This window comes from Quercus suber, unplaced genomic scaffold, assembly GCF_002906115.3.
Source record: "Quercus suber isolate HL8 unplaced genomic scaffold, Cork oak 2.0 scaffold_61, whole genome shotgun sequence".
NCBI classification, from domain to species: Eukaryota; Viridiplantae; Streptophyta; class Magnoliopsida; order Fagales; family Fagaceae; genus Quercus; species Quercus suber.
In genome coordinates this window covers 852,921-958,813 of record NW_027069526.1, presented here as the reverse complement: position 1 = coordinate 958,813, position 105,893 = coordinate 852,921, and the positions used below count along the sequence as shown (strand labels likewise).

General features: G+C 34.1%; 5 protein-coding genes, 2 long non-coding RNA genes and 1 pseudogene across 12 annotated transcripts; 6 read left to right on the top strand and 2 right to left on the bottom strand.

Annotated features, from left to right (window-relative positions):
* The first annotated feature begins 12,683 nt into the window (after positions 1–12,683).
* On the top strand, positions 12,684–16,263 carry LOC111998542 (uncharacterized). 2 transcript variants are annotated; one of them, XM_065772613.1, is made up of 4 exons: positions 12,684–12,752; positions 14,907–15,030; positions 15,448–15,578; positions 15,936–16,263. In XM_065772613.1, the coding sequence occupies exons 2-4, from the start codon at positions 14,940–14,942 to the stop codon at positions 15,948–15,950; spliced, it is 237 nt and encodes a 78-aa protein (XP_065628685.1). In that variant the 5' UTR covers positions 12,684–12,752; positions 14,907–14,939; the 3' UTR covers positions 15,951–16,263. The 2 variants fall into 2 exon arrangements, with proteins under 2 accessions (XP_065628685.1, XP_065628684.1); XM_065772612.1 differs by having other exon boundaries at positions 15,845–16,263.
* Positions 16,264–18,292: 2,029 nt separating this feature from the next.
* Positions 18,293–62,756, bottom strand: LOC112036789 (polygalacturonase). Of its 5 annotated transcripts, XM_024069625.2 has the most exons (13): positions 62,649–62,756; positions 62,280–62,361; positions 59,848–59,933; positions 55,422–55,489; positions 55,201–55,326; positions 54,950–55,087; positions 54,468–54,638; positions 51,294–51,320; positions 50,875–51,082; positions 50,673–50,754; positions 50,136–50,244; positions 49,909–50,037; positions 49,276–49,806 (listed from the first exon to the last, which is right to left on the bottom strand). In XM_024069625.2, exons 4-13 carry the CDS (start codon positions 55,431–55,433, stop codon positions 49,576–49,578), a joined length of 1,233 nt encoding a protein of 410 aa, XP_023925393.1. In that variant the 5' UTR covers positions 55,434–55,489; positions 59,848–59,933; positions 62,280–62,361; positions 62,649–62,756; the 3' UTR covers positions 49,276–49,575. The 5 variants fall into 5 exon arrangements, with proteins under 5 accessions (XP_065628683.1, XP_023925393.1, XP_065628682.1 ...); XM_065772610.1 differs by lacking the exon at positions 59,848–59,933; XM_065772611.1 differs by lacking the exons at positions 49,276–49,806; positions 49,909–50,037; positions 50,136–50,244; positions 59,848–59,933; positions 62,649–62,756 and adding exons at positions 18,293–18,663; positions 18,766–18,891; positions 18,991–19,099 and having other exon boundaries at positions 62,280–62,615.
* LOC136067162 (uncharacterized) lies at positions 19,506–20,109 on the top strand. Its single transcript, XR_010628683.1, has 3 exons — positions 19,506–19,547; positions 19,755–19,962; positions 20,082–20,109. It is a non-coding gene; the product is annotated as an uncharacterized LOC136067162 (long non-coding RNA).
* LOC112036735 (probable polygalacturonase At1g80170) lies at positions 20,061–22,345 on the bottom strand. Its single transcript, XM_065772658.1, has 6 exons — positions 22,269–22,345; positions 21,957–22,024; positions 21,737–21,862; positions 21,486–21,623; positions 20,625–20,795; positions 20,061–20,126 (listed from the first exon to the last, which is right to left on the bottom strand). Exons 2-6 carry the CDS (start codon positions 21,966–21,968, stop codon positions 20,061–20,063), a joined length of 513 nt encoding a protein of 170 aa, XP_065628730.1. The 5' UTR covers positions 21,969–22,024; positions 22,269–22,345.
* LOC112036723 (uncharacterized) lies at positions 25,564–31,778 on the top strand (annotated as a pseudogene).
* Positions 62,757–68,605: 5,849 nt separating the features above from the next.
* On the top strand, positions 68,606–69,847 carry LOC136067175 (zinc finger BED domain-containing protein RICESLEEPER 1-like). The gene is made up of 3 exons (XM_065772672.1): positions 68,606–69,207; positions 69,311–69,392; positions 69,495–69,847. The coding sequence occupies exons 1-2, from the start codon at positions 68,676–68,678 to the stop codon at positions 69,379–69,381; spliced, it is 603 nt and encodes a 200-aa protein (XP_065628744.1). The 5' UTR covers positions 68,606–68,675; the 3' UTR covers positions 69,382–69,392; positions 69,495–69,847.
* Positions 69,848–74,615: 4,768 nt separating this feature from the next.
* Positions 74,616–75,169, top strand: LOC136067174 (uncharacterized). The gene is made up of 2 exons (XR_010628694.1): positions 74,616–74,699; positions 74,802–75,169. It is a non-coding gene; the product is annotated as an uncharacterized LOC136067174 (long non-coding RNA).
* A 14,940-nt stretch (positions 75,170–90,109) lies between these two features.
* Positions 90,110–90,656, top strand: LOC111985927 (uncharacterized). The gene has a single exon (XM_024017568.2). The coding sequence runs from the start codon at positions 90,255–90,257 to the stop codon at positions 90,459–90,461; it is 207 nt and encodes a 68-aa protein (XP_023873336.1). The 5' UTR covers positions 90,110–90,254; the 3' UTR covers positions 90,462–90,656.
* Positions 90,657–105,893: the final 15,237 nt, after the last annotated feature.

Sequence of the window (105,893 nt, the reverse complement as noted above, 5' to 3'; positions counted from 1 at the left end):
TTTATTTAAAAAAAAAAAAAAAAAAAAAAAAAAAAAAAAAAAAAAAAAAAAAAAAAACAATACCTTTTTTTTTCTTTTTCTTTTTTTAATTGCCATCCATGGATTCTTATATCCCTATTCCTAATTCTCTGTACTCAAAATGAAAAAATAGTTTCTTTTTTTAAAAAATAAACAGATTTTATTAAAGTAATGTACTAATATATTTTTTGGAAGCGTGTATTTTTAATGATCCTAAAGTTACTCTACTCTACTCAGGGTCTAGGAAGCACAGGTTCACCGATTGTGCCAACGCACCTGAGTTGGATACACATGAACGCGTCATGCAGCTGCACACACGTCCATGGCTAAACTTTTTTTTTTTTTTTTTTTTGTTTCCAATTCGGCTCGATACGATTTGATTCGGTTTGAAATAGGCCTCGAATTGGTTTGATTCAGTTCGAAACAGGCCCCAAATTGGTCCAATTCAGTCTAAAACAGGCCAAAATAGGCCCCGAATCGGTCAATTTTTTTTTTTTTTTAAACCTTGAAATGCACCGGAGGAAGAAGAGAACAAAAGAAAAAGAAAAATAAGAACAAGACTAGAACAAAAGCTTGAAACGCACTTGAAGTTTGAAGCCACTGCCTTTCCACGATACAGAGGCAGTAGAGAAACTAAGAAAAGAAAAAGAAAAATAAGAATAGAAATAAGAACAAAGTTTAGTTACAAAATCGATTGTAGCCTTAATCTACAAACTCACTCAATATCTTTTTATTGGAGGTGAATTTTGACAAATCCACCACTGGATTGCATCTTCTTCTTATATCCCTCATGTTTGCAAAATTTCAAGAAAATTAAAGATCAATAGCTATGTCATCAATAAATTTTTAAATTGCAAGTTTTTGTAATTTAAAATTATATATAAAATATAAGATTATAAATTATATAGTAAATGATATCCGATTGACACAAAAATTGATATGTGCATTAAGAGCGTAAATAACATGTAATTTAACGGTTAAATTTTCAAAATATGCAGTAATATTTATTTTATTAAGTAAGTTTGTAACTTAAAGTTACAACCAATTTTATAGCTAAATTTTTTCCTAGAAATAATTACGGATTGGTTATGTGAGAAAGAGTAGATGTGGTTGAGTGGTTCACGTGGGTAGGTTTGGGAATTGGGAATTGGGAAAAGTGAATTTCAAGAAGTTTCCTAGTTCCTAATTACTCAAAATGTTGATTTTATTTAAAATGCCATTAATGATTTCTTTTTCTTTTTCTTTTTCTTTTTTTAATTTCAAAAAACCATATAATCTCCTTTATTATGATTTTCTTTTTAAACTATATTAAACTCATTAATTTACTTGACTTTATAATAGCCATTAGTAAAAATATTATTCTATTAATTATTAAATAGTAATACTAATATAGTAATATGTATTCACTTTAGTATCTACTATTTCTCTTAAATTGATTATATATTTACCATTATATGAAAAAATTCTTAGCAATATATAGAAAATATAAATAAAAATATTTGTAATAATTAATTAATAAACGTATCCTGCTGCACTTATGTCCTACTTTTTCAAAAATTGCCATGTTACTGCACCACACACACACCCGCACTCAAACCCGAATCCACACCCATGCTTCCTAGCTCAGAGTTTATCCTAACTTTGCCCTTGAAGTATGTTACGGGTTGACATGGTATTTGTTTCATCATGATTTATGAACGATCAGCTAATTAAAGTTAATGATATATACTATTATCTCTAGTAGGTTTGTAATCATATTAAATTGGCACATTTTCATGCACAAGGTGCTTGGAGTTTAGGGAGAAATGACCGAGCTGTGAGATTAGTAGTATATTGTAATTATCTTTAAAAAAAATTATTGCAATCCTATTTAATTAAGGGAAAATGTTGTTTTAGACTTTCTTTTAAAATAAAATAAATACTAATTATACATATCTATACAAATGTTTAGCCGGGAATAAGGGGCCAAAATCATATATTTTCTTTAAAATTTTTTTTAAATTTTTTATTACATTTTCATTTTCCTGTAAAAAGTTTCCTAAAATTGTTTACGAATTAGTAAAACCCTTTTCTTTAAAAATGATAAACTTGCTGGAATCACTATTATACAAATATATCTGGGGCTGTGCAGTCAACCTACCACTTGATGCTAATGCTCTTTTGTGTCAATTCAATTTTTAATATTTAAAATGTGTTAATTTAGTCCCTAACTTTTTAATATTATATTAAAATTGTCTCTACAATTAAATTGGACGAAAAATACTAACGTGACTAACAGTGACATTTAAATATTAATATTGATGTCATGTGGATTACCACATGGCCTTTATTTTTTTTAAAAATATATTAAGTCTTTCGTTATCGTATAAGAGATTTAAATTTCAATTCCCGCCTCTACCAAAAACCAATTAGTGTTTCTTAACTTAATAATAAAAAGCAATCAATATGGAGCAGAAGTAATAAATTTGAAATATTAAAGCATATTTTAATTAAAAAAAAAAAAAACCAATCCATCTAAATTTGAAATATTGAATTTGGATCTCAAATCCCTAAATCATGACACACACAAGATGAAGGGTGAGAGTCTGTTTAATTATTCTCATAAACTATGCTATTGGCAGAATCTAAATTTAATAATACAAACCCCTCATTTAACCAATCACAAGAGGTGAGCATGAACAATCAACAAAAAAAATCTTTTAAAAAAATTTAATTAATTAACCAAATTTTAAAGTGTAAGCTATAAAAAATATTTGACAAAACCATGGGTTTCACAAGAGATCAGGTGGTGAGTAATGAAAACTTATAAGTATTCTAGTTCTAGGTAGTGAAATTTTCAACCAGAAACAACATTGGAAGAAAACATTGATTTCTAGATAATGGAAACAATATGTACAATGTTCACACTTGTTTATCCTTCTTTTTTTAGTACTCTTGTGGTCCTTTAAGGATCAAGATCCTCTAGAGTTCTTAGGGTACTTTATCAGATAGAATTTGTTTAATCTCCACCTTCCTTTTTGTTGGGTCCTGAATAATATTATCACCAATATTATCAATCCCAAATAGCAATCACACAAGAACATAAGTATTTACGTGGAAAACCCTTTCTACTTGAAGGGAAAACTACAGGACAAACTCCAAATCAATTTTACTATTCTCAAATCAATTACAATGCGATTAATTAATACACCTAATAGCAAATGGCACAAAACAAGATTTTGGGTTGTTCATGAAACTTGCTTTTCATTTATATTCTTCTTTCTTTCTACATATATTTTTTGGGACATTTGTAATTGCCCTTTTCAAAGTAATATTTATTTCTAGCATTCCATAATGCCCACGATGTCATCGCCCATCTATCCAACTTCAGCTGTGGAAGCCGATCTACAAGCATTCGGAATAGTGCAAAAAACTCTTTAGCATCATTGGGACATTTTTTAATTTTATCTTGACAGAGCACCTATATGTTTCTTGCTAAAAGACATTACCATAGAAGATGGCCAGTAGACTCTAGTTTCTAACAGCATATCACACACCATGGGTCGACCTTAACCTTCTTCCGATGCAAATTTTCTCTCGTAGGCATAATACTGGAGCAAGCACGCCACACAAACATACCAACCTTGGGTGGAACATTTAGAGCCCAAATCTTTTTCCAGGTGGCTCGATCAGAACTTGCTCTTGAGTGCTTGATTTGTGATCTCTCCTTAAAGTGTAGAGCAACTTGGTATGCAGTCTTCATTGTAAAAATGTTTGCAAAATTTTCCTTCCATACTAAAGTGTCTCCTGAATTAGTCCAAGGCAGTGGAATTGCCAAAATTTCCATTTGAGTCTGATTAGCAAAGAGGTCAAAAACCTTTTCTCTGTCCCACTGCATTGTAATACCATCAATCAGATCGCTCACATGCAGGCTAGGCTGATTCTCCCCCAAGAAAACAGGTTTATGTGGCAGCCACTTGTGGGTCAATACTTCAATATACCGACCATCCCACAGCCTCCACAATGATCCTTTAGTGATGACATCTTTTGTTGTAAACAAACTCCTCCAAACATATGATTGGTTATTACCAAGCTCTGCATCCATAAAAGAACAATTGGGGAAATGCCTTGATTTGTAGACCCTATAGAACAAAGAGTGTATACTGTGAATCAAACTCCATGTTTGTTTAGAGACAATTTTAATCTTATACAACTGTTGCCATTTTGGATTGTCCCACGCAATACCATGTCNGGGGGGGGGGGGGGGGTGGAATGGCACCCCTCAGCCCCTTACTAGTTCCGTCTCTGGTTAAATCCCACTCCTTCCCCAATTGAAAGGTCACTGTCGCGGTGTTATTGCCACCGCGAAGCTTTATACTGAGACCTACCCTTTTAAAATCCCCAACTCGAACTAAGCACTAAACCAATGTTACAAACTGCCTATAATTTTCCAATGGACATTATGCCACTTATAATTGATTAATAGGTTCCATTTCGCCACTAAAGGTCCGTTTGGATACAGCTTATATTACTGAAAACTGAAAATACCGTAACAAAATAATTTTTAAATGTGTAAATAGTACCATAGGACCCATTTTTAATTTTTTTCTGAATAAAGTGGTTGTGGGTCCTGTGAATAGTGTGTGACAGTGCATGAACAGTGCACAATATTTTCTGCATAGTGTAATTCACGTGCATGAACAGTGCAAGTTACTATTCATCTACGCGTTTCAGCTGGCACTTCTCAGTGTTTATTTCATTTTACTGTAGTGTGGGTCACAGTGTTAATAAAACGCAAACGCACGTGAGGAGAAAATGCAAATCATGCTCACTAAGTTAACTTATTACTGATCTTGGTACTACTATTGTAAGAACTAAGAAATAATAGGTTTAATATAGAGAAACAAACAATATTGGTTTTGGTACTACGGTAAGAATTATGCAATTAAAATTTCATACTTAATCGCTATATGGCTATATGGCCATGTGAATTAAAATTTCTTGTACGGTGTTTTTTGTCAAAATGGGAGGTTTGACTATGGTGGCTTTGTGGGGGTGTTCTTTAGTAGATGAGTATGGTTTGCATATTATTGAAAATGGTAGTGTGCTCTTATAGTCAAGTGAAAATACCATTGTGTACTCATAGTGTGATGGTTATTCTATAAATACAAAGCTCTTATGGAGTGAGGGGTAAAAATCGGAGTAAAAGTCGGGGTTCAAGCTTCTAAGTAATGGCAAAACCAAGAATTTGTCTTTAGGTGGCTGAATTTAAAAAAAATGAGAGGATTTTTATTTTTTTTATTTTTTATTATCTATTGTTCTATACTACTACGTCCATGCATGCTTAGTATAATAATTAAAATAGTATTGTAAACATGTGCTACAAAAGGTGTATTTATTTATTGACGGAACAAGAGGTGTATATATTAAAAATAAACAATCATGTGACAAGTATTAGATTAAGACGCCAATCGGTTTTTGGTGTAGGTAGAGATTGAACTCCATACCTCTTATTCAACTATTAGAGATTTTACCAGTTGAGCTAAATATAACTCACAATAGATTTAATATTTTCAGCTTATGTATAATCAACTATCACTAAGATTGAGACAAGATTGACAAAAAGATTGGAGTAATATTTTTTTTTTTTTGAAACCGATTGGAGTAATATTTCAAACTTACGTGTAATCAACTATCACTAAATATCCCATCAAGAAAATAAAAAACTATCACTAGATATATAAAAAAAAAAACGAGTAATAATATTAAAAGTCAAATATTTTTATTCAAAACTGTAATTATTACTCTTTAAGAGAGCATTATCAATGTTTCAAAAAAAAAGAGAGCATTACCAAGTATCGAATTAGGAGTGAAATTCTAAATAATTTTCCTTTTATTATAAACAATCTATTAAGTATAATAATGTCTGAGATTTAAAAATTGCTAAAAATATTAGACAAAATATATTTGTATCAGTTCTAATAATAGTTTATTATATTTATATATTATATAATAGATTAATTAATTTAATGACTAATAACGAAGGTAAGAAAAATCATACCTAGGGTCCCACATGTAGGACTTGTAGCAAACTATAATCTAAATTGAAGTGTAAGTTGGGTAGTTACAGTATATCTTTGCTTTGGAAGACAACTTGAAGTGCAGCTCTGCCAAACCACCGCGACTTAAAGCATATTGTAATCTCAAATCAGTAAAAAAAATTCTTATCTTAATAAATTGGCGGACTGGACGAAGAAGTAAAGAAGGACACAAGTTTTATCCAGTGTCTAGTGTCCATTTCAATTCGACGCGTTAAAATGTGAACACATGAAAAAATAAAAAGCAAAGCAGACTAACTAACAAGAGAGTCTAATTGTTGGAGATTTAGAAATGAAAGAGAGAGACAGAGGATGAAAGAAACACTATGTGACTGTGATTGTGCTCTAATTTTTTGCCCAAAATTCTAAATGCAGATCAACGGAGCTTTGTGGTGCTGTTTGTGACTATGTAATGCTCAAATTTTGTGAGGATGAAGAAGAAACCCTCCACCATTAATTCCAAACTCCAAAGTAAGCTAGAGAAAATTTTTCAATGAGGAAGGAGCAAAAATTACTTTTTTTGGATATTTGATTTCCTTTTATTTTCTTTGTAAAAGTTGTTACAATAACAATGTGTTCATCATGATTTATGAACGATCAGCTAATTAAAGTTAATGATATATACTATTATCTCTAGTAGGTTTGTAATCATATTAAATTGGCACATTTTCATGCACAAGGTGCTTGGAGTTTAGGGAGAAATGACCGAGCTGTGAGATTAGTAGTATATTGTAATTATCTTTAAAAAAAATTATTGCAATCCTATTTAATTAAGGGAAAATGTTGTTTTAGACTTTCTTTTAAAATAAAATAAATACTAATTATACATATCTATACAAATGTTTAGCCGGGAATAAGGGGCCAAAATCATATATTTTCTTTAAAATTTTTTTTAAATTTTTTATTACATTTTCATTTTCCTGTAAAAAGTTTCCTAAAATTGTTTACGAATTAGTAAAACCCTTTTCTTTAAAAATGATAAACTTGCTGGAATCACTATTATACAAATATATCTGGGGCTGTGCAGTCAACCTACCACTTGATGCTAATGCTCTTTTGTGTCAATTCAATTTTTAATATTTAAAATGTGTTAATTTAGTCCCTAACTTTTTAATATTATATTAAAATTGTCTCTACAATTAAATTGGACGAAAAATACTAACGTGACTAACAGTGACATTTAAATATTAATATTGATGTCATGTGGATTACCACATGGCCTTTATTTTTTTTAAAAATATATTAAGTCTTTCGTTATCGTATAAGAGATTTAAATTTCAATTCCCGCCTCTACCAAAAACCAATTAGTGTTTCTTAACTTAATAATAAAAAGCAATCAATATGGAGCAGAAGTAATAAATTTGAAATATTAAAGCATATTTTAATTAAAAAAAAAAAAAACCAATCCATCTAAATTTGAAATATTGAATTTGGATCTCAAATCCCTAAATCATGACACACACAAGATGAAGGGTGAGAGTCTGTTTAATTATTCTCATAAACTATGCTATTGGCAGAATCTAAATTTAATAATACAAACCCCTCATTTAACCAATCACAAGAGGTGAGCATGAACAATCAACAAAAAAAATCTTTTAAAAAAATTTAATTAATTAACCAAATTTTAAAGTGTAAGCTATAAAAAATATTTGACAAAACCATGGGTTTCACAAGAGATCAGGTGGTGAGTAATGAAAACTTATAAGTATTCTAGTTCTAGGTAGTGAAATTTTCAACCAGAAACAACATTGGAAGAAAACATTGATTTCTAGATAATGGAAACAATATGTACAATGTTCACACTTGTTTATCCTTCTTTTTTTAGTACTCTTGTGGTCCTTTAAGGATCAAGATCCTCTAGAGTTCTTAGGGTACTTTATCAGATAGAATTTGTTTAATCTCCACCTTCCTTTTTGTTGGGTCCTGAATAATATTATCACCAATATTATCAATCCCAAATAGCAATCACACAAGAACATAAGTATTTACGTGGAAAACCCTTTCTACTTGAAGGAAAAACTACAGGACAAACTCCAAATCAATTTTACTATTCTCAAATCAATTACAATGCGATTAATTAATACACCTAATAGCAAATGGCACAAAACAAGATTTTGGGTTGTTCATGAAACTTGCTTTTCATTTATATTCTTCTTTCTTTCTACATATATTTTTTGGGACATTTGTAATTGCCCTTTTCAAAGTAATATTTATTGCCCACGATGCCCCATGTTCCCCCCCCCCCCCCCCCCCCAATTTTTTATTATTATTAAAAATAGTAATAGTATACACATTTAATTAATAGTTTAACAATTGCACCCAAAATAATTATTTTTGGCCCCCTTCCTTCCAATAAGTTATAAATTGGCCCATGAAAATGATAAAACCCAATTGGTAAAACAACTATACTACAACATCTATGTTACTGTGTTGACTGTTTCTTACTCTTTCTTCTTAGATCCAAGCTAATTTTTTATGAGTGTTAAGATTGACTATTTGAATTTTCGAGAAAAATATATGACTATTTTTGCTAAAAAGAAAAAAAAAATGTGCAAAGAAAAAAAGAAGAAAGATAGATGAATACAAATTACAAACCAAGTTAATGTACTTGTAGTGAGTGAGAGTGGGGTAAGTGGGTGGCCGTTAATCAGTGTATGAGGTGGGATGGTAGGTGTGTTTGGCTATTAATTTTTAACTTAAAATATTTTTTTTTTTAAAATTTAACTTACTACTTACTAGTTGGTTGTTTATTAGTAAATTAGTTTAATTTTATGTGGGGTATTATATAATTGAATAGTTGCGTTAATAAATTGGCTCAGTCATTAGTATTACAAATTTTATTATATAAATTTTATAAATTCATGTATCATTAATCAAAAGAAAATTAGGATTGAAAGGGAGATTGTTGCAAAGTTTAGTACAAAATCAACTATAGATGATTTTTGTTATTTAAAAGAATGTTGAATTCTATTTTTAAATTATTAATTTAAAATGTATTAATAAGCAGTTATATTATTTCTCCTCTCTTTTGTTGATATTTTCTTAACATTAAATATATGCCAATTTGTATTTTAAATAATTTTTTAATTATTGAGGTTTTGGCCACTTCTAAATTTTGATCCTAGCTAGTTCCGTCGTTCCTGGATTTAACTATGTAAGTGAATCTATAGGGCTGTGTGCATTCAACTTTCAAGTGATAGATTGCGATGCACTGAAGTTAGTAGTTGATTGCTTAATGCTTATAAGAAAAGAAAAAAAAAAAAAAAATTGAGCACCTATGAATAGTACTTCCCACAATCGTTTGCTATAAAAATTAGCACCAAAAAAATTGTGATAATTTTAACGTCACAAACTCCTGACAAAGTGAATAAAGTACTCTACGAGAAGAAAATGATAGATTATGTTAAATAGAGAGATTATGTTAAATAGAAAAGCAATGGGATCTAATAATTTTTGTGGCTACCTCAAATTTATGATTATTTTACGGTGTGTTTCAGGACTTTTTAATTTTTTTGGTTGATATCTTTTTCTCTTTTTTATTTTTTTGGTTGGGTTTGCTTCTTCTTTCTATTTTACAATGTTGATATAATAAAAATTTATCTTTATTTCTTGGAGAATTATTCAGTTTTTTTTAGCACATTTTTTGTAATTTACTTATTTGTGCATTCAATTGGTATATATGTGATATATGTGCTTAATTCTCATATATATATATATATATATACACATTTATGGGCTTAAAAAATACCAAATTAACATGTTGTTTTTTCTACCACGAAATTAAGAACAACTCAAAAGTCAAATCCAAACTTTAAATGGGCTTTAATACTTACCAAAAAAGAAATAGACATTAATAAATTAATAAATATATGTATCTTCTCTTCTTCAAAAATAAATAAATAAAAAAATTCATCCACAAAATTAAGAAAAACTGAAATTTAAAATCGGAATTGACACGTTTCTGCTTTGGGACCCAACCTCTTTCCCTTTGCCAATTGTCACCCATAATTCTATCCCCCATTTCCCAAACCCACTGTACCATTTCATTCCTTCACTTTCAGGCAATGTGAGAAAAACTGGCAGTGTCGTGATAGCCCTTTGACTGACACTGACAATAGAAAGTTTCCCTTACCGAACTACAAAAATTTGCAAAAAGAAAGAAGCCCATCCCATTCCAATTATCAAAGCACCAGTCATAATCTTCTAATTCCAACAAAAAGCTTAAAAAACTAGGAATGGCAACGGGTTGAGTTCGGGTCGGGTTTTTTCATACCCGGATCCGACCCGCGGGTCTATCCCAAAAACCCGAACCCGGCCTGTTTATTAAACAGGTTTTTTTCTTAACCCCAAACCTGGCCCCTCGAGTTCAGCGGGCCCCGCCCGCCCTGTCACAATTTGGGCTTAAACCGCGGCCCAGTCCCAAAATATTTTTTTTTTTTTTTTGCCTGAAGCCTATACCGTGGCCCAATAATTAAAAAAAAAAAATTGTTCGGTCAAATCATTATTTTTGAAAATGTGTTTGCCCAGATTCAAGCCTTGAATCTGGGCAAACATAATTTTTTTTTTTTTTTTTTTTATACTAGCAGGAGTATACTTAGGTAGAGAAAATCAAAAGAAATCAAAGAATGAAATATCCACATACAAAAATTGTTGAAAAATAATAAAGATCTGAGGATCGGCAGAGAAAATCAAAGAATGAATTTGAAAATTTGAAAAATAAAAAGACCCATCATGAAATCATGGATGAACAATGACCAAAGATTTATGATTTTCCCTATCAAAATCACAAAAAGAAACACAAATCCTAACACAAACACAAAAACAAAAATTTCAAATTTATAATTTTCCCATTCAAAATCACAAACACACACAAATTTAGATTTATGATTTTCCCATTCAAAATCACAAACACAAACACACAAACACAAACATAAAATTTCAGATTTATGATTTTCCCTTTCAAAATCACAAAACACAAACACAAATCCTAACACAAACACAAACAACTCACATAATAGAGACGAAATGAACCCAGAAAGAAAAAAAAAAAAAAAAAAAAAAAAAAAAAAAAAAAAAAAAGAAGAAGAAGATAGAGAACGAGGTGGTCCGGTGGAGAAACATGGAGGAAGCGAAGCGGCTGGACGTGCAAGTGATGGCCGGCGGTGACAGATCGGTGGGGGTTGCGTAAGAGGGAGTGACTGAGTGAAGAGTGGGAGACGAGAAAGAGAGCAAGGAGGCAGCTGAGTGAAATGGGTATGGGATTAGGGCTTTTTTTTAAGTTATATATAGGGGGGGTATTTTAGTATTTTCAGTTATATACATAAACGGACCGGGTCGGGTCCGGGTTCGGGCCAGGTTTTTGCAAAAACCCGAACTCACTTCGGGTTTTTTTTTAAACCCATACCCGACCCTATAATTTATTGGGCCGGGTAAAATCCAACCCATTAGGGTCGGACCGGGCCGGATATCCATGGGTCGGATATAAATTGCCATCCCTATAAAAAAACAACCCCAACAATTCCTGAGAGAGAGATTAGAGATATGAGGAGTAGGAGGACAGTTTTGGTAGTGGGAGGCACTGGCTATTTGGGACAACACATATTGCAAGGCTTTTCAGAGATCCAAGGCACCCCATTTGAATATGATCTTGCATTCACCTACCACTCTAACCTTCCTCAACCTTTGCTTGATGTCCTTCCTCATTTGCTTGCTTTCCTTATATGGTCCTGGAAGTCTTAAGATACCAAGAGTGTAGACCTACGTCTTATAAGAATTAATATCTGAAGCCTGACCTATTCATCAAAAAAATATCTGAAGCTTGAGATTAAGCCTTATTAAGCTGCAACACAAACCTGTCATTTTAGAGGTGGCTGCAATTCTTTACTCAACTCAAAAGCCTAAACACCAAACATGGCAAGATTAAAGTACATTCATAGGCCTTTATTGCAATTGAGTGAATTGACCACAACACTTTTTGGCTTAATTCCTCATTTCTCAAGTCTCATCTTGTACTCATCTGACTTAATTGGCCCTACCTTTTGAAACACCACCATTAGATATTGGGGCAGTTACACATTATGATTTTTTTCCATGTCAATGACAGGATGCATATAAGTTATATAACATAACGGTGCAAGTAAATACAGTAAATAAGCTTTCTTGTGTTCTGGTCCAGGCATTTTCTTTCCATTATTATTAGTCATCTAAGCCTAGTTTCTCACACCTGAAAAATTGTTAGTACCTTGACTAGCTGGATTGTGAAATTACACGCACCTAGTGGATCTTGAATCCTTGTCTTCACCCTCCACCTTGTTCTTATGGCAAGAGAAAGTGCTATTTGAGCTCTAAGTCATTGACCTTTTCTATTTTTTATTAAGCTGGACAAAACAAATCTCAGATACAGCTATTCCCTATCTTATCCATTTATCTTTCTATTTGGCCTTAAAATATTTGTGGCTAGATTGTCTATGATGTAAGTTCCCAAACAGTTTATGAAGGGGTAAAGTCCTTCTGCAAGGAAGAAGATGCAACTGTTCCTGTGAACGTTTATGAAAATTTAAACGTGGCAGCAGAGCAATTTGTTTCTGAATTTTGAGAAGCATTATCATTTTTGGGCCACAGACTGGCTCACCTGTTCCAAAATCGCTTCCAATTTAGGTGTAGGTAGAATGTAGACCTTATGTGGTACCTTCACAAGTTTATTGGCTATTATCTTAGATGCATCTGATTAGAGACTGCTAAATGTAGTGGCTTTACAAGTGAATGGAAGAATAAATTGTCTTTCTCACACCAGGTCTGAGTTCTTGTTACTGATGGCTATGTTCTAAGCAAACGCATTCGTTTTAAAGTTCTCTTATTGTTGCTTTCAGTGTATAGTTTGCCCATATTGTTCTGCAACCTGCCAAATCCTTGCTATGAGAATGATCCCTTTCTTTATGAAAGTGTCGTCCATTCCTTGTAGTCATCATTTCCCAGGTTTAAAGTTTAAACTCTTCTGTGTTGAAATTTTGCCTCTTTATTGTCTATAAAATTGGATATACCATTAATAGAATTATTCGAAACTGATCTTGTTTGCCAATTCACTGTCTTAAAATAGAGAAAAAACAAAAATAAAATAAAATTACAATCATAGGTAATCCGATTGAGTTACCTACTTACCTTGATCTCATAGATGCTAGAACAAGTTGTGTTTACTGGCTTTTGACTTATTTATAAACGATTTGTGGGGAATTCTTCCGGCTTTGAACTGAATTGCACGAACATGCAAAGTTTACTCCATTGATGTGTTGCACACCAAAGCTAAATTATAGTGTTGACTATTCTTGGCTAACATTTTTGTGGCCAACATGTAAGGCTGTAAATGAACCAAGCCGATCATGAACAACTCAGGTTCGGCTCGATAAAAAGCTTGTTTATATTTGTTTGTTTATGAATAAACCAAGTTTAAGCCTTAGTTATAGGCTCGTTTAATAAACAAGCCAAGTCCAAGCAAAAAAATTTGTTCATAAACAAGCTCGTGAGTTATTAAGCTTGATACACAGTAATTCAAGCATAGATTCATTTATACATTTATATGTGTTAGCTAAATATATTCATCACACATATCTTAATAATGATATTGCCAACATGAGACCACTACCTATATTACCTTAATTTTTTCCTTTCTTTAAACTGATCAAGAACCACTTTAGACTATAGTTACATTTAAAAATAAATAAATAATTAAGTTGGCCACATATGATCCTTCCCTATCAATCATCTAAAATAAAGTTATGAAATATGTTAGTATTTTCTCATTCATAATAGTTACAAATAGGTATTTTTTATAGTCCTTCACCATCTAACGTGAATGTAAAAATTGTATTTTGAACAATTGCTAAAGTTGTAGACAAGGAATGATGAATGAATGAATTTAATTATGTAAATTATTAATTTGAATAATGGCTAATCATAAGTAGGACTAGATGCATGATAAAATGAGTATACTATTTTTTATATCTTTTTTCTTAATTTTAGAAATTTAAGCATTTAATAATGTAATTTTTTTTAGACCTCAAGCTCAAAAACTTGACCTGAGCTCGAATTTGAGCTTGATATTGAGCTTGATATTAAGTTTGAGTTTGGCTTGACTAATTAATCAAGCCAAGCTAAGCCAAGCTTAAACTTTTTGGCTTTCCCACGAGCTCAAGTTCAAACATTATTTTTAGACTTGTCACAGGTTTAAACCAAGTTCAAGTTTTTTATTTTTCCTGATGAGCCAAACTTGAACATGCACTACTCGATAAAGTTCAGCTCGTTTAAGCCCTACGGCAACATGACAATTGACAACATAACAAAAGGTTGGAGTTACAGATAGTGGAATTGATTTGTTGGAGATGTGACTAATAATAATATAAGCACTAGCTATTTTTCATGTAATTGGCAATTACCATCCGGTGGAAACAGCAACAGCCAGTACTCGGAAAATGTTCTCTTTTTTACCTAAATGGTTTTAGTCTAAGGAAATTGAAGCTATAGTTTTCAGTTTACGTAATGCGTGTGACGAGTCAATACTTTTTCAAAGTCATATATTGTTGTTATTGACTTTTCAAGTGACTGGTTTAAATGTGTGGCCGTGAGACAGGTCTGACTTGGAGAGAGAGATGGGGGAGGGGGGTGGGGGGGGGGTACCTTTTTATAGGATGGGTACATTACAGATATAGAAAGTTTTATTGGGATGATTATATTTTTCCAGCTTCAGAAAGCAGTTGATAAATGGGATATTATGATTACTTTGTACATGACCAAAGGAGTGGCTCTTAATTGATGCAGTGGATTGATGGTGTCCTCTCTAAAGGAGAAAAGATGGATTTCTTCCATGATGAGTTTCGCTGCCCAGTGTATGTCAAGGATGTTGTAGCTATCATACTAGCTTTGACAAGCAGATGGATATCAGGTATAATTTTACAGTGTTGAAGTTTAAATACTGGTAACATAGATGATAAACTGCAGCATGTTATTTTGTTCACCTCATCATTCATTTGGTTCTTACATTCAGGATATCCATCTTCAGGTAAAGGACAGTCTTGATTAAGGTGTGGGCCGTGTGGCAATATCAAAATTGCCTTCTATTTTATAACACCATGCTAATGATACTTTTGAATGCTTTGTTTGTGGAAGAGTATCCCTATGAAAGGAATCTAGAGCCTTTATGTTTTATTTGTGGTTATATTTTATGGATGTTGCCAACCTTCTGCATTTCTATATGCCTTGACATCTCTCTCTCTCTCTCTCTCTCTCTCTCTCTCTATATATATATATATATGCTGAATGTCTTTATTAATGATTTTGACAATCAAAATTGTTGAACCAGAGGGTAAGCAAATGCAATTGCTACTAAATGTTGGTGGACCAGATAGGGTATCTAGGGTACAAATGGCTGAGGCTGTGGCGGATTTCAGAGGATACAACACATCATTAATCAAACCAGTGTCTGCATCTTCAGTATGTATAGCATTTAAGATTTAATCCTTAATTTTTTAAATGCCTGAGAACCAGATTTTTGACCTGCCTTTTCTTCATTTGCTGTCTTGATCTTTGTGCACCATCTCTTTCATTTCATCCCCTAACCATCTATCAACTCACTTGTTGGATGCACATTTCTTATTATATTTACTAGCTTATGATAATTCACTTATTGGATCATGCAATCACATTGATTATTATGTATAATTTTTGTGGTGATTTTTGTTCTATAAATAATTCTTCAGGTTGATCGAGGTGTCAAGTCCCCAGCTGACATATCCATGAATTTATCCAAACTAGTTCAGACTCTAAAATTTTCTCCCACTTCATTCACAGATGGTGTCAAATTGACACTCACTACTGGGGCTAAATCTTGAGGACGTGAAGATGTTGTAATTTCTGTAGTTTCTAGTTTGTACAAGTGCTATTGCCAGGGGTATAGCATGAACGATGATTCTCAATACTAGGCCCCAATTGAGACCACGAGTGTCTTTCCAAGTCCACTGCTCTTTGTGGAGTTCATAGATGCTTCTCATGTCTTAAAACAAAGAGAGAATAAAAGTGTTTTTCTTTTATCACCCTTCCCATAATTTTGTTTTCCTTCAAGGGGAAAAAATGTATGAGTGTTATAGATATGTGTCTATCTGGTATGGTTTCTTTTTCAGCATTTTGCAAATAGGTTGTATGAACAAGTTGAAACCTTAAAAAATAACTTTTGAATTGCTTGAAAAAATTATTTTCACATACTGAAGCTGGTTGTGAGAAATTAGTTTATTTTCTGCTTCCTTGAACTTTGTTGAAACTGCCTGAAATTGATTTCCATTTAAAACCTCTCTAATATTATAGTTTTTATTTTTGCTAACATTGAAATCATATGTTTGAGTGTTAATGTGTTCATTTTTTGGAGCTAGTTGACTGACACTCTTTAACTATATCAATATTTCTCAGATGCATAATATGATCAAACATATATTCAAACCTCAAATTGAGATGAATAGAAAATTATGACAGTAAACCAAAAAAAAAAGCCTCATGTATGCGTGGAGTGTAGAGCGCTTGTGATGAGGCTAGTAATTATAACTATTATAACCATTCTTGAATCTCTTGGGAGATAAGACCAGTGCTAAATATAAATACTAATGCATACCGTGCATCAATATGGCGGTGTAAATAAAAAAAAAGCCAGGGAATAAAGGGCAGTAAGCAGTGAATGATTAGTTCAAGCCCACCAAAGATAATGGGCTAATTCCCTTTTGAGATGCCACTTCTTTAAACTCTAGGCCCAATACAAGAAACGAACCACTTGGGTTAATATTTGTCCTAGCTGCTCAAGCTAACCATTTCACACGCTAAAAAAGTATATTATGAAATGGTTTTGTGAGAGGGTGGTCTCTTATAGTATGCATGATTTGTACATGTTGTAAGATGGTGGTCTCATGAGATACATTCTTCTGACTTAGTATAAGTGTTTGGATGTATAAACAAGTTATACTTTCCTACTAATTTGTACATATACAATATTCTTTATTATTATTATTATTTGGGAAATTGCAATTTGTCCTCCTTGTGATAGCCACTTTACTAGTTCACATTCTATACTCTATAGACCCTAATAAATCTTTCATAGTCTTAGTGATTAAAAATAAATAAAAAGAAGTGTTATACGGATTATGTGGGTTTAGGGATGGTAAAAACTTTCCTCCCTATCTTGCTTTGTCCTACTTAACTTTTTTCTACCTTGAAAAAGTAATGGAACAATAACAGGTTTTGCTCACCTTACCCTATCTTTACTTGAAATTGTCAGATTAAACGGTAGGTTTCCTTTCCAACTGACTCTAACTGTCTCATGGACAATTATACTTACTTTCTCTCTTTCTTTTAATACTCTCGTAACTACTCCTCCTTATTTACTTTCATTTTAATCTCATTAATGCTAAAACTATCTTATTAGAAATGACAAAATCCTTCCAATTTACCTCGCTTTTGACCTACCTTATTCTTACTTCATGTAGATTTTACCTATCTCAAAACGGAGACGAGACATCCCTGATTTGACCCGTTATGCTTGTTGCCATCCTTACCTATAATATATATATATATATATATTAGAAGTATATATATATATATATAGAGAGAGAGAGAGATCATAGTCTTAGTGATTAAAAAAAAAAAAAAAAGTATTATACAAATTGCATGAGTTTAGAGGATGGTAAAAAAATTTTCCTACCTATCTTACTTTGTCCTACTTTACTTTTTTCTACCTTGAAAAAGTAATGAGACAATGATAAGTTTTGCTTGCTCCACTCTACTCTTATTTGAAACGGTCAAATCAAGCAGTAGGTTTACTTTTCAATTGACTCTAATCGACTCATGGACAACCATACTTACTTTTTCTCTTTCTTTTGGCACTCTCATAACTTCTCCTTGTTCACTTTCATTTTAATCTCATTATTGCTAAAACCATCTCATTAGAAATGACAAAATGCCTTCAATTTACCTCGCTCTTGACCAACCTTGCTCTTGCCTCATCCAAATTTGCCCATCCCAAAAAAGGATTCAGACACCCCTGATCTGACCCGATCACGCTCATTGCACACCCCAAATACCACACTACTCTCAATTTCTTCACAAGGTTTTATTAGCAAAATTTTGTAGTGGCTGTTTACTATTTTTCTAACCAGTACTAATGAATCTGGCACAGCACAAAATTATTACAGTGAAAAAATCAGTCACTAACTTACAATTTTGCTTCTTTGCTACTTTTTCTTGACATTTTCGGCACATATATATGAGAAAAATTTCATAGAGTGCCTTGAATGATGTCCCAAATCTGTCAAGATTGTAGACAGGACTTAGGTTGAACCACTCCAGAATTAGTGCCATGGGCATTAGCACACGCAGAGATGACTTGCTGTCCAGATTTATCTGATTCAATCTTTATGTTGCTCAAAGTTATTCCAGTGCAAGCAACAGATTGACTGCAATTGAGGTTAATTGCTTCTTTTGAGCTTGATGTTCCAACTATGTCATCGTAGGTCACTTCGCTTATGTGAACTCCAGTTGACTGTAGTTAGAAAAGTTAAATTTAATTAATTTGCATCACATATATCTTACAAGAAATTAACTACTATTCTTTCTAAATATAACAGGGTTTTGAATGATTTACCTTTGATTCACAATTACCTCTTGTACCATTAATATCGCAGTAATTTTGATCGATATATATTGGGTTTTTCACTGATTCTAAGGTGATGTGCTCGAATGAAATATTTCGCGCGTAACCTAGTCCAATCTTTTTACAAATATTGTAAAAGTATTAGATATAAATAACAAAACATTATAATTATTTCTCTAAAAAAAAGAAGAAGAAGAATTGGTCTAGATTTACTACCTGCCATGTCTTGATCCGAACTCCATTTGTTGTTCCCTTGAAATTAACTTTCTTCACATGAATGTTTTCGACTTTGACAGAATTTGCATACTTGCCTAAGCTTCCAATGCTGTTTTGAAACAAACGTGAATATAAGAAATTAATCACTTGTTACAAACGTACATGCCTAAGGTGATAAATTAATATGGTAACCAACACGGAGTTAGGAAATTGCATTCTAGCTAGCCTTTTTGTTTATAGTAGCCAATTGCATGCAAGAAGTTTCGCTTTCAACAACAAATCTTAGACCCTTTTTTATTCTTAATTTGAATGATTATCTTATCTAATTAAATGTAAAAAAAAATATATATTAGTCCTTGATGTGGAAATGCTTTATTATCACTTTATTTTTTAGATCCTAATTATTAGCATATTTTCTCCGACAGAACGAGGGGTGAATCTGTAGACAAAGTAGTGTATGATAAATATTTTTTTTTCCAAAATCAAAAGAGGATTGGATTGAAGAAATAAAGGATATTTTTCTTCCCCAGACCGGATGCGCTACAGTAATACCAATGGTAAGTATCGATATATTGTTAATTTTATTTTTGTACTATACGCATTGGTATTTATTTATAGATATGATAGAATTCAAATTTATAACATCTACTCTATGTTGATTATTCTTTGTTATATGCATGGTGTTTTTATGATTAATTAAATTAGTGCAATTTCTTAAAAACATTTTTACTATATATAATATCTATTTGTACGGTGTATTGCAGGCATTGAGTATCATATCTTGCAAGCGAAGTACTATTAGTGACATTTACACCATTGACAGTGCCAAATTCCATGTAGTAGTAAATCAGAGTAGTGATATTTTGGTTAAGAATATGCATGTAACAGCTCCAGAAAATAGCCCTAACACTGATGGCATTAACGTTGAACTCTCTAAAAATGTCCTTGTCAACAACTCTGTCATAGCTACAGGTAAGAAATTTTAGTCACTTTTGTTCAATCAAACTAATTAATATGCAATCAATTATAAAAGATTTATAAACTGACATGACAAAGATACATGAATTCACTCAACATTGCATTATCAACAGGTGACGATTGTGTTTCCATTGGGCGANTACTGTAGCGCATCCGGTCTGGGGAAGAAAAAAGAAGGAGAAAGAATTAGATATTGAAAAAAAAAAAAGAAAAAAAAAAAGACGTGGAATAGTGAATTATAAAGATTAATTTTTTTTATAGAGAAAATACAAAGATTAATTATGATTGAACTTTAATTTAAAGATGGTTAATACTAATCATTATATATATATATATATATTAAGATTTGCTGTTTGGGTTTTATCATTTTTAAACTCTCCAAAATACTCTTATTTTAAATAATTTTAAATTTAAAAACATATATTTGTTAAAAGAGTAATTTTCTTTTCTATTTTTGAAAAAATTTCTTAAGTTTTAGACTTCAAACTTTTATCAATTCTTGTGTAAAACAAAGATCCTATAAATTAAGATACTATTTCTATCTCATTTTTAAATATTATTTAACTAAATCTAAGATTAAAAAAAAAAAAAAAAAAACTAATTACAAAGCGCAAACGACGATATATATATAGGATTTGTATCCATATATTCCGTACCATATTAGGGTGATCGGTACAAGACAGGTCCCACCATTCCGAGCCATGGCCATTAAAGGTGCCGTTGCCAGTGATATGGAGTCCGGTCACACCATGAAATATTAGCCACCTTCTTGCGTTACGCCCCCTCCATACACTTGGTGAGGATGGCGCATTAATTGTTCCTTTTACCTGTACAAATTTCAATCATTTACATTATTTTCTTTATTGTTTAATAGAATATATATAAACATTTTTATAGAATATATATATATATATAAATAAATGAGAAAAAATAAGTACAATATTTAGATTATTCAATTGAATTTGAAAATCCAATTGTACTATTAAATTTGATTTTTTTTAATGCTAAAATACAAAATTGACTATCTAACTTTCTTCATATTTCATTTCAGTTCTCTAACTTTTTTTTCGTTCAATTTAGTCTTCTAAATTTCAGATTTATTCAACCAAGGTGTTTCTGTTAACTTTTGTTAAAATTTTTTGAAAAAAAAAAATCTGGAAAATATTTTTTAATCATTAATTGAATTTATTTTAATTTAAAAAATTTGAAGAAAAATTAATGAAATTGAAAAATTAACCACAACATATAACAAAAGTTGATGAAAAATGCTTAATTGAATAAACTTAAAAGTTAGAAAATTGAGATGAACAAAAGTAAAGTTAGAAAACAAAAATGAAATCTAAAAACACTTAGACGGCCAAATTTGCATTTCATCCTTTAAAAAAAAGTTAACATTACATATATTATAGGTCAATACAACTTATTATTTAAATTTAATTAAAGAATATGTATCTAGCAATTGCATCTAAATTTTATCGTAAAGTAATATATTCTGCACTATTCATCTTTCTCGTTACCTGAAATGAAATGTTGCTAGATTTGCATGGACCCTGAAAAGTAAGAGGATAAACCAAAAAATCCTTGCTACGTGGCACCACGACTGTAGGATTTTGAGTTGCTGCGCTACATGCAGCCTTCCATGCTGCCGAAAATGCCTGTACGTAGTACATAATTTTTAGCAATTTATATATACCAGCTAGGCTTTATATTTATTAGAAAGAGAGGGAGAAAAGAAACTAAAATTCACAAGGAAATTAATAAAATGTACATTGGAATCATCTGTTTTCCCATCTGCCTTAGCACCATAATCTAACACGTTGAAAATCGTTTGGGCACTTGAGAAAGGCAGATCAGCAGAAAATAGCCCAAAAATGAGCATCAAAGCAAACACAACCTGCAAAGAGAAAAGTAAATATTAATGTCTATAGTTTTAACCAACCTAGTATTATTATCAAAATCCCAAAGGGTACAAGCTTCTCAGTTCTCACCATGGCTTTCATTATTGATTCTGAGACGTACGTACAGCTCGACTAAAGTTGTAGAATTAGTGGGTCATCTACAAGAAAAAACAAGGAAAATTGAAGATTAGTCATAACTGGATAAATTAATAAAGAAGTAATAAGAGTTAAAATATTGTTGGTAAATAAAAACCACTACGTGGAAATCTATATCTTTATTTTTTATCTAATTCCCTTGTATAATTTGCAACCAAACCTAATAATCATTCGACATTCTCAAAACTCTTAAAACATTACTAAGGTTTGCATTTTATTTGTAAGAAACTCCACCGAGGGGTATACATTTTCTTTTTTAGAAACTCTCAACTAAAAAGAAAGAGAAGCAAAACCCCACACACAGAGAGAGAGAGAGAGAGAGAGAGAGAGAGAGAGAGAGAGAGAGAGAGAGAGAGAGAGAGAGAGAGAGAGAGAGAGAGAGAGAGAGAGAGAGAGAGAGAGAGAGAGAGAGAGAGAGAGAGAGAGAGATATGATTACAGCTATGGTGCTCAAGTTTGGGATTGTATGTGTAGAAAGACAATCTTTATTGAAACTATTTATACGTGATCTAAGATAAGCAAGTGCAATATTTTACAAGAAGAAAAAAGTTGGTCAAGACAGGTATTATTATTGAGAGAGAGAGAGATGATTGCAGCTATGGTGCTCAAGTTTGGGATTGTATGTGTAGGAAGACAATCTTCATTGAAACTATTTATACGTGATCTAAGATAAGCAAGTGCAATTTTTTACGACAAGATAAAAGTTGGTCAAGACAGGTATTATTATTGTAGAATAATAGCAAATTAACAGCGTCTAAGGTCTAGAAACATTTAGGGGAGAAAAAAAAAATCTAGGAATATAACAAATTTAAGGGAGAACAACAGATTATTACTATGAATATAGCAAATTTTATCCTGCAAAAACGGATTTGTCTATCTGTAATTTGTAAAGACAAGTCAAAAAAGGAAAATGATGAAAATAGAACAAATAAAAACTAACTTACTAATCAAAGAAAATAATTCATAGTGGTTGTAAGGGGCGAACTTGCAGCCTTGCCCAAGGTTGAAATTGGGTTGGATTGGAAAAGAGACCCAATACAATTAATTTGTAGAGGTAGATGGTCAAGGTTAGCCTTTTAAGCCCTAGTAGCCACGGTTTAGTAATTTAAAGGAAGAAGGTTAGCAAGGACAATAGTTGTAGCAAAGAAATAGAGATTCTTCATCAAGTTCTTCCTCAAGCTGACCGAGGAGCAATGATTGCTTAAAGATACGGTCCTCGGTTTTACAGTGATTACTTTCTCTCTCTATTTTTCTCTATCTCTGGACTTTTTTTGATCCTTTGGATGGAGGACCTTCCTTCCTATAAATAACTGTTTGGATTGCATCTCAACCCTCCACTTGGCTGGTCTTTGATCTTTCATTGGATACTTGTCTCATTATTGCATTGCTGGTGGCAATAGAGTAGGCTGCAAGCCGTGGAGATATTGTTCAAAGGTCATTCTGCTATTAATGCGGCAGACTGAGCTGGTATAGTGCATTAAATGTGGAGGTGGTAAATGCTTTATCTGAAAGCTTCCTCATGCTCTTGCTTATATGTCACTATTGACTTCCTCGATATTCAACCTTATAATCTTGGTGGTTTATTTCTGGTCTCCTGAGAAGTATCCACTCACTACAAAAAAGGGGGCTATCCCAGTGTTTTCAAAACCGCTGGGATAGCCCCAAAAAGCACTGGGATAGGGTCAAAATTCCTATCCCGAAGTTTTTTTTCCCGGCGCTTCAAACTGCTGGTTTTTAAATGTCGGGATAGGGTCGCCGAACCTGTGCCAGTGCTTTTCAAAAGCACTGGGATAGGTCTCGACGCTTTTAGACCTTGTTCCGGCGTTTCTACTTGTGTCGGGACAGCCTTTATGAAAATGTGAATATAACCTATGCCAGCGCTTTTACTACCTGTGCCAACACTTTTACTACCTGTGCCAGCACTTTCTAAAGCGCTGGTATAGGTCATGAATGAATAAATTTTAAAAGGCCTATGTCAGCGCTTTTACTACTTGTGTCAGCGCTTTCAAAAGCGTTAGTATAGGTCATGAATGAATAAATTTTAAGAGGCCTATGCCAGTGCTTTTACTACCTGTACCAGCGCTTTTGAAAGCGCTGGCATAGGCAGTACCTATTCCAGCGCTCTGGAAAGCGCTGGTATAGGTCTCGAATCAATATAATTTAAAAGGACCTATGCCAGCGCTTTCAAAAGCACTGGCATAGGTCATTTTTTTAAATTTTTTTAGCACCTGTAATGTACCTAAAATACATATTTTTCAATACCTATTTTATAGCAACTGTAATGAACTACAATTCATATTTTCCAATAGCAAATACCATACCACATTAAACCAAGAAACTAAATATATTTAATTACACCATCTCAATAATTACATCCCAAATGTCTAGAAATTTATACAAAAAATAATACATCCCATAAGGCAATGGAGGGACTTGTCCCAGTGCTTTCAAAAGTGCTGGGACAAGTCTTTTCCCATAAGGGAAATTAGTAACCCTATCTCAGCGATTTTGGACTTCCTATACTAGCGTTTTTGAAAAATGCCGCTATAAGCCTCCTATTGCAGCGCTTTATAAAGCACCGGTTTTGAGTCGTCATAATAAGATTTCCTATACCAGCATTTTCAAAAAGCGCTGGTACAGACTTATCTATTACGGCGGTTTGGAAAAACGCCGGGAAAAAAAACGCTGGTACAGGCCGATTTTTTTGTAGTGACTCCTTGGGCAAGTTGTCCTCCTAGGTTTCTCAAACTGGACTTTCTAGGCTGGACTAGGCATGATCTAATGAGTAGTTAGCCCTAGTTGCCCCTCGGATGGATTCCACTTGATGATTCCCTCTCTTCAGACTTTCCCCTCCCACAGTGGGGATGCAAATGTTTAGCTTACATATTCGTTATCTAATTTTCCAAGATAAGTGGATAAGTTGCAAAGTTGATTGAACATGATATCAATATTGAGAACTATTCCACATGATTATTGTTTTGTATAACAATTAAGTTTATGTGTGTGTGTATGTTTGTTTGTTTCTCCAAAAAAAAAAAAAAAAAAAAGGTATAAATTTAATTGTTATACAAAATATAACCTACTTCCATATTGATATTAATTCGTTTAGGGTTTGACTGACATTTTCTATGTTCTCTATTTTGTTAGAATGCCCGTGAATCATAAATTCAAGTAACTTGTTTAGGATTAGATCTTAGAGTTTTTGAAGTGTTTTAAACATTGCTCAGGTTGATACAAGTCAAGATTGAAGAACTTACAAGCTACAGAAACAAGAATTCAAAATTTGTCAAGCTCGAGAAATGCGGGACTTATGATAATGAGCATTTTACAAAACGTTTCATAATTTAGGAATTTCCATTTGGATCATGCAAAACCATTTTCTTAAATAAATGACAAAAATGATTAAAAGAATGTAGCACCAAGCTTTATCAAAATATTTCAATATGAAACTATACTATTTACTGTGAGCTATCAAAACACTCTTTTAAAACCTGAAAATTCAACCCAAGGTCACATAACAAGCCGCCATAAAGGCGTTAGGTATGCCACAAAGTCATCAGTTCGCTACAAAGATAGGGTGCCAAGATACCAATATCACAAAGACTACAGCATCTGGTTGGGTAATCACCAGGTAATCACATGTCACGGCCCAAGGGTAAAAACATGAAGAGCTCACAGTTTACATGAAATCAAAACATGGTTTAATTTCAAGTAGTTTCACAAAAACCTTTGAAATACCCAATATATTCACAAACTTCTCAAATTTTCCAAAATCATTTCTTGTCAATAACATTTTTTATCAATTTCCCAAATATCACAAGTCAAGATAAAACATCTTTAGAATTTGCAAATAATGCAATAAATCCATAAAATCCATTCCCAAGAATTATATCAAAGAGGCATATCTCTTCTATACTAACAAATCATGCGTTTCCCCATATGCAATATTAAACATAATGCGCTTTTCATATATAATCATATATAACAAGGTCACAATACAATACTTTTTAAGAAAACATAGTTCCACAAATAATTTCCAAAATGTTTTTGACCGAAAAACAAAGTTTATTCAACGTGGTTATTTTTCAAAAATCCCATTAAAAAGCTACTTACCTCAGCAATCCAACCCAAATTTACCTCAACTGGGCACCGCATTCAACCAATCAAGTTACTAGTTTCATCACCAAGTACCTTGGAACCCAGAACACAAGTATCAAGCTTATTAATAACAAGGCCTACTACAAATTACACTATCAAAATTGTCTCCATAAATCAGAAAGGATTCCCTCAAAAATCAAACCTAGGGCCCTAAAGCCAAGCTTGACCATCCCAAGACAAGTACCCCTACCCAACTGGGAACTAAACAAGCATACAATAAACTTGTAGGACTATAACACAACCAAAGCCTTTAATTTCCGGGCCGCAAACAATGTGCATTTACCAACATGATACAAAATATGTCATTACCAATCCATGATAAAATTAGCCAAAGTAAAACACTTGTCAAAGAAAGCACATATGAACTTACAAGCTAAACCACACAACAAAAGCTTGGAGTAATTTCCTTAAAGTCTCAGCATTCTAATCACACTTTCAAATAACTTGCAACATGTCAGTCCTTTTTATAAAATTCATTTGGTCCACTTAGTGTTATCCAAAAAGCTTGAAATTAAGTAGGGAGAAGCCTTTATACGTCTAGTATGTACCACCAAAAAATTTAGCTCAAAATGATTTTTCTATGGTTTATTAAAAATCACGTAATGCAGCTTACTCAAATTTGTTAGGGATAGATTTTCAATCCCAAAATAAAATTACTATAATCTTAATACCATATCAAAATTACTACATGTTTTAGCACATAATAACAACTAGGAATGCAACCCATAACCTCATATTACAGCTATCACAACACAAGTCAAGAAATTTGATCCTCTAACTCATATAGGCAATTTACCAAACACTTAGCATGCAACAAGCAGATGCATTTACATATATCAAAGTCATTCAAATGCAAAAGAAACACTTTGAAATCAAGTCATACAACAACAAAACCCATATAGCTACTCTAAGAAACCAAATCTCAAATACTATTAATAAAATAGACAACCAAAACACCTCTTCAAAGCAAAAATCCCCCAAATGGGTTGAAAATTTCAGATTTAAATAAAAACCTTGCTACCCAAATTGTCACCCATAATTCTATCCCCCATTTCCCAAACCCACGTACCATTTCATTCCTTCACTTTCAGGTAATGTGAGAAACACTGGCAGTGTCATGACAGCCCTCTGACTGACACTGACAACAGAAAGTTTTCCTTACCGAACTACAAAAATTTGCAAAAAGAAATAAGCCCATCCCATTCCAATTATCAAAGCACCAGTCATAATCTTCCAATTCCAACAAAAAGCTTAAAAAACAACAACCCCAACAATTCCTGAGAGAGAGATTAGAGATATGGTAGTAGGAAGAGAGTTTTGGTAGTGGGAGGCACTAGCTATTTGGGACAACACATATTGCAAGGCTTTTCAAAGATCCAGGGCACCCCATTTGAATATGATCTTGCATTCACCTACCACTCTAACCTTCCTCAACCTCTGCTTGATGTCCTTCCTCATTTGCTTGCTTTCCATGTTGATTTGAAAATTGGGCAAGGATTTGAACCCATTTCACACTCATTTGGCCAAGTCTGGTCTATTCTGTTTTCACCCCAAAACAACAACTATGTTCACTATTGTTAGTCTAGTTTTGATTTCTGGATTGCAAATTAGAGAAATTTATGAATTTAGTTGGTGGATGTTTTTGTTCTTAACTTCATAATGTGGTCTAGGAGATCTGTGTGTTAAGAAAAAATATGTCTTGAGCTTTTTTAGCTTATTAGTAATAGATTATGGGCATTTTCTGCATGCTGCATTATGTGTTTAAAAGTGCACGTGAAACAAACAACTCAAAGTACCTGTACCTGGGAATCTTTAGTCGTTTTTATCGATTCTATTAATTCATACTTTTTTTTTGGCCCCAGGAATTTATTGGAAATCATGAAAGTAGTATAACTGAATTGCCATCTTCCTTTTTCATTGTCAAGTTCAGAATTAAGAATTATCCAACTTTTAGTTACCACCAATGGAGGTCCATATGTCTTAGTCATTAGTCGTCTAGGCAGAATTCAAAAAATCTGAAATTCTAAAAAGCTTTGTCTACTGACAATTACCATATATTTGATATAAATCTAATGTGTTGTTTTTGATTTTTTTTTAATATATATAAATAAATATATAAGAAGAATAGATTTTTAAATTTTAAAAATAGATGAACTTCTATCTATACTTTCAAGTACTGACAAGTATGTCATACTTGGAATGCCAACCTAATGTGGTCGTGAATTGTGCGGCACTCTCGGTACCTCGATGTCTGTGAAATGGATCCTGCTGCTGCACTCTCTGTTAATGTGCCATCTTCTCTTGTTGATTGGTTATCAAACTTAAACGAGGGTAGTACCCTTTTGATTCACTTGTCAACTGATCAAGGTAAGTACTGCTAAAATTACTGGAGGAAATGAAAGCAGAAAATGTAATTACCATGAATTGTTACGTATTCTTCCTGTTTGTATATATGGTCCTGAAGTCTTAAGATACCTAGAGTGTAGACCTACGTCTCATAAGAATTAATATCTGAAGCTTGACCTATTTATCAAAAAAATACCTGAAGCTTGAGTTTAAGCCTTATTAAGCTGCAACACAAGCCTACCATTTTAGAGGTGGCTACAATTGTTTACTCAACTCAAAAGCCTAAACACCAAACATGGCAAGATTAAAGTACATTCATAGGCCTTTATTGTAATTGAGTGAATTGACCACAACACTTTCTGGCTTAATTCCCCTTTTCTCAAGTCTCATCTTGTACTCATTTGATTTAATTGGCCCTACCTTTTGAAACACCACCATTAGATATTGGGGCAGTTACACATTATGATTTTTTTCCATGTCAATGACAGCATGCATATAAGTTATATAACATACCAGTGCAAGTAAATACAGTAAATAACCTTTCTTGTGTTCTGGTCCAAGCATTTTATTTCCATTATTATTAGTCATCTAAGCTTAGTTTCTCACACCTGAAAAATTGTTAGTACCTTGACTAGCTGGATTGTGAAATTACACTTGCACCTAGTGGATCTTGAATCCTTGTCCTCACCCTCCACCTTGTTCTTATGGCAAGAGAAAGTGTTATTTGAGCTCTAAGTCATTGAGCTTTTCTATTTTTCATTTAGCTTGACAAAACAAATCTCAGATACAGCTGTTCCCTATCTCATCCATTTATCATTCTATTTGGCCTTAAAATATTTGTTGCTAGATTGTCTATGATGTAAATCCCCAAACAATTTATGAAGGGGTGAAGTCCTGCTACAGGGAAGAAGATGAAACTGTTCTTGTGAACATTTATGGAAAATCAAAAGTGGCAGCAGAGCAGTTTGTTTTTGAATTTTGAGAAGCAGTATCATTTTTGGGCCATAGACTAGCTCACCTGTTCCAAAATCGCTTCCACTTTAGGTGTGTACGTAGAATGTAGACCTTATGTTGTACATTCACAAGTTTGTTGGCTATTATATTAGCTGCATCTAATTAGAGACTGCTAAATGTAGCGGCTTTATAAGTGATGGGAAGAATAAATTGTCTTTCTCGCACCAGATCTGAGTGCTTGTTACTGATGGCTATGTTCTAAGCAAATGCATTCATTTTAAAGTTCTCTTATTGTTGCTTTCAGTATATAGTTTGCCCATATTGTTCTGCAACTTGCCAAATCCTTGCTTATGAAAGTGTCATCCATTCCTTATAGTCATCATTTCCCAGGTTTAAAGTTTAAACTCTTCTGCGTTGAAATTTTGCCTCTTTATGGTTTATAAAATTGGATATACCATTAATAGAATGATTTGAAACTGATCTTGTTTGCTAGTTTACTGTCTTAAAATAGAGAAAAACCAAAAATAAAATAAAATTACAATCATAGGTAATCCAATTGAGTTACCTTGATCTTATAGATGCTAGAACATGTTATGTTTACTGGCTTTTGACTGATTTATAAACGATTAGTGGGAAATTCTTCCTACTTTGAACTGAATTGCACAAACATGCAAAGTTTACTCCATTGATGTGTTGCACACCAAAACTAAATTATATTGTTCACTATTCTTGGCTAACATTTTTGTGGCCAACGTGACAACTGACAACATAGCAAAAGGTTGGAGTTACAGATAGTGGAATTGATTTGTTGGAGATAGGAGTAATAATAATATAAGCACTAGCAATTTTTCATGTGATTGGCAATTACCATCCAGGGGAAACATCCACAGCAAGTACTCGGAAAATGTTTTCTTTTTTTACCAAAATAATTTTAAGTGGTCTAAGGAAATTGAAGCTATAGTTTCAATTTACGTAATGTGTGAGACGAGTCAATAATTTTTCAAAGTCATATATTGTTGTTATTGACTTTTCAAGTGACTGGTTTAAATGTGTGGCCATGAGACAGGTCTGGCTTAGAGAAAGAGAGATTTTGGGGGGTGGGGGGGGATACCTTTTTATAGGATGGGTAAATTATAGATATAGAAAGTTTATTGGAATGATTATATTTTTACAGCTTTAGAAAGCAATTGATAAATGGGATATTATGATTACTTTGTACACGACCAAAGGAGTGGCTCTCAATTGATGCAGTGGATTGATGGTGTCCTCTCTAAAGGAGAAAATACGGACTTCTTCCATGACGAGTTTGGCTGCCCAGTGTATGTCAAGGATGTTGTAGCTATCATACGAGCTTTGACAAGCAAATGGATATTAGGTATAATTTTACAGTATCGAAGTTTAAATACTGGTAACATAGATGATAAACTACAATATGTTATTTTTTCACCTCATCATTCATTTGGTTCTTACATTCAAGATATCCATCTTCTGGTAAAGGACAGTCTTGATTAAGGTGTGGACCATGTGGCAATATCAAAATTGCCTTCTGTTCTATAATACCATGCTAATGATACTTTTGAATGCTTTGTTTGTGGAAGAGTATCCCTATGAAAGGAAAGAGTGTCCAAATCTGGAGCCTTTATGTTTTATTTGTGGTTATATTTTATGGATGTTCCCAACCTTCTACCTTTTCGATATGCTTTGACCTTTCTCTCTCTTTGCTGAATTGTATGTCTGTATTAATGATTTTGACAATCAAAATTGTTGAACCAGAGGGTAAGCAAATGCAATTGCTACTAGATGTTAGTGGACCAGATAGGGTATCTCGGGTACAAATGGCTGAGGTTGTGGCAGATTTCAGAGGACACAACATGCCGTTAATCAAAGCAGTGTCTGCATCTTTGGTATGTTTAGCATTTAAGATTTAATCCTTAATTTTTTAAATGCTTGAGAACCAGGTTTTTTACTTGCTTTTTCTTCATTTGCTGTCTTGATCATTGTGCACCATCACTTCATTTCATCCCCTAACCATCTATCAACTCACCTGTTGGATGCACATTTCTTATTATATTTACTAGCTTATGATAATTCACTTCATTGGATCATGCAATCACATTGATTATTATGTATACTTTTTGGTGATTTTTGTTCTTTAAATAATTCTCCAGTTTGATCGAGGCATCAAGTCCCAGCTGACATATCCATGAATATAACCAAACTAGTTCAAACCCTTAATTTTTCTCCCACTTCATTCACAAATGGAGTCAAATTGACACTCACTACTGGGGCTAAATCTTGAGGACGTGAAGATGTTGTAATTTCTATAGTTTCTAGTTTGTAAAAGTGCTATTGCCAAGGGTAGCATGAACGATGATTCTTAGCACTAGGCCCCAATTGACCTCGAGTATCTTTCCAAGTATCATAGATATGCTTCTCATGCCTTGAAACAAGGAGAGAAATAGAAAATAAAAATGTTTTTCTTTTATCATCCTTCCCATAATTTTGTTTTCCTTTAAGGGGAAAAAATGTATGAGTGTTACTTTTAGATATGTCTATTTGGTATAGTCTCTTTTTCAGCCTTTTGCAAATAGGTTGTATGAACAAGTTCAAACCTTAAAAAAATAACTTTCAAATTGCTTGAAAAAATTATTTTCACATATTGAAAGGGTTTTTTTTTTTTAACTACTTGAAATTGATTTCATTTTTAAACCTCTCTAATATTATACTTTTTATTTTTGCTAAACAAACATTTATTATAACTAGTAAGTTACCCTTGCAATACACAGATAATGTTATAATGTTTTATATAAGATGGTTTTGGAGAATGTTGTATATGTATTATAGCATAATTATTATAAAACTCTATTAGTAATGAGATCATCATAAAAATAACAATTGTAAATTACACATACATATCCACTATAATTATTCAATTGAAGTAATGAAAAATAATATAAAAAATAACTTTGGAGGAATATTATAAAATAAAAGTTGATATAGAATGTGTCTTTTTTTTTTCTCTCTCTTTCTCCTTAATTCTAAAATAAAATACACATCCCAAACACCCATAATTAATCACATCATTTACAAAACCCATAAATCACCTTAACATCTAAATCGTAACTGCTGTTGTTACTCAATATAAAATGTAAGCCCTCATTCCTTGGTTGTAACCAACTCATACAGGTTAGAATTAGATGAAACAATAAGGTTAGATCTAGGTAGGTGTTGTTGAAAGATTGAAAGTAAATGACATCATTTTTGGTCTATGTCTATTTGATATGGGATGACATGATGGCTATGAATAGGTATACATAAAGGGGTTGAAGTGTAAGAGGTGAAATTGTGAATTAAAATACAAAGAATTTTGTATGGATGCGTGAATGTTGAAAAGTCTGGAAGTATTGAACCAAATGATACAAAAAATATTTATTTTTTAATTAGGAAAGTCTTGAAACATTGAACCAAATGAAAGTCAATATTTAATTTTTTTTTTCTTATCTCTGATGTGGCACTTGAGAATATTTCAATTTTCTTTGCATAAAATGCACCACTTGGCAGAACTTTATGCTTTTCCACATGAGGTTTCTGCTTTTATATATACTAGTTGCAAACTCGTGCTATGCATGAGAACCAACCTATTTGTGAGGTAGACTAAAATAATTTTATAAAAAATTTAAGAAACTACACCGTTGCATAATTTGCTCTTGTATGACTTCAATTTGTGTTACAACTTGATGAATAAGTTATTGCTTAAACGTGCAATGAATTATAAAAAATTTGTCAGAAAATTTCAGATACTGCAAAAAATAACTCAAAAATCAAGATATTAAAACTTCTTAAAGACCAAAAATTATTAAAGAATCAGATGATTCACTGCTTAGAAATTATTGAAACAAAACAATATATATATATATATATATATATGACTAAACAATAGAAAAATATAAGAGAAAGATGGGTTACATTCGAAATAATAATTTCAATTATTGTATGCTTTTTTATCTTGTAAAAAACGCATAAAGAGAGTTTGTGATTCATGTACGAAAATTACTTTTTAAAAAATACATGAAAAACCATAAAAAAAAAATTAACAAAATAGAGGAGAAGAAAATAACATAAGAAGAGCTCATACCTCTACTTGGCTTAAAATATATATATATATTGGTGTTTGCTTTGCTTTTATAGTATTCATGATTAACCTCGCAAATTTGGAAATAAATTATCAATGTTTGAATTTGAGTGAATAATTTTATTTAAATATCATGCTGACTTGGAAAATTGTGAGAGTTTCAGAGGATTCAGTTTTATATATATGTATATATATATATATAATAGGCCACAAACTGAATAACCCCTTGTGATTTAGCCAATTAATTAATTAACCAAGTTATTAATTAATCAATTTAACATGCAAACGCGTGGTAGCACAAACAAATCACCAAATAACTAAATATACAGTGGAAATTAAATGACACGGTGATTTGTTTACGAATGGGGAAAAACCTTACGGCAAAAACCCCAGCGGGTGATTTTCAGGTCACCACTCCCGAAACTCCATTATTATCACAATAAGCGGTTACAAGTAAAGGAATCACAAGCATGGTTTTCAGACCCGGACCGGACCGTACGGTTCGACCAGGAAAACCTCAAATCGCTCATTTTTTCGGTTCTTTTAGCGTCAGGAACCGTTCTATGTGAAAAAAGCAGAGACCCGTGAGAACTGCGGTCAAACCTCACGGTTTTGAGAACCGTGATCAAACCATTCCCCACGGTTCCCTACTTCCTTTGAATCTGAACTTATAAAAAATAAAAAATAAAAAACAGAAGAGGAGAGATTGTCGTTGAAAAGAGCGATCTGGACGAGCCAGTGAATGATGGCAAGAATGGAAGGCTAGTGGTGAGGAGTACCAAGGGCTTTGAGAATGGATTTGTTGAATTTGAAAGGGTAATTTAGGGATTTGAGCAAGAAGGGGAGATCCTCGTCAAGTTTGGAGGAGGAAGGGAACTGGAGATGAGAGGGGAGATCTTCTGGCTTTGTTCTCCGCTGGTGATGTGTGTGTGACAGGGTGAGAGTTTGAGAGAAAGAAAATGAGAAAGAAGGCTAGAGATGAAGAAAGACAAAAAAAAAAAAAAAAAAAAAAAAAAAAAAAAAAAAAAAAAAAAAGAAGCCAGAGAGGACTGAGGAGTCAGATGAGAGGAGTGGGATGGGGATGGGGAATGGGGAAACGTGTGTGGAGGATAAAAAAAAAAGAGAAAAAAAAACGTATGGTCTGTATGGATGCAAAGAAAGAAAGGAAAAAGAATAAAAAATCACAATAAAATGTTACCATAATATTTTCACAATACTTCACAATAAATTTTAAGTAATAGATAGTTATTAGTTAATATTAATAAGTAAAAAAAATAATTTTAATGATGGGTTCAAATTAAAACTAGTGATAACTTTTTATATAAATTTTTTTGTAAAAGTATTGCTAAAAATATTGTAAACTTCTTCACTGCTTCTGAATAGTTTTTCTTTGCTGCTGCGTGCGTAATGCTTGCTTGCTGTCAACTCCTTACATGTAATGCTTGCTTGTTGTCAAGCACTTCCTTCTTGGGTTTTGTTATTTATTTAACTTTAACAATTTTTAAATGCATGGACACCTTCATCTAGCTTTTGATTTTTTTTTTTTAATTCATAATAAATGGTGAACATTGACTATTCAAATGGGCTTGGGAGTTGGGGAAAAAAAATGATCCGTAGTCAAATGGGCTTGGCCATGAGCAAATGAACTAATTTGTCTCTTAACTATTTTATTGAGTTTCATAAAGTAAAAATTATTGGGTACTAAAGTGTACTTTGTCATGACTTAAAAATAATTTAAAATTTTAATAGCTATTTATGTTTTTTTAGAATTTAATAAATCTTATTTGTATTAAGAAAGTTATGTTACAAAAAATACTATCTATATTTGTTTTGAATTTTTTTAGTTAAATTTTCAATTTTTATTTATTTAATATATTTATTTATAATTTAAATAATTATTAAATTAATTATGACATCATCACGGTTCAACCCCGATTCGACCTCGGTTTGACCTCAAATACCTTGAACATCTCCCTTTTACGGTTCAATGAACGGTCCGGGTCTGAAAACCATGATCACAAGTACCTTACTAACCTACAGTTGAACCCTTACCCCAATACCCAATTGGACTTGTTCTATAGTGACAGTTTCCCACCTTTGATGCACGACTCCCAAGTACGTGACTAACCAATGCACGGATCCCAGTATGCGACTTCAACATCAACTTAGAAGAAGAGGTTGGCTGCAAAGTTTTTCATTTCATCCTACACGATGAAGATCAAGAAGATGCTTGGTCACAAAACCCTTTGGTGCAAATACACAGCAACTTCTTCAGAAGAGATGAACTAGGTCAAGAACTTTGTCTTTTATCACAAATTGCTTGAATAGAGTTTGTTCAATGCTTGTGCAACTTGTATACAATTTGACGGCTCTTAAAATAATCATTTTATATGTCTAGGGTTAGGAGAAAAGAAGGCCTAAAGACACATTCACGGATCCCAAGAAATCAGATCAGAAATTTTGATTTTATAAATCTCAACAGATAGCAAAATGTTGAAGAGTTATCGAGTAGGTGTCGAGCTTTAATGAATTTGCACTTCAGCTTGTTTTTTTTTTTTTTTTTTTTTTGGACAGACTTGATGACTTCAACACTTAATCTTGAAACCTTATTTCTTGAAGTATTAAAAACACCTAGAACTACCCAATTACAAGTAGAGTGCATTTTGTCAAAGGATTAGCCAATTTACATAAACAAATGACATATGTTCTTAACAAGTAAAAACACATATGTCCTAACAATCTCCCCCTTCGGCAATCCGTGACAAAACCACAACAAACAAATGAACATATGAGAAAAGTCATAAATCACTCAACTCATATTCACTTGTCGAAAACAATAAAATCCATCCTATCACAAACCCTTGAAAAACTTTGCAAGAAAAAAGTTTATGGCAAGTAGACTTTGACAACCTGTATTCCTGAAACACTTTAAACAAAACTCATCAAGGCATCTTAGTGTGAAACAGAAATAATAGATTACATACAAGTATAAGAAACATGTGTATAAAGAAAGAAAAGAAATAACACATGTAAAGGTAGGTGAAGAAGACATACATCAGCATATAAAGAAGATAAGTACAATGTATGTAAACAAATGGTCACAAGACCCCATTTACAAGAACAATGTATCTAAAAAGTAGAAAAGAAAAAGATACATCAAATCCTCACTACATCCCTCAAGTATCAATACTCCCCCTAACAAAACTATCCTATACTAACTCTCCCCCTAAGATGACTTCTTTTATATCCAAAACTACTCTCCCTTTTTGTCACGAGTGACAAAGGGTAAGTGTGTCAAGTAGACATCTCATCAATAGAGCTAGCATCTCCATTATCATCCGAAGCGTCATCGTCATCACCATCATCATCAGAATCAGAAGCCGCTAGAGGAGGTGGTGAAGGAGTAGCCTTAGAAGCAAACCCACCCATGGTCGCCTGCCATCGTGCAATACGATCAAGACGAACATTCACCTGATACAACTCAGTAGAAAGCATATCTAAGCGAGCATCCATGTGTTGCAGTTGCGCCATGATGTCTCAAAGAGATACATCGCCCATAGAGGAAGAAGGGCAGATGTAGACGGAACAGTACGAGATGGAGCGGAATGGGAGGAAGGAGTGGAATCCGGCTGTCGTGACCTAAACTGCGCTGCAATACATTTTACGGTAGCAGCGTCTATGTCACAAATGTGAGTGAAGTGGTTGAACATAGGAAAAGGGACAGAAAAATGACATAAGATCTTCATGATAGCAGAAGGAAAGATGAGCTTATCATGGGACGCTGAATCTAAATGAACATCTATGATAGAAAGAATGAAATGAGAAGGAAAATCTATAGTAAGATGCTCAAGAAGAGATAACAAAAATCGAGCGCGAGACTCTGTGATGGAGTTGTAGTGAGAGAGAGAATGGAGTACAAAAGTCATCATCATGTTTAAGAATCTAGGACCTTTAGCAAAAGGTCTACATGATGTATACTGATGTTCACCCCAATCAGCAGGGTGCTCACAAAAAGCAGAAATAAGTTCATCTTTAGACACAGTCCTTAGACACTCATAAGAAGGATAGTTAGGAAACTCTATCCTAGGAACCTGAAGCACATCCGCAACTAGCTGCGTTGTGATAGGGATGTGCGTACCTCGAATGCGAGTGAAAAAGAGAGGTACTGAACGATCAATCCCGTGCATGTTGGAGTAAAACTCCTGAATAAGCACGAGAGGACAAGTGATTGGGACGTCACACAGTGACTCCCATCCCCTACTGTGAATGACAGAGGGAAGGTCAGTGTCGGCGAAGTCTGCCAAAGTGACTTGGCATTCCGAATGAACACCTCGTCTAGAGAAGTTCTCTGAGAATGCCTTGTGGGCATTATCATCACGGAACTGAAGATTAAGAGGAACAGAATCAGAAGAGGAGGAAGCTCCAAAACGAAGAGGGTTCCGAGCAGGAGTGGATTTACGCTTAGGTGCCATAAACACTACTAATATAAACAGAATGAGTCAGAGAGAAAGAAAGAGACAATCAAAAAAGTCTCAAAACAATTCAAATATATCAAATATATTGAATAAAAAGTATGTATGCATAAGGAATGCATGAACATGTGGCATGCAACAAAAATTTCACCATGGGCTCAGCCCAATCCAAACCTACCAGCACACAAACATAGTTCACACATCTAAATGCATGAAAATACCATTCTAATGCACATGTGATGCAATGCATGAGATTTTGAACACATTTAAATGAAAACCCGTCCCAAAATTTCATGAAAAACTCATCAATTTTGAAAATCCCCAAAAATTTTCAAAAAACCCCAAAACCTAAGATTCAAAACATGAAATGCATGAAGAATGAAGGAAAAAGAGATCATACCAAGTGATTTAAAGCAAGGAAGGGCCAAAAATCACGTGGGTTGAAGGTTTTGAGTGAGAAAAAGGATTTTGGGAGATGAACAGCCGCGGACAGATCGAGAGAGATCGAGAAAATGAGAACCGGATCGCGACAGAAGCTTATATAGGAGGATCAGTAATTCTCGACAGATGAGGTATCGAGACATCTGTCGAGGTAGGTCACAAACTGAATGACCCCTTGTGATTTAACCAATTAATTAATTACCAAGTTATTAATTAATCAATTTAACATGCAAATGTGTGGTAGCACAAACAAATCACCAAATAACTAAATATGCAACAGAAATTAAATGACACGGTGATTTGTTTACGAATGGGGAAAAACCTTACAGCAAAAACCCCACCGGGTGATTTTCAGGTCACCACTCCCGAAACTCCACTATTATCACAACAAACGATTACAAATAAAGGAATCTCAAGTACCTTACCAACCTACAGTTGAACCCTTACCCCAATACCCAATTGGACTTGTTCTGTAGTGACAATTCCCACCTTTGATGCACAGCTCCCAAGTACGTGACTAACCAATGCGTGAATCACAATACGTGACTTCAACACCAACTTAGAAGGAGAGGTTGGCTGCAAAGTTCTTCAATTCATCCTACACGATGAAGATCAAGAAGATGCTTGGTCACAAAACCCTTTAGTGCAAATACACAGCAACTTCTTCAGAAGAGATGAACTAGGTCAAGAATTTCGTCTTTTATCACAAATTGCTTGAACAGAGTTTGCTCAATGCTTGTGCAACTTGTGTACAATTTGACGGCTCTTAAAATAATCCTTTTATATGTCTAGGGTTAGGAGAAAAGAATGCCCAAAGACACATTCACAGATCCTAAGAAATCAGATCAAAAAATCTGATTTTATAAATCTCGACAGATAGCAAGGTGTCGAGGAGCTATCGAGCAGGTGTCGAGCTTTAATGAATTTGCACTTCAGCTTATTTTTTTCTTGGACAGACTTGATAACTTCAACATTTAATCTTGAAACCTTATTTCTTGAAGTATTAAAAACACCTAGAACTACCCAATTACAAGTAGAGTGCGTTTTATCAAAGGATTAGCCAATTTACATAAACAAATGACATATGTTCTTAACAAATGAAAACACATATGTCCTAACAATATAGATTACATGCAATGCTCAAAATTTTCCATTTCCACCAAGTTCATATATGCTATCCTTATCTGTATTAGTGTGTACACTAACAACCAGCTAATATACAATGCCCCAACAGTTTAGAAGAAAATACTTAAACTTGTCCATTTTCTATCCTTTTCCTGCAATTTCTTATCTACCAAACAAAAATTAAAACAAAAGGGTCTCAAAGTGCAGAATTACCTTCCAACACTCCCACCGATTCCAAATCACAAATTCAAGAACTAACTCAGTCCTAAACCGTTCCAACTCACCCCGACCTTTGCTAACCCCTTCCTTAGCTTGCCCCACAAACTCACCCACCTTCACATTGGCATCTTCCAAGCAAAACCTAGTTTCCTTCTTCCTTGACTTACCGAGTTTCCACCATAACTGCTCCAAGCCATGCCAGACCGATCGAGTCAAACTCAGCTAAGAAAACCCATCAAACCCATTTGGGTTTGCAGAAACTAGAACACGAAAATTGGGTCTGTGTTGGGAATTTTTGGACCTAGGGTTCTTAGGAAGCTTGAGAAGAATGAGAGTTTGAGAGTTGTGTGTGAGTGGAGCTGAAGAAAATAAAAGTGGGTTTGGTTTATATGGAACTGTAAGCTCCATTGGTGGGTTTTGATTGAGGAATCTCTGGCCATAGGTTGGATGAGACCCACGGCAAATGGGGTGCCATTTTTGGGTTGTAGAAGTTGGGCATGGGTGGTTTATGGCAAACGGTGGTCTAAGGAAAGAGATTGACCTCTGTTCTGAGGAAGAAGATGGCTGTTGATTTATGGGTATGGTGGGTATAGGGGGTATGGTGGGTTTTGATTGAGGAATCTGTGGGTATTTATGCGATGCAATGCTTTGCAGTTGGTTTGCTGAGAGTTTGATCAAGGAGGAGCTCGTAGAAGAGGAGCTAGTAGAGGAAGGCAGGGAAGAGAAGGCAGAGCTTCAGGTTTAGAAAAGTTTTATTACATTTTTTTTTTTAATATTGTGATGATGTGGAAAATTTGTGGGAGATTCAGAGGCTCCGGTTCCCGCGTGATGCGCGGGATCATTTTACATATTAATGATCTTTGCATCCAACATAACCTTAGTTCTCATACTTTCACTACATACATTCAAACCTAAATAATTTTTTTATATTTAAACATATAGTATCTAATATCCCCTAAAATTTTTAAACATTAGTCTCTTCAAATCACTTCATGTATGTACTTCCATTCTCCAAGAGACCACTTGGACTAACATATGATATGAGCAACCACCACTGTTATTACTTTCATTGCAATCAAATGAGTTCGAATGAGGGGAATTCTCTAGAACACTTGAATTTTGCATGCAAATATGCAATATCTTCAAAACCATCCAATATCACATACTAATAATAACAATTTATTATAGTGGAAATCATATAAAAAAATATGGCAAATATATCCAACTGAATTGGTATGCCATCATTGTCTAAACATTTGGGACTAAATCTTCAAAGTCAAGTCAATACATTGAGGAGGATATTAAGCTAATCCAAAATATCACTATAAGAAGCAATTATAGCACTGAATTTGTCAGGAGTTTAATGAAACCTAATACAAAAAATGAACACAATAATTACATAATGGCAAGATGATAGGCCTGTAATTTAGATTATATATAGACCATCAAGAAAATATATTCAATTGCAGGTCTATTTTGTCACAGTTCTGAAATAGGAGAAATGAATATATGTTGATAGTTGATAATTAATATATATGTTTAAAAGGCCTTTGCAAAAAAAAAAAAAAAAAAAAAAATTTAACAAAACAATAGTGGTATTTATTGAGAACTTATAAAACTTGTAAATCAGTAACTGTTAATTGAATCTAAAATACATTCAAGAGTACCATACCAAGATTTGAGTATGTTGTACTGAATCAAAAGAATGCAACGCACCTGAAAGCATGACAAAGAGTTAAAGCATATTAGGTTCACTCATCAAAAAGCATATTAAGTTCTTGAATGACGGAGCTATCTTCATACTCTACCTCTAGGTCTCATATTGACAAATGCTTGGCAAATTCCAAGGCTTTATGTATCCCAATAGCTAGCATTTCTAATCAATCATTACCAGTATCTAACAAATCCAGTGATTCGCAAATAATGCTAACAAAAAAGCCTTTCCATTTTTTTTTTTTTTTTTTTTGGTGGGATTCTATATATCACACAAAGCTGAGATATACAAAAATGGTCCTCCAAAAGGCCAACATCACTTGGCTAATCTAATACTCTTTTCTTTCTTCTTTTAAGCAATTTGATGGTTTTTGAACCTTGATTTCTTGAGTTATTTGGCTTTGACAATCATAAAACTGCAAAGATTGAAGGAAGAGATTGGCTCGCAAATTAACTGTCTAAAGAGAATCAAAAAGAGGACAATTGGAAATAGCAAAAAAGGAAGGAAAAAACACACACACACACACACACACACACACACTTATTAAATTTATAACTGGATTATGGCTTGCATAGTACACTCTGCAGTGGAATGCTCTACGGTTTTGGCTTTCAAGAATCTGCCCTTTACTAATCTCACTAACAATTTACAAAGGTCATTTTATTTTTAAAACATTCACTAAAACTTACATAAAAGCTTGAAACGCACCAATCTAAAACTTATATGACAATTTCAAACACCAAATTTGCTATTCCTAGGAACCACAATGAATCGCACCAAACTAAACTTATATGACAATATTAGTTATAGTCTTTGAGGTATGTTTCATAATTTGTGTGAGGGTATGAAGAAGAATATAAAAAGTTAAAATAAAAGAAATATCTCTTAATGTTTTTTGTAGATTAAACCCAATTTATCACCACTTTTAACCCCATTCCTCCCATTCTTTTTCGGGTATTACAGAAAGTATTAGAAAACTTTAGCCCACAACATTCTCATAAACTAAACATAATTTCACAAATGATGATTTAAAAATGAAATATACAGGAAATCTTTATATTGCCTAATTGTGCTAAGTGCTAACAAATCCAGGATTGTACAATGACTTAAAACAATATATGAAAGCGAACACAATATAATGCACACGCAATGAACATGATAAATCAATTCTAACATTTGTGAAATCACCCAACAAGAAAAACTCAGATTTCTGTAAAATCAAGTCTTGATACTCACAAATTTACAATCAATATTGTGGCATCTAAATAAAACCCATGATAATAAAACTTCAATAAAAACATATTTTAAAAAATCAAAACAACATTGTAGTGTTAGAAGTCCTAATTGCTAACTTGAAGTAAAAGAAGAGGATTGTTTCCATCAATTCTGTTTTCTCTAATTTACATTAGTAAAATAGAGAATTTGAGTACTTGTATTAGTAGACAACTTCCACAGTAAAATAAAATCATTAATTATAAATCCTGAGCTATTAAGGTCATGTTTGGTAGATTGTAATAGGCGTTGTAATGTAATAGTTATTCCAATGGTTTAGTTATTCTTTAGTTTGGTTATATTTTTATTACAAGAAATAATCATTCCTTATAAATAGTTATTCTTCAAAATGAAGAATAAATATTCCTCTTTAAAAGGTTGTATTAGTTATTCCTTAGTAAGTGCAATAATTTCAAATTTTAATATATTTCCAAATAAACAAATTTTCCATATACATCTAACAATGATAAAAATAAAAAAATCATAAAAAATAACACAATCTCTCTTAAATTTTTTTTTTTAAACAATTTTTAAGAATATATAATTGTACGAGTAAGATATTTCCTAAAATAAATGTTAAGTTTCATTTTAATGTTATTGCTCACGACCAAACTAATGAATAGGTTTAGTTATTACATTACAACACATTTTATTACTAGTAATAAAGATTACAATTTCTATCATAATCCTCATTCAGTGTACTAAATGTATCCTTAATATAATTTATAAAGCCATAGTTGGTTTGTTTAGCAAGTACAACTTTCTACCATGAGTAATAAAAATTTTAGCATAGTGCATTCTCATCATTCCTTCTAATAATTAATTATGCTTTTCCGAAAATGAAGGAAAGCCAATGAAAGAAAAGATTCCCCACATTTTCTTTCATTCCAAGAACTTACAGGTGGTTCTTAAGGAGGGAAATTCTTCTAATTCTTGTCCTGAAAGATTTGCTTCAGATGTTTCTAGTGCCTGCCTTTGGATTTGCTTGAAACAAATATGGGTTGGCAAAACTAACTCTACTTTCACCACTTCTATCTCCTGTTTCTTCATGGAAACTAGATATCACTGAAAACAATGGCTTTTGTGAGAAATATATAATTTTAAGAAAACCGCAACACAATCCAAATTAATTAAGAAAACCACAACACATTCCAAATTAATTAAGAGAATACAACACATTGTATAGAAGCCTCGACACAGAGTTCATTACAGAAACCAAAAAAAAAAAAAAAACCAATAATTAAAGATGTATAACATAACCCAAAAATAAAAAATAAAAACTAAAATAAAATTTTAAAAGAAAGCTTATTTGATCCAAAAGATATCTTTAAGATTTCTATTTTGAACACTTTAGGGTGAATCTTTTTTAGTAATTTCTATAATCTATAAAAATATAAGATGGTGTTTTAAATAATATTTAATGCATTTAAGGCTGATTGACAACCATAATCAAACACATTCAAGGGATAGTTGTTAGTATCATACGAGGCATATCGTATCATGTACAAAAAGTTTCGTATCGTAAGTGCTCATGAATCGTCCAATACATAGGTGCGTATCGTATGAATCATATCGTATCGGTGAATCGTACGATACATAGACATGTGGATTTAAAATGGGTTTTTTTGTTAAAATTTGTGGTTTTATTTGATTTAAACAAGTTGTTAGACTTTGTTAACACAAAATTATTGGGAAACTTAATTGAGTCTAATGAAATAGCAAGTCCATGAGTTTTTTTCCTCCCTTCTCTTTCTCCTACAAAATTTAGACTATACTCATAACACTCACTTTTATATGTGCGAATTTATTTTCTATGCTATTAATAATGTATTAAATGAAAATATAATTATTTTTTATTTTGTTATTATTATTTTGAGTCTAAAAGGCTAGAATTTCAAGAAAAAATTATTACAATAAAAAAACCAAAAAAAAAAAAAGTAAATGATGATAATAATAAAGAAAATGTCTATGAAAAAATAATTTTGCAAGATGCTAAACATGATGATAACATTGACTTAGACGGAGTTAATTAGCCAAGATAATGAAAAGATATTATTATTTTGGTTCATATATCATGTATTACTTCTGATTTTAATCAATTTGAATGTGCATGTTATAAACATAAGTTAATTTGATTTATTTAGTTAGCTTTCTTAAATTTTATTACATAAGTAATGATTAAATTGGTCATTAGTTGAATATATTTTGAATTTATAATGAATATACCTTTTATATATGTATATCTATAATTATTTTATAATTTTATTGGGTGTTTGTGTATCTTACGATACATGATTCGATACGATACACGATACAGGAAAATAAAAAATCGATTCATAATACGATTTACGGTTTGACAACTATGATTCAAGGCAATTCATCAAATGACAAAACACCCAACTCTTACTTTTTAATTAGCACACGTTGTTGCTTATAATAGTATAAAGATAAATTTTAATTGAGAGCCAAGCTAGTTAGCGCAATTAAATCATGAACTTATGAAAATTATTCTATAAAAAAAAAAAATGCAAATTAGAAATTTTCAAAACTGTGGTGCTTCCTGGCTTCTCTTCAAACTTGTTTTTGCCAAAAATCTTTAGTTGGGCTTCAGCATTTTCTGTTAAAAATCCAATTCGTTCTTCAAAATTTTCTTCTAATGCAATGTGCTCCCATCAAACCAAAGTATTTCAAAGATTTTAAAAATTAAAAACAGAAATTTACAGGTAATTATATTGGCAATCTGACTATGTGAAGACTCTAATTTTTCTTTCTCTACTTTAAAATCTCAAATCTCTAAGTCATTATTCTAAAAGCCCCAAATTTTTCTTGTTTAATACTAAAACAGTTTTTAACAGCAACTGCAATTCTACCTTTCAACAAAAACTGCCATAGAATGGTTGCAGAAAAGGGGAAAAAAAAAAAAAAAAAAGAGTAAGATGAAAGAAAAGAAAAACCAAATAGAATTCAGAGAATAAGAGGAAAGAAAGAAGAGAACAATAGCATTAACAAAAAAAAGGAATATACAAATCTAAAAAATAAGAATTAGAACTGATTTTTTTTCCTTAGAACTTTGAGTCTCTCTCATTCCGATGTGCCCCTTATGAACTATTTCTCTTTGCAATTATGGTTCTGATGGTCTAAGTCTGGTGAGGGAACAGATGGTAGAGGAAAAACTGATGGCTATGGCCAGCCTTACATATTTATCTCTTGGCGCCCTATACACTCTGTCTCTCATATCTCTATATCTCAAGCCTTTCGAGTTTCAATTGCATTTTAAGTTTTTAACTCAAATAACTAAATCTAAAGCAATCCAACCAAAAAATTCAAACCTAAATCATATTCAATCCCCAAATTTGAAAAAGAAAAGGAAAAAAACAAAAACAAAAACTTTACTAACTATGGTATACGGCAAAAAAACCTAAAATAAATATCAATGCAACATTCAATCCTATACTTATTTAATCCCAACGATTTGGTTAAGATTAGAAACAGAAGTACTCAAACTAAAACCAATATTTTTTTTAGTGACTTCTGTAATCTTTTTATAAAAAAAAAAAAAGGTCCCATTTCTTTACTGTGAAAACCCAAAAAAAAAAAAAATCAAAAATCAAAACCTCATGTAATCCAAATACCTAAATAAATTCAATCCAACCAATCTCATACCCAGATCTAAGAAAGAAAAAAAAAACTTTATCAATGGTAGTTCCGACGATCTGATGGTAACATGTTAATACTCCTGTGCGCCTTATGGATTGTCTCTCTCTATCTCTCTATCTCTCAATCTGATGGTAATGATGTTGATGGCTTTCTGTAGGTGTGCGTTTGAGTGAATGAAGCCACCACCTGATATTTTAAACCATGTCTCTCAGTTTCTCATATTCGCTTTGTTTCTCAAGCACTCTTTGTCACAGTAAACGTACAGATTAAATTTGAGGCCCTCAAACGGTGTAACGATCGCACTTTTGGCCTTTAAAAGTGTATACGTGACTGAATTTTAAATAGTCATTTTTCCTACATGGCAACACCTCCTTAATTGCAGAAAAAGGTTTCTGCTATGATATATAGTATATGATATGATATATATATATATATTGATTATAACTATTATAATCATTCTTGACTCTCTTAGGAGATAGTGGATTCCAGTTAGATCAGCTGATAAAATCTCTGATAGTTGTATAAGAGATCTGGGATTCAATCCCCACCTACATCAAAAATTGATTGATATATTGGTCTGATAATAAAGAGTTATCATCAGGAGTAGATACCATAAGTTGAATCTCTCTCTCTCTCTCTCTCTCCACAAAAAAAAAAAGAAAAAAAAGAAGACTCTCTTGGGAGATAAGGCCAATACTGAATATGGAGTAAATACTAATGCAGGCTATGCATCAATATAAGGGTGTGAACAAATTGGGGCCAGGGAATAAAGAGCAATGAACGATTTGCTCAGGCCCACCAAAGACTATGGGCTAGTTCCCTTTTGAGACGCTACTTTCTTAAACTCTAGGCCCAATACAAAGAATCGACCTCTTGGGTCAATATTTGTCCTAGCTGTACAAGCTAACTATTTTAAACGCTGAAAAAGTATTAAGAAATGGTTTTGTGAGAGGGTGGTCTCCTATAGTATGCATGGGTTTCGCATGCTGTAAAAGGGTGATCTCATGAAATACATTCTCCTCGCTTAATATAGGTGTTTGGATGCTTAAACAAGTTATACTCACCTACAAATTAATTTGTACATATACAATATTGTTTATTATTATTATTTGGGAAATTGCAATTTGTCCTCCTTGTGTAGCAACTTCACTGGTTCTCATTCTATAATCCATAAACCCTAGGGCTGTAAACGAGCTAAGTTTTGTCGAGTAGTGCATGTTCAATCTTGGCTCGTCAGGAAAAATCAAAAGCTTGAGTTTGTAACAAGCCTAAAAACAATGTTTGAAATTGAGTTCATGGGAAAGCCAAAAAATTTGAACTTGGCTTGGCTTGGCTTGATTAATTAGTCAAGCCAAACTCAAGCTTAATATCAAGCTCAAATTCAAGCTCAGATCAAGTTTTTGAGATTGAGATCTAAAAAAATTACATTATTAAATGCTTAAATCTCTAAAATTAAGAAAAAAGAAATAGAAAATAATATACTCATTTTATCATGCATCTAGTCCTACGTATGATTAGCCATTATTCAAATTAATAATTTACATAATTAAATTTATTCATTCATCATTCCTTGTCTACAACTTCAACAATTGTTCAAAATACAACTTTTACATTCACGTTAGATGGTGAAGGACTATAAAAAATACCTATTTGTAACTATTATGAATGAGAAAATACTAACATGTTTCATAACTTTACTTTACATGATTGATAGGGAAGGATCATATGTGGCCAACTTAATTATTTATTTATTTTTAAATGTAACTATAGTCTAAAGTAGTTCTTGATCACTTTAAAGGAAGGAAAAAATGAAGGTAATATAGGTAATAGTCTCATGTTGGCAATATTATTATTAAGATATGTGTAATAAGTATATTTAGCTAACACATATAAACGTATAAATAAATCTATGCTTAAATTGTTGTGTATCAAGCCTAATAGCTCACGAGTTTGTTTGTAAACAAATTTTTTTGCTTGAGCTTAGCTTGTTTATTAAACGAACCTAAAACTAAGGTTTAAACTTGCTTTATTTATAAATAAACAAACATAAATAAGCTTTTTATTAAGCCGAGCCCGAGTTGTTCATGATCGACTTGGTTTATTTACAGCAGCCCAATAAGTCTTCCATAGTCTTAGTGATTAAAAAAAATAAAAAGGAAATATTATACAAATTATGTGGGTTTAGGGGATGGTAAAAACTTTTCCCCCATCTTACTTTGTCCTACTTGACTTTTCTCTACTATGAAAAAGTAACGAGACAATGATAGATTTTGCTCGCCCCACTCTACCCTTATTTAAAACAGTCAAATCAAGTAGTAGATTTACTTTTCAATTGACTCTAATCGACTCATGAACAACTATACTTACTTTTTCTCTTTCTTTTGACACTCTTATAACTTCTCCTTGTTTACTTTCATTTTAATCTCACTAATGCTAAAACCATCTCATTAGAAATGACAAAATGCCTTCAATTTACCTTTTGACCAACCTTGCTCTTGCCTCATGCAAATTTTGCCCATCCCAAAAAGGGATTGAGACACCCCTGATCTGACCCCGTTACACTCGTTGCCATCCTCTCACACACACACATAGAGAGAGAGAGAGAGAGAGAGAGAGAGAGAGAGGCCTAGATGAAACGAGGCCAATCCGATTGGCCCATTTAACTCGTATAGAAGTGCTGGTCCATGAAATGCGTAGTCTCACATGAGTACACGACCAAAACAAAAATAGAAAAGCTAGAGATCTCCACTTGCGGAAGCAGTAGTTAAAGACAAAACACAAAAGGGTCCTCCATTTACACTGCAAGTTGCACACCCATTCTGCAGTAACAAATACCACACTACTCTCAATTTCTTCACTAGGTTTTATTAGCAAAATTTTGTAGTGGCAGCTCACTGTTTTTCTAACCATTGGTACTGAATCTGGCACAACACAAAATTATTACAGTGAAAAAATGATAGTCACTAACTTACAATTTTGCTTCTTTGCTACTTTTGCTTGACATTTTCGGCACATATATATGAGAAAAATTTCATAGAGTGTCTTGAATGATGTCTTAAATCTCTCAAGATTGTAGACAGGACTTAGGTTGAACCACTCCAGAATTGGTGCCATGGGCATTAGTACACTCAGAGATGACTTGCTGTCCAGATTTATCTGATTCAATCTTTATGTTGCTCAAATTTATTCCAGTGCAAGCAACAGATTGACTGCAATTGAGGTAAATTGCTGCATTTGAGCTTGATGTTCCAACTATGTCATCGTAGGTCACTTCGCTTATGTGAACTCCAGTTGACTGTAGTTAGAAAAGTTAAATTTAATTAATTTGCATCACATCTATCTTAAAAGAAATTAACTACTATTCTTTCTAAATAAAACAGGGTTTTGTATGATTTACCTTTGGTTCACAGTTACCACTTGTACCATCAAAATTATTGCAGTAATATTGATCAATATATATTGGGTTGTCTACTGATTCTACGGTGATGTGCTCGAATGAAATCTTTCGAACGTAACCTAGTCCAATCTTTTTACAAATATTGTAAAAATTATTAGATATAAATAACAGAACATTGTAATTATTTCTCTAAAAAAAAAAAAAAAGAATTGGTCTAGATTTACTACCTGCCATGTCTTGATCCGAACTCCATTTGTTGTTCCCTTGAAATTAACTTTCTTCACATGAATGTTTTCGACTTTGACAGAATTTCCATACCTGCCTAAGCTTCCAATGCTGTTTTGAAACAAACGTGAATATAAGAAATTAATCACTTGTTACAAACGTACATGCCTAAGGTGATAAATTAATATGGTAACCAACACGAAGTTAAGAAATTGCATTCTAGCTAGCCTTTTGTTTTATAGTAGCCAAGAAGTTTCACTTTCAACAACAAATCTTGGACCCTTTTTTATTCTTAATTTGAAAGATTATCTTATCTAATTAAATGTAAAAAATATATTAGTCCTTGATGTGGAACTGCTTTTTTATCGCTTTATTTTTCAAATCCTAATTTTTAGCATATTTTCTCCGACAGAGCGTGGGGTGAATGTGTAGACAAAGCAGTATATGACAAATATTTTTTTCCAAAATCAAAAGAGGATTGCATTAAAGAAATAAAGGATTTCTAGCATGGAAAGAAATGTAGTAGATAGATGACCCACCTTACTCCATGACCCGGTCCACATGTAACATATGATACGTTAATATTAGATGACAATTCTCCAATGGAAACACAGTCGTCACCTGTTGATAATGCAACGTTGAGTCAGTTCATATATCCATTGTCATGTCATTTTATAAATCTTTTATAATTAATTGCATATTAATTAGTTTGATTGAACAAAAGTGACTAAAATTTCTTACCTGTAGCTATGACAGAGTTGTTGACAAGGACATTTTGAGAGAGTTCAATGTGAATGCCGTCAGTGTTAGGGCTACTTTCTGGAGCTGTTATATGCATATTCTTAACCAAAATATCACTACTCTGATTTACCACTACATGGTATCTGGCACTGTCAATGGTGTGAATGTCACTAATAGTACTGTTCTTGCAATGTATGATATTCAATGCCTGCAATACACCGTATAGATAGATATTATATATAGTAAAAATGTTTTTAAGAAATTGCACTTATTTAATCAATCATAAAAACACAATGCATATAACAAAGAGTAATCAACATAGAGCAGATGTTATAGATTTGAATTCTATCATATCTATAAATAAAAAAATACCAATGCATATAGTACAAAAATAAAATTAACGATATACTGATACTTACCACTGGTATTACTGTAGCACATCCCGTCTGGGGAAGAAAAAAGAAAAAGAAAGAATTAGATATTGAAAAAAAAAAAAAAAAGACGTGGGATAGTGAATTATAAAGATTTTTTTTTTTTTTTGGGAGAAAATACAAAGATTAATTATGACTGAACTTTAATTTAAAGATGGTTAATACTAATCATTATATATATATATATATATACTATTAATAACAGTATTCTCTGTTTGGGCTTTATCTTTTTCTGTTCTTTTTTGATAGATAATAATAGTTTTATTGATGAAAAAGAACAATGTGCTTACGATTGTAAACTCACTACCCTTGAAGCAAATACAATCAAATCATAAGGAAAGTCTAATAGAGATAAAGAAATCAAACAAGGAACTACAATGTGTAAGACCCCAAATACGAGACTGCTCAAACAAAGTCCTAGCAAGCAAGGTCTTCAACATATCTATAGGTCTCTCAATGTCCTCAAAAGTTCAGGCATTGCGTTCCTTCCATACTAACCACATAAGGCATGCTGGTACCATATTCCAAACCTTTGAAGAGTAAGTTCCCAACCAATTCCTCCAGGTAAAAAGAAGATAAACAGTAGTATCCGGCATCACTCATTGAACCCCAAACATAATAAGGACCTCACTCCACAAAGCAAATGCAAACTTACAATGAAGCAAAAGGTGATCCACAGTATCCTCATCACACCTACATAGACAACACCAATTAACAAGGAGCAAGTTCTTCTTAACAAGGTTATTTATTGTAAGAATCCCACCCCTAGCAGCAATCTATAAAAAGAAAGATATCCTTTTAGGTACCTTTACACACCAAATGCTCTGCCAAGGGAAAGAAACAGAAGGAGCTTTCGATAAAGCAATATAAAAAGATCGCACATCAAAAACACCACTACGATTCAATTGCCAAATCAAGGTATCCTCACCCTCCCCACTAGGAATCCTAGCAGAGACATGCTCATAGAAAGAATAAAATCTCCGCAATTCCCATTCATTAAAATTGCAACGGAAAAAGAAGTTCAAACACCTACCTCCCCCGTCTGGTGCAAAAATAACCATGTCAGAAATCAGAGCTTCCTGAATCACGGCACAGGCAAACAATTCCGGGTATAATTCTTTCAAAGGAATAGGACCACTCCAAGGGTCGTGCCAAAACCGAATACGATTGCCCTCTCCTGCTGCATACACCACATAATCAAAAAAATTGTCTGCACCTTTCCTAATATTCTTCCTTAACCCACAACCATGAGTCCCTCTCACAACTCTAGTGCACCAACCTCCACTACCCTCTCCATATTTGGTGGCTATTACCTGACGCCATAAATGAGTAGCTTCCTTCCCAAACTGCCAAAGCCACTTTCCAAATAGAGCTTGGTTAAAAAGCCCAATCTTCCGAATCCCTAAACCCCCTATCTCCACCGGCCAAACAACTTTATCCCAAGCAACAAGCGGATATCTGAAAACTTCATTAGAACTCCCCCAAAGGAAATTCCTTTAAATCCTCTCTAGTCTGTCTGCTATGTGTTGCAGAATTGTAAATAACGATAGATAATAAGTTGGGAGACTCGATAAAGTACTCTTCAATAAAGTAAGCCTACCTCCTTTTGACAAATACAACCGCTTCCAACCAGAGAGCTTTTTCTCNCATCACACCTACATAGACAACACCAATTAACAAGGAGCAAGTTCTTCTTAACAAGGTTATTTATTGTAAGAATCCCACCCCTAGCAGCAATCTATAAAAAGAAAGATATCCTTTTAGGTACCTTTACACACCAAATGCTCTGCCAAGGGAAAGAAACAGAAGGAGCTTTCGATAAAGCAATATAAAAAGATCGCACATCAAAAACACCACTACGATTCAATTGCCAAATCAAGGTATCCTCACCCTCCCCACTAGGAATCCTAGCAGAGACATGCTCATAGAAAGAATAAAATCTCCGCAATTCCCATTCATTAAAATTGCAACGGAAAAAGAAGTTCAAACACCTACCTCCCCCGTCTGGTGCAAAAATAACCATGTCAGAAATCAGAGCTTCCTGAATCACGGCACAGGCAAACAATTCCGGGTATAATTCTTTCAAAGGAATAGGACCACTCCAAGGGTCGTGCCAAAACCGAATACGATTGCCCTCTCCTGCTGCATACACCACATAATCAAAAAAATTGTCTGCACCTTTCCTAATATTCTTCCTTAACCCACAACCATGAGTCCCTCTCACAACTCTAGTGCACCAACCTCCACTACCCTCTCCATATTTGGTGGCTATTACCTGACGCCATAAATGAGTAGCTTCCTTCCCAAACTGCCAAAGCCACTTTCCAAATAGAGCTTGGTTAAAAAGCCCAATCTTCCGAATCCCTAAACCCCCTATCTCCACCGGCCAAACAACTTTATCCCAAGCAACAAGCGGATATCTGAAAACTTCATTAGAACTCCCCCAAAGGAAATTCCTTTAAATCCTCTCTAGTCTGTCTGCTATGTGTTGCAGAATTGTAAATAACGATAGATAATAAGTTGGGAGACTCGATAAAGTACTCTTCAATAAAGTAAGCCTACCTCCTTTTGACAAATACAACCGCTTCCAACCAGAGAGCTTTTTCTCCACCCTTTCTAAAATAGTATTCCAAATCGAAGCATCCTTAAAATGAGCCCCAAGAGGCATTCCCAAATAAGAACTAGGCAAACGACCAACCTTACAACATAGAATACGAGCCAAAGCATCCACATTCCCAACCTCACTAACTGGCACAATTTCACTCTTGCCAACATTTACTTTTAAGCCTGTAATAGCTTCAAAAAAGATCAACACCAACCTTACAACATGTACTTTTATCATTCTTAAACTCTCTAAAATACTCCTATTTTTTAGTTAAATAATTTTAAACTTAAAAACACAATTTGGTTAAAAGAATAATTTCCCATTTAGAAAAAAAAAAAAAAAAAAAAAAAACATTCTTATGTTTTAGACTTCAAACTTTTATCAATTCTCGCGTAGAAAAAGATCCTACAAATTAGGATACTATTTCTATCTTATTTTTAAACATTATTTAACTAAATACAAGATCACAAAATAAAAAATAAAAATAAAAAAACACCTAATTGCAAAGCACGTGTATATATATATATATATAGGATTTGTATCCATATATTCCGTACCATACGAGGGTGATCACTACAAGACAGGTCCCACCATTCTGAGCCATGGCCATTAAAGGTGCCGTTGCCTGTGATTAAGAGTCCGGTCACATTATGAAATATTAGCCACCTTCTTGCGTTACGCCTCGTCCATACACTTGGTGAGGATGGCGCGTTAATTGTTCCTATTAACTGTACAAATTTCAATCATTTATATTATTTTATTTATTGTTTAATAGAATATATATAAACATTTTTATAGAATATATATATATATATATATAGAAATGAGAAAAATTAAGTACAATATTTTAGATTATTCAATTGAATTTAAACACCCAATTGTATTAAATTTGATTTTTTTTTTTTTTAAGATAACATTATATATATTATTGGTCAACACAACTTAGTATTTAAATTTAATTAAAGAACACGCATCTAGTAATTGTATCTAAATTTTATCGTAAAGTAATATATTCTGCCCTATACATCTTTCTCGTTACCTGAAATGAAATGTTGCTAGATTTGCATGGACCATGAAAAGTAAGAGGATAAACCAAAAAATCCTTGCTACGTGGCACCACGACTGTAGGATTTTGAGTTGCTGCGCTACATGCAGCCTTCCATGCTGCCGAAAATGCCTGTACGTAGTACATAATTTTTAGCAATTTATATATACCAGCTAGGCTTTATATTTATTAGAAAGAGAGGGAGAAAAGAAACTAAAATTCACAAGGAAATTAATAAAATGTACATTGGAATCATCCGTTTTCCCATCTGCCTTAGCACCATAATCTAACACGTTGAAAATCGTTTGGGCACTTGAGAAAGGCAGATCAGCAGAAAATAGCCCAAAAATGAGCATCAAAGCAAACACGCCCTGCAAAGATAAAAGTAAATATTAATGTTTATAGTTTTAACCAAACCTAGTATTATTATCAAAAACCCAAAGAGTACAAGCTTCTCAGTTCTCACCATGGCTTTCATTATTGATTCTGAGACGTACGTACAGCTCGATTAAAGTTGTAGAATTAGTGGGTGATCTACAAGGAAACACAAGGAAAATTGGAGATTAGTCATAACTGGATAAATTAAAAAAGAAGTAATAAGAGATAAAATAATGTCAGTTAATAAAAACCGTAAATTTATCTAGGTATGAGAATGTGGATACCAATATTTTTTTAAAGGGAATCCATATTCTCACAAAGAGTGCATTACATGGAAATCTATATCTTTATTATTTTTTATCTAATTCCCTTTTATGTGATATGCAACCAAACGTGATAATCATTCAACATTCTCAAAACTCTTAAAACATTACCAAGGTTTGCATTGTATTTGTAAGAAACTCCACTGAGGGGTTTATACGTGAAGGGTATCTAACGCTCCGTTTGTTTCAATGTAAAATAATTTCAAATGTAAAAAATTTTTACTATAAAATATTTTTATTTTCAAATGTTTGGAATAACAAAACACATGAAAATACAAACCATCACCTGCCACCCTCAAATGAGCAAAAACCACCACCAACCACCCCTGCAACTAAATGAGCATAAACCATTAAACCATCCCAAAAAACCAAATCTAGAAGAGAGAAAAAAGACAGCCACCACCATCACAACATCCCAGCCACCATCTAAAAATCTGACCATTAAACCATAAATCTGACCATAAACCACCAGCAATCCACAATATATGAGCATTAAACCATTTTTTTCTTTTTAATTTTCCTCCTCCACACATTTTTCTCTCCAAAGGTGCAATCATTGATGGGCCACACAATTAGAGTACATCTCAAAAAGAGAGCATTATACGCTATGTGTCTAACATGCAATTACTTAAGCAGAAGGTCCTCTAATGGTGCTCATGCTCCACTCGTTTTTAGTCCTAAATACAGTCAAAAAGTCTCTTAAAATGTCTCTTATTAAATCTCTCTCTCTCTCTCTCTCTCTCTCTGTGTTCTTTAGATCTAAACAAACACACACACACACAAAAAAAAATCCAGTCTCTTGTAGATCTCTATCACTCTCACAAAGTTTTCGCATCAACCATTCAAAAACCATAGTTACCATATGAAGTTTAACATCAAGTCATAGCATCAGTAGATGAAGTTTAGCATCAATGGCCGAATTTCTCTCTCAAGCGTGATGAAGGAATTGCGTTCTGCGTGAAGTTTAGTGCCGGTACGAATTTGTCTTCCTTGGTAGTTGAGTGTGAGTGATGAGGAGTTAGTGATAGGCGGTGGTGGGATAGAGGGATTATAGGTGGCTGGGTAACCTAGGTTATGGGGATAAATCTGAGAGGGAGAGAGAGCGTGAGAGGGAAAAAGCATGAATGTTATCAAGCAAGAGGGAGAGAACAAATGTACAATATTTTATCAAAATTTCAAGTGTAAAATATTTTACACAAATTTGCCTAGGTTGATTTGGTTGATTGAAAATATTTTACTTTTGACCAAATATTTTACTGCAAAACAAATATTGTAAAATGTGAAAATATTTTCCTGAAAATATTTTACATCGAAACAAACGGAGTGTAAGATAAGCAAGTGCAATTTTTTGCAACAAGAAAGAAATTAGTCAAGATGGGTATTATTGTTAGAATAACAGCAAATTAATAACATCTAAGGTCTAATAAAATTTAAGGGAGAAACAAATTTTTTCTAGGAATATAACAAATTTAAGGGAGAATAACAAAGTATTACTAGGAATATAGCAAATTTTATCATGCAAAAACGGACTTTCCTATCTGTAATTTGAAAAGATAAGACAAAAAAGAAAAATGATGAAAATAGAACAAATAAAAACTAACTTACTAATCAAAGAAAATAATTCATAGTGGTTGTCGAGGGCAAACCTGCAACCTTGCCCAAAGTTGGAATTGGGTTGGATTGGGAAAGAGACCCAATACAACTAATTTGTAGAGATGGATGGTCAAGGTTAACCTTTTAAGCCCTAGTAGCCACGATTTAGTAATTTAAAGGAAGAAGGTTAGCAAGGACAACAGTTTTAGCAAAGAAATAGAGATTCTTAATCAAGTTCTTCCTTGGGCTGACCGAGGAGCAATGATTGCTTAAAGATACGGTACTCGATTTTACAATGATTACTTTCTCTCTCTCTCTCTGAACTTTTTTCGATCCTTTGGATGGAGGACCTTCCTTCCTATATATAACTGTTTGGATTGCATCTTAGCCCTCCACTTGGCTGGTCTTTGATCTTTCATTGGATACTTGTCTCATCATTGCTTTACTGGTGGCGGAAAAATAGGCTACAAGCTATGGAGGTATCGTTCAGGAGTCATTCTGCTATTAATGCGGTAGGCTGAGCTGGTATAGTGCATTAATGTTGAAGTGATAGGTGCTTTATCTAGAAGTTTCCTCCTGCTCTTGCTTGTATGTCACTACAGACTTCCTCGATATTCAACCTTATGATCTCGGTGGTTTATTTATGGTCTCCCAAGAAGTATCCACTCCTCGGTTTCCCCAACTGGACTTTCCAGGCTAGACTAGGCTTGATCTGATGAGTAGTTGGCCCCAGTTGCCCCTCGAGTGGATTCCACTTGATGATTCCCTCTCTTTGGACTTTCCCCTCCCACAGTGGTGATGGAAATGTTTAGCTTACAGATTCGTTATCTAATTTTCTGGGATAAGTGGATAAATTGCAGAGTTGATTGAGCATGATATCAATATTGAGAACTGTTCCACATCATTATTGTTTTGTATAACAATTAAGTTTGTGTGTGTGCGTTTGTTTCTAAAAACAAAAGGTATAAATTTAATTGTTATACAAAATATAATCTACTTCCGTATTGATATTAATTCGTTTAGGGTTTGACTGACATTTTCTATGTTCTCTATTTTGTTAGAGTGCCTATAAATCATAAATTCAAGTAACTTGTTTAGGATAAGATCTTAGAGTCTTTGAAGTGTTTTAGACATTGCTCAAGTTGATACAAGTCAAGATTCAATAACGTACAAGTTGCAGAAACAAGAATTCAAAATCTGTCAAGCTCGATCAATCGAAGAGAAAGCTTGACCAATCAAACTTTGATTTGCAAAATTTTAAAGAAGGCCCAACAGCCCGTGAAATGTTTAGAGTTTGAACCCAACTGTTGCACCCCGAACCCAATTAGGTCCAAAGCATGAGAAAAGAACTATTAAAATAAAATGTAGGGTTTTTTTTTTTTTTTAAATAAAGATAAAAATTGTGAACTCTCCACAATATAAGTCAAAGTTTTACAAGACATTTACAAACAATACAAATTACAAATCATGTTTTCAAATATACATGAAATTCCAAAACTCCAAATAGATCAACATAAAATCACAATCCTTCCTAGGATAGGCAACCTCAACGACAGAATCTAGGCCTACCATGCCCAAGAGTAACAAACCTCAAGAGCCCAACCTCCGATAGAATTAGCTATGGTCTCGATAAATTTAGTAAGTTGAGTCATCACCCAACCATAGCATAAATCTCTCAATTAGCATAATGTTCCATTCACCACCAATAAAAAAAGCTCCATTCCCTAAGTCTAGCAAATTTATCTAAAAAACTATTGGAGAGTGGGATGAGCTAAAGCCCAGTGAGGAGCATAATTAATGGAAGTGGGGGAAATGCGAGACTTATGATAAAGAGCATTTGGATCATGCAAAACCATTTTTCTTAATAAACTGACAAGAATAATTACAAGAATGTAGCACCAAGCTTTCTCAAAATATTTCAATATAAAACTACATACTATTTATTGTGAGCTATCAAAACAGCCTTTTAAAACCTGAAAATTCAACCCAAGGCCACATGATAAGCCGCCATAAAGACATTAGGTATGCCACGAAGACATCAGTTATGCCACGAAGACAGGGTGCCAAGATACCAATGTCACAAAGACTGCGGCATCCGGCTGGGTAATCACCGGGTAATCACATGTCACAGCCCAGGGGTAAAAACATGAAGAGCTCACAGTTTATATGAAATCAAAACACAGTTCAATTTCAAGTAATTTTACAAAAACCTTTGAAATACCCAATATATTCACAAAGGTTCTCAAATTTTCCAAAATCATTTCTTGTCAATAACATTTTCTATCAATTTCCCAAATATCACAAGTCAAGATAAAACATCTTTAGAATTTTCAAATAATGTAATAAATCCATAAAATTCATTCCCAAGAATTATATCAAAGATGCTTATCTCTTCCATACTAAAAAATCATGCATTTCCCCATATATAATATTAAACATGATGCGCTTTTCATATATAATCATATATAATAAGGTCACAACACAATACTTTTTAAGAAAATATAGTTCCACAAATAATTTTCCAAAATGTGTTTGACCCAAAAACAAAGTTTATGCAACGTAGTTACTTTCCAAAAATACCATTAAAAAGCTATTTACCTCAGCAGTCCAACCCAAATTTACCTCAACCGGGCACCACATTCAACCAATCAAGTTACTAGTTCCATCACCAAGTACCTTGGAACCTAAAACACGAGTATCAAGCCTATTAATAACAAGACCCACTACAAATTACACTATCAAATTTGTCTCCATAAATCGGAACCTCAAAAATCAAACCTAAGGCCCTAAAGCCTAGCTTGACCATCCCAAGACAAGTACCCCTACCCAACTGGGAACCAAACAAGCATACAAGAAACTTGTAGGACTATAACGCAACCAAAGTCTTTAATTTCCCTACCGCAAACAATGTGCATTTACCAACATGATACAAAGTATGTCACTACCAATCCATGATAAAATTAGCCAAAGTAAAACACTTGTCAAAGAAAGTACATATGAACTTACAAGCTAAACCACACAACAAAAGCTTGGAGTAATTTCCTTAAAGTCTCAAAATCCTAATCAGACTTTCAGCATATGAACTTACAAGCTAAACCACACAACAAAAGCTTGGAGTAATTTCCTTAAAGTCTCAAAATCCTAATCAGACTTTCAGAGAACTTGCAACATATCAGCCCTTTTTATAAAATTCGTTTGGTCTACTTAGTGTTTTCCAAAAAACTTGAAATTAAATAGGGAGAAGCCTTTATATGTATAGTATGTACCACCAAAATTTGGCTCAAAATGGTTTTTCTATAATTTATTAAAAATCACGTAATGCAACTTACTCAAATCTGTCAAGGACAAATTTACAATCCCAAAATAAAATTACTATAATCTTAATACTATGTCAAAAACTTTCAGACTTGATTAACCTTAAAGCTACATGTTTTAGCACATAATAACAACTAGGAATGCAACTCATAACCTCATATAACAGTCCTCACAACACAAGTCAAGAAATTTGATCCTCTAACTCATATAGGCAATTTACCAAACACTTGGCATGCAACAAGCACATGCCCACACTCACATGTGTCAAAGCCATTCAAATGCAAAGGAAACACTTAGAAATCAACTCATGCAACAACAAAACCCATATGGACAAGGATTTCCTACAAACATGTTTGTAGGAGTTACTGCAGACAATGTTATGTGGCAGCTTGTGAAGCTAACATCTGTCCTGGACCATGTGCATGTCACGTGACCAGCCAAATTCACTTAACCACAGTTGGCACTTAACCACAACCACAACCCCAGTAAAACAAAACAAAATCCCAACCATTTCTCTTTGCCAGTCCACCACTCTCTCTCTCTCTATCTCACTTCACCACCATTTGTCGCCGCCATCATTTCTTGGCAGTGATACCTCGGTCAGGTTGGCTCAACTCAGCAAAAACACTCCTTTCTATCTCCATTTAGTCTTAAATCGCTTACAAAAATGGGAAAACAAAAAATATTCCTTTTGGTTGTGATTGACCCATGGTTTAATTGGAAAGTATATGTGGAATTCGTGGGTGGATTTAGCTGTAAATATTTGATCTGGATCAAATTTCGTGTTTAGAACCATCAAGGTAAAAAGAAAAGATTTATTTTTGAGAAGTTTGGCTTGGAATGGGGACTGAGAGTACACATGGGCCAGTTTGTTTCTTGCTTGAAAAACAAATTTGATTTGTAAACTATTGCAGAGGAAGTCAAGTTATGCTGGTCATAGAGATGAAAAATTCGATATTTCTTTTGATTTATTTGTTGTAAACCTTTAGCTTCAGTTTTCTATGTGAAATTCTTTTCCTTGGTTGCTTCATTCTAAAGCTCTAAATCCCTTGTGGCTTTGCAAATATAAAAAGATGGTCTTTGTTGTTTTTGGCTATAATTTCTGATGTGGTCCACTTAGTAAATCATTGAGTCACGAAAATTTCAGATTTAAGAGAAATAGGATGAGATTCACGTGGGGGTGAGGGAGGAGAGAGAGAGGTAGAGGCCAGAGGGATGTGTGTTTGTGTTTGAGCGCGAAAGAATGGGGGCAGCCGGACAAGAGGGAGAGAGATATTTGTAGGAAGCTTATGGAGAATGAAGTTACAATTACATTTTAACTACCTATTTTTTAAATATATTTTTTATAAAACTTTTTATTTTATCCCTATTTTATTTAAATATTATTTTTTTTCATTACTCCTTTATTCTTTCTTTAATCTTTATTTATTATTTTTTTAATGTTTCTTTATTCTTCCCCAATTACTCAAACTCAACATAAACCAAAACTCAGAACCTAGAAACCTAGATAGCAACAAATGTCAGGAACATTAGCAAATCTTAAAAGTTAAAACCAGCAAATCATCAACTCATACAAAAAATCAACAAATGTAAATATCGGTGGCCATGGGCCCAAGATGAAATCTAATACATTATGATGGAAAAATCCATCTGATGAAATCTAAAGGTGAAAAATCCATGCAATCAAATTTGAGTACTTGAGCTGATGTTCTTACTGGTGGTTGAGGCGGACTCCGATTGTAAGCCACCGTCGTCTGGGACGTTCACTTTTGAAGAGGAGTTTTGCTGCCTCCTTTCCTTTGTTTTGTGAGAACAAACAGAGAGAGAGAGAGAGAAATAAAAAATCCAGAAGAAAGAGAAAAAAGTAATATCATATTCTGTAGGCTGGAATTTTTTAATGAGATAAATTATACTGCTAATGGATAAGAACCCATCATGCTTTTTTTTGAAAGGAGTAACCCATCATGCTTGGAAAGTATCGAAGGTATTTCAAAATCAGGACCCAAATATCAAGTACATCAAAGATCCTTCAATCAAGCAATCATACCAAAGTTGGCGCCCAAGTCACCAAATAAAGGAAATACCTCAATAGAAGTCCCCGCCAAACATTTTTCAGTGAGTGGGAATTCAGCACATGAATCAATCTCCCGTCAATCAAGGTTCCTTAAATCAAGCAATCACACCAAGGCTGGCAGCCAAAGTCAAATATGGCTGCCAGCCTTGGTGAGATTGCTTGATTCAAGGGTGCTTGATTCTGAAATATCTTCAATAAAGAGGTATTGCTCATAAGCAAAAAACTTTTTAAGATACAGAGGGATTGTTGGAGCATTGTTTTTTAGTTTTACTCTATGTTATAGAGCACTTTGGTTTTGGCTACGTCAATGCTCTAAGAACATTTGTAGTAGTAGTGCTAAAAAACTATATTTGGTATATTTTAGACCCTTACACACAAAAAATTTACTCTAGTAGTAGAGTTAAAAAACTATATTTGGTATATTTTAGACCCTCACACAGAAAAAATTTACTCTAGTAGTAGAGTTATACTTATTTTTTTTAGATGATTTGCTACAGTACACATCTATAGATAGATGTGCACTGTAGCTTAGAGCTAAAAAAAAAAATGTTAATTTTTTATTTTGGCCGCATTAAAATATTACCCCTGTCTCTCTCAACTCTGCTCTCTCTCAATCTCACATCTCTCTCTCTCTCTCAACTCTCTCAGCTCTCTCTCAACTTCCTCTAATTGCTGCCAACCCACCTCCACGCTGCCGTCGCGCCACCGGCTCACACCGCAGACCCCGCTGCCGATCCACACTGCAGACTCGACCCCGATCCACGCCGCCAACCCATCTTGCGCCTTACTTGGTTGTTGTTGTTGTTATTTTTTTTTTTTCTGCTGTGGGCTATGGTGTGGTGGTGGTTGTGGTTGTGTGCGTAGATCGGCGTCGGTGGGTGGCTCGAGTGGGTTTCATGGTGGTGGGTGTGGGTGTTGCTGCCGATCAGCCGTGATTGTCGACGCCAATCAGAGTGCTTGCTCGCCGATCGAGTGGGTTTCACGTGATTTTTTATTTTGTTTGGTCTAGGTTGAAGAAAAAAATTGGAGATTTGGGTTTTTTTTTTTTTTTTTTTTTGCCTGCTGTGGACTGGTGGTGGTGGTGGTGGTGGTTGTGGATGTGGCTACGGCTGATGGTAGAGTGGTTGTAGTTGGTGGTGTAGTTGTTTTTTTGTAGTAGGATATATTATTTTATTGTAGTGGTTATATTATTTTATTGTGATGTTTATATTATTTTATTGTGTTGAAAGCTAAAATAGATTCACTGCTGTAGCATGTGTGTAGGTAAAATAGATAAAGTGACTTTTTGTGTAGCTAAATAGGTAAAATTTTGTCACCACTGCTGCGAATGCTCTAAGAGTTATTTTTGTGAGATCTACAAAGTTTTGTACTCTCTAACTCTATTAAACGCTTATCGAAAATCATACTTATATTGCCAGTATTGGTGGAGTAAAAGTTGCAGTCAAGCTTTATTTAGCTATCAAATGTACTGAAAATCAAGACATGAACCGGAGATTCATGTAAGAGCAAATCCAGATCAAAGAAGTCTGAGGAGTTCAAAGGCCAGTTTGGTAATTATGTTAGATTTATTATGAATTGGTATTAATCTTGACTGTAAATCTCAATTTTATATAGTGGATTGTTCTCTTGTGATAGTTCCTCCTAGGTTTTTTACCTTGAAACGAGTTATTTTATTGGTTTTCTTAAGTCGTCATATCATTGTATTATTTACTTTTTCGTTGTGCATGATATGTTTAATCGATGTTTAACCTAGATCTACATAATTAACCTAAGTAAGAACTTAGCTAATAAATTAGGTTAAACATATTATATTTTCCAGGGGTCAAACTTAACAAGTCTTTTATATACATATTGTAATTTTGTTATGATGTTTCTATTGACCAAAAGGCCAATAAGAACTATGCAGCGTGGCATGAATTTTTCCAATTGTTTGGCAAAAACTTTTAGCCTTCAGTTTTTCATTACAAATTTATCATAAAATCTTCCAAAAACTTTATATAATTTGCATCATATTTAGCAAATAAATTACCAAAAACTACGTTATACTCAAACGGATAATCTAGTATAGAGCAATTGAAAAAGTGAACGAGGTAGAAAATAACAATGAGAACTGAATCAAGAAGCGTGGCGTCAATGTTGGAATTGCCTTGAGTGTTGTTGGTCAACAAGATTATCATTGAATTTATTATTATTCTACCTAAGGAATTCATTTAAAATGAAAGGAACTTTTTCCTTCATGTAACTTGTATAAGTCATCCTTAAAATTCTTTGGAACTCAGAAATATATTTTCTTTTTGTTCTTTTAGTTAGGTTGGGGGTGCTAAATTGAATAGCCCGTGTTATAGTCATATGCTCGTTTGAAACCAAGACTCTTTTGTGTTGTAATAACTCTTCCCTCCCAGTTGCTATCTGGGATGTTCATAGCCTTTTCTATGGGATGTTCATAGCCTTTTCTAAGAGGCAGTAGTGACCTTTTGTAATGCATGTATGAATTGCTGAGCATTATCCTATAATCATCTCATATGATTTTAAACATTGCCTTTGCATTTTGATGTGAATGCACCGATGGACAATTTCTTCACTAGGCTTTATTCACAAAATTTTACAGGGGCAGTTCACTATTTTTCTAACCAGTGATACTGAATCTGGCACAACATAAAATTATTACAATGAAATAATAGTTACAAACCTACAATTTTGCTTCTTTAATTTGCTACTTCTTCTTGACATCTTCGGCACATATGAGAAATATTTCATAGAGTGCCTTGATGTCCCAAATCTGTAAAATACATAGCCTGATTATCTGGTCAAGATTGTAGACAGGAGTTAAGGTTGAACCACTCCATAATTGGTGCCATGGGCATTAGTACACTTAGAGGTGCCATGTCCAGATTTTTCTGATCTAATCTATATATATGCTCCTCAACATTATTCCAGTTAGGGGTGTCCAGCGGGTTAAAGACCCGACCAACCCGCCCGAATCCGACCGACCCGAGGCCCAACGGGTGGACCCGAAGTCCAGGGTGGGTCGGTTGCGGGTCTCTCTCTAGTAAAACCCGATTAATCGGTTCGGGCGGCGGGTTAATGAGTTAAAAACCCATAGTACCCGACCCGACCAATTACTTAAGATTAAAATATATATATATATATATACCAAATTGCAATACCAGAACACGTGAAGTCTGAAGGAGGAGAGTCTGATTGGACTTTGGTCACTACTCCACGCTACTTCAGGTCTGCCTTGGTGATGGGACTTAAAGTAAGAGAATACCACTCATATTTCTCAATATTCACACAAAAAAAATCTCTTCTGAAGATATGGTATGGGCTGAACGGCTATACTTCAAATCAGATGGAAAATTTTCACCACTTCCCCATGCCCATGGTCAGCAATCTGAAGATATGGAACGGCTACCCCTATCAAAATCCAAATCAGAATTTTCCCACTCCTCTCTACTCGGCTACACTTCAAGACTCTCAACTCTCAAGTCTCAAACCTCATCTCTCTCTCTTTTATAAATGGGTATTCTCTCTGAGTTCTTACTTTTCTCTCTGCTCTCTACTCTCTCTACTGATTTCTAACTCTCTTTTTTATTTTGAAACAAACCAAGCCTTTTACTCACTTCACCGGGTTGCTGGTTGCTGTTGCCGCCGCCTCACAGCCCATCTGACGCCGCCGTCTTCACTCCATGGGTCTTCTCAGTCTCGGCTTCCTAGTCTCAGATCAGGTAAATTTTTTTTCCCTTTTCATCCCTCTTTTTCCGTATTTTGTGATTGTGTATTTGTGATATGGGTTTATCATTTTGTTCAAATGATTTATTTTTTGATATGTAATAAGAATGATATGAAAAGCAACTTAAGGGATCTTGTTCAAATGATTTAAAACTTTAAGATTAGGGACCAAAACTGAACAATAGATTGGATTCAATCATTTAAAGATGAAACCCTAATTTTTCTTTATTTGATTTGTTGGTCTAAGACTTGATTTATCTCTTTTTAAAGATTGAACCCCTAATTTGAGTGTGTTTGTTTCTGTTATCATTTTTTGGAGACTTGAGTTATCACTTTTCTGAGTGTGCTTTGTGTTTATTTTCATGTTTACTCTTTATAGACAGACATTATAGTTAGTTTGATTTATTATTTTAGCTTGCTCTGAGTGTGATTTGTATCTTCCCTGTTTTATTTCTTGTTTTGTTTTTGTTTTTGTTTGTTTGTTTTTATTTTTTATGATCAATGTACTTGTATCTTCATTGTAAAAGAAGAATATGAACCCCTGTTTTAAAAAGATAAAATCCAAACACATTTTTATTATCTTATCTGCTTGTTTTATTCCTTCTTTTGTTTTTTTTTTTTTTCCATGATCAATGTACTTGTATTTTCTTAGGATTAGTTTTTTTTGGTTGTTTGCTAATGCATACTTTTGATGTCTCTAGGTTATGGAACCCTTTAGTGATGCACCCCCTGTCCAAACAACACCTACTGCCCAAACTGAACCTGTTGCCCAAGCTGTACCCCCTTCCTAAACAACCCCTACTGCCCCTCCAACTAATGCTGAGGTTCCACTTCTACCTAAAGGTAAAGGCAAGGTGTGTAGTAATAGGAAAAAGTCTGTTGCTTGGGACCATTTTGAGAAAATAGATATTGGTGAGGGTCATTTTAAGGCTGTTTGTAATTACTGTCAAAAAACTTATCTAGCTGACAGTAAGAGGCATGGTACTGCTAATTTATTGAATCATACTCCAGTTTGTGTTAAGAACCCTAATAGAGATACACTTAAAGGGCAACAAACCTTAGCGTTTGAACCCAAAATGGATGGGGAGGAAGGGTTTTAGCTTGTGCCAACAGCCTTTACTGTTGAGGCTTCTAGAAAGGCAATTGCTGAAATGGTTATAATAGATGAGTTGCCTTTTAGGTTTGTTGAAGGGTATGGGTTTCAAAGATGTTCGACAACCTTACAACCTAAGTTGCGAATTAGGGATATTCCATCTCGTCAAACTGTGGCTAGGGATGTGATTGGCATTTATGGTGTTGAGAGAGAGAAACTAAAGGGGGCCTTGAAGGGTCGTAGGGTGTGTCTTACTACGGACACATGAACTAGTATTCAAAATCTGTGTTATATGTCCCCTACAGGTCATTTTATTGATGATGATTAGAAGTTGCATAAGAGAATTTTGAATTTTTGTCAAGTGGAAGACCATAAGGGGGAGACTATAGGTAGAAAGATTGAGATGTGTTTGCGTGAGTGGGGTCTTAATGGCATATTCACTTTAACAGTGGACAATGCTAGCTCAAATGGTGCCACCATTAAGTTTTTGGAAAATGTAACTAAAGATTGGGATGAGACTATTTTAGGACATGAGTTCTTACACATGAGGTGTTGTGCGCATATCCTAAATCTGATTGTGGGGGATGGTATGAGTGAAATTGATGCATCCATTGCCAAGGTGCGTGAAGCTGTGAGGTATGTCAAGTCCTCACCAAATAGGAATCAAACTTTTGTGGGTTTTGTTGAGAGATTAGGTATTGAGTCTAAGTCTCTTCTTTGTCTAGATGTACCAACTAGGTGGAACTCTACCTACCTCATGTTAGAAACCGCACAAAAATTTGAGAAAGTATTCATAAGAATGGGCTTTGAGGATGATAGTTATTCTTCATACTTTATGAACAAGGAGAATAGTGGTGGTATGGGATCTCCTAGTGGTTTTGATTTCCAAAATTGTAGGACATTTGTGGATTTTTTGAAGCTTTTTTACAATGCCACAAAAAAATTTTTAGGTTCTTTGTATGTTACTGCAAACACCTTTTTTGATGAGATGTTTGTCATTCAATAGAATATTTCCCATTTAAGTAAATCTCAAAACCACCTCTTGAAAAACATGGCAACTAAAATGAAATCTCTAAGTTTGATAAGTATTGGGGGAAAGGGGATAAAATGAATCATCTCTTGTATGTGGCTGTGATTCTGGATCCAAGAAAGAAGTTGAGGTTTTTAAAGTTTTGTTTTTCTGAAATTCATGGGAATGAAGTGGCTGATGTGATGGTTGAATTGGTGAGGGGTTCCTTGGTCAAGTTGTATGATTATTACTATCGTGTTGATTCACCAAATGTACAAGTACCAAGTGGGAGTGAGAGGACACACATAGAAGGTGAGTTAATTGGTTGTAGTGATCCATATGCGATGGTTAATTCTAGGTTTGACCGTTTCTTGGAGGCTGAGCAGTCCATAGGGTGTAGCAATGAGATTGACAAATATTTGGCCGAAAATTGTGAAAGTAGAATGGGGGATGTTAAGTTTGAGATAATGGGGTGGTGGAAGGCAAATTCAGATAGGTATCAAGTGCTGTCCAAAATAGCTAGGGATGTGTTGGCTGTACCTGTGTCTACTGTTGCTTCTGAGTCAGCCTTCAGTACCGGAGGACGCATACTTGATCCATTTCGGAGTTCACTCTCTCCACTCATGGTTCAAAATCTTGTTTGTGCACAAGATTGGCTTCAAGCCTTGGTTCCAATATCCTTTCGCAAGTCAAAGGATAAGGTAGAGGCCTTGGAAGATGAATTTCATGATTTAGGTAAAATGTTAACTTCCAAAGTTTTTGTCTATTAAGTGCTATTAAATGTGTCTTATGCAAATGAAATTTAATCTAATAGCCTTCATTTCTTTCTCTTTTCTAGTTATACATCAAGCAGCAGCAGGTGGTGGAAGTTCAAGCTCAAGCGGTATCTCAATTACTGTTGATGACTAATCACGAACTGGGTAAGTTTCTGCCCTTACATTTTGGTTATTGCTATTCTGTATTTTTTGGTCTTGTCTTTATATTTTCTATTGATAAATATCTTTTTGCCCATTTTCTTGTAGGAGGGACACATTTTGTATAGGAGGCAGATTTTTGGATACAGATTGGAAGTTCTTTTGGACGTATAGTGCTTTTCTAGCTTATAACTTATAGATCAACTCTTGCTTATAGGAAAGAAAACTTATTAGGTTTATATGCTTTCTTTCCTATTAGCAATGGACTAAACTATAGAGTAGTTGCTCTTTAATGCTTTAGAAAAGCTATTTTTTGGAAATACTTAGGTATTTCATAATATTGTAACTAATTATAACTAGCTACTGCCTTGGTAGTTTACTGCCTTACACACTTGCAGTAACTATCTTTCTGCCTTCTTTGATTCTTATGGAAATATTGCAAGATGCTCATATTGCTATACTTGTGGTGTGGCTCACTAGCTGTGATTGAATTATTTGTTAGAATTTGTTTTGCTGGCTTGTGTAAAAGTTGTGTTACATGTATGGAATGGTTGGCACAACTTGGCAGGTTTAATAGGTTGAGATATGCTTTTGTGCTTATTAGACTTTTTTGATTTGTTTTTGGATTTTAAAGGTACTGCCCAGGTCTTAATTCCTAGGCATTTTGAAAAAAATTCTTTCTTGTATTGTGTGTGTTTTTATGTACTACCCAGTGCCCAGGTCTTAAGGGTGTGGCATTTTGAAAATGTCTTTTTTTGTATTGTGTGGTTTTAACAGGTGGTTAGAATGTGATATTATTAGACTTTTTTGATTTTTTTTTTGTTTGATTTTAAGGGTACTGCCCAGGTCTTAATTCCTAGGCATTTTGAAAAAATTCTTTCTTGTATTGTGTGTGTTTTTATGTACTGCCCAGTGCCCAGGTCTTAAGGCTGTGGCATTTTGAAAAATGTCTTTTTTTGTATTGTGTGGTTTTAACAGGTGGTTAGAATGTGTTATTAGGTGTTTTTATGTGCTTGCTAATTGTCCAGTTGTTATCAGTGATGTACTGTTTTTATGTGCTTGCAAATGTTTTTATATCAAACATTAAATTTGTACTGATAAAAATTTGTACTTAAAAAGGCCTGTAGGCCTGATAGATTTAAAGTTGTGGAATGGTATACAACTTGAAAGCCCAATTTGAAATGAAGGATGAGCCCGTACCATATATTTACATGAGTCAAAGTATCTAAATCTTTGTTAAAACAAAGCCCATTAATTTGGGCCCAAAAGGCTTATCAAAAACTGGGTTAAAATTAAAAATATTTACGCAAATTCACAAGTTCAGCCCAATTCGAAGCCCAAGCCCAATTCGAAGCCCAAACCTGCCAAACCGACGAATCCGACCCGTTAAACTGTTGACCCGAACCGCCGGGTATGACCTATGTATTGGGTCAGTTGTGAGTCACAATTTTGCTAACCCGATCCAGTCAGGTCGAGTCCGAGTCAGGCCCAAACTCGACTCGACCTGACCCGTGAACAGCCCTAGTTGTGGACCTAAATCTATGTCTATATTAATGGAAAAAGGACTCCTATGATTGTTATCATACTTTGACTAGGCAAGTACATATAGGCATGTGTCATGGAATGGAGCTAAGAGACGTTGATCTCATGAATCTCTACCTATCCTTACATTAAGGGAAAAGATGTCCTATATTGTTATTATATTAGATTAGGAATGATGTAAATAGTTATATGGCAGGAAGGGTACTTTGCAGCTTTTAATTTTGATAGATAGAATATAGTACCTTAGAAGTATGGTTACTCTGCCAACGAAAAGATATAAGTGACGAGCACTTGTACCTCTAGTTTCTACATATGGCCATGCTGGTTTTGTTTCTTTCGGATTGGCTGACCATGCTGGTTTCGTTTCTTTCGGATTGGCTGACCATGCTCAAGCCAATTCCATCTCATGTATGTCGCATGGGCTTGCCAATGTTCAAAACTTGTCTAGCTCTATCATTAAGTTTGGCGGTATTAAGGGAATAATGGGCTAGCTATGAGATTGATAAATTAAGATGATGATGCCGTAAATCTCACCAGTGAGTTGCACGACGCTTGTACGCTCAAAACAACACCTGCACAACAAAAAGGAAAGGACCTCACAGAGAGCACCGGTGTGGTGCCGGCCAAATACCCTCCGAAGGTCAAGTTAGAACTTCTTTTTCAACTCTAGAGTGCTAGAGAGGGGTTAATTATGCGTACCGTGGCTTGTGAGGGTATTAGGGTTTTTATAGTAGTAGTGGGTGGACCTTTTTTCCTTGGAGTAGAAGTCTTTTCCTTGTAGGAATCCTTATGCGCGTATATTACGGAATCCTTTCCTTATAGGACTCTGATACTGGGCGTGGAATACAAGCAATTTCTAAAACCCATGTGTGATGACCAAGCTACGGTCTTTACAGAACCGTCAGCCTTTAAGGTGTCAGCCTGTCCTTCCCTTCAGCTAAGCTAGCGTCAGCCTTCATGCTTCGTTCAGTAACCTAGGGGCTTCAAATTGCCGTCAGTTGGACTTGGGGGCTTCAGCCCGTCAGTTTCGTCTTGATCTGGTCAGTATGCATCTCATTACTTTTATCTTTCGTCACGACTTGACCCGTCAGCCAGAACAGAAGCTGACGGGTTAAGTTCATGGTACCTGTTATAATTCTTCTATATCAGTTGCCCCCTACTCCATATCTCCGTCGGCTTTACCTGACGGGTTATGGAGTTTGTATTCGTCGCTTCCTGCCACTTTGGTTCAAGACAAGAATCATTACTGCTGACACTTCTAGCATTAAATGCTAGGACAGGTGGCATGCTTGGATTGGCTTCGTGTCTGATACGCGGGCGTCGCTTCGTCTTCCGTGCGTTTAGCTTATATATATGTGGTCCCCTCTTCTCATTTTCACTATTTCATTCACTTGATTCCTGGAGAGCACATCCGTCGCCCACATTTCGTCAGCTCTACCAACGCTCCTGCTGTTGCTTTTTCAACGGTCACTCCAGAACTTGTAAGTTTCCCTTCCTTTCTCGCATGCTTTCAACTTCTTCTCTCTTTTTTAAAGTGAGGTCATCATCCTAGGTGCTTAGTTTACACCCGTCACTTGTAGGTAGATGTCGAGTGATCAGTTGTCGGTCCACTCGAAAGATCTTTTTAACGTGCGGAAGAATGGTAAGCACTTGTCCGTTGCTCTGGAGACGAACCTGTTTAGCGCTGCTATCTTGCCGTTGAGGCTTTGTACCTCCTTTACATTTTTTGGTGGTGCCATCTCCATTATAGCCCGGATCTTGTCCGGATTGGCCTCGATGCCTCTCTGGGACACCATGAATCCCAAGAATTTTCCTGCCGTCACCCCAAAGGCACATTTTTCCGGGTTAAGCTTCATGTTGTAAGAGCGAAGGGTGTCGAATGTTTCCCTGNTTCAAGAGGTGGTTTTGAGATTTACTTTAATGGGAAATATTCTCTTGAATGACAAACATCTCATCAAAAAAGGTGTTTGCAGTAACATACAAAGAACCTGAAAATTTTTTTGTGGCATTGTAAAAAGCTTCAAAAAACCCACAAATGTCCTACAATTTTGGAAATCAAAACCACTAGGAGATCCCATACCACCACTATTCTCCTTGTTCATAAAGTATGAAAAATAACTATCATCCTCAAAGCCCATTCGTATGAATACTTTCTCAAATTTTTGTGCAGTTTCTAACATGAGGTAGGTAGAGTTCCACCTAGTTGGTACATCTAGACAAAGAAGAGACTTAGACTCAATACCTAATCTCTCAACAAAACCCACAAAAGTTTGATTCCTATTTGGTGAGGACTTGACATACCTTACAGCTTCACGCACCTTGACAATGGATGCATCAATTTCACTCATACCATCCCCCACAATCAGATTTAGGATATGTGCACAACACCTCATGTGTAAGAACTCATGTCCTAAAATAGTCCCATCCCAATCTTTAGTTACATTTTCCAAAAACTTAATGGTTGCACCATTTGAGCTAGCATTGTCCACTGTTAAAGTGAATATGCCATTGATACCCCACTCACGCAAACACATCTCAATCTTTCTACCTATAGTCTCCCCCTTATGGTCTTCCACTTGACAAAAATTCAAAATTCTCTTATGCAACTTCCAATCATCATCAATAAAATGACCTGTAAGGGACATATAACACAGATTTTGAATACTAGTCCATGTGTCCGTAGTAAGACACACCCTACGACCCTTCAAGGCCCCCTTAGTTTCTCTCTCTCAACACCATAAATGCCAATCACATCCCTAGCCACAGTTTGACGAGATGGAATATCCCTAATTCGCAACTTAGGTTGTAAGGTTGTCGAATATCTTTGAAACCCATACCCTTCAACAAACCTAAAAAGTAACTCAAAGTAAATCTCAAAACCACCTCTTGAAAAACATGGCAACTAAAATGAAATCTAAGTTTGATAAGTATTGGGGGAAAGGGGATAAAATGAATCATCTCTTGTATGTGGCTGTGATTCTTGATCCAAGAAAGAAGTTGAGGTTTTTAAAGTTTTGTTTTTCTGAAATTCATGGGAATGAAGTGGCTGATGTGATGGTTGAATTGGTGAGGGGTTCCTTGGTCAAGTTGTATGATTATTACTGTCGTGTTGATTCACCAAATGTACAAGTACCAAGTGGGAGTGAGAGGATACACATAGAAGGTGAGTCAATTGGTTGTAGTGATCCATATGCGATGGTTAATTCTATGTTTGACCGTTTCTTGGAGGCTGAGCAGTCCATAGGGTGTAGCAATGAGATTGACAAATATTTGGCTGAAAATTGTGAAAATAGAAGGGGGGATGTTAAGTTTGAGATATTGGGGTGGTGGAAGGCAAATTCAGATAGGTATCCAGTGCTGTCCAAAATAGCTAGGGATGTGCTGGCTGTACCTGTGTCTACTGTTGCTTCTGAGTCAGCCTTCAGTATCGGAGGACGCATACTTGATCCATTTCGGAGTTCACTCTCTCCACTCATGGTTCAAAATCTTGTTTGTGCACAAGATTGGCTTCAAGCCTCGGTTCCAATATCTTTTCGTAAGTCATAGGATGAGGTAGAGGACTTGGAAGATGAATTTCATGATTTAGGTAAAATGTTAACTTCCAAAGTTTTTGTCTATTAAGTGCTATTAAATGTGTCTTATGCAAATGAAATTTAATCTAATAGCTTTCATTTCTTTCTCTTTTCTAGTTATACGTCAAGCAGCAGTAGGTGGTGGAAGTTCAAGCTCAAGCGGTATCTCAATTACTATTGATGACTAATCACGAATCGAGTAAGTTTCTGCCCTTACTTTTTGGTTATTGCTATTCTGTATTTTTTGGTCTTGTCTTTATATTTTCTATTGATAAATATCTTTGTGCCCATTTTCTTGTAGGAGGGACACATTTTGTATAGGAGGCAGATTTTTGGATACAGATTGGAAGTTCTTTTGGACGTATAGTGCTTTTCTAGCTTATAACTTATAGATCAACTCTTGCTTATAGGAAAGAAAACTTATTAGGTTTATATGCTTTCTTTCCTATTAGTAATGGACTAAACTATAGAATAGTTGTTCTTTAATGCTTTAGAAAAGCTATTTTTTGGAAATACTTAGGTATTTCATAATATTGTAACTAATTATAACTAGCTACTGCCTTGGTAGTTTACTGCCTTACACACTTGCAGTAATTATCTTTCTGCCTTCTTTGATTCTTATGGAAATATTGCAAGATGCTCATATTGCTATACTTGTGGTGTGGCTCACTGGTTGTGATTGAATTATTTGTTAGAATTTGTTTTGCTGGCTTGTGTAAGAGTTGTGTTACATGTATGGAATGGTTGGCACAACTTGGCAGGTTTAATAGGTTGAGATGTGCTTTTGTGCTTATTAGACTTTTTTGATTTGTTTTTGGATTTTAAAGGTACTGCCCAGGTCTTAATTCTTAGGCATTATGAAAAAATTCTTTCTTGTATTGTGTGTTTTTATGTACTGCCCAGTGCCTAGGTCTTAAGGGTGTGGCATTTTGAAAATGTCTTTTTTTGTATTGTGTGGTTTTAACAGGTGGTTAGAATGTGATTTTATTAGACTTTTTTGATTTGTTTTTGGATTTTAAGGGTACTGCCCAGGTCTTAATTCCTAGGCATTTTGAAAAAAATTCTTTCTTGTATTATGTGTTTTTATGTACTGCCCAGTGCCCAGGTATTAAGGCTGTGGCATTTGGAAAAATGTCTCTTTTTGTACTGTGTGGTTTTAACAGGTGGTTAGAATGTGATATTAGGTGTTTTTATGTGCTTGCTAATTGTCCGGTTTTTATCAGTGATGTACTGTTTTTATGTGCTTGCAAATGTTTTTATATCAAACATTAAATTTGTACTGATAAAAATTTGTACTTAAAAAGGCCTGTAGGCCCGATAGATTTAAAGTTGTGGAATGGCATACAACTTGAAAGCCCAATTTGAAATGAAGGATGAGTCAAAGTATCTAAAACTTTGTTAAAACAAAGCCCATTAATTTGGGCCCAAAGGCCTATCAAAAATTGGGTTAAAATTAAAAAAAATTATGTAAATTCACACGTTCAGCCCAATTCGAAGCCCAAGCCCAATTCGAAGCCCAAACCCGCCAAACCGACGAATCCGACCTGTTAAACCGTTGACCCGAACCGCCGGGTCTGACCTATATATTGGGTCGGTTGCGGGTCACAATTTTGCTAACCCGATCCAGTCGGGTCGAGTCCGGGTCAGGCCCAAACCTGAGCCGACCCGACCCGTGGACAGCCCTAGCTGTTACTACTACTATTAGTGCTACTGCCACTAAAGCTACTATCATGGTACTCATCTATCTCCCTATCATCATTATTGCTAGACGAAGATACTATGATTTCAGACATCTTGAAAAACTAAAGAAAAACGTAAAGATGAGAAAAAGAGGATACTGTCACTAAACAAGGATGACTAAAGACGGAAACTCCTAGACGAGGCGCTGGACGACAAAGGTTAGAGGAGAAAATATAGGAAATGTGAGAGGGTAGGAGAGGAATTCCACTATTTACAAGTGACAGACCTAGTCACTGAAATGACGCAATTGACCAAACGGAGCCTTGTGGTACTTCCCTTGAAGAATGAAACGAAATTATGAATGAACCTCAAGATTGCACCGCATGTCAACATCAAGGGAAAGGTCCCAAAAAAAAAAAAATCATCAAATCAAAATCAAATCACCATAAATTATAGCAACAATGACAGACAACACAAGGACAAAGGGGCAATTGATGGAGATCAATTAAGGTTAACTCGTCCTTGGATGTTGTCCATGACCAGACCACGTCCAAAGAAAGTAATCTAAGAATGACAGAATGAGTGAACAGTGCTCATCCTTTAACAATGAAATGATCCAGTTTGGAATTCCTCCATGGACGATTAGATATATGGACAAGTATATGTATATGCATAGACGACTGAATTATACTTGATAAATACTACGAAGAATTCTCCAAAAGTTCCATATAATCATACCACGATACATGGCTCTTACTACGTGGAAGGGACTCCTCATACTTCGCTCCATATACCCCATTTTCTCCGTTAATCGCCTATATCATTCATGATGGTAATGGATCCAAACAAGTAGACCCACGACTAACTCTCTATAAAAGGAGCAAATCTCATTCACCCAAGGTAGATTCTAACCATTCGCTATTTTTTATCCTTGTGTCCTAGAGAGAAAATTGACTTGATCGTCGGAGGGTCCTTGGCCGGGTCACACTGGTGACCTTTAATAGTTCTTTTTTCTTTTCAGGATTTATAGCCATTATTGTAGCTCGAAGTATTCCAGCCTACTGATTTTCATGTATTATCATATATATTGAAAAATAATTTCAACTTATGGCGACTACTTGACAACAACAAAAATTTTACTATGTTAGGACATATGTGTTTTACTTGTTAAGAACATATGTTATTATTTTATGTAATTGGTTAATCCTTTGACAAAACGTACTTTACTTATAATTGGATAGATCTAGGTGTTCTTAATACTTCAAGAAACTGTGTTTCAAGATCAAGTGTTGAAGTCATCAAGTCTGTCCAAGAAACAAGTTGAGAAGTGCAAGTTTACTAAAGCTTGACAGCTAGAATGTGTCAAAGTTTAAGAAGCTGTTCAGCCTATGTGCTCGACAGCTGCTTGACACCTCCCATCTGTTGAGGTTTAAGAAAGAAACAGAAATTCTGATATGTTTTCTTGGAATCCATGAATGTGTTTATGAGACTTCTTTTCTCCTAACCCTAGAAATATTAAAGGATTGTTTTAAGGGTCGTCAAAGAGTACATAAATTGCACAAGCTTTGAAAAAGTATGTTCAAGCAAATTGTGACTAGAGACAAAGTTTCGCCCTAGTTCATCATTCTTAAAGAAGTTGCTGTGTATGTGCACCATAGGATTTTGTGACCAATCATCTTCTTGATCTTCATCGTGGATGAACTAAAGAACTTTACAGCCAACAATCTTCTCTAGTTGGTGATTGAAGTCACGTATTGGGATCCGCATAATTGGTTAGTCACGTACTTGGGAGTCGTGCATCAAAAGGAGAAATTGTCACTACATAACAAGTCCAATTAGGTATTGGGGTAAGGGTTCAACTGTAGGTTGGTATAAGGTATTAGGATTCCTTTACTTATAACTGCTTGTTGTGATAATAGTGAAATTTCGGGAGTGATGACCTGAAAATCACCCGGTAGAGTTTTTCCCGTATAGGTTTTCTCAATTCGTAAACAAATCACTGTGTTAAATTTATTTTCCACTGCACTTAGATTAATTGGTGATTTGATTGTACTACCATGCGCTTTGCATGTTAATTGGATTAATTAATTAAACTTGGCTAATTAATTAATTTAATCACAAGGGGTTAATATGTTTTTTGGCCTATCAAGTGGAATTAGAGCAGGCACACTCTGATTAGGTTTAATCTTTACTATGTTAATCCATTGACCCATGTTTGTCATGGATACAGGACAATCATTAATTATACCTCCTTTATTTGATGGTACTAATTATGTATACTGGAAAGTACGCATGAGAGTTTTTTTGTAGTCTTTAGATGAGAAGGTGTGGTAAGTTGTAGAGATTGGCTAGACCAAGCCAAAAGAAGCGTCGGCTGATTGGGATGAAGCCAAGATCAAGGTGGCAAATTTTAATAGTAGGGCATTGAATGTTTTATTCAATGCAATCACCAATGAGGAATTCAAGAAGATATCCTCCACTAAAAATGCTAAGGAACCATGGATCATCCCCCAAACAACCTATGAGGGAACAAAAGCTGTCAAGGACTCAAAACTTTAGAGGCTCACTAGAAGCTTTGAAGAAATAAAGATGGAGGAGGATGAGTCGTTTGATGAGTTCTATGCTAAGCTTAAGGACATAGTGAACTCAGCTTTCAATCTTGGGGAAACCATTTCTGAATCCAAGATTGTGAGAAAGGTGCTCAGATCTCTACCCGAGAGATTTCATGCCAAGATTACAGTGATTGAGGAATCAAAGGATGCTGACAAGATTCCTTTGACTAAGTTGGTTGAAAACTTGCAGACCTACGAGCTAGGGTTAACAAGAATTAGCAAGTCAGGTAAGGACAAGAGCATGGCTTTGAAGGCCAAGAGCAGTGATACTGATGAGTTTTTAAATGATGAAAATTCTAAGATGAAGTCCTACATTACAAGGCAATTAAAGAAGTTCATGAAGAATGCCAATGGGAAAGGGTTCGTCAAAGACCGTAGGCAATTCAGTTCTTCTCAGTTCAAGAGCCAAGACAAAAGGAAAAAGGATGCAAAGGATGGTGGTCAGTACACTGTTCCTGTAGGACCTAAGTGTTTTGGATGTCATGGTTTCGAACACATGAAATAGGAGTGTCCTACATATCTCAAGAGCATTGGGAAGAGCAAGGCACTTGTTGCAACCTTGAGTGACACTGAGCCTGAGGATGATTCCGACAATGAGGATGATAGAATCTTGAATGCCTTCATTTCCACAGTCAATTCTACGGAAGGGATTGTTGAAGACGTGGACGAAGAAGAAGAATTGGTGGATTCTAAGTGTAAGAAGATGGATGATCAAGATGATATCCATACTGCCTATAAGAAATTATACAAGTTTTCCAAGAAATATGAGAAAATCTATAGGCTGGCCACTAAGAAACTCAATGATGAGGAACTTGACCATGAAGAGTTATCCACAAAGTTTGATGAGGCTAATCAGACTATTAGAGCACTGAGGTTTGAGAACAATTTCTTGGCTGAGAAGACCAAGAAGCTTGAAGCAGAGCTGTTTCAAGTTAGAACTCAATTTGAGAGGACTTCAAGTGCCAAGCTTGACGAGATGCTCAGCATTCAGAAATCTGCTTTTGATCGAATAGGTTTTGGGTATGGTCTTTCTTCCTCTAATATTGCTTCTACTAGTACTACTATTTTTGTTCCTCCTGCTAATAATGTTAAAATTGAGAATAATGATGTTAAAACTGATTTAGCTAGTGAGAACATAGACAAGGGTAAATCTATCTTAGGAGCACCCCCTAAGCAAGATAAGAAAGATGTTAAAAACCCTAGGGCTAAGAAGGCTAATTCTCAAAAGTCTAAACAGAAGAAGCAGCATCTCTATCATCATTGTAGAATTATCGGTCATACTTGACCAAATTGCTAAAAGTGGTTAGCCATTCAATAGAGCAACGACATGATAGCATCTGGAAGCCAGAATCAGCTTTAATCCTCTCTTGCTCCTCTTGGAAATCTTCTCAGACCCCTCATGTTCCTTTCAAACTTGAACGTTTCAATTCTTCCCCTTCACCGCTAGTTCAAGGGTTTAGTCAAAGGAAAGGTTCTTCTAGGGTGTGAAAAGAAAAGGGTTTTAAGTGATTCTATCACTTTCTTCTATCTTCTTGTTTTTGTTTGTTGCATTACTTCTGTGTTTTGCTTTTATTTTGAATTAGTTTAGTTTTATACTTTGCTTTGCTTAACATGTTTTTGTTTGTTTATTTTCAGTTTTGCTTATTTTTTTTTTCATATAAAAAAAAATTGAAAAATCAGAAAAATACAAAAACAGTGTGTATTTTGTGTACATTGGTACTTGTGTACCTTGGATGGCTATTGAAACAAAGTTTTCTAAATTTTGTATCTTCTGTAGCTTAAATGAACTATGCACAACTAAGCAAGTGAGGTTTGTGGCTCTTATTTGTGATGAGTAAGATTAAGTTATCTTTTGTACTTAACACTCGTATCACTCTTTTTGATAGGTGGGACTAGAAAATCCTAAGAGAAATGCATAAATAACCATCTCACCACTGTTACCCACCAATCATGAAAGACATCTGTATGCTTCGGCATAGTAAATGTGTGATGTCAATGACATTTGTGTGCTTTGACATAGCAAAATTGGAATGTCAATTATCATTGGGTATTTCTTTTCTTTCTCTTATATGCCCATGCATGATATGCTAAATAAAAGAAAAATATGTAAAGAAAAATAAAAAGCAAAAAGATAAAAAATGCTTTAAATATGATTGCAAGCGAGTATTCTAGGAGATGTGGGAGTTATAGGATGCATCTCGAAGGTGATAGTCCCTATCAATCAGTTATGATTGTGTGCGAGTTAAAGTGATTTTCTCATATCTTAAATCGTCATAACATGTATACACTTATGAAATCTTGCGATGTTTTTCACACACAACACGCAATATTCTTTGCTACTCTTGATACACATGCAGGTATAATGTGATTTGACTATCACAAGGTTTACATGTGTTAATGTATGCTTACTAAACTGTCTTTTGATCTTTTTTTAAAATATAAAATTGGTTAGACTTGTTTAGTGTGTGTGTTTTTGGGATCCATGTGCTTGAAGTTATTATTGAGAGATGATTTTGAGAGCTTAATATGTTGATTGGATCTTTGGTTATGTTGCATGTCTGATTGCATTCATGTATGTGTTTTTCTCTTCTCGAAAAAATATTTTTAAAAGCTAGCTTGATAGCTTCTCGACACTTCCTCAATACCTAGCTATCTATCGAGCTTCTTAAACTTTTTCTTGTCACAATCTCGATAGCCTCTCGACACCTGATGGATCGATCAAGAAAGTTCCTACTTTCTCGATAGCTTCTCGACAGTTGGGTCAATCGATCGAGTTTCTATTCTTGTGTCTTTGCTTTGTTCCTTGACACCTTCTCGATAGCTTCATCTGTTAATGTTGTTTTTCTTGACACCTTTCATGACAGATGGCTCGACATCTCTCGATACCTCTGTCTGTCGAGATTTACTGAACCTCTATATAAGGGTTCTGTGTGATTCGGTTCTCCATTTCTCTCGATCTCTCTCTTGATACCTTTGTCTTTTCTCCTCCCAAACCTCTCTCAATCATTCCAAATCTTTTCTTCAAGGTTTCTTCAAGCTTTTTCAAGTTTTCCTTCACTTGGTAAGCTTCTAATCTCTTATTTTCATGCATTTTCATGTTTTGAAACCTAGGTTTTGGGGTTTTTGAAAAATTTTGGGTTTTTCAAAATTGATGAGTTATTGTTGCAATTTTGGGATGGTTTTTTGTTTTAATGAGTTTAAAATCTCATGCATTGCATCACATTAGCATTATAATAGTATTATCATGCATTTAGATGTGTGCAAGTTGAATGTGTGCTGGAAGGATTGGATTGGGCTAAGCCCATGATGCAATTTACTTTGCATGTCACATGTTCATGCATTTTCTATGCATATGTACCATCTTTTCAATATACTTGCTATATTTGAATTGTTGTTAGAGCTTTTCTGATTGCCTCTCTCTCCCTCCCTCTCTTTTTGTTTACGTTAGTCGTGTTTTTGGCACTTAAGCGTAAATCTACTCCGTCTCAAAACCCTCTTCGTTCTGGGGCATCGTCTTTATTTGATCCTACTCCCTCTAATATTCGGTTCCGTGATGAAGATGCCAGAAAGGCTTTCTTAGAGAACTTTTCCCGACATGGCATTCATTATAAACGCCAAGTCATTCTGGCGGACTTCGCCGACACTGACCTTCCCGATGTTATTCACAGTCGGAGATAGGAGTCATTGTGTGACGTCCCACTCACCTGTCCTCTCGTGCTTATCCAGGAGTTTTACTCTAACATGCACGGGATTGAACGTTCAGTACCTCATTTCTTCACTCGCATTCGAGGTATGCGCTTTCCTATCACACTGCAACTTGTTATGGATATGCTTCGGGTTCCTGGGGTAGAGTTTCCTAACTATCCTAGTTGTGAGCATTTGAGGACTGTGTCCAAGGATGAGCTCATGTCTGCTTTCTGTGAACGCCTTTTTGATTGGGTGAGCGTCAGTTTACACCATGTCGACCTTTTGCTAATGGTCCTATATTATTGAACATGGTGGAACCTTTGTACTCCATCCTCTCTCTCATTATAACTCCATTATAGAGCCTCGTGCTCGGTTTTTGTTATCACTCCTTGAACATCTTACTATAGACTTTCCTTCATATTTTATTCTTTCTATTATAGATGTTCATCTAGATTCAGCGTCCCATGATAAGCTCATCTTTCCTTCCGCTATCACGAGGATTTTACGCCATTTTTTCGTCCCTTTTCTAGTGTCCGACCATTTCACTTTCATGTGTACTATAGACGCCACTACTATAAAATGTAGTGAGGTGCAGTTTCGATCACAGCAGTCGGATTCAGCAGCTCCTCCCTCCCATTCGGCTTCATCTCAATCTACTCCATCCACATTTGCCCTTTCCTCTTCCATGGATGATGTGACTCTTGGAGACATCATGGCGTAGTTTCAGCGTATGGATGCTTGCCTTGATACACTTTCTATTGAGTTGTATTGCTAGGCGGCAGGCGACCATGGGTGGTTTCTCTTCTGAAACTTCTCCTCCACCTCCTTTAGTGACTTTTGATTCTACAGCTAAGGGTGATGATGATGATGGTGATGACGATAATGCTTTTAATGATGATGTTGGAGATGCTAGCTCTACTGATGAGATGTCTACTTGACACTTTACCCTTTGTCACTCGTGACAAAAAGGGGGAGTAGTTTTGTGATATAAGAGTAGTCATTCTTAGGGGGAGAGTTAGTATATGACCATTTTGTTAAGGGAAGAGTTGATATGAGGGATGTAGTGAGGATATTATGTATCTTTTATTTTCTTTCTTTTATAGATAGATTGTTCTTGTACATTGGGTCTTGTGACCATTTCTGACATACATTGTACTTTTTCTTCTCTATATGTGGATATATGTTTTCTTTCACCTAACCTTTACATGTGTTGTTTCTTTTCTCTCTTTATACACATGTTTCTTATTTATTGTATGCAATCTATTATTTCTATTTCACACTAAGATGTATTGATAAGTTTTGTTTAAAGTGTTTCAAAAATATAGGTTGTTAAAGTCTACTTGCCATAAACTCTCTTCTTACAAAGTACTTCAAGAGTTTGTGTTAAGATAGATTTTTATTGTATTTAACAAGTGAATATGAGTTGAGTGATTTATGACTTCTCTCATATGTTCATTTGTTTGTTGTGGTTTTGTCACAGATTGCTAAAAGGGGAGATTGTTAGGACATGTGTGTTTCACTTGTTAAGAACATATGTCGTTATTTTATGTAATTAGCTAATCTTTTGACAAAACGCACTTTACTTGTAATTGGGTAGATCTAAATGTTCTTAATATTTCAAGAAATTATGTTTCAAGATCAAGTGTTGAAGTCATCAAGTTTGTATAAGAAACAAACTAAGAAGTACAAGTTTACTAAAACTCGACAGCTAGCATGTGTCGAAGTTTTAGAAGCTGTTCAGCCCATGTGCTCGATAGCTGCTCGACACCTCCCATTTGTCGAGGTTTAAGAAAGAAACAAAAATTCTGATTTGTTTTCTTGGAATCTGTGAATATGTCTATGAGACTTCTTTTCTAATAACCCTAGACATATAAAAGGATTGTTTTAAGGGCCGTCAAAGAGTGCACAAGTTGCACAAGCTTTGAAAACGTCCGTTCAAGCAAATTGTGATTGGAGACAAAGTTTCGCCCTAGTTCATCATTCTTGAAAAAGTTGCTATTTATGTGCACTATAGGGTTTTGTGACCAAGCCTCTTTTTGATCTTCATCATGGATGAATTGAAGAACTTTGTAGCTAACAATCTTCTCTAATTGGTGATTGAAGTCACATACTAGAATCCGCACAATTAGTTAGTCACGTACTTGGGAGTCGTGCATCAAAATGAAAAATTGTCACTACAGAACAAGTCCAATTGGGTATTGGGGTAAGGGTTCAACTGTAGGTTGGTATAAGGTACTGAGATTCCTTTACTTGTAACCGCTTGTTATGATAATAGTGGAATTTCGGCAGTGATGACCTGAAAATCACCAGGTGGGGTTTTTGCCGTGTAAGTTTTTCCCATTTGTAAACAAATCACCGTGTCAAATTTATTTTCCACTGCATTTAGATTAATTGGTGATTTGTTTGTGCTACCACGCATTTTGCATGTTAATTGGATTAATTAATTAAACTTGGCTAATTAATTAATTTAATTACAAGGAGTCAATGCGTTTTTTGGTCTATCATACTAGTTGAGCTAACTAGAATCCACATAAAAATAATATTTAACATAAGTTATTTTTTAATTTTTTATTTATACAAGATAGAAATTCTATTCTAGCATTATCTAATGGTATATTTGTGTGAAGCTTTCCCTTGAAGACTTGAACCCCGGCCCTTACTATTCACACCCTACAAGCACTTATACTTATGAAGTGATCATTGTGCTAAGGGTGGACGGTGATGATATATGGTTTTTTTTTTGATAATTTGATAATTGGGAGATGATGATTTGAACCTTAAATATTATTGTTGAAAACATTAAAAGAAGTATCAATTAAATTACAAGATTCTTAATATTTTAATGTTGTTGTTCTTGTTTATTTTTTTTTCCTAGTAATATAAGTTATAGAACATTTGACTTCACTGAATCCAACTCCAAACTCTAGTTATCATACGTTAAATTTGTAGTATGTCAATTATTAATCTAGCATTTGAGTATGGACAATCTATATAAGGTAGCAGCCCACGTGTGACTCAGCCAGTGGAAGAAGAGTTCAAATAAAACTTTGCAATTGCACCCTCACATTTAATCGCTTAGGACTTTTCCCTCTCTGATTGAATAATGATTGATGTGAAACATTTTTCACAATAATTTGTACCACATTTTAACTTATGACATCTATTTATAATAATAGCTTTTTATCATCAGAGCAAAATATTAATTAATTTTTGGTATTGGCAAAAATTGACTACTAGCAAGCACCATCATTACTTCTATTGTATATCAATTTTAACATGTTAATTGTTAAACAATTTTGAAATTTATTGTATATTTAAATTTTTTATTTTCGAAAAGGTATATATTACGAACCAAACTTGTTTCACTTGAAAAAGGGGGAGCAAGAAAATTATATATGTTGTATTGTTTATAAGTGATGACAACTACCACTCGATCGAGCCGATCGAGCCGGTCAAATTGACATCATCGACTGCTTCGGTTACGTCCCTATTGCAGTGCGGCACAATAGCAAAAATAGAAACCAATTAGGTCAACTCTGTAGAAAAATCTCCACTCTTATTAATCAATTGTAGACCAATGCACAACCCTAATCTAGATAGGTCTCTTCACAGACTAATCTCTCTTCTTCTTCTTCTTTTTTTTTTTTTTTTTTTTTTCCTGTTATTAAAGGGAATATCACATTAGTTATTATTACTATTTTAATCTTTTAAATCTTCAACTCATTTAAGATTGAATATCAATTTATAGGATATTAATGGTAACTTTTGATAAATTAGAGAGAAATGAATCACATAAACGCTAGTGTCTTGACCTATCTAATTTCTATATCAAACAGGTAAGGGTAGAAGTCATTTAATAGAGGGTTAATTTGACAGATTTGAGCCATTGTTTTCCGCAATTAATTCATTGAAAAAAATTTATGCATGTCATGTTATGCATCATACTTGTCAAGGAAGCTTTGAAGACTTTTGCATAGTAGTAAAAACATATATTTGCATGTAAATATGTTTGAGTGGTTTCTTATTGTCTTCTTTGGATTTTTTATTTTTACTGAATACATCATAATATTATTACACAAAAGAAGTTTGGGAACTTCTGCTCCCATAGACAGCAACTCACTCGGAATAGCAAAAATGGGAATGATTCCTTCGCAAATATTGCACAATAGAGCTCAACAAGCAATCAATGAGCTAAAGAATCACATTATCTAACAACATGGTCACTGCTTGCCAACTCTCAATTCTACAAGTAGAGCTTTGAATTGGCTAAATCACGTAAAGAGTATCTCTATCAATAAAAATATTTCCACGGTCAAAATTAGCCACCACATCTCCCTCAATGTTCACACGTTGGAACGAAACAAAGACAGTGTCATTCAACAAAAAAAGAAAAAAAGAAAAGAAAAAACAGTTTGTCAAAATATTGTTTGTAATGCATTTAACGAAAGCTTGACTTTACCATTATATTGGTGAAGTTAAAAATTTGTGCAAACAGAAGAGAGCGATAAACTCAGTTATTCAGAAAATGTGAACAATTAAGCCCATCCACTCAAAATATATTTTGCACGCAGTGTTCATTATTTTCAAATAAAAATGGGAATGAAAACGATTAGAACCTGCCATTCTTCTACCGATAAACATCACTTCTAATTAATTATGAATTTGCTTACCAGAATATTCAATGAAAGGGGACAAAAAATATTCATAGAAAAAACTCGAAAACAATAAGTCCTTAATCCTTAAGGGATTGATTAAATAAGGAGGGTAAAGATTAGGTTTGGTGTACCAAACTTGTATAACATGTGATCACGTGTCTTGATATTGATGGGACAAGGCTAGGTCTATTAAAAGAGCCATTTTGAAAGCCAGTAATATTTCAAAAAATGTATATCATGTTTTGAGTGTATATACTAACCTCTCATACTATGCGTGAAACCTGTACACTTATGAGTCACACTTATTATAAAAGAGATGGGTATATAAACGTAAAATATCATTTTGCAACCTTTGGCCAACTAACACATTTGCCTTTGACTAGTGAGACGAGCCAGGATTGAATAATCTTTAAATCTTTGCCTAACCAAAAAAAAGAAAAAGATGTTCAAAAAGAAATTTATTAAAATGATTTACTGCTTTTCTTGGGGTGGAATGGGAGGAACCATATATATATATATATACACACACACACACACACCTCTATAGTTTTTTTTTTTTTTTTTTTTAAGCATTAATTCAACATTGAAGAAATTAAAGTATTGTTACACACACACACACACACCTCTATAGTTTTTTTTTTTTTTTTTTTTAAGCATTAATTCAACATTGAAGAAATTAAAGTATTGCATGTAAGGAATTGTTCCTAAGTTTTATTTTATGTCAAGATATTAATTGTCATCTGTAATGAGTTAAATATATTTATTTTTATGTATCAATTATTTGTAAATCCTGCTCTAATTATTTATATAAAAGAAATTTATATGGTTTTATTATATATAAAATTTAGGCAAGCTAACTATTTATCTCAAACACATGATTTTTTTTTTTTTTAAAAAGTTTTGGAATATGAAATTATTTTTCATGTTTAATTACTTTCACAAAAATTGAAACAAAAACCATCAAAAGACAAAAGCAAATATAATAATACATGTAATCAAGAATAAAAAAAAAAGGTGTGTGCTTAAATTTGTTGGAATAATTAAATATTTGTGAGTTCACTAATAAAGTAATATGTTGATCAGATTTTTAATTATCCCAATATTTTAGTAGTCTAATCTTGTGTATTTAACTAAACAGAGTATTAATATGGATAATGCATTTATTTTTATGTATTATTATTTATAGGTGGGAATTAATTATTTATGTAAAATGAAATTTTATGGTTATTTTTCTATTTATTAATTTTTGAAACATTTGATTTGCAATAGGACATTCTTACTCAAATTTAGTTTTTTTTTAGAACAATTGAAACAAAATCTCTGCAAAAGTCAAAAGAAAATTTATTAACATATAATCAAGAATATTTATATAAAAGGTACGCTTAAATTAGTTGAAATAATTAAATATTTTTCAATTCACTCAAACAAATAAGTTCATATTTTTAATATATTAATTTTAACAATGTGTATTTCCTCAAGCAATCTGTTCATTTTCTTAATTATATAAATTTTAAAAATTTAGATTTCTTTTCCTTCTAATGACAATGTAATATATAATTGAACTTGATTCCTCAAATACTATAATAAAGAAAAAGTATTAAACATGAGCCATTAGATAGTTTCTAAAAAAATAATTCATAACGTGCTACACGTTGTGTGTGACATTGGTTAATACTAAGAAAAAACTCCAATCACCTGTGTAGGAAAATTTTAAAGTTGAATACAGAATATTAGAGACAGGTTATAATAATTAAAACAAAAATAAAAATAAAAATAAAAGTATAATAATTGTACTCATTTGAAATTGATCAATTTCATGGTTCATATTAAATATTATAAATGTAAATAAATATATATATATATATATATATCTAAATACATGATTAGAAGTGTTTATGGGTCGAGTTAGGTCGGATTATCTACCAACTAGCACTTAACCCCAACCCTATCGAGTGCTATTTTAGATCCATTGAACCCTCGAATTTTCAACAATTTAAATCAATTGAAGCCACATCCTCCTTCTCGTTAACGGTGATGTGTAACTGAAATCTTGATATTTTTATTGGATTTGGTAGAAATGTCATTTGATCAACGAGGATCTCACCAGTTATGGTGAAAATCTTGTCAACTCAGGTGAAATCTTCATCAGATCTGATAAAATCTTAAGAGTGAAGAGCGGCAATAATAGTTCATCAAAAAAAAAAAAAAAAAAGTTCATCAAAAAAAGAGCGGCAATAATGAGGCTAATAGCGACGTTCTACAACAATGAGCGCTAGATCGATAAGAGTTGATGTTTTGAAAGTTAAGAACCACCACTCGAACCAATAGTATTGCTTTCCTTGATATGCAACCACCGTGGATCAACAAAATAGTCAAATCGAGTGGGTTTTGGTTTGATGACTCCAAATCAGATGATTTGATTTAATCCGAAATTAGATTGGCCAGCATTAATGCCTTAGACATGATTCAGCAACAAAAAAAAAAAAAAAACCCTTAGACATGACACTCTATATATTGTTTTATTTATATATATTTTAAAAAGGCTAAGGGGAAATATATATAGTTTCATTTGTAGTGGACATCTGATCCAAACAAAATTACATCAGACCTTTTTTCAGTACCTTCTGGGTGAAAATTACTTAATGCAAATCAATATGACAATTGATTGCGAGGCTTGAATAAAACGCACAGGTACAAATTTCAGCTGAGCTTTTTACTCATACACAGCCAACCATATCTACCTCATTTAAATACCCCACACGTGGCAGTCGACCACGCCATGATCATGACCTCCAAGCCGGTTTCCCGCTACAATTACATGAGCAAAATATCAATTCACTCATTCACCGCAAAAAATATCATTCTACTCATCTAGACACTTGTCACCCATCCAACGGTCGAATACCATAATAATCAAACCGCAACACCAACAAGCTCGAACTTTAACATGTTTTATTGTATTTATTTGGACCCATACGTACCAACCACGCCCCAATTAGCCAGCCTAGCTACAATATCTTCGAGTGCCATAAAACCCCGAAGTTTTTGGAGAACTTGAGCTAGCTAAGCTAGCTCTTATTTGTGGAATTCGTGTTTGATTGTTTTGATCAGTTTCTCTCAATGGTTTGCTTTTGTTTTTTGGTGGATCAAAAGAGGAAGACAAGGAGCACCAAGCCGGTGGCGGGGTCGTGCTCGCGGTGCGGCGGTGGAGCAAGCGTGGCTGACATGATGACGTCGACACGGTTCTGTTATGTTCCATTTTATTGGAAATCTTGGAAGGCTATTATATGTACTTTTTGTGGAGCTATTCTCAAGTCTTATAGATGAACCTAGATATCTATTTTGATTCCGATTTGTTGTTTTGTAATAAGTATTTGATGCTTGTCAAGCTCTCTCTTGGTAGCAACTGGCTAAAATCCCCTTCTTCCATCCTGGTTTATTCGTTTTCTTGGTTATGTATGATTCTTTGAAAAAGAAATACAAAAGGAGAAGAACAAAATAACGTCAAAGATAATAACTGAATTTCTTCTTTGTGTTAACTTTCTATATATATATGACTGACTTTGATTAATATTAAACGAGAGTGTGTGTGTGTGTTTGATGGAAAAAAAAAAAAAAAAAAGGAGAGAAACTGATTATACTCAAGTCATGTGATAGCTTAAGCCTTAAGTACTCACCGATTTCTTTTCGCCCATAAACTTTTGGAAATACAAATGAGGGTTACGTATTGTGTGAGATCTCATCTGGCTAGTATATGTGAAGGCTGGTTAATAACGAGATCAACTCGAGTTCATGTGCTTGAATTCTATAAATTTTGAAGGAAATAATATTTCTGGTCTTAATTTTTCTTTGGTGCGAAGGTTTATTGAACTTGAGCAGCATATTCCGATCCTTCACTGGATGATTTTTAAGTCAAAGTTTGCTATTATAATGTGGGACCTGGTATGGCCCCCGACTATTGCTGAATAAGCAGGAAAGAATTGTGAAGTTCTCATTCATACTTAAATTTAAGTTTAAACTTGATTATTAAACTAGCTAAACTCCAATATAATAATGTGCTCATAATAAGCTCGTGACTATTAAGCTCAATTAAAGTATATATAGTATAATATTATATATTTATATGTAATAATGTTTAAATATACATTCCTAAACTTTGAGATTTGATATTTTTAAGTTTTTAAATAAGTTAATAATACATCAGGTTATTATTTATAATTTATTAATAATATTTATAGTTTGTTTTGTAGTAAAATTATATATAAAATATAAAAATACAAAATTAGTAAATTTAATTTTTATAAGTTCATAAATGAAAATCATTCTATCTAATTAAATAAAATGATATAATTTTAAATATAATTTAGTTATTAATTTTTAGCACATATTTATGAAGGGTTAAAACATTTAGCTATAATGTTTATTATATATGGAAAAAGAAAAAGTTAATTAAGTAGTTTTTAAAGAAACTCGAGCTTGTTTAAAAAGAAAATGAAACAATTTTAAAAATTTAATTTAACTTGATAATGAAGTCAAACTTGACTCGTGCTTGAAATAAAATTAAATAAACAATCCTAATTCCATCATTCACTTACAACTTTATAATTAAACCTCACCTGCCATTAGGGGGTGTTAAATAGGTAAATTTGGGTTGGACATTAATGAGTTGAGTACATAAATTTCTATTAAATTAAGAATTCTAATCAAAGTAGGGATTAGGAAACATAACAAATATATTGATAAACAAATAATAAAGAAAATAAATCCAAAATTTAAATTTAAATAGGATCTTTATTTGAGAAGGTAAATAGGAATCCTAAAAGAACTAACAAGAAACCTAATAACAATAAAAGCAAGTAAGGAAAGTCATATGTTTATCTACTTGAGTCCCGTTGGACACCAATCTGCCAAGTTTGTTGTCGGCTTGTCGCTGAATTTTAGGAGAGGTTCCTCAAAAAAAAAAAAAAAAAAAAAAAAAAAAAGGAATTTTAGGAGAGTAGCAATAAATGTGCTGAAATAGTAACATCAGCACTAACAACATTTCCATTAAACGTGGGCTTAATTTGTTGACTGTTTTGCTCTCGTGTTTATTCGATTGTTTGGCTTTATTTGATTCTTTGAATAAAGAAATGCAAGGAGAAGAACAAAATAATGTCAAAGATAATGACTGGAGTTTCTCTCTGTGTTAACTTTCTGGTTAGGAATTATCAAAAAAATAAAAACTTTTTGGTTGGTCTTGTGTACCTGTGCATTCAACCCATTGAAACGTGGACATACAGTAAATATTTAATGAACCAAGGTCCAACTTTCTATGTTTGACTGACTTTGATTAATTATTAAACGAGAGTGAGTGTGTGTGTTTGATGGAAAATAAAAAAAGTGTAAATTCTTCTTGAAGATTTTGTTTATATCTGAATACTCAAGTCATAGCTTAAGCCTCATGTAATCAATTTCTTTTCAGGTTTTCGCTCATAATCTTTTCGAAATACATGTGAGGGTTACGTATTGTGAGATCTCATAGTGTGCGAAGGCTGGTTAATGATGAGATCAACTCGAGCTCATGCGCCTAAATTATATAAATTTTGGATGGAAGTATTATTTTTGGCCATGATTTTTCTCTGGAGCCAAGTTTATTGAACTTGAGTAGCATCTTCCAATCCTTCCATGATAGATTTTACAGTTAAAGTTTGAGATTCTCACACGAAATAGGCCTCTCCAATTTTTTTCAAAGGACACCAAAATGCTCTCTTCTCCCCAGTTAAGATCAAAATACGTACGGAGATGTGTGCAGAAAAATTCTGATTTCAAAATTAAACCAATTCTGATTTTTTTTTCTTCTCCTGTAATTGTCTTATTTCCTTAATTGATTAAGATTAATCACATTTGTAGTCTTTGAGTTGGAGTTTGGTTTAGCCCACTTGATTTAGAGTCTATTCGTATGCTTTAGATAAAGCTCATTAGCATGTAATGCCATCATAACCTATAAAACATTGATAATTCATAATTAGTCACGAAATAACATAAAATTAAGGCTAACCATGCAAATATGGGAGTACTTTAATTGATATATTTCATGCACAACATTTACCCAAGTTTGTATCACTTAGTTCAAGAAAAGAAAAATTGGTGGAACGGCTTCAACTTTCCACCCTTCAAATTTCACTACTTTTTTAACAATTGTTTTGGGGTTTTGTGTTCTTGTTCAAAATGAACCCTGATATGAATTTATGTATTTATTTTATTTTATTTTGTTTTTTAAATTGGGTTTGTGTTTTTGTTCAAAATAAATCCAGATTACGCACCATTTCAAAATTACGCACTGGATTTACACACACACACACACACAATATGTATTTATAACTTCATATTTCATTATATCTAACTAACCAACACAAAATTTAAAATATGATATAAAAATAAAATGATTCAAATGATGAATTTGGGACTTTTTACTCTCCCCCTTTTAGGGAATCGTAAAGCCTATTTCTTTAGTCTTTTTTCTTTTTAAGGACTTCTAAAACTAAAATCCATCAACTTTTAACAAAAAACCTGTTAAGAGATATTTTTTGTAAATTAAAAACTTGTAGGAATTTTACTTTAGGTGTAAAAAATGGGATGCTTTGCCCATGACGTAAATTTGTTACATGGGCCTCCAAAACCAAACATAACCCCTACCCTTTAAACTTATGTTTTGCCTTGTTATCTTTGCATGAGAATAAATTTGGTGATTAAATGGTTGTAGACACCTCATTTTGTATCCCTTATGACTTGGGCCCTTGTCTTCAATGATGGTAGTACTCTAGGGGCTAAGGTTGGTTTAGGGCCCAATCAGATGAAAATTGACTTGAGAAAATATTTATGAAAAATATAACTTATTTTCAGAAGGAATAAAACTGTTTTTGGAAAAGAAAGGCTATAGGAAACCCTAAGTATGCGCATGCATACACGCGTATGCGTACGCACACTCAAGCCATGCATACGCATGCTTACGGCATGTGCATGCATACACGGGCATGCATATTGAAACTATGAAAAGAAAGCTTTTTCTGCATTAAAATTAGTTTAGAACGAATCTCACATCGTCTGGAAGCTACTCCACACCCCCATTTTACCACTATAAAAAGCCATAAAAGGCACTTTTTCAAAACACACAGAAACAGAGGCAAAATACGAAAGATTCACTAGAAAATGGTGAATCAAAGAGGGAGTTTTTTACAAAACATCCTTAAGTCAAATTTTACTTGATTGGTGTGGGTCCAATCTGGGGGGGGGGGGGGAAGANCTAAGTATGCGCATGCATACACGCGTATGCGTACGCACACTCAAGCCATGCATACGCATGCTTACGGCATGTGCATGCATACACGGGCATGCATATTGAAACTATGAAAAGAAAGCTTTTTCTGCATTAAAATTAGTTTAGAACGAATCTCACATCGTCTGGAAGCTACTCCACACCCCCATTTTACCACTATAAAAAGCCATAAAAGGCACTTTTTCAAAACACACAGAAACAGAGGCAAAATACGAAAGATTCACTAGAAAATGGTGAATCAAAGAGGGAGTTTTTTACAAAACATCCTTAAGTCAAATTTTACTTGATTGGTGTGGGTCCAATCTGGGGGGGGGGGGGGGGGGGGGGAAGTACGCCTCGGCCGAGTGGGCCGGGGCGGAGAAAAGAACGGAGTCGACACCTAGATTAGGTATAAGAACCATATATATAGTGCCCTTACTTGGAAGACTAATCTTACTGCTAGAGTATGAGTTCAGAGTTTAAGTATAGGGATGGGTAAGTGTTAGGCACCCAACCCCACCCGACCCGCGGGTCTGATTTCACTCATTATGTCTTACGTCTTAGTCTCATTAAAAGCATGTTCAATATTGCATTATAAACTCACACACACACTACCTTACATCTAGGCATACAAAATGGCATTTTCATCCCAAAAATCGTGGCATACATCTATCATGCATATCATATCTCAAGCCTAGCATACATCTATCATACATATCATATTATCTCATCCAAGGTAGCAAACAAATCATGGTAGAAACATAGACATGGTGGATTTAAAAAACTCATCATGGGCATCTAGACATCAAGGGCATATCATTCCATCAAACATGTTCATACTCATCATCAAAGCATAAGGTAAATGCATGTTCATGTGAATGCATGACTTACATCACTTACCTTACTATATCACCGCACCTATGCATCAATGCATGGTCATTTCATGTGCATGTTCATGGCATATCAAAGAATTAATTGAAAAGAAACCTTAATCTAACATGTAAAGAACAATCAACAAGTAAACAAAGAAACAAAGATATATATATATATATATATATATATATGGGAACAAACCAGGATAGAGGCAAATTAAACAAATAAAATACAAAAACAGAAGCAAAAAGGTTTAGATTAGGGTTATTGGGCATAAGTATGCGTGAGCATACATAGGGCCTGCGTATGCAACCCAGTTGTATGCAAACGTATACTCCGAGTATGCGTGCGCATGCAGAAAGCATGCGTACGCATACTCATCCTAATCCTTAACCTAGAAACACAGGAACACAGAACAGGGAAAAAATAAAACTATTAAATCTATCAACCTAATATGCTTTAACACATAAAAAAAAAGAAAACCTAAACCTAAACCTAAATAAACATGTTATAATATAAAATAAACAAGAAAATAAAATAAAATAAAGATTAAACTAAAGATTAAAGCAAGAAAAAGAAGAAAAGGCAAGAAGGTTTATACCTTAAAACACAAAGCTCCTTGGCTTGATTTTGACTGTTCCCCTCAGTCAAATCTATTTACAATCAAATACAAAAGTGATTAGTAATCTTAAAACTCAAGATCAAGGCTAGAAAATGCCTCAATTAGAAAAATATTGACTTGAAAATGTTTTGTGAAAAACTCCATCTTTGATTCACTATTTTTAATGAATCTTGTGTTTTCCTTTATTAATTTCCGTGTGTTTTGAAAAGCTACCATGTATGGCTTTATATAGTGAGAAAATAGGTGTTTGGAATGGCTTCCAAATGATGTGGGATTAATTTCAAACCTCAGCTTTAATACATAAAAAATTGTCTTTCATAGTTTCTGGAACCCTAGCATGCGTATGCATGCCCGTGTAAGCGTACGCATGCATACACAGGCCTGAAGTATGCGTGAACATACGTGTGTATGCGTACGCATGCCCTAAGTTTTCCATGACCTTTATTTTCCAAAAATAGCTTTATTCAATTCATAAAAGAGTTATATTTTCCAAAAATACTTGCTTCAAGTCAATTTCAATCTGATCGAGCCTTAAACCAATCTTGAACTTTAGAATTTTAACATCATTGGGGAACGGGGGCTCGAGTCGTAAGGAGTACAACATGCAATGTCTATAATTAGGACCTATTTTGGTCTTTATCTTTGAGTTCTAAAGTTTGCTAACCTATTTTGATTTGGTTATTGAATAGATTAACTGAGGGGAACAGTCAAAATCAAGCCCTACTGAGTCTTTATGTTGAGGTAAATGTTCTAACTTTGGCTCTTCACTTTTCCTTTGTTCTACTATTTGTTTATATGTTTTATTGCTTTAATATGTTTGTTTAGTTTAGGTTGTACTTCGTGTTTATGTTAAAAGCATGCTAGGTTGTTAGATTTCATTTTTTTTATTTTTTGTTTTTTGTTTGAATTTTTGGGTTAGGGTTTTGGGTGTGTATGCGTGTGCATGCTTCATACGCATACAGATGGGATGCCATGCATACCCTATGTATGTGCACACAAAATTGTGTCTAGAAACCCTAATCCACTTCTATTTTGTCCCTAATCCACTTATATTTTGTTTTTCTCTGCTTTCTTTCACTCGTGTAGCCCTTGTTTGACCTTGTTTTTTCATATGTTTGAGTATTTATTCTTCTGCCTTGCCTTGTTTTGTTTAATTTTACCTTTTAATGTTGATTAGGGTTTTATTTGTTTGAATGTCATGAACATGTATATGAATCTGAACACGCATTGATGCATAGGAGCTGTTATGCAATGAGGTAAGTGAGGTGAGTTATGCATAGATCATATGAACATGCATTCTAGTGTTTGAACATGAAACTGCCTAATATGTTTGATTGAATACCATGAGCTTTGATGCTTGGATGTCTAGATACGTGAAAGCTCAAATTAGTGTGAAACACTAGAGCTTGTTTAGACTCCAAATTAAAAATTTTGGCTAGATTGCTTTTATCCTAATTTATCAAAGTGAGGAATAAGAGTAAATAAGCGCAATATGTCGATAACACTACTTTAAGCCATATCCAACCACAATGAACAATAAAATGAAAGCTTAAAGTGTAGGGAAGAGAGATGCAAACACAAGATAACACCAAGATGTGTTATCGAAGAGGAAACCAAATAACTCGACGAAAAACCTCTCCACAACCCTCCAAGTCAAAATTGATCCACTAGAGAATATAGTTGGAGTACATGAATAACAAAAGACCCTCCAAGGCTAGTCTACTCTATGTACTTAAGCCCTCTAAGCTCCTGCTACCAATGGACTTCTCAAAGTCTTGTCTTCTCTAACTTTTCGGATCCCGCAATTCAACATGATTGCATCCACCACTAAATGGCTCTTTCCAATGCTTCCCAATAGCCCCAAAACCTCACTTAACACTCAGATTGGGTGTGGTAACTGTTTGGGCTAAGAACCTTTCAAGGATGTAGTGATGGAGAGGTAGGAGTAGAGGAAAACCAAGAGGAAATGTCTAGATGATTGTGGGTATAACAATCTCTAACTCTCAAGTGTATTTGCTAGGGTTTTCTCTCTGAAAAGCACTTCTTACAATTTGTGGGTAATGAAGGTATGTATAGTGTGGGTAAAGAATTTGGTAAAACAGTTTAACTTTTTGCCAATAGAATGTTTTGCGAGTACCTTGCGAGATCGCCTTTCTCGCAAAGTACTCGCAAAATGATAGGCTGGTAATGGCTCTTCGACTTCTAGTCATGTGCTTTACACGTGGCCTTTTCGTGGGTTGCTTTCTCGCGAGCTAGTCATGAACTGCGCTGATCTTCTTTTGACGTTTGATTCTTCACCAATCTCTTACACTCACCCCTTACAAATAAACCCACATAAATACAGGGAAATGATTGAAGAAAATACAATCAAATTTGATACGGAATTAGAGCCAACAAAGGCTAGTTAGAAATCACAACTTTACAATACGCTTATTTTAATCTTCCCTGTGATGTTTCTGCCTTTAGACATGTATGCTAAATGACATGATAGATGAATGTTAAGTTTAGGGGTGATAGTCTAGGTCACCCAACAGCCACTGAGCACAAACAATACCTCCCTTCTGCAATGGGTACTTAGCATCAGACATCGAAAATGGGGCAAACATGAATGCGGGAGGATCCATAGGCACCTAAGGTATAAGACCCTCAGGCCAACTCCCTCAAGGAGCTGAGAGGTTTCAGAAGAGATGATGGCAGATGCCTCTAGATCTGGGTCGTAAACCAAAGGAACACCCGCCTAAGTCCCCAAACAATCTATAAGGAAACTTATGATTAGAAAGAAACCTTTGAAGCATGCAATGATAATTGGGAGAAGGAATTTTACTCATTGAGTCAGAGGTAAGGCCATTGGGATGAGCCCGAACTGAAAGGAAGACATTTAGGTTCACATCTACACCACGAGAGATAAGGCCATATGACAAGGCCCAATGCTGCAAGAAAAAGAGAATAAGATACAGTTGCAAGATGATAGTTTGCAAGAAAAAGGAACACAGATACATTTTGCAAGATGACAGTTTGTAAGGAAGTAAGATATAGTTTGTAAGAGCATGAAATGTAGTTGGTAAACCTAGATGACATCTCAGAGATATGAAATAGATACATTTTGCAAGAGTATGAAGTACAATTGGTAGAACTACATGGGAAAAGGAAAAGAGTCTAACCTTAAGGAGCTTCTAAGGCCCTGCTAGCTAGTGCAGAGTCCTTTGGCTCAATTCGTCCATGACCGAGTAGAAGTAGGCAAGACAAGCATGGCCCTAGTTCGCCTCTCGAGCTTGCTCAAAGTTGCGGAAGAGAGCTAGCCACCTTAAGGACATTGTTTGACCTCTATTGGCAAAGAGATATGCCTCTACTACATACAACAGAAGTGCCCTGGCCATCTAGGCATGATCATTTGGAGTTGCCTGAGAAAGAGGGTTGTAGTCCCTCTCCAGATCAAAGTATCGAATGCGCTCACTAGGGTAGGCACGCCCTAGAAAGTCTATGCCTAGCTGAATGCTAGACTCGCCCTCCAAGTTGATGGTGGGCCCATGGGATCTCAAATCGGTCATCCAGTGGAAATCGTGAAGAGTCACAGTGATCTCCCTCTTAACAATGTGGAAAGTGTGGGTAGTTTCCCACCACCTCTTAGCAAGGGCTTGAACGAGTATGCTGCTAGCTACACACTCAAGAAAAAGGCTTATAAGTGGCCTAAAGCTGGCTGCATTCACTAATGCCCTCATCTTGGTCGTCAGGGTCTGATACCATGTGAATATATGGCTAGCACTACCCCTACTTGAGTAAGGCTGTAAACCCTGTAGAAGAAAAAAACATGAGCATAAGAATCATTTTGGACAAAAAAAAAAAAAAAGTGGAAAAAATAAAACTAGGTGTAAAACTATGATTTTGAGTCTCAGTATGCGTGTGCGTACTTGGGTGTATGCGTATGCATGCCCCGTGTACGCGTGCGCATGTTGAGGAGTGTGTTCATGTGATTTTATGAACATCTATGCATACGCATACAGCTTGGCCATGCATGCATACATGGAGTCACCACTTAGATTAGGTCTAGGAACCATATTAGGCCTTTTGAGCCAATCACTTACATGCATGGGTTTGCATACTAGATTATGGGTTTAGAGTTTGGGTATGGCTTGGGAATGTGTTAAGCACCCAAGACTGCCTGACTTGTGGGTCAACCTCTATTATGTGTTGCTAGGCCATATTCAATTAAAATGTTTATTAAGAGAGTCCTAATCCTTAACCTAAACATACATCATACACTTAAGGAAATAACACACACAACATATTGAATATCACATCAAAATATAAACGGAAATAATAAAAAAACACAATCAAACATATACTAAAAAATAAAAGATAACAATTAAATCACACACATAAGAAAAGATTATAAAATAAACCAAACATGGCAAAAAGACTCAAACAAATATTGAAAATTAATAAACACAACATATTAACCTAATCAGAGTCAAACAGAATTAAAAAACATGTGAAAATGATTAAATAAATAAAAACAAGATGTTTGCCCTAATCTGGGTTTGGGGTGTGTACGCATACTCAACTATGCGTACTCATGGTTGGACTATGTGCATGCATACTCGATGATGCATACGTATCCTTTAGCATAGATCAGAAAAATTACATTTTTTTTTTATTGATTTAACCATTCAAAGATATTAAAACAAAAATTGAACAAGCATGTTAGAACCCTAAACACTAAACTTACATAAAGAAAATAAAACAAACATTAATATAAACAAATAAACATGAAACAAAACAAACAATTATACTAAACTAACATCAGGGGTGGTGCTACTCTTTGTTCAGGGGGTTCAAATGAACCCCCTGACTTCAAAAAAAGAAAAGAAAAAAAGAATTATACATATTTAATATTTTTTTTGTTAGTTTAATACATTAATTTTTTCTTAAAAATATTTTTGCACACCTTTAATTAAATCTTATTCACCCTTATTACAAGTATTTCTGACTCTAAAGTATTTATTATATGTGTATGAGTGTGTCTAATATTGATTGTGTGCATTACTTTTTTTTATATAATGTCATTGGTGTGAATAATGCCTTGTTCGTGGATGTTTGTGGGTACAATATAAATATAATATAACTTTATATAATTTAATAATTAGGAAATAGAGAGGATTTGTTACATGAGTGTGTATAATTATCATGTTATAATAAATTTTTGTCATAAAGTTAGAAAAATTCAAGAAAAAAAATTGCAAAGTTAGTGATTATTCAAGCATTTGATTGGTTAAGTAAACACGTACTAAATTATTTTATGTATGAACGAGTGTTGTTGTGTGTGTCAATAATTAATATAGAGCCAATGAGTTGAGTTTAGTCATTTAATTTAAAATATTTTTATAAAAACAATGACAAATATATAATATTAACTGCATAAAAATAAAGATTTAGAAAAACCTAACAAAATAAAATGGTCATAACTACCTATATTGGCAATAAATACTCAAAATGAACTATTGTGTAACAATTCAAAATTTAAAATCACTCATAAGGGTAGCTATGACCAAAAAATAACTGGGGTTTTAAAGAAGATGGAGGCCAAAAAATCACTCTCTCTAGCTAGGGTTTTGTTTGGAGACATAAGATGAGTATTTATAAGTTAAAATTAGGATTTTTGGGGCTTTTTAATGGTCTTTGGATGTTCCCAAGGGTCTAAGGGTTAGCTCACACCAAAGAATGATGTTTTAGGCCCTTAAAAATGAAGTTCCACTGCCCAGAAAATCGGCTTGAGTACGCATCTTTCGAGGGTGCGTATGCACCCTTGATTCGTGTGTGCACATGCCCTAATTATTGACAGTTTTGATGGTCTGACTTAAAATGGTTATAACTTACTCAATATAAATCCAAATTAGGTACAATATGTATTCAAATTGAAGCCCAGGATGTCTACTTTCCAATGAAATAAACCTCACTTAAAAATTCTTTGTGGATCTAAAGTTATGGTCAAAATAGTAAGCAAAGGTCATTTTTTAGAATAGTTTTCAGAATAGTAAGCAAAGGTAATTTTTAGAATAGTTTTCAGAACAATAAGCAAAAGTCATTTTTTAGAATGGTCAAAACAGAATAGTAACACAATTTAAGCACTTTTGAGTTGTGATTACTTCCAAATTATTGTGAACTCTTTAATTATCCTTAGTTGACATATGTCAAGCTCATCATTGGAACTGTGGACCAAAATTTATTAACAGGGTACAAAATGACGTGTTTACATGCATGGGTGCAACTAGAATGATTTCTTTGACATTCTCGGCCTACCATGGATCAAAACTCATCCTAAACATGTTTCTACCCCTCCTAGGACATTAGGTTTTCATTTAAACCCATCCCATAGCAAAACCCAAGCATTTACAAGTCTAAAAACGGATTAAAATAGAAGATCAGAGCAAAACTTGAAAAATGAGAAAAGTTTGAAAAACTTACCAATCTAGCCCGTGCATTGTCAGAGAGATGATCATTTGGTTTGTAGAGCAATAGAGGAGACTCGTTCAGCCTTGTGGCTCTAACCTAGCGGGTGAGGTTGAAAACTTCACTGGTGATCAAGCAAGAAGGTTTCTTGGTTTTGGGTGTGATAGGCAAAAAATGTATTGACTCCTTATGATGAATTAACAAATTAATTAGCCAAGTTAATTAATTAATTCAATTATCATGCAATACGCATGGTAGCATAAACAAATCACCAAATAACTAAATGCAGTGAAAATTAAATTGACACGGTGATTTGTTTACAAATAAGAAAAATCTACACAGTAAAAACCCCACTAAGTGATTTTAAGGTTACCACTCTAGAGAATTCACTATTATCATAACAAACGGTTACAAATAAAGAAATCCCAGTACCTTATACCAACCTACAGTTGAACCCTTACCCTAATACCCAATTGGACTTGTTCTGTAGTGACAATCTTTCCTTGTAATGCATGGCTCCCAGTACGTGACTAACCAATTCAATGCGCGAGTCCCAGTACGTGACTTACTCACCAACTTGAGAAAGATGTTGGCTGCAAAATTCTTCAATTCATCACATGAAGCTCCTTGGTTACAGAACCCTATGGTGTACAAACACAACAACTTCTTCTAGAGAAAGATGAACTAGGGCAAATTCTGTCTTCGGTCACAATTTGCATGAACATAACTTTGCTTCACACTTGTGCAACATTTGACGACCCTTAAAACAATCCTTATATATGTTTAGGGTTGTGAGAAAAGAAAGCCTAGACATGTATTCACGGATTGAAGTGAAATCAGCTCTGAAAAATTGATTTTCATAAATCTCGATAAATAGCTTATCTGTTGAGCATCGGGCTCCAGCAGTTTTTTAAACCTCGATAGATACTAGCTGTCGAGCTTTAAAATCCAGCACTTCTTTACTTGTTTCTTGGACAGACTTGCATGGCTTTAGCACTTAATCTTGAAACTTTGTTCCTTGAAGCATTAAACACATCCTGGATCTATCCAATTACAAGTAAAGTGTGTTTTGTCAAAGGATTAGCCAATTTAATATTGACATATGTTCCTAACATTAAATCACATATGTCCGAACAAGGTGCCATCCGAGGGAATGAGAGAGTTTGAGAGAAATATTTTTGATGGTGAATGGATGAAGAAATGAGGGGACGGCAAAGCTTTTGTAGGAAGAGAGAGGAAGTTGAAGAGTTAGAGAGAAAATGAAAAAATGAAGAGAATAACGAAAAAAAAAAAAAAACTGTCGGTAACCGTTAAGAAAATGAAGAGGCGGGAAAGACACCCGGTGGCTAAACTACATGTAGTTTAGGCCCCCCACTAAACTACATGTAGTTTAGTAAAAAAAAAAAAATTTTTTTTGGGCATCCCCAATAGACTCCAAGAAGGCAAGAAGTGAAAAAAAAAAAAAAATTCAAAATCATCCCTAGTGGGTCATAAAACATTAGAAGTTACCAAAACACTAAAATGATAGAAATACCCCTTAGTGAGTTGAAAGGCATGAGTTTGAATAACCAAAGAAACTCCCTCGTGAGTTAGACTCACCAAGAAAACTCTCTCGTGAGTCGAAACCACCAACACAATTCCCCAATGAGTCACAAAAAGAAGATTTTCTCTAGTGGATCATACATCATCAAGGACAAGAAGATTTTCTCTAGTGGATCATATATCATCAAGGACTTCCCTGAAAGTCAAATATTATCAAGAAAACGCCTATGCATGTTTGGAAAGCCCCTCGAGTAAGCTTTCCGCCCAAGATCACAATCACCACCGTATTTGCGTGCATATCCTTCGGAAATTGAATGTGCAGGCACAAACCCCCAAGATAAGTTAGAAAAGAAGAATACCAAATTTGAGTACATATCCTTCTTGGAATTGAACATGTACTTTAGAATTGAGGCACAAGCCACTTAGAATAGAAGGGTTTGAGACAGAGGCAAGAGCCATCTGGTACAAACTGCATGGGCAATGATGGCTCTTATTCATGCCAGATAGGTTAGTGTATGGTTTAAAAAATTATAATTACATATATATTGTGTTATTGTATGTTTTTCTTGAATAATTCTGAAAATAAAATTTTACTTGTAATAGGTTGAAAGAGACCCAACTCCTCTTCATAGTGCAGCGAAGTTGATAATCAATTCTCAAATGTAAAATGGCGATTTTCCTCAACAGGTGTCTTTGTTTAGCACAACTTCAACTAACAAAAAGAAGGAAAATGATACTAACTAGAAATAGGAAAATTGACATGAGCGCAGATATCATTCTTCCATTATGGAGCATAGTTTTTTCCTTGTCTAGTAAACTTTATAGTAGTTTGCAAGTTGCAACACTACTAATAGAACTATCACTTTCTATTTCAATAAAAAACAAAGGTAGAAAAGCAATGTAAAATAGCATGACATACTATATTTTGCTTAAACTTCTCTTCCAATACTTTCTAATTAACCATTAATTACTTTGTTGTGGCAGGAAAACACAGGAGTTTACTTGAAAAATTGCATGTTGCACTATTCAGCATATAGAAATGTTTTCCCATTGTGGGCTCTTGGAGAAAGCCGCAAACATGTTCCATTGCCATCCAAAACTATGCAACTCAGAGCAGCATAATGAGTTGTTAATTCTCTTACTATTATGTACCATTAATTTATGAGAAGTACTATGTCCATGTTATTTTCACAACAAATCATATGGGATAAGTTGTTATTGATTTTAATTTGAATCTAAAACTTAAATTACTTTTTTACCCACATATAATAATTAATAACAACTTGTCACTTAGAATTTGTTTTTAAAATGTTATGGACACAACATTTTTTTTTTTTTTTGTCTTTTCCATTGGTACTTTCTCTTTCTTTAGTAGCTATTGATGTCTACATAGAATTTTATAATTACCACCCAAATAAATAAGAGTTTTTTTTTTTTTTTGAAGAGGGTTTCAACTTATAGCGTCTGCTCTTAATGATAGCTCTTTATCATCAGATTAAGACACTAATCAATTTTTGGCCATATGCATTAACTCATCATGTAAAATATAATTCTTGCTTCTTCTATATATATATATATATGTATAATGGACATGAATTTCCTCCAAATATGTTTGAAGGAAATGCTACAAACAAGGACAACTGTCAATTAAATAGAAAGACACTTAAACTTGGAGGCATGTGCAACGCACATGACCCATTTTAAGTGAAGTGCTATTAACCTAATGTTAACGACATTAGCCAAACTGTCACACCTCTCACCCACAGCAACAGTCACACCTCTCACCCACCCACAGCCTCGCACCTCTCACTCATCTCCTCCACAGAGCTTCCTTTCTCTCAACCTTCGGCCACCTCTATTTTTCTTCAGCAACCTCAGATCGGCGAGGGCATCTACTCTCTCAATCTACAAATTTACTGAACCACCAACCAAAAAAAAAAAAAAAAACCCAGCAACTCCACCCACCCACTAACACACCTGA

What these genes read in the sequence shown, in the direction of transcription:
- LOC112036789 (XM_024069625.2), bottom strand. An exon ending in GGAAAACGGATGATTCCAAT is followed by an intron (nt 55,088 to 55,200) that starts GTACATTTTATT and finishes TACTACGTACAG; the next exon opens with GCATTTTCGGCAGCATGGAA. An exon ending in GTGGTAACTGTGAACCAAAG is followed by an intron (nt 49,807 to 49,908) that starts GTAAATCATACA and finishes TTCTAACTACAG; the next exon opens with TCAACTGGAGTTCACATAAG.
- LOC136067175 (XM_065772672.1), top strand. Translation starts at nt 68,676, where the DNA reads ATGGTTGAATTGGTGAGGGGTTCCTTGGTCAAGTTGTATGATTATTAC. An exon ending in AGATGAATTTCATGATTTAG is followed by an intron (nt 69,208 to 69,310) that starts GTAAAATGTTAA and finishes TCTCTTTTCTAG; the next exon opens with TTATACATCAAGCAGCAGCA.
- LOC111998542 (XM_065772612.1), top strand. Translation starts at nt 14,940, where the DNA reads ATGGATTTCTTCCATGATGAGTTTCGCTGCCCAGTGTATGTCAAGGAT. An exon ending in GACAAGCAGATGGATATCAG is followed by an intron (nt 15,031 to 15,447) that starts GTATAATTTTAC and finishes TTGTTGAACCAG; the next exon opens with AGGGTAAGCAAATGCAATTG. An exon ending in AACCAGTGTCTGCATCTTCA is followed by an intron (nt 15,579 to 15,844) that starts GTATGTATAGCA and finishes ATAATTCTTCAG; the next exon opens with GTTGATCGAGGTGTCAAGTC.
- LOC111985927 (XM_024017568.2), top strand. Translation starts at nt 90,255, where the DNA reads ATGGTTTGCTTTTGTTTTTTGGTGGATCAAAAGAGGAAGACAAGGAGC.